The sequence below is a fragment of the Lepus europaeus genome, chromosome 3 (assembly GCF_033115175.1).
Source record: "Lepus europaeus isolate LE1 chromosome 3, mLepTim1.pri, whole genome shotgun sequence".
NCBI lineage: Eukaryota > Metazoa > Chordata > Mammalia > Lagomorpha > Leporidae > Lepus > Lepus europaeus.
Genome location: NC_084829.1, coordinates 74,299,988 through 74,444,166, shown reverse-complemented (window position 1 = coordinate 74,444,166; position 144,179 = coordinate 74,299,988).

Genomic DNA, 144,179 nt, shown 5'->3' with positions numbered 1-144,179 from the left:
ATGATCTACAGATTTAATGCAATTCCTATCATAAACTAATTACATGTTGAACAGAAATAGAAAAACAATACTATAATTTGTATGCTACCACAAAAGATCCAAACTAACCAAAGCAATTCTAAAGAAAAGAAAATAAAGCTGGACACATTGCAAGATCTGACTTCAAAATATAATACAAAGCTACTGTCACCGAATCAGCTTGGTGTTGGCCTAAAAACAGAAACACAGGGGATGAGCACAGTGGCAAAGCAGGATAAACCACAGCTTACTATGATGGCATCCCATATGTGCGCTGATTCTCATCTGCTTCTGATCCAGGTCCCTACTAATGCTCTTGGGAAAACATCTGAACATGGTCCAAGTGCTTAGACCCCTGACAGCCCTGTGGGAGACCTGGATGCAGTTCCAGGCTCCTGAATTTGGCCTGGACCAGCTCCAGCCCCAGCCTTTGTATCCATTTTGGAAGTGAACCAGCAGATGGAATATTGGATACACAGCCTAACAACTATATGAAAAAAAATTGATCAGCATCACAAATCATTAAGAAAATGAAAGTCAAAACTACAATGAGGTTTCACCTCAGCCAGGTTAGAATGGTTTTTGTCATAGAGAATGAAAAATACCAAATACTGGTAAGCATGAAAATTACAAAGTTAATGACAGCCTGAGAAGCAAGTAGGGGAAGGAGAGAGGATAAAGGACAGTTAATGGATACTGGAGTGCACTTGAACAGGAAAGATAACTTCTAAAGTTTTATAGCACAGTAGTATAATTATGGTTGAGATCAATTAATTGAACATTTCAGAATTGGTAACAGATAGGATTTTGAATGATCTCAACACAAAGAAATGAAAATATTTGAAATGATGCATATGTTAATTACTTTGGACTAATATGTAAATACTCGTGAATATGTACAATTACTCTGTGCAAAATAAAATATATTAAAGAATAATTCTTAAAAATCTGCAAAATTATACAATAGCTTTTAGCAGAAATTTCTTTCTTTTTTATAGACAGTGTGAGAGAGACAGAGAAAGGTCTTCCTTCTGTTGGTTCACTCCCCAAATGGCCGCTATGGCCATTGTTGCGCTGACCCAAAACCAGGATCCAGGTGCTTCTTCCTGGTCTCCCATATGTGAGTGCAGGGGCCCAAGCACTTCAGTCATCCTCCACTGCCCTCCCGGGCCACAGCAGAGAGCTGGATTGGAAGAGAGCAACTGGGACTAGAACTCAGTGCCCATATGGGATGTCAGTGCCACAGACAGAGGACTAACCAAGTGAGCCTGGATGCCAGCCCCAGCAGAAATTTCCTTTCTTTTCTTTTTTTTTTTTTTTTTTTTGACAGGCAGAGAGGACAGTGAGAGAGCGAAGTCAGGAGCCAGGTGCTTATTCTGGTCTCCCATGGGGTGCAGGGCCCAAGCACTTGGGCCATCCTCCACTGCACTCCCAGGCCACAGCAGAGAGCTGGCCTGGAAGAGGGGCAACCGGGACAGGATCTGGTGCCCCAACCGGGACTAGAACCTGGTGTGCTGGCGCCGCAGGTGGAGGATTAGCCTATTGAGCCGCGGTGCCGGCCCCCAGCAGAAATTTCTAATATGTATATTATGGGCATTTGGCATAGTGATTAAGATGCTGCTTAGCATGCTTGCATCCTATATGGGAGTGCCTGATTTTGAGTCTTAGTTCTGCTTCCAATTCCATCTTCCTGCTACTGTGCACATTGGGAGATAAGATATGATGGCTCAAGAAATTGAGTCCCTGCCACTCATGGAGGATGCTCAGTTTGAGTTTCCAATTCCTAGTTTCAGATTGGACCAGACTTGGCTGTTGTAGGCATTTTGGGAGTGAATAAGACAGCAAAATATCTCTTTCTGTTTGTCTGTCTGTTTCTGCCTTCGAGTATATAAAAAGAGAAAGCAAAAAATTTTGTGTCTATAAAACACATAGAGAAAATCTGTAGTATAGTCTTATTTATAAATTCTTACATTTATATATAGTATAGTATAATAATATATAATATAATACTATGTTATAATATTATAATACATATTATATATTATTCTGATAATATATTGCATGCATATATAATTATACTACATAATTTTACATTCAGAAACTGTATATCATTCAGATAATATATATTTTAATATATTATACATTATATTATATATTTATATATTATTGCATTTATATATAGTATCATACTATATACAGTATTCTCACATTTATATGAATATATTAAAACAGAAACAGAAACAATAATAATGATAAATTTAATTCTCCATTATTTGCCAGGGTAATAAATGAACCGACTATGGAAAATTTTTTGAGTGTAATATTGTCAATCCTACAGAATCATGATTACAATGCTTATATTAAAGTTTCAAGTACGTTATGACAAGTACAACATTCTGAACTAAAGAAAATGTTAGATTGTAACTATGTAAAATAAAAAGTCATAGCAAGAAGACTTAAATGTTATTTAAATTATTTTTGTGTAGAGGATTTGGGAACTGTTTTTCATTTTATTTCTTGTGCTTCTGCTTTCATTTTTTTCAAGGAATATTTATTAAATACACATAGAAATGGGCATTGAGGAGATTATTAGAGAAGAAAGCCACGATTATTTTCTCTCTGAGCTTTCTGTGCAATGAAAGCAATGGTTATGCAACAAATATAATTACATAGAAACTTTTAAAATTACAGTGAGAACAAGTCATGTGCAGTGAAAGCATGTAATATAAAGACGTAACTTGCCTTGAAGGTTTTTTTTTTTTTTGTGAAGGAGAAATGGCATTATTTTCTGAGTATATAATTTTCATAATGGAACTTCATTCTTTTATAATAATAAACATTCATGTGCACAATGCTCAGTACAAGAATTAAAACAACAATAAAAGTTTAACTGTGTCTATGTGTTCTTTCCTTCTCAATTCACTATCTTCCTCAACAGAAAAGCACCAGCCTTAATTTTGAATCAATCATTTATTTTCTTTTTTCTCCTTTTTCCATCATCGAATATCCTTAAATACCTAAATATTACACGCCTTTGTTGGTTTTACTCTACAATTACTCTTTATGCTGCACATGGTCACCAGAGACACTTTTTTCTATCAACATTGTTAAGTTAGGCCATCTTAAGGTATATAAAAGTCCTTTCTTCCTAAGATTGTCATAGTTCTTTAGGATTTTAGGTCCAATTTTAGCCAATAGACTTAAAGTAGAGTATTGTGTATAACTTCTGGATTGCAGCAATTAGCTGTTGGTGTACAATTGTCCCAGTGATCTCTGTATTGTGATATGGTAATTATGGAAGGCCCTGATTTTGAGATGATGTAGTGCCAAAATTTCAGTAGAGGTACAAGGTAAGGTAAAATTATTAATCATCTTGACTAGATAGCACTTATGACACACTTCTGGAGAATACACAATTTTTCTAGCACACATAGACAATTCACAAATGAAATAATTCCCCTGACCACAAAAGTAAAATAACTCCATAAATTTAAAAGAATTGAAATAATAAAAATATATTGTTTTACCAAAACAAAATTAGATCAGAAATCAATAACAATGACAAAGCTATAAAATTGTCACAATTAACCACTCACTTCATCCCCCAAGAGAAAGTAAACTCTATGTATAAAGGACCTTACTGTTACATTAAAGGAAAAGATGGTCCAAGTGTTTGGGCCCCTGCAATTCACATGGGAGACCCGGATGAAGCTCCTAGCTCCTGGTTTCAGCCTGTCCAAGTCCTGGCCATTGTGACTATCTGGGGAGTGAACCAGCAGATGGAAGATCTCTCTTTGTTTCTGTCTCACTCTGTAACTCTTTCACAGAGGAATCTGTGATCTGAATAAGCCATTCACCTTGTTTATAGCAGAAAATCAGGGGATTGCACTAGGAGTGTTGACTCAGAAATTGGGTCCACTTCCATGACTGGTGGCCTATTTAATAAACAGCTAGATTCAGTGGCTAGATGCAGGATAGCCTGCATGCCTAAGGGCTGTTGCTGCTAGAACACACTTGGTGGAGGAAGTCACCAAGCTGACATTAGGCCAGTTACTTGAAATTCAAACTCCACACCACATGCAAGGGGTCTTAGAAATTAAAAGACAGCAATAGCTAACAGGAGGGTATCTCACAAAATATCAGGCTGTATTGTCAGATTCACCTGAGATAACTCTTAAGGTGTGCCAAGTCCTCATTCCAGAAACTCTGTTGCCACCTGAGGGTACTGGAGAGTTAACTCATTCTTGTGCAGAAACTATAGAACTATATTCCAGTAGACCTAACCTAAGAGATAAGCCTCTGGAGAATCCAGGTGTTGAGTGGTTTACTGATGGCAGTAGCTACATAAAGGAAGTAATTAGTAAGATAGGCTAAGATATAGTAGATCTTACCCAGGTAATAGAAGCTCAGACATTGTCAAGTAATACTTCACCTTAAAAAGCTAAATTTATTGCATTACCTAGAGCTTTGCAATCTGGAGAAGGACAGCTAGTTAATATATATACACAGATTCTAAATATACTTTCATTGTGTTACATGCACATGCAGCAGTTTGAAAAGAAAGAGGCTGATTGATTAAAAAGAGTCCCCCTGTTAAAAAGGAAAGGAAATACTAAGCAGTGTTTCAGGCAGTACTGGAGACTTGGAAGTAGCTGTCATTCACTGAGAGAGATATTAAAAATCTCTATGTTCAGGCTAAATGGTTTTATAATCTGCACAAAGATAACCTGTCACCACCCACTATCTGTGAGTCTATAAAATATGTTCTTTCCATCTTAAAGGGCACTCCACTTGCAATTTGTTTCCTTCTGGTTTTGTTCATGCTGATTGATAAACTTGTATGTTTCAGAATCCATCAACTTTTGAAAACAATGATGACCATGCGGGGGACTCAGCCATTGGTGGTGACTAAGTTTTCCAGTTCATGAAGTGGAGTCATTAGATGAGATGGGGAGAGATTTCCAGACCTGAGGCAGGCAGGGTCTGCATCCCTGATCAGCAGAAAGTGTCTATAGAAGATATGATGAATCAACGTCCTACAGCATCCCCATAAGATTAAGATTAAGGGTCAGAAATCTCTGAGGGGGCAATGATGTGGGAAAGCTTAGACAGAGAATTTTAAGTTCATGAGCAGGAAGCCACACCTCCTTTGGTCTGTGTTATCATGTTCATCTACCTGTAAATCAGGGGACCCCTCCCCAGGAGGTACCTCCTCTTACCTGGCATGTGGGGGTGGTATCATCTAAACACTTTCATTTTTCTAAGTTCACAAAAAGCTAGGAAGAACAGAAGTGCTCTCTCTACCTCATGGACTCAAGATGAGCAGAGCAGGGTATGAAAATTCCCTTTCTTTGGCCCCTTCTCTCTTAATAAAGCCTAAATGGGCCTGTGTATTTGTCTCAATTTGTAAATAAAGTTTATTCACTATAGACTGGGTTTAGACCTGTACATAGAAGTCTTTTTCTAGGTAAAAGGCAAGAATCTGGAAAATTAATTTAGGCCCAATCTAGCCCATAACAGATGGGGGATATCTCCCTCTCATGTCTCTCTTTCTCTCTTTGTAAATCTGACCTTTTTTTTAATGATTTCTGGAGTGTATTTTTTTTAACTTTTATTTAATGAATATAAATTTCCAGTGTACACCTTATGGGTTACAATGGCTTCCCCCTCCCATAACTTCCCTCCCACCTGCAACCCTCCCCTCTCCCGCTCCCTCTCCCCTGCCATTTGCATCAAGATTCATTTTCAATTCTCTTTATATACAGAAGATCAATTTAGTATAAAGATTTCAACAGTTTGCACCCACATAGAAACACAAAGTGAAACATGCTGTTAAGTACTAGTTATAGCATTAAATCAAAATGTACAGCACATTAAGGACAGAGATCCCACATGAGGAGCAAGTGCACAGTGGCTCCTGTTGTTGACCCAACAAATTGACACTCTAGTTTATGGCGCCAGTAACCAACCTAGGCTGTCGTCATGAGTTGCCAAGGCTATGGAAGCCTTCCAAGTTTGCCGACTCTGATCATATTTAGACAAGGTCATAAAAGACAGAGTGAGGATAGTAACCAATGATCCTAAGAGTGGCATTTACCAGGTTTGAACAATTATACAGCATTAAGTGGGGAAGAGGACCATCAGTACACACAGGTTGGGAGTAGAGCCATTGGAGGTAGAGTAGAGGTTATGATTACAAAGGAATGAGGCCCAAGTGCACTAGACAGGGCCTAGAACAAAGGACAGAGTCATTATTAGAGGAGCTAAGAAAGGTGCTGTCTAAGCTACAAGTAATTTTTCTGATTGAGAGGCAAATAGAACCTGATAGAAGGGGCTTGATAATAATCTGGTGGGCTTTAGGCCTTGTAAATTCAGACCTATCTATCTCTTCACATGGGGTATATCCTAAGGGAGGTGTGAACCTCCTAGGGGAAGGCACTCTGTTGACTTTCATTACTTGGCTGGCCTGGGAGGAGAGCTGGCCAGGTAAAGGCAGGTGGCATCTCTAACAAGAAATTTACAGTTCTGCCTGCAATGTTGCTGACCCTACTTGACCATCCCCTCAGCTGCAGTGGTCACTTTGGGAGTTGTGCTGAGTGAAGGGCTTTTCAGCTTAGAGCCAATAAGATCTGTGGCTCTGACCTGGGCATCCTTCGACTCCAGGGCAGGTCCATTTCCAGTGATCCAACTCTTGGCAGAGCTGCCAGGGCTCTTCACAAGCTGACTTCTGCTGAAGCCCAGGCTTACCACATTGAAAGCCACTGCAGTGGACTGGCCTGTTGGGTCTCCTTGAGGGCAGATCACTATACAGATCAGCCATTAATAGTCCTGCCGCCCATTGCTTCTGATGCCTAGCTTTCTTTTCCTCCTGGTTTGTGTTAAAGCAGACCAGAGGATGCAAGTCAAGGGAGTGCCCGTGTCCAATCTCTAATGTTCGGTGGCCTGAACTACAAGTCTATAGTCACAGGCATGTTCTGTAGTAGTTTTTCTAAGGTAGACATTGCCCATGAGGAAAATTATATTCTCACTTTAAAACTTTCTTTCCCTTTGGTCTGAAAGGGAGGTTTTTTCTACTTACTGTATACTTCGCTGATGGCGAAGTGAATCTAGCTATGAGATTATTATTTAAGTTCTTATTTTGGCTATGCTATTGCAGAAAAATGTTAGCCATCTCTTTTATAAGGTCTAAAGATTAAATTGTGCATCCTACAGATTCCTTCATAATAGAATTAGTTTCCTACCTTGAAGAGAATAGAGAAATGAAAGAACAAGTTGGGCTTAGAATAGAGAAATGAGGGAGCAAGTCCTAGATCGCTTCCTGACAATAGCAATATCACATGAATACTTAGCAAACAGTTTCAACCATTAGATAACAACTTAAGAAAACATTTACCAGAAGGTCCAATGCCTTCTATAAATTTTAAGAATCATGTATTTGAAAACACCTCTTAAATATCTTACATGGTGTAGTTTGTTTAGCCAGTAAACTTAAGCACAACCATCTAAAATGTTTTTAATTTCTTTCTACCAACAAGTCTAAAACATATGATACACAGATTCAGGTCCCACAAATTAAAATGTATCTTTGATTGATTTTAGCAGCTTAAATTTATGGACAATCTTATCTATAAGCCATTTAAAATAAAACTCTTAATAAAATTTCCCCATGTGGACATACAATATGTACACACATATAATATAGCATAATAGACCAATATAGCAATTTTAATAATAGCTTTTAAAATCTTTAACTCTTTTTGTAGATTGCCAATTGATTTGAATTGCTTTTTCTTTTTAGTAACCTCAGTTAACCATACTTTCTCTCAGTTGGTACTGTTAATACATTATTGGCTTCATCTGTTTACAGAGCCATCCCAAAGTACTGAATACAATAAAAGTGGCTGGAAAAAGTCCATATGAACCTATAGGAGGGCAGCTAAACACAGAACCAACAACGCTTTAGTTTTATGAGCAGCACATCATATATAACTGTGGATGACAAAAGACTTTAAGTCACCATGTTTAAAATTATAAACTCATCAACCAAGAAGAGGCACTTGCTTACTTCACAGTATTTTTGAAAGCACCTGTAGGATTTTACAAGTATTTAACCCTTTAGGCCTCTGGGGCTTTCTCATTAAGATAACTATCATGTCTAGTAACACAAGATCACTAGACTTTTTAATTCTTAAACATTTGTATTAATAGCATTTTCCATTATAGAAACTTAAAGTCTGGTACCACATCACATCTTGACAGTCCTTCTAATATACTCCAAATAGACTGATTAGTTGGTGTCTCTATAAGATGAGAGACATAGGTCCTTCGATTTTTTCAGTTGGGCCCAAACTGGAAAAACCAAAGTCCAGGATTTACTGGAAATTTTAGAGACCAGATTGTTTGAAACTTTGATTTTTTGAATGCCTGTCAAGAATGCCAAGAAGGCTCAAAATCCAAAATATCTGGTTGAAATAAGATTTCTTAAAATCATGACATAACATAGACCAAATTTGATCATTGTTACAAGGTGATTATTCAAATTTTTGAAAAAAGCACATATTTAAATAACCCATAGCTCTTAATAAAAATTCAGCTGTTTTTGAACAATTAGAATTTAACAGACATCAAGAGAACATAATAGATTACTTTAACACATTGCTTTAACAGAGCATCAGAGTTTAATTCTATGTCAAAGAGAAATTGAGCTTCCTGTGATCTTTTGCTGTGAGGTTTCCTTCCTTTACCTTCTTGCATATTGGTGACCATGTTTCTGTGTTTCTGTGTGTAAGACATCTCTAAGCATCTTTTGCAGGGCAGGATGAGTGGCAACAAATTCTTTCAGTTTCTGTTTGCTATGAAAAGTCTTAATTTCACCTTCATTCACAAATGAGAGCTTTGCAGGATATAGTATTCTGGGCTGGCAGTTTTTCTCTCTTAGTACCTGGGCTATGTCTCGCCATTCCCTTCTAGCTTGTAGGGTTTCTGATGAGAAGTCTGCTGTGAGTCTAATTGGAGATCCTCTAAGAGTGATCTGACGTTTCTCTCTTGCACCTTTTAGGATCTTTTCTTTATGTTTCACTGTGGTGAGTTTGATTACAACATGTCGTGGTGAGGATCTCTTTTGGTCATGTTTATTAGGGGTTCTATAAGCTTCCTGTACTAAGATGCCTCTGTCCTTCTCCAAACCTGGGAAATTTTCTGCTAGTATCTCACTGAAAATGCCTTCTAATCCTTTCTCCCTCTCCATGCCTTCAGGAACTCCTAGAACCCGAATGTTGGGGTTTTTAATAGTATCCTGTAGATTCCCGACAATATTTTTTAGATTTCTAATTTCTTCTTCTTTTCTTTGGTTTGCCTGTTTCCTTTCCTGTTCTCTGTCTTCTAAGTCTGATATTCTCTCTTCTGCTTCGCCCATTCTGTTTTTAAGGCTCTCTAATGTGTTTGTCATTTGATCTATTGAATTCTTCATTTCATTATGATTTCTCGTCACTATCACAGTTTCTTGTTCCACTAGTTGTTTCATTTCATTTTGATTCCTCCTTAATATTTCATTTTCACGAGAGAGATTTTCTATCTTGTCCTTTATGGATTTCTGTAGTTCAAGAATTTGTTTTTGAGAACTTCTTAGTGTTCTTATCAATTTTTTGAGATCCGCTTCTTGCATTTCCTCTATCTCATCATCTTCATAATCTTGAATTGGGGTGTCTTTTTCATTTGGGGGCGTCATAGTGTCTTCCTTGTTCTTGTTAGCTTGGTTTTTGCGTTTGTTGTTTGGCATGTTGGAGATATTTGGTTTCTTCACTGTGGTGTTTTTTCTTGTTACACTATGGCTCTATATTAAGTGGACTGTCTGCTTTCGGTGGAGCCTTAGAGGCTTGAGATGAGTGTGGCCTGAGAGCTGTGTTTGGTTCCTCAGGGTTGAGGGTGTGTCAAAGATGACACTCCCAGGTTAGGTGTGGTAAATCTCTCTTTCTTTCTTTTTTTGATTCAAAAGGGAAGTAATTCCGCACAGCTGAACGTTATTGGAGGTAGTTAGCAGGCAAATGATATACCCACAGGAGCCAGAGATTGGAAGCTCTTTCCCAAGGACCACACAGGGAATCTGTGCTGCCCTCAGTGTGGGCTCCAATTCTCCTGCAGTCTCCCACTGGGTTGCCAAGTTAGATCCTAATCTCCTGTTATTTCACCCCTCCCCCAAGAGTCAGGTGTTTCTGCTAGGCTCAGGGCCAGTGCAGATCTGAGGTCGCCCTGCTTATGACGTATGTCAAAATGGCGCCTTCTCTTTGTCTTGCTCTCTTTTGAGAGGTGAGCGGAGAGAGAGAAACTCGTGTCTGTATCGGTCACTTTTTTTTTCCTCTCTCTCTTCTAGTTAGCCTGGTGAACTTTTCCCCACGGAGTTTCAAGCCTCGTTCCCTCTAGCCTCCTCTTTCCACTTGCCCGCTGGTGTCTCGGGCTATTGATGTTCGGCTCACCTCGCGTTCCAGCGCTGGTGTGTTGAGTCTGCCACTGGTGTCCCGAACTTGGGCTCCCACGCTCTCCACGCAGGTCCACTGTGAATCACTAGTTCCGGAAGAGTTTCCTCTGCTGTTTCTTCCCCTACTCTTCCTTGACCCTGCAGTATCTCCACTTTTATTAAAGTGTCTCTCCCCCGGACTAATAGTGTGCTACCTTCCTATTCTGCCTTCTTGCTGCTCTTCTTCTTCTTCTTCTTTTTTTTTTTTTTTTTTTTTGACAGGCAGAGTGGACAGAGAGAGAGACAGAGAGACAGACAGAGAGAAAGGTCTTCCTTTGCCGTTGGATCACCCCCCAATGGCCGCTGCGGATGGCGCGCTGTGGCCAGCGCACCGCGCCGATTTGAAGCCAGGAGCCAGGTGCTTCTCCTGGTCTCCCATGCGGGTGCAGAGCCCAAGGACTTGGGCCATCCTCCACTGCCTTCCCGGGCCATAGCAGAGAGCTGGCCTGGAAGAGGGGCAACCAGGACAGAATCCGACGCTCTGACTGGGACTAGAACCCGGGGTACCGGCGCCACAGGCGGAGGATTAGCCTAGTGAGCCATGGCACCGCCCTGTAAATCTGAATTTCAAATAAATAAACAAATCTGAAAAATGTTCTGAGAATATAGTCATAATTTTATTAAATAAGTTGAATAACTTGGAGATAATTGACTTAGGCATAATTTCAAGGGACATTTGAAGCTTTAAAAAATGTACAGTAAATTGCTTAAGAATTTTTGTAGGCCTGGCATTGTCCTGTAGCAGGTAAAGCTGCCACCCACAATGCTGGTATCCTGTATGAGTGCCATTTCATTTCTGAGGTGCTCCACGTCCCACCCAGGTCCCTGCTAATGTACCTGAGAAAGAAGCAGAAGATGGTCCAAGTACTTGGGCCTCTGCACCCGTCTGGGAGACCTGGATGAAGTTCCTGGCTCTTGGCTTAATCCTGGCTCAGCACTGGCTGTTATAGCCTCTTGGGGAGGGAACGAGCAGATGGAAGATCTCTTTTTCTCTCTGTGTCTCCCTCTTTCTCTGTAACTCTGACTTTCAAATAATAAAGAAGTCTCCCCCCAAAAAAAACCTAAAAGCAAAAACAAATGATGCAAGAACAATGAGAAATCCTCACGCAAAAAAAAAAAATCTAGGTAAAAACCTTGTATGTTTCAAAGATAAGCTTAAACTACATCATAGAACTAAATATAAAATGTACAATGACAAAATGCTTAGAATATACTGAAATATATATTATATATATTTTATATTATATATATATTTAATATACACTTATTGATAAATATATGTTATCATGGTTTGGCCATGACTTTATAAGTACAATAGCAAAAGTGCAATTCATTAATCCAAAAGTGGACAATTTGGAAAGTTAACTTCTATTCTGAAAAGTACTATTTACAGAATGAAATGTTAGATACTTATTATAATACTTTATCAACATCTATAAAATATATAGCATAAACAAACAGTAATACAAACTAAAACATAATAATAGTATGTTGATACTGATTCATCAATTGTAAACAATTGTCCCAACATATTTTAGTGAATAATCCAACCTATTCTTACTGAAATCAAGTTCAATCATTAAAAATAGCTAAATTCCATATAAATTTGTCATTTTCTGGAATCTACTTTTTCCAAACCTATCAATTCAGACGTAAATATATTTTATTACTATTTCTTTAATGTATTATATATATATGCATGCTTATATAATTTTAGAGAGAATTTTTCTATTTCTGACTCCTCTGTTTTAATTTTAATCAAGTTAATTTACAAAGAGATTGCTAGATGATATTCTTGTAAGATTGATTAATGGAAAGAAGATTTTATTTTTACTGTGCATTAGTCAAGTCAAAAATCATTTTTGGATTTGAATTTTGAAGCCCAATTACAGCACTGCATTGTATTTATCCCTAAATTGTTTCAGTTCAAGAAGCTTCAGCTTTGGAGCTTTTACACTTTTTCACCAATCCATATAAGTTATTTTCAAGTGAAAAAGTACATCATATAGAAACATTTGTATATTACTGTGCCCATTGAATTCTTACACATTTCAGAAGTGTAAATGAAATGATAAAAGGAAAACTTACCTATGTAGCAATAGTTCAAATATGTGTATGTGTAATAGAAAATTTTATGCTAGGCAGTGAAAAGGAAGTGAAAACATCATTTTTAATCTCTCAACAATTATTCTACAATGTAAATTAATTACTGCAGAGGTCTGTAGGTGTTCTGTCACATTTCCTCGTGTACTTAGGCAATGCTCACTCTTAGTTCATTTCTTATGTCTATTTGGAAAGGGAGTGCAGATTTTGGGGTCTTCACTGAAATACGACTCTTGTTCTTATTTTCACAGAGAAGATGTAAGGGTCATGAGGGACAATTAAATAACAAAGAAGTGCAAACAAATGGATTCTGATCAATTGGATATTGCCATTTGTTCTGAGTAAAAAGGAAAGTTCAGAAAATATGAAAAATTGTTCCATCATTTGTTCAAATTAGGAATGATTTACCTTTAAGAACATTTAGTTTTCTTTAAGAGGATAAAATAGTAGCTCAAGTCAGAATAACTGAAAAATTATTATGAACTGAAGTTAAAAATGGACCTTTTATTTTTTTAATTATTTGTTTTTGAAGAGAGGAATTAGGGGACCTGTAATAAAAAATGAAAGAAAATATTGGCTAGATATTTCCAGGGAGATCAGTTTGTTTTCATTTTGTTTTTTATTAGCATATATATTCACTATGTTAAATGTGAATATTAATTGAAAGGATTATTATGTCTAATCCTTGTTAAAGAATCATATTTTTATATTTTCCATGTTTCCAAAGAAAAAACATGTGCATCCTTTCTCTTAACACTTGTTCCAATGATTTGTGCACTTCTGAAACTATCTCTATAATGACAAGCCAGACAACATGACAAGCACTGGATTCATCAAAGAGGTCCCTCAGCAAATTCAATTAATCTAAACACTTGTTTCTTTATGTTGACAATTATTGCCAAAATATGACCAATCTTTACAGAAATACACACATGATAGGATTTCATAGCACATAAATTGGTAAAAGAGAATAATAATAATAATAATAATAATGGAGTTGATTCTCAATTGATGGCAATTTTGCTTTTACTCATATGTTCTTATTTGTCCCCTTCTTCAATGTTTACGTGCTGTTGCCTGGCCCAAGCATGCCATCTGTTCCTTCAATCAGGGCCAGTAAACTCAGGTGACTAGAGGATGTAACATTTTTGATTTCTGAATAGATCAGTTAGCTACACGCAGAGAAGCATTCTGTCTTGTGGCCACTTGTTATACACTCAAATTGTATAACTCCATTGCAATCATGTGAAATATGTTACTTGAAAAATTAGATGAAAAAGTACAAAGGCAATGGAAATGTAGAATATTCATAGTGCTTCACTATTTAAGGACATCATCCTTAATCAGGTATGTTGGACTGAAGTTCAGGCTTAGCTCTTCACTCACTCCATGACCTTGGGCAAGTTAACAAGATAATTTAAGCCTTAGTATATTCAGAATCAAGAGATAACAAAGCACTTAATTATTATATGTTTTTATGAAATAGCTCATTTAAAACTCATCACAGTGTCTCACTTATGGTAAGCGATCAGTTTTATTCATTAGCTATTATTATGATCATTATTTGTTCTTTGTGAAGTTAGTGCAATAGCAGTACAAATTTTTCATTAATTATCTCATTTATACAACATAAAAGGAAAACTTGTGTTGAAGTAAATAAAAGTGATAGTATATTCTTAAGATTATACAATGTTATTCATGACTAATTTGTGTGTAAAATCTAGCTTTTCTCACATGATCCAGTCTTTCCATGGGAGCACTACTTACACAGACTTGTTTTTAATAGACATGCCAATTTAAGCAGCTTATCATTTTGCTTTGTATGTGCTAGCTGAAGGAAAATTTTGATTTCAAAATAAGCATAGTTTCAATATGTTGACACCAATCAGCAATGTAAGAAAAAATATGAAACCATAGAGGAAAGAGTCATGACAATTCTGAAAATATCTTGAAAAAGATACAACTTTAATGAGTAGTATTTGGCTAAACAACATCCCTATCTTTTATTCAAATAAGTGCTAAAAGTCACTTGCATATTCACAAACAAAGTGAATTAATAATCTGACATTTTGGATGAAGGTAAATTGCAGTTAGAACAATAGCAATTTAAATCTTTGATTAGTGATCACATTTATGTTACACAATACAAGGAAGACATGCAATCATTAGAATTTAGCCAAGAGAAATATAACAGGGGCAAATACTACTACTCCTTTTTCAGTAAAAGTGAGGAACTGTTATGTATTTTCTGGATAAGTGTTTTGTGTTTTCTTAATCACAGGTATTCTAGACATGTTTTTGAAGACTTTATTCTTAGATTTTTCATGTAGATGTTTCAAGAATTTTCCGGCAATTGAGTAACTAGACTATGTTCTGTACCAAGATGTACTTTACAAATTTAGCAATGCCTTGCAAAATGTTTATTGTTCTCAAATGAGCAAATTCTTTCCCAAATGTGGTATTTTCAGTTACTCTTGCTCACTTTCTCATAGTTATTGGAAACAAGATATACTTAACTAAAGCATAGAAATTTTATAAGTATTTTTACAGAAACTTTATTTAGCTTATAATCTTTGCATTTGAATCAGTTGTATTTTCTGGTACTACCCAATTCTCTTCCACAGCATCATTCTAGCATTATTTGCTGTTCTTATCAATAGATTAGAACATAAAAATATGAATTGTAGAATACGTTTTTTTTTTTGGTTTCTGATATAGGTATGATCTTCAAATAAATTACTCATCCAGACTATCATTCAAAAAATAATAATTAACAAGCCAATTGGAGCCTAAAGCATGACATGAATAAGATCAGTTCTTTAGTTAAGGATCAAGTATTTCACAGTGCAGTAGAGAAGAGAGAGACCATAAAAAATGATTACAATTAGCATTATGAAGCTTTTGATAAAATGATGATGCAAAATACCATGACGAGACAGAAAGAGGATTGGATGTAAGCATGACTGGCATCCAGTATATTGCTTCCCCAGTGGTAGTCTTGTAACAAGATAGTTTCCAAAGTACCTATTGGAAGAAAAATGTTAGAATCCCAGGAAAGAGGAAATTCATGTTCATGATGGTTTGATTTCTGCTCCTTGAATGTTTTAAGCTCAGTACATTCCTCAGTCTCCATCTGACACTGTTGCTTCCATTGGGAATCATCTTGTATAAGGATTTTCCACAATCTGATCCTTCTTACCATTCAAATCTGAATCCAAATGTCACTTCTTTTTTTAAAATTTTTATTTAATGAATGCATTTTTCATAGGTACAACTTTAGAAATACAGTGGTTCTTTCCCCTATTACCTCCCTCCCCCGACTCCCATCCCACCTCCCTCTCCTATCCCCTTCTTTATTATGGTTCATTTTAGTTTGATTTTATATACAGAAGACCAACTCCATGTTAAGCACAGATTTTAACAGTTTTCACCCACATACACACAACATATGGAGTACAGTTTGAGAACAAGATTTGCAGTCAATTCTCATAGTACAACTCATTAAGGACGGAAGTCCTACACGGGGCTTAAGTGCACAGTGACTTCAGTTGTTCCTTTAACAATTAACACTCTTATTTGTTATGGGCTGCCAAGGTTATGGAAGCCTTTTGTGACCATGGAATCCATCAGTATTTGGACATGGCCATAAGCAAAGTGGAAGTTCTCTCCTCTCTTCAGAGAAAAGTACATCCTTCTTTGATGGCCCTTTCTTTCCACTGAGGTCTCTCAGAGATCCTTCATGTAGGATAATTTTTTCCACAGAATCTTGGTTTTCCATGCCTGAAATGCTCTCACAGGCCTCTCAGCCATACTGGGATGACTTAAATGTTGATTCTGATGTGAGATTGCTATTTACAGCGAATGCCATTCTAGGAGTCTGCTGTGTGGACTACTTCCCATATTGCACATTCATTCCTTTTTAATTCTGTCTGTTATTATTACCAGACACTTAATGTTATTTCTGTTATCACTTTTGCACTTAAACCTATCTTTATGTTCACTTTAACATTTAATATCATCATTTTAACAGTTAAGATGGTATTTATACCACTGATTTTAATGGGTTTGTAGTCCCATGACCAGGTTTTAGGCTGTACCCTTAGAAATCAGTCTGTAGGACTATATGAAGAACTATACTGCTTAACAGTTAAAGACTATATCCTCCCTCTCTTATTCCCCATCTTATTTTTTACTGGGATCTTTTTCCAATTGACTTTATATACATATGATTAATTCTATGTTACATAAAAAGTTCAACATATAGTATGAAGAAGATAAAAGAAAAAGAAAGAAAGAAAGCAAAGAAAAAAAGGATATACAAAATAAAAAGTAACAATAATAGACTGTCCCTTGACAGGTCAAGACTATTCATGTCATTGATTCTAAAAGCATCACTTTCACTTCTATAGCTTTCATTTTAGGAGCACTACTAATTCTCCCAAATCAGGGAGTACATATGGTATTTGTCTCTTTGGGACTGAGTTATTCCACTAAGTATTAAGTTTCCCAGCTTGCTCCATTTTGTTGTGAATGACCAGATTTCATCATTTTTTACTGCTGTGTAGTATTCCATAGTGTACATATTCCATAATTTCTTGATCCAGTCTTCGGTTGATGGGCATATAATTTGATTCCATGTCTTAGCTATTGTCAATTGGGCTGCAATAAACATGGAGGTGCAGATAGATCTTTTGTTTCCTGATTTCATTTCCCTTGGGTAAATTCCTAGGAGGGGGATGGCTGAGTCATATAGCAGGTCTATATTCAGATTTTTGAGGTATCTCCATACTGTTTTCCATAGTGGCTTTACCAGTTTACATTCCCACCAACAGTGGGTTAGGGTGCCCTTTTCTGCACATCCTCTCCAGTATTTGTTGTTTGTTGATTTCTGTATGAGGGCCATTCTAACCGGAGTGAGGTGAAACCTCATTGTGGTTTTGATTTGCATTTCCCTGATGGCTAGTGATCCTGAACATTTTTTCATGTGTCTATTGGCCGTTTAGATTTCTTCTTTTGAAAAATATCTGTTTATGTCCTTGGCCCATCTCTTAAGTGGGTTGTTTGTTTTGTTACTGTGGAGTTTCTTGATCTCTTTGTAGATTCTGGCTATTAATCCTTTATCAGTTACATAGTTTTCAAATAATTTCTCCCATTCTATTGGTTGCCTCTTCACTTTCCTGACTGTTTCTTCTCCTGTACAGAAAGTTCTCAATTTGAGGTAATCACAATTGTTAATTTTGGCTCTGACTACCTGTGTATCTGGGTTCTTTCCAGGAATTCTGTGCCTGTGCCAATGTCTTGCAGGGTTTCCTCAATGTTCTTGATTAATTTGATGGTGTCGTGGCATAGATTCAGATCATTTTTTTTAAAGATTTTATTTATTTATTTGAGAAAGTTACAGATAGTGAGAGGGAGAGACAGAGAGAAGGGTCTTCCGTCCATTGTTTTTCTCCCCAGGTGGCTGCAAGGGTCAGAGCTGCGCCGATACAAAGCCAGGAGCCAGGTGCTTCTTCTTGATCTCCCACATGGGTGCAGGGGCCCAAGAACTTGGGCCACCCTCTACTGTTTTCCCAGGCCACAGCAGAGAGCTGGATGGGAAGAGGAGCAGCCGGGACTAGAACCGGTGCCCATTTGGGATGCCGGCACCGCAGGCGGAGGATTAACCCACTGCACCATGGCGCCAGCCCAGATTCAGATCTTTAATCCATGTCGAGTGGATTTTTTTGTAGAGTGCAAGGTAGGGGTCTTGCTTCATGCTTCTAAATGTGGACATCCAGTTATCCCAGCAACATTTGAAGAGACTCTCCCTGATCCAGAGATTAATTTTAGCTCCTTTGTCAAATATAAGTTGTTTTGTAGGCTGTTTGGATTGATTTCTGGGGTTTCTATTGTTTCTATTCTGTTTCCTTGATCTATCCATCTATTTTTGTACTAGTACCAGGATGTTTTTTTTTTAATAACTGCCCTATAGTATGTCTTGAAGTCTGGTATTGTGATACCTCTGGCTTTGTTTGTGTTGTACAAGACTACTTTAGCTATTCGAGGTCTCCTTTTCCTCCATATGAATTTCAGCATCATTGTTTCTAGATCTGAGAAGAATGTCTTAGGCATTTTGATTGGTATAGCATTGAATATGTAAATTGCTTTCAGAAAAATGGACATTTTGATAAAGATTCTTCCAATCCATGAACATGGCAGATTTCTCCATTTTTTGTATCTTCTTCTACTTCTTGCTTTAAAATTTTGTAATTCTCATTGTAGAGATATTTGACATCCTTGGTTAAATTTATTCCAAATCACTTGATTATTTTTGTGGCTACTGTGAATGGGTTTGATCTTAGAAATTCTTCTTCAGCCATAGCATTGTCTGTGTATACAAAGGCTATTGATTTCTGTGTATTGACTTTGTAACCTGCTACTTTACCAAACTCTTCTATGAGTTCCAATAGTCTCTTAGTGGAGTCTTTTGGATCCCCTATATATAGAATCATGTCATCTGCAAATAGGGATATTTTGACTTCCTCCTTCAAAAACTCTTCCCCGATTTTTTTTCATGCTAGCCCTTTTTGTTTTCTTTTTTGCATGTAAGGGAGTCTCCATCATTTGTTCTTTTCTTTCTTTAAAGTTTAAATTTTTTAAAAAATTATTTATTTATTAGTAAGGCAGAGTTACAGAGTCAGAGTGAGAGAGATAAAGAGAGAGAGATAAGGAGAGAGAGATAAAGAGAGAGACATATTTTATTGCTGGTTCATTCCCCAAGTGACAGCAAGGGCGAGAGCTGGCCCAGGCTGAAGCCAGGAGCCTGGAGCTTCATCCAGATCTCCCACAAGGATCCAGGGGCTCAAGCACTTGGTCCATCTTCTGCTGGTTCCCCAGGTGCATCAGTTAGGGAGCTGGATTGGAATTGGACCAAGGACAAAAACTTCCACCCATATAGAATGACAGCATTTCAGGTGACAACTTAATCCACTGTGCAGCAATGCCAGCCCCATTCATTTTTTTTTTCTTTTTAAGATTTATTTTATTTATTTGAAAGGGTGACAGATCGATGCAGATGGTAATTTAACCACCTGTGCCACTATCTGCCAGCCCCTCATTTGTTTTCTGATTTTATTTTATCTTTTTTAGCAGTAAGCATAATAACCAATTTTAATGAAAAGGTGTAACGAAGATAGTACATCTGGCAGAGCAGGTGTGCATCTTGGAAAAAAACTGAGAGCTCAGACTGCATTCAAACTGGAGTTTTTATGGTTGTGGGTCTCGGTCCTCTGATTCTCCTCCTCCTCTTATACCCTTTCTGGGAAAATGCTTTGTGGAGGGACTTCTGAGTGTGCAAGTCTTCCCAGAACTTCATAATATCTCTCTTGGTGAAGGGCAGATGAAATTCCCAAGAAAGAAGGCTGGGGACACATGCAACCAGGTTCTTGGATAGTGGAAAAATGTGATATGTAAAGGTTGGTTTATTAACACATTTCTTCCTCATTCCAGAGTGCAGAAATTAACATTTTTTTTTCTTTTGCCACTCCTAAACACATAAACACTCTCTCCTCAAGAGAGTTATCCCATAAGATCATGGTGAGGTAATATTCATGAAGGTTCATCTTCCAATTCTCTTTGAGCTCATATATTGGTGTAGAGCTGCTTATAGATATTCTTCCCTTGCTGTCTATACTGTAGTGGTTGATGCTGGCCCGGGAAAAGATTGTCTTGTGCATTCCAGACAGCTGATCACATCATCCAACCAGATAGGCTGGAAGCCTGGCTTTACAACCATCTATATCTGAACAATTTTTGTTCTGCTAGAGACAAAATGAATGGGGGCATTAAAGACATATGGCATAAAGAGAAGAAGTAAGAGTATGGGAGTTACAAGGCCAAGGCAAAACAACAACCAGGATTTTCATGATTCAGTGTAGGGTCAGGAATTCCCACCTTGTCTGACCTAGTTCTGGAGTTGTCTGACCTCATTAAAGAAATAATGAATATGGTTTTGCATCTGTCTAGCTTGATTGACTCAAAAAAATATTCTTGAAGCATGACACAGACACCCCCTTGGCAGCTGCTAGCTTGTCTAACTTCCTGCCTATTTCTAAGAACTAGATTTAGAGACCCCCAGCACATGAGCCTTAGCCATGACCATGCCTTTAACTGGGCAAAGATTGTGTTTTGCTCTTTCCTAAAGCAGGAGTCCCTGTTCCTGGTTGCTCTTGAGAACTTGCTACAGAGACTGATAAAGGAGATTTGCTATTTTTCATATATGTTGGGATCCATAACCTGTTAGTTTGAGAAATGCTGGATTTGTGTTAGGTTGTTGGAATAGGGATTGCTGCATGGCCTTTATCCTCTCTGGAGCCAATCTCTGTTCCTCAGGGGGTAAGGACAAACCTTAAACAGTTTTAGTTCCTGGCAGACTAGCTGTACTTTCTATTTGGATTCCTGATAGTCACATTTTGCTAGAAAGTTAAGAATGTTTGTTAAGTGCTCAAAACCAAAGACTCAGGTGGAGAACAGATATAGCAATTCCTCAACACACTAGATTATCTTCCCACACCTCTTAAGAGGTAACTCATGTAAGTTCTCCATGAAGTCTTGCCCAAATAGATGCAGCACTGTCTGTAACTCCTTGCTGCATCACTGTCCAGGTCAGCTCTGACAAAGCTGGGCAGCTGAAAACAGAAATGCTCTGGGGGCTGAAGGACTCCTAGACTCTTTTTGACCCTAAGCTGAGAAAGCTGTTCACATTGCCTGCTCTCAAGCTGATTATTGATAGAGGTGACACAGCTTAGGGTGATTGCTGACACGGTAGGTATAATCATGAATATTCTTTTATATATGGAAGTTGCCTACTATGCTAACTTCCTATTCAGGCTGCCTTTCCTCCCATTCCAGTCAGGTTATAGGACTCAATAAAGAGGTTTACACCTCCCTTGTAATGTATCTTCCAGTACATGTGAAGAGATAGATAGATCTGGTTCTTGCACATACCTGCCACGAACTAAAGTCTACTCAATTATTATTCTTTTTATTTTATTTATTTTATTTTTTTATTTTTTGCCAGGCAGAGAGTTAGACAGAGAGAGAGAGAGAGAGAGAGAGAGAGAGAAAGAGTGAGAGAGAGTGTTATAGACAGGGAGAGAGAAACAGAGAGAAATACTGGTGCTGTACTGATCCAAAGCCAGCAGCCGGGTACTTCCTCCCAGTCTCCCATGTGGGTGCAGAGACCCAAGCACTTGGGCCATCCTCCACTGCCTTCCATGGCCACAGCAGAGAGCTGGACTGGAAGAGGAGCAGCCTGGACTAGAAACCGGGGTGCTGGCACTGCAGGCGGAGGATTTGCCAAGTGAACCATGGTGCTGGCCCCAGTTATTATTCTTATTAAGCCTGAAACCTTCTCCTGTCAGTTCATATTTAGTTATAAGTGTCTTAGCAACCAGGGCATAAAATAACAGCTAAGTTAGAGAATACTGCCACAAGGGATTTTTTTTTTTTCTGTTTAAAGTCTTTTATTCACCACCATTTGTTTCTCCCACTATGGTGCAAATATCAAGAGGACAAGAACCTGCTTTACTCCCTGCTCCATCTCCTGCACTTAGGACACTATTGGCTGACTGCTAGTTAGTTGCTTATTAAGTGTATGTGTAATGGATAAGTTCATTAATGACAATAAAGCATTGGGGACAAAATGAGAAGGTCTTTGGTTTAAGGCAGTCTTTCATCCACTGGAAGGAGTGAAGAATATTAAATGCATAGGTGACCTACAACTTGCAATGAGGCCAATTAACAATGAACCAGTTGTGTATAATGTCTTCAATTTTATCTTTTAGGACTGTTAGTGTATGGTGAGGGCCTGAACCTATTAGTGAGGCTTAAATGAATCTTAAAGAAACATGTGAGCAGAAGAATTAAAACAAAATTGGAAAGCAATACATTATTTCATGTATGTACCACTTAGAAAGTTGAAATTTTTTTTAGGAAAATCCTGCCTGACATTTTGATTCGGGATAATACAGGTATCTAGATTATGGTCATGAACTGGAAGCCACAGCCCCCCTCTCCACATAATCCCAACCATCAACCTGACAATCAGATGACCCTTCCCCAGGATGTACCTACTTTTACCTTGGGACCTAGGGACAGTGCTATGTAACTACTTCCCTTTTCTAAGCTCATAATAAGCCTGATAAAGGGGAGGGGGCATCCCTCCATCTCTTTGTCTCTCTTTCTCTCTATATTTCTCCTCTCTCTTTCCTGATCCACTTTCCCTAAACAATGTCCATGAGTGTGTGTATGTATGTGAGTGTGTTTTGCTCACTTTGTAAATAAATTTTATCACATTGCACATTGTGTTTGTGCCTATACTTAGAATGCCTCTCTGGGGCTGTCTCTGTGGTGTAGCGGAAAAGCTGCTGCTTGCAGTGCCAGCATCCCATATGGGCACCAATTCGAGTCCCAGCTGCTCCACTTTCAATCTAGCTCTCTGCTATGGCCTGGGAAATCAGTAGAAGATGGACCAAGTCCTTGAGCTCCTGCACTCACGTGGGAGACTCAGAAGAAGCTCCTGGCTCCTAGCTTCGGATAAGTCCAGCTCCAGCCATTGCAGCCAACTGGGAAGCTAACCAGCAGATGGAAGACCTCTCTCTCTCTCTCTCTCTCTCTCTCTCTCTCCCTCCTTCTCTGTTTGTGTAACTCATACAGTCAGATAAATAAATAAGTCTTTTTTTTTTTTTTAAAGAAAAAGAATGCCTATCTAAGTAAAGGGCAAGATCCTGGCATAGGAATTTAGGACCAGCCTAGCCCACAACAATTGGAATTAGTTGAAAATTGTATTTATAAAGCTACTGCACTCACATTTGACATATTAGAAATGGATATTTTTTTAAGATAACTTACTGCTTATTGCCCTAACGTTTTTGACCTCAAAAGCACTATGATAGATCCATATCACATACACACATTTTTTTTAAAAAAAGATGAAAACTAGAGAGTAAGAGACATGAACACAATCCTTATGGCCATTCAAATGCGTTGGATTAAAGTTTTAGGCCCTTGCACTATCATCCAGATTTAAGGCTAGCTTATTCTGGGGAAAATGCACACTGCAGTGTTATATCAAAAAGATACTACTAGATTAAATTTTAATGGAATAAAATTCAAAGGTACTTATATTTTTTAAAAATTAAATAATGAGCATAATAGTAAATAAAAACACTAATATTCATATGTCATTAGAGAAAATTAGAAATATTCTGATGAAAGGGAGTAAGAATAAGACAGGAATACCCATTGGTATTACTACTATCTGATGTTTCCCTGGAGTTCAACAATGCTGAGAAAAAAAATGAAAAATGCTTATAGCCACCTGAAGGTATTATTATTGCTTATACATAAAATTAAAACAAATAAATGAATATTTTACTTAAATTCATGAGACTTATTAAAGTAGCCAAAGAAGATCAATATACTAAGCTTGTAGAATTTCCTTGCTTAAGAATGTGTCAGAATTTATGCAGCAATAAAATTAATAAATTAATGCAAGCAAATCAGTAAAATGCTCAGGCACAACTCAGAGAAGCATTTCTTCATGAGAGAAACTACATCAATATTTTTAGTAATGTGTACAGAACAATTCATCAATCAAGGAGCTTAATATTTTGTGTTAATTCTATTAATCTAATCCAATTTTTATCAGGATACAAGAAGAGTTTTTAAATCAAATTTAATTAAACTTAAAATTACTTTGTAAGGAAAAATTGCAAAATAATGCCAGTATTTTGAATAAAGAAAAATATGAGATGTTCTGTATTAATATATATTTTGAAATACTTAAAGACCATAGACAATTTTAAAAAATTATTTTGGTATATTAAAATAGAAGTATAAAATGTTTCTCCATATAGGGTTAAACAAAAGATGTTTATATTTATAAGGATTTAGTTCCTGGTATGTTAGTATTTCATAATATGCTTTTTAGGTGGGTGAAGGAAAATAAATTAAATAACTTATTTGAAATCATGAAAACTAAACACCTTAGATCATGATCTCATTCCTTCACAAAGCACAATTTTAGGTGAATAATGGAAACAAATATAAAACACAAAACAAAATTAAGGTAAACATAGATGATTTAAAACATAATATTATAAAACAGATACTAAACTATGTGCTGCCTACAAGAAACTCACTTCATAAGTAAAGACATACATAGACTGAGATTGAGGAGTTGAAAAAAATATGTATCCTAAAATGGAAACCAAAAATGAGCAGTAGTAGCAAACTCATGCCAGATAAAACAGACATTTAAATAAAAAATATTGAAAAACAAACAAGACAAAGAAAAAAGTTATATATAAATGAGGATCAATTCATCAACAAGACATAAGAATCATATATATATATATATATATGTACACCCAACACAAAATCATTATTACAAAATCAATTATTATTAGTCCCAAAGGGAGAGGCAGACTTGAATACATAATACAGTATTGTATCAACTGTCATCAATGGAATAATCACTCAGACAGAAAAGTCAACAAAGTTTCATCAGTTTTGAAACATATTATATAGAAATTTGCAGTACATTTCATCCTACAACTATAGAATGCAACATTGTCCTATCAGCACATGAAATATTTTCTAGAATAGACTGTATACAGGGCAAAACCCAATTCTCAGTAAATTAAAAATAAATGAAATTATACCATGTATTTTCTCAAACCAGAAATGCATAGAGCTACAAATTGACAACAAGAAAAGCAATAGAAAATTTATTAAGATATGGAAATAGAATAATATGCTCCTGAATGCACACAACCTACCAATATTAAATGAAGAAGATATAGAAAATCTCAATAAACTAATAACAAATAATGAGATTGAGACAGTTATTAAAAGTCTCCATTTATTCTCTCTTCTGCTTCGCCCATTCTGTTTTTAAGGCTCTCTAATGTGTTTGTCATTTGATCTATTGAATTCTTCATTTCATTATGATTTCTCGTCACTATCACCGTTTCTTGTTCTACTAGTTGTTTCATTTCATTTTGATTCCTCCTTAATATTTCATTTTCATGAGAGAGATTTTCTATCTTGTCCATTAAGGATTTCTGTAGTTCAAGAATTTGTTTTTGAGAACTTCTTAATGTTCTTATCAATTTTTTGAGATCCACTTCTTGCATTTCTTCGATCTCATCATCTTCATAATCTTGAATTGGGGTGTCTTTTTCATTTGGGGGTGTCATAGTTTCTTCCTTGTTCTTGTTAGCTTGGTTTTTGCGTTTGTTGTTTGGCATGTTGGAGATATTTGGTTTCTTCACTGTGGTGTTTTTTCTTATTACACTATGGCTCTATATTAAGTGGACTGTCTGCTTTCAGTGGAGCCTTAGAGGCTTGAGATGAGTGTGGCCTGAGAGCTGTGTTTGGTTCCTCAGGGTTGAGGGTGTGTCAAAGATGACACTCCCAGGTTAGGTGTGGTAAATCTCTCTTTCTTTTTTTGATTTAAAAGGGAAGTAATTCTGCACAGCTGAACGTAATTGGAGGTAGTTAGCAGGCAAATGATATACCCACAGGAGCCAGAGATCGGAAGCTCTTTCCCAAGGACCACACAGGGAATCTGTGCTGCCCTCAGTGTGGGCTCCAATTCTCCTGCAGTCTCCCACTGGGTTGCCAAGTTAGATGCTAATCTCCTGTTATTTCACCCCTCCCCCCAGAGTCAGGTTTTTCGCTAGGCTCAGGGCTGGTGCAGACTTGAGGTCGCCCTGCTTATGACGTATGTCCAAAATGGCGCCTGCTCTGTCTTGCTCGCCTTTGAGAGGTGAGCGGAGAGAGAGAAACTTGTGTCTGTATCAGTCACTTTTTTTATTTTTTTTCTCTCTCTTCTAGTTAGCCTGGTGAACTTTTCCCCACGGAGTTTCAAGCCTTGTTCCCTCTAGCCTCCTCTTTCCGCTTGCCTGCTGGTATCTCGGGCTATGGAGGTTCGGCTCACCTCGCGTTCCAGCGCTGGTGTGTTGAGTCTGCCACTGGTGTCCCGAACTTGGGCTCCCACGCTCTCCACGCAGGTCCACTGTGAATCACTAGTTCCGGAAGAGTTTCCTCTGCTGTTTCATCCCCTACTCTTCCTTGACCCTGCAGTATCTCCACTTATATTAAACTTTCTCTCACCCCGGACTAAGTGTGCTCCCTGCCTATTCCGCCATCTTGCCGCAGAAGAGAGAATATCAGACTTAGAAGACAGAGAACAGGAAAGGAAACAGGCAAACCAAAGAAAAGAAGAAGAAATTAGAAATCTAAAAAATATTGTCGGGAATCTACAGGATACTATTAAAAACCCCAACATTCGGGTTCTAGGAGTTCCTGAAGGCATGGAGAGGGAGAAAGGATTAGAAGGCATTTTCAGTGAGATACTAGCAGAAAATTTCCCAGGTTTGGAGAAGGACAGAGGCATCTTAGTACAGGAAGCTTATAGAACCCCTAATAAACATGACCAAAAGAGATCCTCACCACGACATGTTGTAATCAAACTCACCACAGTGAAACATAAAGAAAAGATCCTAAAAGGTGCAAGAGAGAAACGTCAGATCACTCTTAGAGGATCTCCAATTAGACTCACAGCAGACTTCTCATCAGAAACCCTACAAGCTAGAAGGGAATGGCGAGACATAGCCCAGGTACTAAGAGAGAAAAACTGCCAGCCCAGAATACTATATCCTGCAAAGCTCTCATTTGTGAATGAAGGTGAAATTAAGACTTTTCATAGCAAACAGAAACTGAAAGAATTTGTTGCCACTCATCCTGCCCTGCAAAAGATGCTTAGAGATGTCTTACACACAGAAACACAGAAACATGGTCACCAATATGCAAGAAGGTAAAGGAAGGAAACCTCACAGCAAAAGATCACAGGAAGCTCAATTTCTCTTTGACATAGAATTAAACTGATGCTCTGTTAAAGCAATGTGTTAAAGTAATCTATTATGTTCTCTTGATGTCTGTTAAATTCTAATTGTTCAAAAACAGCTGAATTTTTATTAAGAGCTATGGGTTATTTAAATATGTGCTTTTTTCAAAAATTTGAATAATCACCTTGTAACAATGATCAAATTTGGTCTATGTTATGTCATGATTTTAAGAAATCTTATTTCAACCAGATATTTTGGATTTTGAGCCTTCTTGGCATTCTTGACAGGCATTCAAAAAATCAAAGTTTCAAACAATCTGGTCTCTAAAATTTCCAGTAAATCCTGGACTTTGGTTTTTCCAGTTTGGGCCCAACTGAAAAAATCGAAGGACCTATGTCTCTCATCTTATAGAGACACCAACTAATCAGTCTATTTGGAGTATATTAGAAGGACTGTAAAGATGTGATGTGGTACCAGACTTTTAGTTTCTATAATGGAAAATGCTATTAATACAAATGTTTGAGAATTAAAAAGTCTAATGATCTTGTGTTACTAGACATGATAGTTATCTTAATGAGAAAGCCCCAGAGGCTTAAAGGGTTAAATACTTGTAAAATCCTACAGGTGCTTTCAAAAATACTGTGAAGTAAGCAAGTGCCTCTTGTTGGTTGATGAGTTTATAATTTTAAGCATGGCGACTTGGAGTCTTTTGTCATCCACAGTTGTATATGGTCTGCTGCTCATAAAACTGAAGCGTTGTTGGTTCTGTGTTTAGCTGTCCTCCTATGGGTTCCTATGGACTTTTTCCAGCCACTTCTATTGTATTCAGTATTTGGGATGGCTCTGTAAACAGATGAAGCCAATAATGTATTAACAGTACCAACTGAGAGAAAGTATGGTTAACTGAGGTTACTAAAAAGAAAAAGCAATTCAAATCAATTGGCAATCTACAAAAAGAGTTAAAGATTTTAAAAGCTATTATTAAAATTGCTATATTGGTCTATTATGCTATATTATATGTGTGTACATATTGTATGTCCACATGGGGAAATTTTATTAAGAGTTTTATTTTAAATGGCTTATAGATAAGATTGTCCATAAATTTAAGCTGCTAAAATCAATCAAAGATACATTTTAATTTGTGGGACCTGAATCTGTGTATCATATGTTTTAGAATTGTTGGTAGAAAGAAACTAAAAACATTTTAGATGGTTGTGCTTAAGTTTACTGCCTAAACAAACTACACCATGTTAGATATTTAAGAGGTGTTTTCAAATACATGATTCTTAAAATTTATAGAAGGCATTGGACCTTCTGGTAAATGTTTTCTTAAGTTGTTATCTAATGGTTGAAACGGTTTGCTAAGTATTCATGTGATATTGCTATTGTCAGCAAGCGATCTAGGACTTGCTCCCTCATTTCTCTATTCTAAGCCCAACTTGTTCTTTCATTTCTCTATTCTCTTCAAGGTAGGAAACTAATTCTATTATGAAGGAATCTGTAGGATGCACAATTTAATCTTTAGACCTTATAAAAGAGATGGCTAACATTTTTCTGCAATAGCATAGCCAAAATAAGAACTTAAATAATAATCTCATAGCTAGATTCACTTCGCCATCAGCGAAGTATACAGTAAGTAGAAAAAACCTCCCTTTCAGACCAAAGGGAAAGAAAGTTTTAAAGTGAGAATATAATTTTCCTCATGGGCATTGTCTACCTTAGAAAAACTACTACAGAACATGCCTGTGACTATAGACTTGTAGTTCAGGCCACCGAAGATTAGAGATGGGACTTGGGCACTCCCTTGACTTGCATCCTCTGGTCTGCTTTAACACAAACCAGGAGGAAAAGAAAGCTAGGCATCAGAAGCAATGGGTGGCAGGCCTATTAATGGCTGATCTGTACAGTGATCTGCCCTCAAGGAGACCCAACAGGCCAGTCCACTGCAGTGGCTTTCAATGTGGTAAGCCTGGGCTTCAGCAGAAGTCAGCTTGTGAAGAGCCCTGGCAGCTCTGCCAAGAGTTGGATCACTGGAAATGGACCTGCCCTGGAGTCGAAGGATGCCCAGGTCAGAGCCACAGATCTTATTGGCTCTAAGCTGAAAAGCCCTTCACTCAGCCCAACTTCCAAAGTGACCACTGCAGCTGAGGGGATGGTCAAGTAGGGTCAGCAACATTGCAGGCAGAACTGTAAATTTCTTGTTAGAGATGCCACCTGCCTTTACCTGGCCAGCTCTCCTCCCAGGCCAGCCAAGTAATGAAAGTCAACAGAGTGCTTTCCCCTAGGAGGTTCACACCTCCCTTAGGATATACCCCATGTGAAGAGATAGATAGGTCTGGGCCTCTGAATTTACAAGGCCTAAAGCCCACCAGATTATTATCAAGCCCCTTCTATCAGGTTCTATTTGCCTCTCAATCAGAAAACTTAATTGTAGCTTAGACAGCACCTTTCTTAGCTCCTCTAATAATGACTCTGTCCTTTGTTCTAGGCCCTGTCTAGTGCACTTGGGCCTCATTCCTTTGTAATCATAACCTCTACTCTACCACCAATGGCTCTACTCCCAACATGTGAGTACTGATGGTCCTCTTCCCCACTTAATGCTGTATAATTGTTCAAACCTGGTAAATGCCACTCTTAGGATCATTGGTTACTATCCTCACTCTGTCTTTTATGACCTTGTCTAAATATGATCAGAGTCGGCAAACTTGGAAGGCTTCCATAGCCTTGGCAACTCATGACGACACCCTAGGATGGTTACTGGCGCCATAAACTAGATTGTCAATTTGTTGGGTCAACAACAGGAGCCACTGTGCACTTGCTCCTCATGTGGGATCTCTGTCCTTAATGTGCTGTACATTGTGATTTAATGCTATAACTAGTACTCAAACAGTATGTTTCACTTTGTGTTTCTATGTGGGTGCAAACTGTTGAAATCTTTATACTAAATTGATCTTCTGAAATTGATCTTCTGTATATAAAGAGAATTGAAAATGAATCTTGATGCGAATGGAAGGGGAGAGGGAGCGGGAGAGGGGAGGGTTGCGGGTGGGAGGGAAGTTATGGGGGGGGGGAAGCCATTGTAATCCATAAGCTGTACACTGGAAATTTATATTCATTAATAAAAGTTAAAAAAAAAAGTCTCCTTTTAAACAAATGGTCAGGGCCTGATGGCCATCTACACAACATTTAAAGAGGAGAACAGTGATCTATGTAAAACATAGGAGTGAATAAGAGAGGGAGGATATATATAGGTTGGCACATGCTCACTCAGACTTACCTCCAATGGTGGAACTAGAAATGTGCCAGGGGATTTCAAATCAATCTTACCAAGGAGGCAGGTACCAATGCCAGCGCACTTGGTAAAGTGATAAGTATAAATACACAACCGATCAAAAAGATAGGGTATGTGTTGAAGAGATTTCACAAATAAGACCAGTGTAAGCAAATAATGAAGGATAGAATTAAAAGGCAGAGAATGATCCTGCAGGGGAAGCAGGACACACAGCAGACTCATAGAATGGCAAATGCCCAAAACAGCACTCCTGCCTCAGAATCAACCCTTGGGACATTTGGATCTGGCTAAAAGGTCCATGAGAGTCTCACAGGCATGGAAAGCCATGACACAATGGCAAAAAAAAAATCTAAATGAAAGACCCTGGTGAACAAGACCCCAGCAGAAGGAACATCAAGGAGAGAGGTGCCTTTCTCTGAAGGGAGGAAGGAACCTCCACTGTGACACAGCCTTGACTAAACAAGTTCAGAGTCGGTGAACTCAAGGGACTTCCATAGCCTAGACAGCTCATAGCAAGAGTCTCTGGTGATTGCTGACATCATAAATAAGAACGCCAATTGTTAAATCAACAACGGGAGTCACTGCGTACATGCTCCCCACGTAGGATCTCTGTCCTTAATGTGTTTTACTATGAAACTTAAAAACACTACTAGTCGAACAATACCCTATAACTTGTGCGGTTGTGTGAATGCAGCCTATTGAAATCCTTGCTTAGTATATACTAGGTTGATCTTCAGTATATGAAGGTAATTAAAAATGAAACTCGATAAAGGGTGGGATGGGAGAAGGAGAGGGGAGGGCCACGGGAGGGAGGGAGGTTGGTGGGGAAGCCACTTTGTAAATTCACTTTGTAAATTCACATTTATGAAATGAAAAATAAAAAAATAAAAAAGAGGAGATAACATCAATACTTCTCAAATTATTGAAAAATGTTGAAAAGGATGAAATTCAGGGGGCGGAGCCAAGATGGCGGATAGTGAGGACGTGTGCCTTAGTTTGGGAAAATAAACTTTCATAAAAGCGGAATTACTGTAGCATCAGGAAAAAACTCAAGAAAAAAACTGCAGAGGAATCGCTTCCGGATCTTGTGGAGGAAACACAGAGGACTTACAGGGAACCCACCGCGTGGAAAACCAACCGAGACAAGCCGAGCGGCAGCGGCGGGAGAGGAGGCAGAGCCACAGAATCTCCCCAGCGCGGGAACGGAGGAGGGTAAGAAAGACAAAAGACCTGAGAAGTCCGAGACATTGGGGGGAGGGGGAACAGAGGCCTCTCCCTTCACTCACCAAGCAAAACAAAGAGCACCGCGATTTTACATATGTAAAGCTCAGCCAAACTCAGTATCTTTAGCGAAACTGGAGAACACATTGAGGGCTGCATAAACTCTTTGTGTGGCCCCAGGGGTAGATCAAACGAATACTCACAGAGGCTAGATTTCAACTACCCTCAACTCCACTCCCAACTGAGTCAAAAAAAAAAAAAAAAAGAGAGAGAGAGAGAGCGTCCCAGCAAGGAGCAAATAATCTGGGAGAGTCGCTCTTTACACAGCCTTAAACCTCAAGAAACAAGCATAGCCCTCTGACCACACCCATCACAGCCCCTAAGGCTCCAACAAAACAGACAGCTCACTTAGAGGCATAGTATAACGAGAGAAAAAAAAAAACAAAAACAAAAACAAAAACACCACAAATTATCTCTAACTTGCCAAGCGGGAACGGAGGAGGGTAAGAAAGACAAAAGACCTGAGAAGTCCGAGACATTGGGGGGAGGGGGAACAGAGGCCTCTCCCTTCACTCACCAAGCAAAACAAAGAGCACCGCGATTTTACATATGTAAAGCTCAGCCAAACTCAGTATCTTTAGCGAAACTGGAGAACACATTGAGGGCTGCATAAACGCTGTGTATGGTCCCAGGGGTAGATCAAACGAATACTCACAGAGGCTAGATTTCAACTACCCTCAACCCCACTCCCAACTAAGTCAAAACAAAAAAAAAAGAGAGAGAGAGAGAGCGTCCCAGCAAGGAGCAAATAATCTGGGAGAGTCGCTCTTTACACAGCCTTAAACCTCAAGAAACAAGCATAGCCCTCTGACCACACCCATCACAGCCCCTAAGGCTCCAACAAAACAGACAGCTCACTTAGAGGCATAGTATAACCAGAGAAAAAAAAACAAAAACAAAAACACCACAAATTATCTCTAACATGCCAAGCAAGAAACATAGAAGCGGAGCTACCAAGAACAAGGAAGGCACTATGACGCCCCCAAGTGAACAAGACATGCCAATGCAAGATTATGAAGATGAAGAGATAGAGCAAATGCAAGAAGCAGATTTCAAAAAATTCACAAGAACATTAAGAAGTTCTCAAAAACAAATTCTTGAACTACAGAAATCCCTAATGGACAAGATAGAAAATCTCTCCCGTGAAAATGAAATATTAAGGAGGAATCAAAATGAAATGAAACAACTAGTGGAACAGGAAATTGCGATAGTGAAAAAAAACCTCAATGAAATGAAGAACTCAATAGATCAAATGGCAAACACATTAGAGAGCCTTAAAAACAGAATGGATGAAGCAGAGGAGAGAATATCGGAATTAGAAGACAGAGAACAGGAAAGGAAACAGTCAAATCAAAGAAAAGAAGAAGAAATCAGAAATCTAAAAAATATTGTCGGGAATCTACAGGATACTATTAAAAAACCCAACATTCGGGTTCTAGGAGTTCCTGAAGGCATGGAAAGGGAGAAAGGATTAGAAGGCCTTTTTAGTGAGATACTAGCAGAAAATTTCCCAAGTTTGGAGAAGGACAGAGACATCCTAGTACAGGAAGCTCAGAGAACCCCTAATAAACATGATCAAAAGAGATCCTCACCACGACACGTCATAATCAAACTCACCACAGTGAAACACAAAGAAAAGATCCTAAAATGTGCAAGAGAGAAACGACAGATTACTCTCAGAGGATCTCCAATTAGACTTACAGCTGATTTCTCATCAGAAACCCTACAAGCCAGGAGAGAATGGCGAGATATAGCCCAGGTACTAAGAGAGAAAAACTGCCAGCCCAGAATATTATATCCTGCAAAGCTCTCATTTGTGAATGAAGGTGAAATTAAGACCTTTCACAGCAAACAGAAATTGAAAGAATTTGTCGCCACTCGTCCAGCCCTGCAAAAGATGCTTAAAGACGTGTTACATACAGAAACACAGAAACACGGTCACCAATATGAAAGAAGGTAAAGGAAGGAAACCTCAGAGCAAAAGATCACAGGAATCTCAAACCAGATATTAGAAAATATCTTTGGCAAATGGCAGGGCAAAGTTACTCCTTCTCAATAGTCACATTGAATGTTAATGGCTTGAATTGTCCAGTTAAAAGACACCGATTGGCTGATTGGATTAAGGAACAAAACCCATCCTTTTGCTGCTTACAAGAAACCCATCTATCCAACAATGATCCATACAAGCTGAGAGTGAAAGGCTGGAAAAAGATATACCACGCCAAGAGAAATGAAAAGAGAGCGGGCGTAGCCATCTTAATATCGGACAACATAAACTTTACTACAAAAACTGTTAGGAGAGACAAAGAGGGGCACTATATAATGATTAAGGGATCCATTCAACAAGAAGATATAACGATTATCAACGTATATGCACCTAATTACAGGGCACCAGCTTATTTAAAAGACTTGTTAAGGGACTTAAAGGGAGACTTAGACCCCAATACAATAGTACTGGGGGACTTCAATACTCCACTCTCAGAGATAGACAGATCAACAGGACAGAAGATCAACAAGGAGACAGTAGATTTAAATGACACTATAGCCCAAATGGATCTAACAGACATCTACAGAACATTTCATCCTACATCTAAGGACTTTACATTCTTCTCAGCAGTACATGGAACCCTCTCTAGGATTGACCACATACTAGGCCATAAAGCAAGTCTCAGCAAATTCAAAAGAATTAGAATCATACCATGCAGCTTCTCAGACCACAAAGGAATGAAATTGGAAATTGGCAACTCAGGAATCCCTAGAGCATGTGTAAACACATGGAGATTGAACAATATGCTCCTGAATGAACAACGGGTCATAGAAGAAATTAAAAGAGAAATCAAAAATTTTCTGGAAGTAAATGAGGATAACAGCACAACATACCAAAACCTATGGGATACAACAAAAGCAGTGTTAAGAGGAAAGTTTATATCAATAGGTGCCTACATCAAGAAATTGGAAAGGCACCAAATAGACGAGCTTTCAAGTCATCTCAAGGATCTAGAAAATCTGCAGCAAACCAAACACAAACCCAGTAGGAGAAGAGAAATAATTAAAATCAGAGAAGAAATCAGCAGGATTGAATCCAAAAAAAATTACAAAAAATCAGCCAAACGAGGAGCTGGTTTTTTGAAAAAATAAACAAAATTGACACCCCATTGGCCCAACTAACTAAAAAAAGAAGAGAAAAGACCCAAATCAATAGGATCAGAGATGAAATGGGAAACGTAACAACAGACGCCACAGAAATAAAAAGAATCATCAGAAATTACTACAAGGACTTGTATGCCAGCAAACAGGGAAATCTATCAGAAATGGACAGATTCTTGGACACATACAACCTCCCTAAATTGAGCCAGGAAGACATAGAAAACCTAAACAGACCAATAACTGACACAGAAATTGAAACAGTAATAAAGGCCCTCGCAACAAAGAAAAGCCCAGGACCAGATGGATTCACTGCTGAGTTCTACCAGACATTTAGAGAAGAACTAACTCCAATTCTTCTCAAACTATTCAGAGCAATCGAAAAAGAGGGAATCCTCCCAAATTCCTTCTATGAAGCCACCATCACCTTAATTCCTAAGCCAGAAAGAGACGCAACATTGAAAGAGAATTACAGACCAATATCCCTGATGAACATAGATGCAAAAATCCTAAATAAAATTCTGGCCAATAGAATGCAACAACATATCAGAAAGATCATCCACCCAGACCAAGTGGGATTCATCCCCGGTATGCAGGGATGGTTCAACATTCGCAAAACAATCAACGTAATACACTACATTAACAGACTGCAGAAGAAAAACCATATGATTCTCTCAATAGACGCAGAGAAAGCATTTGATAAAATACAACACCCTTTCATGATGAAAACTCTAAGCAAACTGGGTATGGAAGGAACATTCCTTAATACAATCAAAGCAATATATGAAAAACCCACGGCCAACATCCTATTGAATGGGGAAAAGCTGGAAGCATTTCCACTGAAATCTGGTACCAGACAGGGATGCCCTCTCTCACCACTGCTATTCAATATAGTTCTGGAAGTTTTGGCCAGAGCTATTAGGCAAGAAAAAGAAATTAAAGGGATACAAATTGGGAAGGACGAACTCAAACTATCCCTCTTTGCAGATGATATGATTCTTTATTTAGGGGACCCAAAGAACTCTACTAAGAGACTGCTGGAACTCATCGAAGAGTTTGGCAAAGTAGCAGGATATAAAATCAATCCACAAAAATCAACAGCCTTTGTATACACAGGCAATGCCACGGCTGAGGAAGAACTTCTAAAATCAATCCCATTCACAATAGCTTCAAAAACAATCAAATACCTTGGAATAAACTTAACCAAAGACGTTAAAGATCTCTACGATGAAAACTACAAAACCTTAAAGAAAGAAATAGAAGAGGATACCAAAAAATGGAGAAATCTTCCATGCTCATGGATTGGAAGAATCAATATCATCAAAATGTCTATCCTCCCAAAAGCAATTTATACATTCAATGCAATACCCATCAAGATCCCGAAGACCTTCTTCTCAGATATAGAAAAAATGATGCTGAAATTCATATGGAGACACAGAAGACCTCGAATAGCCAAAGCAATCCTGTACAACAAAAACAAAGCCGGAGGAATCACAATACCTGACTTTAGGACATACTACAGGGCAGTTGTTATCAAAACAGCATGGTACTGGTACAGAAACAGATGGATAGACCAATGGAACAGAATAGAAACACCAGAAATCAATCCAAACACCTACAGCCAACTTATATTTGACCAAAGATCCAAATCTAATCCCTGGAATAAGAACAGTCTATTCAATAAATGGTGCTGGGAAAATTGGATTTCCACATGCAGAAGCTTGAAGCAAGACCCATACCTATCACCTTACACAAAAATTCACTCAACATGGATTAAAGACTTAAATCTACGACCCGAAACCATCAAATTATTAGAGAGCATTGGAGAAACCCTGCAAGATATAGGCACAGGCAAAGACTTCTTGGAAAAGACCCCAGCAGCACAGGCAGTCAAAGCCAAAATTAACATTTGGGATTGCATCAAATTGAGAAGTTTCTGTACTTCAAAAGAAACAGTCAGGAAAGTGAAGAGGCAACCAACAGAATGGGAAAAAATATTCGCAAACTATACTACAGATAAAGGATTGATAACCAGAATCTACAAAGAAATCAAGAAAATCCACAACAACAAAACAAACAACCCACTTAAGAAATGGGCCAAGGACCTCAATAGACATTTTTCGAAAGAGGAAACCCAAATGGCCAACAGACACATGAAAAAATGTTCAAGATCACTAGCAATCAGAGAAATGCAAATCAAAACCACAATGAGGTTCCATCTCACACCGGTGAGAATAGCTCACATTCAGAAATCTACCAACAACAGATGCTGGAGAGGATGTGGGGAAAAAGGGACACTAACCCACTGTTGGTGGGAATGCAAACTGGTTAAGCCACTATGGAAGTCTGTCTGGAGATTCCTCAGAAACCTGAACATAACCCTACCATACAACCCAGCCATCCCACTCCTTGGAATTTACCCAAAGGAATTTAATTTGACAAATAAAAAAGCCATCTGCACATTAATGTTTATTGCAGCTCAATTCACAATAGCTAAGACCTGGAACCAACCCAAATGCCCATCAACAGTAGACTGGATAAAGAAATTATGGGACATGTACTCCATAGAATACTATACAGCAGTAAGAAACAACAAAACCCAGTCATTTGCAACAAGATGGAGCAATCTGGAAAACATCATGCTGAGTGAATTAAGCCAGTCCCAAAGAGAAAAATATCATTTGTTTTCCCTGATCGATGACAACTGAGCGCCAAAGAGGAAACCTGTTAAGTGAAATGGACACTATAAGCAACAATGAACTGATCAGCTCCTGTCCTGACTTTAGATGTACAATGTAATACTTTATCCTTTTTAGTATTTGTTGTTGTTGTTGTTGTCCTAGTACTATTGGTTGAACTCAGTAATTAACACACAATTATTCTCAGGTGTTTAAATTTTAACTGAAAAGTGATCCCTGTTAAATCTAAGAGTGGAAAAAGAGAGGGAGGTGATGAACAATTTGGAACATGCTCAATCGGACTGGCCGCAAATGGTGGAGTTAGAAATGTGCAGGGGATTCCAACACAATTCCATCAAGATGGCATGTACCAATGCCATCGCACTAGTCCAAGTGATCAATTTCAGCTCACAATTGATAGCTCTGATAGGTCTAAGAGTCAAAGAGATCACGCAAACAAGACAAGCATCTGCTAATACTAACTGATAGAATCAAAAAGGGAGAGAAAGATCCAACATGGGAAGTGGGATACACAGCAGACTCATAGGATGGCAGATGTCCTAAACAACACTCCGGCCTCAGAATCAGCCCTCAAGGCATTCAGATCTGGCTGAAGAGCCCATGAGAGTATAGCAGGCATGGAAAGCCAAGATATCATGGGAAAAAAAAAAAAGACCTAAATGAATGATCTCTGTGAGTGAGATCCCAGTGGAAAGAACGGGGCCATCAAAGAAGGAGATACCCTTCTCCGAAGGGAGGAGAGAACCTCCACTTTGACTATGACCCTATCGGAATAAGACCAAAGTCAGCGAACTCTAAAGGCTTCCATAGCCCTGGCAACTCATGACTAGAGCCTAGGGAGATTACTGACGCCATGAACAGGAGTGTCAAATTGTTAAGTCAGCAACAGGAGTCACTGTGTACTTACACCCCATGCGGGATCTGTCCCTAATGTGTCGTCTAAAGCCAAGTGATGCTATGACTGGTACTGAAACAGTATTTTTATACTTTGCGTTTCTGTGTGGGCGCAGAGTGATGAGGTCTTTGCTAATTATATACTGAAGTGATCTTCTGTATATAAAGAGAATTGGAAATGAAAAAAAAAAAAACAACCTGGTGTTAAAATGGAAATGGCATAGAAAATTAATTATTTTGAAAAAAAAAATTATGTAGGATCTCTGTCTTTAATGTGCTGTACATTGCTATTTAATGCTATAATTAGTAATCCAATGGTAGTTTTTTCACTCGATGTTGCTATATGGGCAAAATGTTGAAACCTTTACCTAATATATACTAAATTGATCTTCTGTATACAAAGAGAATTGAAAATGAATCTTTACATGAATGGAAGGGGAAAGGGAGCGGGAGGGGGGAGGGTTGCGGGCGGGAGGGAAGTTATGGGAGGGGGGAAGCCATTGTAACCCACAAGCTATACTTTGGAAATTTATATTCATTAAATAAAAGTTTAATAAAAAAAAAAAAAAAGAAAAGGATGAAATTCCACTAGACTCTTTTTTTGAAGCCAGAATTTCTCTTACACTAAAAGCAAACAAAAATACCACACAAAAAGAAAAATAAAAACCAATATCATTAATGTACATGGATCTAATAATTCTGAATACAATATTAGCAAATCAAATCTAATACTAAATCAAAAAGATCATATAACAGTGTCAAATGGGACTTATTCCAGACATGCAAGAGTGGTTCAATACTTGAAAATCAATAAACATGTTAAATCACATCAAAGATCAAAGAATAAAAATTATATGATCATCTTCATAGATGTGGAAAAAGCATGTGATAATATTCAAAACCCCTTCATTTTAAAAATCTCGTAAGAAATTAGGTATAGAAGAAACATACCTCAAAACTACAAAGGCTATATGTTACGACCCCACAGGCAATGTCATACTGAATGGGTTAAAGCTGAAAACATTTCCTCTCAATCCAGAACAAGACAAGATTTTCCACTTTCAACACTCTTATTCACTAAAGTTTTGGTAGTATTAGCAAGAGGAATTAGGGAAGAGAAAAAAAAATAAAGGAAATCAAAATTGTAAAGGAGAAAGTTAAAGTTTCCATTTTTGCACATTAATTTGCAGATTGCTTTTCACACATGCCAAGAAATGGAATCAACCAAGGGTCGCAAGGGGTTTATCATTGCATGAAATGATATAGAAAATGTAGCAAAAGGTCATGTATATGAACACAATTGATGTTTTTAGGTGTGATTATTATTTATAGACCTTGTCTATACTCTGGAGGAACAATTGTTTCTACTAATAAAAAGACTTGTTGTATTATTTATTTGGTGGAAGATTACGCTTGTGATTCTAAATATAATCCAAAGTATGTCATTGTAAAAATTAACAGAAAGATAAGAAAAGAAGGAGTGAAGATGGAAGGCAACAGATATTACCGATTTGCTTATTAATAATTTGAAATTCATAAGCTGTGTGGGTTCTTACCACGACTTCAGAGAAGAATTCGGAATACTGGCACAAGACTGGAGAGCATGATAAGTTTTTAAGCTTTTGATTTAGTGGGAAAAATGCATAGGAGAGGGAGGGCTCTATCTAAAAGGGAGGGGGAAATCTGGGTTCATACTAAGCACCAGGAGCCAGCCGCATAGAGGAGCATGCAGGCCAGAAAGCGTGGAATCGGGGGCACGAAGGCTGAAAAAAATCGAAGGAACAAAACAGAAGAAAGAAGGAGAGTAGTTTGAAGACGGGAGGAGTAGAGGCAAACAAGGTTATATTCTTAGAATTGTATCTATGAAATACAAGAAATCTGTTATCTTCATGCTAATAAAATGTTTTAAAAATGGGATGTTGGCATTACAGGTGACAGCTTACCCCTCTGCACCGATGCCAACTGCTTAGATCTACTTAAGAAAATGTTTTCTAAGCCTTCAGCGTCTGCTGTCGCCTTGTCCTGGCTATCAGAGTAGGGTACCAGGAGCAGGAAAATAGGCCAAACCTGAAGTGTGGTGAACACATTCTCACAAAGGTGGGCAGTGATTTTGTATAGTGAGAAGATCCCAGCCTCCCTGCATGCTTTATCTCACAACACTGACAAGTTACTATTATGATAGCCTTAGGGCTCAGAAAACAGTAGCCCCAAACATGCTGATGGTGTTAAAGGCCCTTGAAGATCAGCAGATGAGGGAAGAGGCTCCCTCTTGTTACCTAATTGTCCCTGAGACAGGACTCACCTAAGTGAATAAGAGAACACATGAATTGCCTTCCACCTCCCAACTCCAGAGTTTCATTATCTATGACAGGAGAGAAGATTGCAGAATTTAAACACTCCTGGATGGAATCTGTCACAAAATACTGTCTGCTTCCTTGGCAAACCGAAATTCCAAAGAGAATCATTTACAAGCTAATTTCTACACGTTGCTACCTCTCCAGATTGCCTCACTCTCCCCCTTCCCTTTTGGGAAGGGCATTTAAGTCTAAATGATCTTGCCGTTTCTTTGAGTTTAGTTCATAGTTTGCATATTATATGTTGCTTTTGTAATTTAAAAAAATTTTTAATGATTTTGCCCCCAAAAAGAAAATGTAATACACACACACACACACACAAGACATGAAATACAATTCAGCCTTAAAAAAAAAAGAATAAATTATAGTCATTTGCAGAGAAAGGGATGCGACTGAAGGATGTCATGGTAAGTGAGACACACAAACAAAAAAGCCACATATTTTCTTTCAATCAGAACAAGAATAGTGGTTACTAGAGGCTAGAAGGGATGGGTGGACTTGGGATAACAGGAGCCAAATCAGAGTCACGTTGGAGGAATAAGTTCTGAGTGTTACACAGTGGAGAGACTATAGTTCATAGTAATGTATAATATGTTGTGTGATCAAACAAACAGAAGATAGAAGCCCTAAGCCTCTAATTATAAAGTGATGTCAACGAAGAGGAAATGCTGGATACCCTGTTTTGTGTATTGAATTATCACACCGCAGCCCATAAATATGTGTAACTATTGCTAATAAAAAATTAAAAAGTAATCTTTAAACAAAAATATGCTTTTCTAAGACACACCTACCATAGAAACCAGAAAGCAGTGCAGTGGCAGATCAGATGGTATGCAATTAGTGGCTTTAGGTCAGTGAAGAAATCACCATCAAAGTTAAAAGGCAAGGATCTGATGAGAAAAATATATGCATCAGATTTATCTGAGAATTTCTAGGCAGAGAAAACATGGAACATAAAAAGCAAAAAAAAAAAAAAAAAAAAAAAGCCCACCTGAAAAACTGAGAAGAGGCTGTCACTAGTCATTTATGAAAAGAACATCAGTGGCTGACAAGCATACAAAATACTAAATCACAGTAGTAGCAGAGGAAAACAAATGACATCATTTTCATTTAAAAGATTGATACAGGGAGGGGCTCATGCTGTGGCACAGAGGGTTAAAACCTCAGCATACAGTGCCAGCATCCCAAATGGGAACCGGTTCAAGTCCCATCTGCTGCACTTCTGATCCAGCTCTCAGCTATGGCCCGGGAAAGCAGTAGAAGATGTCCCAAATCCTTGGGCCCGTTTGGGAGACCTTGAAGAAGGTCTTGGCTCCTGGCTTTGGATCAGCTCAGTTCTGGTCATTGGGGCCATTTAGGGAGTGAACCAGCAGATGGAACAAACACATCTCTGTCTCTGGCTCTACCTCTCTATAAACTCTGTCTTTCAAATAAATAAAATAAATCTTAGAAAAAAAAGACGGATAAAACTTTAATTTAAAGCTAAATTTTGTTCACTTACAATGCTCGAGAAAAATTAAACCAATGGAGTTATTTTGGAGCACAGCTCTCAGTATTTATGAAAATATATGTCACACAGAATTAATCCAGCTGGTATTCTCACTTATGTACAAGAAACACACACACACACACTCACACACACGCACATATCAATATACAATTAACTCCAATTCCCTGTTTGTGATAGGGTAAAAAATAAAAGTACTCAAACCTCCACCAAAATCCTAATGGTTAAATAAAATGCTCATACATTTATACTTCAGAATATTTTGTCTGTTAATGACAAAAACAACCTAACAGTATGGGCACAGAAAGATATGTAAGTCATACTATGAGGATACATGAAAAAGTTTGTGGAAAATTTGAATTAAAAGATATGTTTGATGCAAAATATTTTCAAAATCTATGCATAGTGTTTTCATCATACATGTACTCAATGGGCTTAGTGATGATCCCTTACACATAGAAGGCATACCATGCACAAAATATTTTTAAATTGCTTGCTAACTCTATTTATGAAAATAAATTTCAACTTAGAGAGATACCTGGTAGAAAGCACAGTGGGGCCGACACTGTAGCTCACTAGGCTAATACTCCGCCTACAATGCAGGCACCCCAGGTTCTAGTCCCAGTTTGGGTGCCAGATTCTGTCCCGGTTGCCCCTTTTCCAGTCCAGCTGTCTGCTGTGGCCCAGGAGTGCAGTGGAGAATGGTTCAAGTGCTTGGGCCTTGCACCAGCATGAGAGACCAGGAGGAAGCACCTGGCTCCTGGCTTTGGATCGCCACAGCACTGGCCGTGGCGTCCATTTAGAAGGGTGAACCAACGGAAGGAAGACCTTTCTCTCTCTTTCTCTCTCACTGTCTAACTCTGCCTGTAAAAAAAAAAAAAAAAAAAGAAAGTATGGTGGATCTTTGACATTGGTTACAAATGTAAAGGAGTGTTATGGCAACAGTTGATAAAGAAGAGGGTTTCATTTTGCTTTTCTATTTATACATCTTTAATATTTATGAAGGAGAATATTTTCACATAGTTAAAATTTTAAAAGTGAAAGTTACATGCTAAAGAAATTTCATCTGCTCTTTGTTTAAACAAATGTTCTTTAATTCTATAACTATTTTTTCTTTTTCTTTTTTCTTTTTTTTTTTTGTTTAAGAGCTCTTTTATTTGTGACCATGTGTTGGGATTACAGTGGCATTCCCCCCCCCCGTAACTTCCCTCCCACCCACAACCATCCCATCTCCCACTCCCTCTCCCATTCCATTCACATCAAGATTCATTTTCAATTCTCTTTATATACAGAAGATCAATTTAGCATATATTAAGTAAAGATTTCAACAGTTTACACCTACACAGAAACACAAAGTGTAAAATACTGTTTGAGTACTAGTTATAGCATTAATTCACATTGTACAACACATTAAGGACAGAGATCCTACATGGGGAGTAAGTGCACAGTGACTCCTGTTGTTGACTTAGCAATTTGACACTCTTGTTTATGGCGTCAGTACCCTAGGCTCTTGTCATCAGTTGCCAAGGCTATGGAAGCCTTTTGAGTTTGCCAACTTTAATCTTATTTAGACAATGTCATAGTCAAAGTGGAAGTTGCCTCCTCCCTTCAGAGAAAGGTACCTCCTTCTTTGATGGCCCCATTCTTTCCACTGGGATCTCACTCGCAGAGATCTTTCATTTAGTTTTTTTTTTTTTTTTCTTTGCCACAGTGTCTTGGCTTTCCATGCCTAAAATACTCTCATGGGCTCTTCAGCCAGATCCGAATGAATGTCTTAAGTGCTGATTCTGAAGCCAGAGTGCTGTTTAGGATATCTGCCATTCTATGAGTCTGCTGTGTATCCCGCTTCCTATGTTGGATTGTTCTTACCCTTTTTAATTCTATCAGTTAGTATCAGCAGACACTAGTCTTGTTTGTGTGATCCCTTTGACTCTTAGACCTATCATTATGATCAATTGTGAACTGAACCTGATCCCTTTGACTAGTGAGATGGCATTGGTACATGCCACCTTGATGTGATTGAATTGGAATCCCCTGGCACGTTTCTAACTTTACTGTTTGGGGCAAGTCCAATTGAGCATGTCCCAAACTGTACATCTCCTCCCTCTTTTATAACTATTTTTACTATAAAATTTAAATTTAAAATTTTTCATTAAACTGACTACCTCTCCATAGTGTATACTTTGAAATTCTAATAGCACTTAGCAGGAAAAACAAAACAAAACAAAACATGCAGCTGTAAATTTAAGACTCATACTGACAAGTTTCTAGAGACGCTTTCTTTCAGGTATAGATCTTGATTTTATTGATCTGTTGAGTGACTTACTAGTCTATCAGAACTGGAAAATGCATGCATAACTGATAGCAGCAAGATGGAACTGACATATGTGTTGGCTTATGTCATAGAAAATCTGTAAAAAGCTTACACCCTAACATGCAGTTGATCTCTGTGAGGAAAATATGTGCTTGTCAAAGAAATTTCTACCTAAACTTAGTCTAGTTTCTGAGATATGATGTATGATATATTATACACACACACATGCACACACTACAGGCATGCACACACACACAATACCACTTAAAAATAAGTTGAAAATGAACATTTTAAACAGCTAGAAAATATATCCTGCTATATTCTTTTCCAGGTCCTAGCATAACTGATCTAGAAGGAGGCCATAAAAATTACATAGTTCTTCTCTTCAAGGTATAAGATAAAATGATAACTGGGTTTTCCTAGGCTGTATTAATTGCTAATATATGGTTAAAATTAATTCTCAGGTATCCCAATTTCTATTCCTGCTCTGTTGTAATTATATTCAAGTTGCTGAATGCTAATGATTGCCATGTGTTTTTTTTTCCTTTATGAAAGAGTTCTACTATTATTCAGAGGAGAATAAAATTTTCGTGGATGTGAACCAAAGACTCATCTTAGAGAAACTCTGTCCTGAAATATTTTTTTAATAAAAACAATGTGATATTTCTAATGTGTATTACTTTTTGCAAATGGTTTAAGAATTTTCGTTGTGGACTGTTTTTTGGTTTATACTACTGTTTGCATTGTATTGGTTACCCTGTCGACGGATTACTTAAAAAACAATATTAGTATTATATAATAAGCTTGATTAGCCTGCCTGTTTCCAAAATCTACCCTTTTTGTATTATCATTGAAATTATTGGTATTCTTGTCCATGTCCTTCAACAATGCCTACTTATTTAACAAATGATATGTACTAGACATTTGTTTACTTCAAAAATTCTTCTGTCTTGATATCACATTTTTCTTTCAAACTTCAGTTAAACATAAAAATCTGTATGACCACAGATTAGACATAGCGATTCCTGCCTATACTTGGCATCCATAAAACTGTGACCATCATTTCTATTATAGCACTTATGACATTAAAGGTATTTGAATTTCTACCATTGAACTGTGATTCCCCTTAAGAAAGCTCGTAAACATGTCACCTTCTAACACTTACCACTTTATCTGCTATCCTAGGAATATCTAAAATATTATAATAATACATTTAACATAGGTTGACACTGATATTAAATTCTTCAGGGAATATTATACATCAACATACCAAGTACTAATTTTATGTGCAACATATTAGCATAGAAAGTTTCAGATAAATCTCTTCAGAGAACTGTTTTATCTTCCAGCTATTGTTACTCTTCTCTCCATCCTAAGATTGAAGATAATCTCAAAACACTGTAAGGATTACAGTTCTGTACTATCTGTAATCCAATGTCTGAAAAACACTTCATATATTTTGACAGATACTGGTTATTTTAAAGTAAAAGGATAAATGCAGGCTCTGTTATTCTGTGATGGCTGGAGGCAATGTTTTATATTAACCAAATATAAAACCACCAAATTTGGGGCCAGAGTTGTGGTGTAGCAGGTTAAGATGCCACCTGCAGTAACAGCAGTCCATACAGGATATGGTTTGTATCCCAGCTGCTCTACTTCTGATCCAGTTTCCTGCTAATACACCCGGGAAAGCAGCAGAGAATGACCCAAGACCTTGGGCCCCTGAAACCCAAGTGGGAAGAACATCCTGCCTCCTTGCTTCAGTTTGGCCTAGCCCTGGTTGTTGTAGCCATTTGGTGAGTGAACCAGTGGGTGGAAGGTTCATTCTCTCTCTCTCTCTCTCTCTCTCTCTCTCTTCTTGTCTCTCTTTCTCTCTCTGTGATTCTACTTATTCAAATAAGTGATGTAAATCTCTAAAAACAACAATAGGGGTATTCCTAAGTATGCTAACATTAACTTGCTTTTTGAGTATACAATAATATGTCACATTTCTTACCCAGAAACTGGGGCTCCTTGTAAGTTCATTAGACATCCTAAACTTTTTTTTTAAATTTTATTTGAGAGCATCCACCCTGTGTGCAACCTTTAATTGTTGCAGTGTAACTAAATCTTTACTAGTGGTACTTGGCCTCTTATTCTATGGGTTCTATGAGATACATATGCTGTAGAAGACTTATTACCTGAAAAACAAACAAGAAATCTTGGTGAGTTGGCTTACTCTCTCAAAAAATTTTAATTTAAATAAAAGTAAGTTTTATTTATTTATTTTAAAGGCAGAGTAACAGTGAGAGAGAGATTGAGTTAGAGAGCAAGAAAGAGACAGAGAGAGAGAGAGAGTGTGTGTGTCTGGAATTCCATTAGGGTCCCCATGTGGATGGCAGGGTCCCTAGCACTTGGTACACCTTCTGTTGCTCTACCAGACTTATTAACAGGGAAGGGAATTGGAAGCAGGGCATCCGAGACATGAATCAGCATTCCAGTATGGGATGTCTGTGGCATTGCAAATGGAAGCTTAACCTGGTGTGCCACAACATTGGTTCTCTCTCAGAAATTCATGTATAGTGTACTTTACATAAAATCTCTAACTGCTACTCTAACTTGAATCCTGCTATTTCAGTTCACACTTTTGTGAAAGGTGAACTTCATGACTGTTTAACATTCCCTTAAGCTGCAAGCTTGTCCTGTACTGACTTGACTGATGTTCTGCTAGAAATCTTGGTAGAAAATTGTTTTGTTGATGGCTTGTATTTTAAAGCAATAAAGGAATACTATGTTCTTGGTATACTATATCTACTGAACATTTTGTTATAAGTTCACCTCTTTAGGAGCAACGCATTCTATTCAACAGGCTAAATTTATAGCTCTCATGCTATCATGTTGTCATGCTGTTTTTAAGAGTAATATCTATGCACACCATACATATATCTTTATTATTATTATTTATTTGACAGGTAGAGTTAGAGAGTGAGAGAGAGAGAGACAGAGAGAAAGGTCTTCCTTCCATTGGTTCACCCCCCCAAATGGTCGCTACGGCCAGAGCTACATCAATCTGAAGTCAGGAGCCAGGTGCTTCCTCCTGGTCTCCCATGCGGGTGTAGGCGCCCAAGCACATGGGCCATTCTCCACTGCCTTCCAAGGCCACTACAGAGAGCTAGACTGAAAGAGGTGCAGCTGGGACTAGAACCCGGCACCCATGTGGGATGCCAGCACTGCAGGCGGAGGATTAGCCAAGTGAGCCACGGTGCCGGCCCACCATACATATATCTTTGATCTTATTTACAATTACGACATAGCGTAGGTGTAAAATAGTTTCTGAATATCTCATGCACTTCATGAAATTCAAAAAGAAAGAAGGAAAAGGAGATATGGGGAGGTAGAAGGAAACAAAGAGAAAGAAATTTATGATTTTTTTAACACATAAAAAAACTTGATTGTTAAGATTGACATCTCTACATAGGCTGGGTATTTTGTGCAGTAGTTAACCATATCCTATATCAGAGTACCTGGTTCAAGTCCCAATTCCACTTGCAATTCCAACTTCCTGCTAATGTAACCCCGGAGGCAGCAGTGGATGGCTCAACTACTTGAGTTTCTGCTACCCATTTAGGGACATGAATTCAGTTCTAGGTTTCTGTGTTTGGCCTGGCCTAGACTCAGCTATTTCAGGCATTTTGGGTAGTTACAAACATTTGAAAGATCCGTCTCTTTCTGACCTTTTCAAATAATAAAGAATGCAAATTAATGTATACTAAGGATAAGGATATATCTTTCCTAACTACCCTGTAAAACAAATACCACTTGTTGGTATTATAAAAACAAATATTTGGTTTGATTCTCAGGGTCCAGAAGAACATATTTAAATAAAATAAACTACCCCTACTGCTGAGAAAATATACTATGTCAATACTTTCTCATGAATGGTGATTCAGAAACTATGAAAAAAAATGGCAAGGCAAACTCAAGTATAAATTTCAAGCATCCTAAGTGGTGCCTTAACCACTGTGCCAATGCCTGCTTTAGGTGTTCAACTTTGAAGTCATTAATACTTGATGTAGGTGGATCAGAAAACCAAAAGAAAGAAGTTACTATAATTCCATGTGTTTAAGTAACTTAAGGAAATGACTAAAGTGTTCTCTGAGGCATCATGTGATTTCCAAAAGGCCAAGGGAATGATGGAAGGTGCATGTATTTGAATTGTTTCTTTTGTTTGTGAAGATTCTAGAAGAGAAAAGAAAACAAAATATTCTCTTATCAAATTATTACTTCATCCAATATCTTTTTCAGGGTTTGTTTTTAAAAAGGGACCAAATACGTTGCCTCTACAATGAACTTGTGTTAACTATCCAATTATTTATGCCCTTACAAAGTGTGTCAGAGAAAAGTTTCTCTAGCTATCCATTGTCCTTTTTTTAAGATTTGTTTATTTGAAAGTCAAAGTTACAGAGAGAGAGAAAGAGAGGCAGAAAGAGAGATGTCTTCCATCTGCTGGTTCACTCCCCAGTTAGCTGCAACGGCCGGGGCTGAGCAGATCTGAAACCAGGAGCCAGGAGATCCTTCCGGGTCGTCCATGTGGGTGCAGGGGCCCAAGCACTTGGGCCATCTTATGCTGCTTGCCCAAGCTATAGCAGAGAGCTGTATCAGAAGTGGAGCAACTGGGACTTGAACTGGCACCCATATGGGATGCTGGCACTGCAGGCGGCAGTTTTACCTGCTACGCCACAGCGCCAGCCCCACTACCCACAGTCTTAACTGTTATATTTAATAACATTGCTGCCCACCAAAAAGCACACATTTTAAAAGTAATTTTTCTCTATGAATGTGCCAAATTAATTTCTGTTGTTATTAGGAATGCAGATGGTGTGGAAACCTGAGAGCTTCAAGCTCTCTTCATTCAATTTTGACTAGAAATAATAAGTCCTTATTTAGTATGCAAGAAAATATGTTTCAGTCTGTAATACAAATACATTGTGTTTACTAGGTTAATCATACTATTACCAAGGAAACTGTAAAGTTTGTTGTAGAAAATTATTCAAAGTGTACAATTGGGTGAAACAATGTAGAGAAAATAGGTTTTCAATTTAGACTTGAAGTGTTTGGCTTCAGTATATGCGCTTATGAAGAACAATAGTTCTTTCAGTTACACATAAAATGCACAATCACTTATTAATGTATGACTTCTGGGTATTTATTCTACATTTTGTACATCTGTGCACTTTTTGTCAGTTTTGCTGCTTTTACTTATTTTTGTGAGTCTTTTGGACTATAAGGTTACTTGGGTAGTCCTCTATTTCCCAGAAAGTCTTAAAAAAGATAAATCCATTGCTATTGTTCTATAGTCAACCTATATTAGCATATTTCTTCAATATTTTTTATTTTCATCTTAGTTTCTGAGGGAGAAGGTAAATAGAAGTCCATATCGGCAAATGAGAGTACAAAATGGGTATTCAGATAATGTGCCTGCAGAGTTGGCAAGAAAGTTGTTGAAGAGAAGAAATTTAAAAAAAATCAATGGGCAGTTTTAAGGAAATTCAAATATGTCATTCACAAAGAAGAAAACAAATTGAAGGGGAGAAGAACTCTTCTACTTACACAAGCCTTGTTTTATTTATGTTCTGCTGTTGAGGTCCATCTCACTATTTAATCTAGGCCCCTGAGATAATGGCTCCTTTATCCATAAGTAGATTAGAGCCATTTTCCATATAGGATTTGCTGGGTGGGAAATACAGAATAATTATTTATTAAGAAGTGTTTTATTCTTTTTGTCAAAGAGCCTCCATAGTAATTAATTATGTAGGTTAATTTTACAGATCAAGGCATAAAGGCACCAATGTTCTTCTGAAGTTTAAAGTTCTAGAAGAATCTGCTTTAAAATTTCTCCATAAGCCTAAATATCTTTTTAAATAATGAGTGAGGGGGAGGAATTGATTAGAAATGGAACATTTTGGGGTGGGTGTTGTGGTGCAGTGTGCTTAGCTGCCATTTGGGGTGCTTACATCTCCAATTAGAGTGACTGGGATCAAGTTCTACCTCTTGTTCTGATCCAACTTCCTGCTAATGTGCACCTTGGGAGGCAACAGAAGATGGCCCAAGTACTGGGATCCCTCATACCAACATAGGAGACTCAATTACATTCCCTGCCTCTTGACTTCAGACTGGCTTAACTCCAGGTTCTGTGAGCATTTAGAGAGTGACCCAGAGGGTGGAATTTCACTTTTTCCTGTCTAGTTTTCTTTCTGTGTCACTCTGCCTTTCAAATAAATATGTAAGCCACACAAAAAGAGAATGGGAACCATTGGTTATATTAGAATTCTCCATTAGCATTGTTTGATAAACAAAGAAAGTTTAAGTAAGATGTCTGCCTCTCAGGGTGACTATGACACAAAAATTGCTTTAGTAAGAATACTAAGATGTTATTTAATTTTTTTCATTCTGTTGACATTTTCAAAGGTAATTCAGAAAAAATAATGAGTAAAACTGTAGTGTCTTGGCCAAGAATCAAAATGGTGGCAATACACTCTACCAGCAGTCACTATTTTCATTAATCTCTTGCACTAATAGTAAAAAAATAAATAAATAAATAAAACCCACAAAGACAGTGTCACTTAAGGATGTACTTAATGAAGTAGTAACATTTATTAATTTTTAAAACTCCCTCTAAGCTTGTATATACTACTCTTTACTATTTTTTGTGACAAAATGGAAAATTTAAATAAGGAACTTCCGTTGGTTATCAAAACACAATGTTTATCTTATAAAATCATCAATATGATTGCGCGCAGGCTGAAATAGCAACTTTTCTATTTTTTTTTTATTTTTGACAGACAGAGTGGACAGTGAGAGAGAGACAGAGAGAAAGGTCAACCTTTTGCCGTTGGTTCACCCTCCAATGGCCACCACGGTAGGCGTACTGCGGCCAGCGCACCGCGCTGATCCAATGGCAGGAGCCAGGTACTTATCCTGGTCTCCCATGGAGTGCAGGGCCCAAGGACTTGGGCCATTCTCCACTGCACTCCCTGGCCACAGCAGAGAGCTGGAATGGAAGAGGAGCAACTGGGACAGGATCGGTGCCCCGACCGGTACTAGAACCCAGTGTGCTGGCGCCGCAAGGCGGAGGATTAGCCTAGTGAGCCGCGGCGCCGGCCCACAATTTTTCTATTTTTAAATGGTCACCAGTGTTGCTTGAAGGAAAGGTGGAAAAAAATATCTACACAGCTTTGGTATTAGCAAAAAATTTCTTAAAAAGAATAGATTGGTGAGCCTGTCATGTCAAGAAAAAATTGACAGTATTTGATTATAGCCAATGACAAAATTTTAACTTTCCAGCAAGAATTATAATTTGAAAATGTTTGTTTACTATCATGAGTTTGACAGCTTCCTAAACATTAAATAATTTTCTGTTATCTGTAGCAATATTAATATTCTAGCTATGGGTGATATTTCAAAATATTGTAATGAAAACATATAATGAATTATACACATTAACATTTGGACAATCTATATAACTCATTGAGCCAATATTCATCAAATGATCAATGAAAGGAATTTAAAGTCATTAATGGAACAAAGCTCTTTTAATGCCAGTTGAACTAAAGTACTTTATTGTAATATAATGTGAGACAGTTTTTGGTGAGGATTCAGAATCTATGCTTCAACTAATATTGAGGAACAATACTTATAAAATTTTGATTAAGTATCACAGATAAGATTAAAGATTATGTGAAAAAGATATTAAATATCCATCTCTTTACCACTAAATAGTTTTCTATGACCAATTTTATTTTTTCTTTTAAAAATTTTACTTACAGAAGGTGAACTATTTTTTTTTTTTTTTACTTTTTGACAGGCAGAGTGGACAGTAGAGAGAGACAGAGAGAAAGGTCTTCCTTTGCCGTTGGTTCACCCTCCAATGGCCGCCGCGGTAGGCACGCTGCGGCCGGTGCACCGTGCTGTTCCATTGGCAGGAGCCAGGTGCTTCTCCTGGTCTCCCACGGGGTGCAGGGCCCAAGCACTTGGGCCATCCTCCACTGCACTCCCTGGCCACAGCAGAGAGCTGGCCTGGAAGAGGGGCAACCCGGACAGGATCGGTGCCCGGACCGGGACTAGAACCTGGGGTGCCGGCGCCGCAAGGCGGAGGATTAGCCTACTGAGCCGTGGCGCCGGCCTGAACTATTTTTATAAATTTCATACATACAGACTTAAAAGTCTCAGTGAAACTTCCCACTCTATCCTCCTTCCTGCCCACATTTCTACCATCCCTCCTCCTTCCTTACTTATTTTTTATTTTAAATTTTCAATTGACATAATTTCAGTTTATTTTATAATCACAAGCTTTACCCTCCACCAAATGAATAATTCAATAAATAGTAAGCAGAAAAAAAAACATTGTTCCTCAATAGTAAAGACAAGGACTTTTAAAAATAATCAAATACCAGCCGGCGCCGCGGCTCACTAGGCTAATCCTCCGCCTAGCGGCGCCGGCACACCGGGTTCTAGTCCCGGTCGGGGCACCGGTCCTGTCCCGGTTGCCCCTCTTCCAGGCCAGCTCTCTGCTGTGACCAGGGAGTGCAGTGGAGGATGGCCCAAGTCCTTGGGCCCTGCACCCCATGGGAGACCAGGATAAACACCTGGCTCCCGCCATCGGATCAGCGCGGTGCGCCAGCCGCAGCGCGCCAACCGCGGCGGCCATTGGAGGGTGAACCAACGGCAAAAAGGAAGACCTTTCTCTCTGTCTTCTCTCACTGTCCACTCTGTCTGTCAAAAAAAAAATAATCAAATACCAAAATGTCAATTTCATTCATTTATATTAGATTTTTTGTGCTCTGTCTGTATATTAATTACCACAAATCAGGAAAACATATGATATCTGTCTTTTTGGTATTGGCTTATTGTGTTAAGAATAATGGTTTTCAGTTGCATCCATTTTGTTGCAAGACACAGGATTTCATTCTTTTTTATGTCTGAGTAGTATTCCTCAGTGTGTGTGTGTGTGCACATTCATATATACGTATATACATATATATATATATATATATATGTCATCCTTTCCTTATTTAGTTATCAGTTGATGGACATAAGTGTTGATTCCATATCTTAGCCATTATGAATTGGGCTACAATAAATATGGGAATACAAAAAATTCTATTGTATGCTGATTCATTTCTTTATATTTTAGAAAGCTTTTATTTAACAAATATAAAATTTATAGGTACAGCTTTAGGAATATAACTATAAGTATTCCCTTCATCCCCTCCCTCCCACCCCCACTCCTATCCCACCTCCTACTCCCTCTTCATTAAGATTATTAATCCCATTTTTCATTAAGATTAATTTTTAATTATCTACATACAAAGATCAGCTTTATACTAAGATTTCAACTGTTTGCACCACACACAGACACACAAAGTATAAAGTACTGTTTTGAGACATGTTTAAGATTCATTAATCCCATCTTCATTAAGATTGATTTTTAATTATCTATATACAAAGATCAACTTTATACTAAGATTTCAACAGTTTGCACCACACACAGACACACAAAGTACAAAGTACTGTTTGGAGACATGTTTTACCATTAATTTTCATAGTACAACTCATTAAGTTCATAGGTCCTACATGGGGAGCAAGTGGTGTACAGTGACTCCTGTTGTTGACTTAACAATTGACACTCTTATTTATGTCAGTGATCACCCAAGGCTCTTGTCATGAGTTTTCAAGACAGTCCTCAAGCCCTTTGAGGACACAGATTCCATCAGCATTTAGACAGGGCCATAAGCAAGTGGAAGTTCTCTCCTCCCTTCAGAGAAAGGTACCTCCTTCTTTGATGGCACCTTCTTTCTACTAGGATCTCACTCAGAGATCCTTCATATAGGTCATTTTTTGCTACAGTGTCTTGGCTTCCCATGGCTGAAATGTTCTCATGGACTTTTTATCCAGATGCAAATGCCTTAAATGCTAATTCTGAGGCCAGAGTGCCTTTTTAGGGCATTTGTCATTCTATGAGTCTGCTGTGTGGCCTGCTTCCCATGATTGATCATTGTGTCCCTTTTATTTCTATCTATTGTTATTAGCAGACAGTCTTATTTACGTGATCCCTTTGATGCTCGTTCCTATCTATATGATCTGTTACACACTTAAAATGATCACTTTAACTAGTAAAATGAAAATTAGTACAACCCAGCTTAATGTGATTTGAAGTCCCGTGGCAAGTTTTTAGCTTTACCCTTAGGGGTAAGACTGTGGGAATGTGTGCCAAACTGTACATATCTTCCCTCTTTCATTCCCACTCTTATTTTTTATTGGGCTCAATTTTCACTTGGATTTAAACACCTATGAATAATTCTATATCATTTCGTTTGTGTAAATACTCAGGAGTGGGTTGACTGGGTCATAAAATAGTTCTATTTTTTTTTTTAGAGGTATCTCCAGACTGTCTTTGTTAATGGTGGTACTAACTTACATTCCTACCAACAGTGTCCTAAGGTACATTTCCCCCAACATTCTCACAGCATTTATCGTTTTTTTGATTTTTAGGTGAGAATCATTCTAATCGTGGTGAGGTGAAACTTCATTGTGGTTTTGATTTGCATTTCCCTAATGGCTAATGATCCTGAGAATTTTCACATCTGTCTTATTGTCCATTTAAATTTCATCCTTTCAAAATTGTGTATCCATGTCCTTTGCCCATTTTTTGGCTATATTGTTTGCTTTGTTGTTATTGAGTTTCGTGAACTCTTTATATATTCTAGATATTAATCCTTTATCAGTTACATAGTTTCCAAATTTTTCTCCCATTCTGTCTGTTGCATCTTCATTTTGTTGAGTGTTTCTTTGGTGTAGAAGCTTCTTGACTTAATGTAATCCCATTTGTCCATTTTTGGTTTTATTGTCTTGCTTCTGGGTTCTTATCCAATAAGTCTGACTATGCCAATGCCTTCCAGTGTTTCCCCAGTGTTTTCCTCTAGTAATTTGATGGCATCAGGTCATAGATGGCATCAGGTCATAGATACAGATTCTTGTTCCATGTAGTTGATTTTTATATAAGACATAAGTTAGAGGTCTTGTTATATACTTCTGTGAGTGAATCCATTTTACCAGCACCATTTGTTGTAGGGACTGTCATTTTTCCAGGGATTGATTTTAGCTCCTTTATCAAACATTAACCTGTTATAGATACATGGGTTATTTTCTTGGATTTCTCTTTTGTTCCATTGTTCTATGTGTCTATTTTTGTACCAGTACCAGGCTGTTTTTATTATTACTTCCCTATAATATGTTTTTTAAATCTGCTACTGTGTTGCCCCCTTATTCATTTTTGTTATTTAGGATTGCTTTAGCAATTCAGGGTATCTTATGTTTCCATATGAATTTTATCCTCACTCTTTAATAAATGTGAGAAAAATGTCCTTGGTATTTTGATTTGGGGTTTTATTGAATTTGTATATTTTTTGGGTAGCATGGATATTTTGATATTAATTATTCAAATCCATAAACATAGGGCATTTTTCCAGTTTTTATGTTTTGTATTTATTTATTTAATTTTTTCTAATTTTCATCTCCTCAGTTAAATTTATTCAAAGGTGTGTAAATTTTTGTAGCTATTTTGAATGGAACTGATGTTACAATTTCTGTCTTAGCCATAGCATTGTCTGTTTATAGAGAGGTCATTAATTTTGTGTGTTGATTTTATATCTTGCAACTTTACCAAACCTTCTTAGGAGTTCCATTAGTCCATTAGTGAAGTCTTTTGGTTCCCCTATATATAGGGTAATTTCATCTGTAACAGGGATAATTTGACTTCTTCCTTTCCAATTTATGTCTTTCCTTTTTCCTCCCCTCCCCTCCCCTCCCCTCCCCTCCCCTCTCTTCTCCTCTCCTCTCTTCCCCTCTCCTCCCCCTCCCTCCTCTTTCCTCCCCTCCCCTCCCATCCTCTCCTTTATTTCTCCAAATTAGGGATTTTTTCTGCTCTTATTTAATTGAATAACCCCGCTAATCCATTCTCTCTTTCCACACTTTCAGGAACTCCCAAGACCCATATGTTAGGTTATTTGATAGTATTCTGTGAATCCCAAACACTGTTTTCAGTTTTTCTAACTACCCCCATTTTTTTCTTCCTCCCCCTCCTCTGCCTCCTCTTCTTTTCTTCTTCTTCTTGCTCTTCTTCCTCTGCCTTCACTTCTCCTTTTCCTTCTTCCTCTTCTTTTTGTTCAGATTGAGATACTTTTGGATTTTTCTAGCTAGGAAAAATTCTTTCATTTGCCTCTCAAGTTGGTTGTTAAGGCATTCCACTGTATCACTGTATTTTTTAATTTAACATATTGAATTATTTATCTGACTGATTTCTTTTCAATATGTCTATCTGTTGCTAAAATTTTCCATCCATGTCATGAATGGATTTCTTCAATTCATGAATTTGGTTCTCATTGTCTTTCAGTAAATTTATGATCACTCTTTTTGAATTCCTTTTCAGGCATTCCATCCATCTCTTCATCTTCATATTCTAATATTTCTTAATTGTGTTCCTTTGTGGGATTTGCATGCTCTTTTTCATGTTTCTCCTCTCTGTACATTTAGTTTTAGGCATTTGCCAAACCACTTGGTACTTTTCTCCTCTGATGGCTTTTGTCTTTGAAACATGCCTCTGTGGCTCCTTCAGTGAATATTCAGAGATGTGTGTTGTATGGGTCCATGGAACCCCATTCACTGTTTGGTGTAGTTCAAGAGTGCAGGATCACACCCTAGTTGGGCATGGTAGATCTCTTCTACTGTCCACAGGGTGGAGGTTGTGATCACATCAGATGGTGGTCACTGCCTCTCCTCTATGACAAGGTGGGCATTGCAGAGTGTGAGTCCACAGTGGCTACATAGTCCACCCACACCAGCCCATGCATCACACAAAACATTTGTATGGTCCTCAATGTGAGCTGAGAACCGTCTGCAGTGACCTACCCCTAGCAGTCAGGTGACTCTGAGCCTCTGAAGCCATTCACAGTGATTGCCCAGAGATCCAAGTACACACCCCACACCCTATAGTAAAATCACAGAATTCCCACAATCATATTGTGCAAAGCTCCCACATTCACATGGAATAGGAGATCCACTCAGCCCTGTGAGCCTATTATGTCAACAGAGAGAGCTGAAGTGTTCCTAGAGCTTGCTGCTTGTTGGTGTTCCACATTGGTAATTTGAGTACAGTTTCCCGTGATGGAGTTAGGAGAAATGAGTACATAAGAGCCTAAAGTGGATGCTGTATCCCCTGCCCTACCTCCACACCAGACCACAAATAGCTACAGCAATCTTATATGACAAAAACAAAGCCAGAGGCATCCCAATAACAAATTTCAAGACATAATACAAGGCATATGTAATCAAAATAGCCTAGTATTGGAAAAAAATTAGACATGTAGGCCAATGGAACTGAATAGCATCCCTAGAAATCAATCCACACATCTACAACTAACGTATCTTTGACAAAAGAGCTAAAATCAATCCCTGGAGCAAGAACAGTCTCTTCAACAAAATGGTGCTAGTATAAGTGGAACTCTGTACACAGAAGTATGAAACACCACCCCTATCTTACACTTTATACAAAAATCTACTCAAAATTGATCAAAGTCCTAAATCTATGACCTGATACCATCAAATTACTAGAGAACGTTGCGAAAACTCTAAAAGACATTGACATATGCAGAGACTTCTTGGAAAAGATCCTAGAAGCACATGTAATCAAAGCCAAAATTGACAAATGGGATTACATCAAGCTAAGAAGCTTCTGCACTGCAAAAGAAACATTCATCAGAGTCAACCAACAAAATGGGATAAAATAGTTGCAAACTATAGAACTGATAGAGGATGCATACCCGGAATCTGTGAAGAGCTCAAGGAAGTCAACACCAACAAAATAAACAATCCAGTTAATAAATGAGCAAAGAAATTAAACAGGTATTTTTCAGAGGATGAAATTCAGATGACCAATAGACACATGAAAAATGATCAGGATCACTAGCAATCAGGGAAATGCAAATCAAAACCACAATGAAGTTTGACCTTAACCCAGTTAGATTGGCTCTCATACAGAAATCAGCAAACAACAAATGCTGGTGAGTATGTGGAGAAAAAGATACCTTAATCCACTATTTTTGGAAATGTAAACTGGTGCAGCCATTGTGGAAGACAATATAGAGATATATCAGAAATCTGAAAATATATCTACCATATGACCCAGCCATTCTGCTCCTGGGAATCTACCCAAGGGAATGTAATTTTCTTACGAGAGCTCTTTCACCTCCTTGGTTACATTTATTTCATATATTTAAATTTGTAGTTATTGTGAATGAAACTGATCTTATAAGTACTTCATCAGCCATGGCACTGTCTGTGTATATAAATGCTATTGATAATTGTGTGTTGATTTTATATCTTGCAACATTGCCAAATTCTCTTACGAGTTCCAAAGTTTCTTGTTGGAGTCTTTCAGTTTTCCTATATATACAATCATAACATCTGTAAGTAGGAATAATTTGATTTCCTCTTTTCTGATTTGTATTCCTTTGATGTCTCTTTTTTTAAAAAAAATATTTGTTTATTTACTTGAGAAGCAGATTTGCCAACAGAGAGAGGGAGAGACAGAGAGAGAGAGAGAGAGAGGTCTTCTATCTACTGGTTCACTTCCCAAATGGCCACAAAAGCCAGAGCTGTGCTGATCTGAAGTTGGAGTCAGGAGCTTCTTTTGGGTTTTTCATGTGGGTGCAAGACCCCAAACCCTTGGGCCTTCTTCTATTGCTTTCCTAGGCCTTAGTAGAGAGCTGAATGTGAAGATAATTATCTGGGACTCGAACCAGTGCCCATAGGGGATGCTGGAGCTGCAGGCAAATGCTTAAACTACTATAGCACAGTGTCAGCATCATCCTTTGATTTTTTTTTCTTGGCTAAGGGCCCTGGCTAAAACTTCTAGAACTATGTTGAACAATAATTGTGAAAGTGGTCATCCTTGTCTGGTTGCAGATCTTAGTGGAAATGCTCCTGCTTTTCCCCATTCAATGTCATGTTGGTTGTGGGTTTCTAATATTACTTTGATCAGGTTGGCTTGTATTCCTTTCAGCCAGGATTTGCTTAAGCATTTTTAAAATCATGAATGGATGTTTTATTTTAGCAAGTGCTCTCTACACATGAGATAATCATATTGTTTTTATTCTTCAATTTGTTAATGTGATGTATTACATTGCATATGTTGAACCATCCCAGATAAATCCCACCTGGTCTAGATGGATGATCCCTTTTGATGTGTTGTTGGATTGCAATAGCTAGTATTTTGTTGAGAATCTTTGCGTCTATGTTCATCAGGAATATTGGTTTACAGTTCTCTAGGCTTGTTGTATCTTATTCTGGTTTTGGAATTGAGGTGTTGTTGGCCTTATTGTGTTTTGAGGATTCTTTTCATTTCTACTGTTTTCAGTAGTTTAAGGAGAATTGAGATTAGTTCTTATTTAAATTTTGATAGAGTCCAGCAGTGAAGCCATCTAGTCCTGGGCTTTTTTTGTTGGGAGGTCTTTACTACCAATTCAATCTCCATCTTAGTTATTGTTCTGTTTAGGTTTTCAGTGTCTCTGTGACCCATCTTGGGTAAATTGTAGGTGTACAGAAATCCATCAATTTCTTCTAGATGTTAAAATTTGTTGGCAAATATGTGTTTGTCATACTTTCTGATGATTATTTTTATTTTTCTGGTATCCACTATAACATCTCCCTTTTAAACTCTGATTTTAATAATTTGAATCTTTTCCCTCTTTTTGTTTTTTTTTGCTATATATATATATTTTTTTGGTCAATAGTTTTTCAATTTCATTTAGTGTTTCAAAGAACCAGCTCTTCATTTAACTAATCTTTTTTACGTTTATTTAAATTTCATTTTTGTTTATTTCTTATCTAATTTTAATTATTTTATTTCTCCTACTAATTTAATTTTATATTATCAATATTGCAATTTGATATGCTAGTATCCAGCAATTGTTAATCAATGTTTTTTTAAATTATTGTAAATATAATGATTTTATGCACTATTTATTTTAATCACCTACTGTCAATATTCTTTCAACGATCAGATTGTTCCAACCCTAACAGTAGAGATCTTTCTAGTTTCTTGTTAGGAAGTATGCCATGACTTCACTAGTAAACTGACAACTTTTTTACTCCTGGTAAAATGATATTTTGAATGTGGTTGGAAGGCAATTAATCTTTATGTGTTAGTCTCAAAAGTGTGCTACCCAGACCTACAGCCTCTGCATCATCTGGCATCTTAAAAATATGTATTTTCTGCTGCTACTACACTCTCTGGCTTAGATACCCTGAACTGAGGGTCAGCAATCTTTGTTTAAACAAATTCTGATGAATGCTAAAGTTTAAGAATCGCTGGCTTATATAACATTATGTGTATTTCCTTGGACCTTTATAATACTTTTGAGTGGCAGTTGCTATCCTTACTATATATCTGAGAGTCACAAGGAAAGGTATAACTGAAATTTGCTCCTCACCTTTGAATTGGGACACTTTTAGTGTATCATTCTATTGTGAGTTCTCTTCCTCACTCACGGAAATTCTATATTTCAAATGCTGGGGCATATTTTTAAATGAAGTTTGACTATTATGTAACAAGAGAAAGAAATCCTTCACCTGTGAAAATTCCAGTGTTGAAGCATACATTTGCATTCAGGTAAGATGGAAATAAAATATAGATTGTATGTTTATTTTGTGGAGCTGCAGGACCAGCACATGAAATCAAATTCAGGCACTCTATCTCTGGACAGCATTGAGCACCCTCACATGTGTCACTTAGCTACTCCATCACTCCCCTTTACATTTTAAAATCAATCACCTATCTAGGGACTTGGTTGTGGTGTGAGATACGTCTATTTTAAGTGAGTTTCATTCTCGAAAGTATCCTGGACTGTAAGAAACACTTCAGTTATTCCCTGCAAGCCATACAAAAGACTGAGCTTAGAGATAAGAGTATATTTCTTTCTCCCAAGAGACAAACTGCTTTATCGTTTGTTCAGTTCCCCTGAGCTGCTGGAGCAGCAATCACAGAAGCTGCAGTGTGAAGGGCATTATGAGCAATCAGAGGGAGATTTGGCACCTAAGGAAATGAAAAAAATATTAGAACTGTTATTATCTCTACTTACAATAGAAGTGCTGCATGGCAGATAACAGTATTCAAAGTTCTCTTTTTTATTTATCTTGCATTGCATCTCTTACAACAAAACCAATGTGTAGACAACTAAGGCTTGTTCTAATAACAAAATTGTTGCCTGAAATGAAAATCTTGACATACCAATCATTCTCTGCAGCCAAATTATTTTTTCATACAAAGCATGTCAGGAAAACACTTTAATGAATGTTTTGTACTTAGTCATGTACCTTATTCATTTAGGTTTTTGTTTGTTTGCTTTTGCTAAGGGATTCTTCATTTATCTCACACACACACACACGTTTCCCTAAGAAGTATAAAATGCTTACTAGCATATTATAAACATAAGGCCTTCTTAAAGAGTAATGAGTGGGGCTGACACTGTGACATAGAATAAGGTACATGATTAAGTACAAAATATTCATTAAAGTACCTGCATCCCATATGGGTGCCAGTTGGAGACCCAGCTGCTCCATTTCTCATCCAACTTTCTGCTATTGCCTAAGAAAGCAGAAGATGGATCAAGTGCTTTGGCTCCTGCACCTATCTGGGAGACCCAGAAAAACCCCTGGTTCTTGGCTTCAGATCGGCCTAGCTCTGGCTATTAGGGCCATATGGGGAGTGAAGCAGAAGTGGAAGATCTCTCTCTGTTTCTGCCTCTACCTCTCTGTAACTTTGCCTTTCAAATAAATAAATGAAGATTAAAAAAAGAATACAGAAATACTGACAAAGGCTAGCATTAAAATGATTTTTTTCTCTTCAATTAAAATGAGTAAGTGCGAAGTTTTGTGACTGTTTTTCCTGACACTGTAGATGATCTTTTGAATAAGAATGTTATAAGAGAATAGTCTAACAGATATCCGAAAGGCCAAATGCTAACTTGACTTTTATTTGATGGAAATCTACCATGCTATATTAATGGCCATCATCCTTGAATTTAAGGTAACTGCTGCGAGATACATTTTAGGGAAGGAGGGAATAATTTTTGGCATAGATAAACACAAAGTGTTTGTGAGAGTTTTGTGATTTTTGTTTTCTCACCACATCCAAAATTCTTATAATTAGCAATAATATTTTGGGGCCAGCACTGTGGTGCAGTGGGTTAAAAGCCCCAGCCTGTGGCACTGGCATGCCATATGGTCACCTGTTGGAGTTCAGGCTGCTCTACTTCCAATCCAGCTCCCTGCAGATGTGTCTGGGAAGGCAGCCGAGGATGGCCCAAACACTTGGGCTCCTGAACACATGCGGGAGGCCTGGAAGAAGCTCCTGGTTCCTGGCTGCAGTTCAGCTCAGCACCAGCCATTGGCTGCCATTTGGGAGTGAACCAGCAGATGGAAGACCTTTATCTCTCTGTCTCTACCTCTCTCGGTAACTCTTTGAAATAAATAAAATAAATCTTTAAAAAAGAGAAAGATAATATTTTACATGAGCTGTTTTTGAGTAAATCTGTCTTTACAACTTTACAACTAGAATGAACATCAGCTTCTTTTTTGAGAGCAGGTTTGGGGAACTGTGTGAAGTATAAAACTCTAAGGGCAAAAGCAGCAGAGAGATGATGTCACTGCTAAATTATAGGCTTGGTGAGGGCAATGGCGATGGCTGGTGTGTCCACCCCTGAGCTCCAGAAACCCGATATGACAAACAAGATGGTATGTTTGCTGTAGGAATAAGGGTACATGTAGATTATGTATACTATAACGAAATGTTATTGACAGCAAAAATCAGAGCTCACGGTGTCCCAACCCAAACTTACTTATATTATATGTGTTTGGATTCGGAACAGTTGTTTCACTTAGTAGTTGCTACCCAGTTGTTCTTAATGGATTCTTAAAAACAAGTAAAAGTATTGCTTCATAGTTACTGAATGTATTAACAGTCCTTCTCAAACTACTTGTGGAGAAAGACTGGTCATTTTTTATGTTTTTGCCCTTTGTGATGTGCCAATATTTTGGCAAAATATGAAATTCAAATAACAGAATGAATGAAATGGAAAAAGATGATATACAAATATTAATACAAGAACGTTTTTTGTTGTCATTAGCTTATGCAAACTGAAACTTACCTTGTAAGATTATATTATTGTCTGTAAGAATTCCCTCCATTTTGGGATTTGTCTCATTGCAAATTGTTAACAACTGTTTCATGGATAGAAGCAGTCTGCAGAACATACTATGAAAAGTGCTACACTCTTTGAATGTCCTCTAACTAGAAGGAAGTGAGTAGAATGATTTGGGAACTCTCTCAAGATCAGCGATGGGAACAGAGAATTGAAAAGCCAGGGATAATTTGATGCCCCACAACTTTGAAATACAGGTAAAGGGAATTTAAAAATTAAGCATATGCCAATATAATTATTACTTATAAAAGAATGTCCAATGAACACCAGACAGAACACTTTAGAAATAAAGGCAGTTGCCCCGTTCTATTGTAGCCCTTGCCCCTCCAGGAGCAGAGACTGTGGTTTGAGTAAGGAGGTGTACAATTAAATCAAGTGTGATTTATTAGATATTTTGTTTTATATCCCTTGCCATATCTGTCCGACACAGCCATATGCATTCACTTTTCTTAATCATACTTTCTCAGTTTCTTCTTTTATTGAAGCGTTATATTTATGGGGTATCATGCGATATCTCCGTAAATGTATACATTGTATATTGTTCAGGGTATATATACCTATCTCTTCAAACAATCATCAATCCCTTGTGGTGGAAACATTAAAAATCACAAGGGATTTTTGTAGTTAAGGGTTTTATACCACATTTTAAATCATGTATATTGCTTTTCTTTATATTTCAGCACCAATAATTCATCATTATTTTGATTGATCACATTTTGTTACTGTTTGCATATCTAAAGACTGGAATTAAAATTTTTGTTCATCAACTGCATTTTAGTTAAGTTTTTTCTTTATATTATCTTGCTAAACTCAAAAGTTTTTATATATTATGTTTTTGTATTATTTCAGGCTTAAATATCTTGTAATTTTGAATTCCATTGTAGCTTATAAATTATTTCAAATTGAACTTTTTAGCTTCCAACATTTCATTTTAACCAACTTTTTAAAAAAATGATTTTATTTATTTCTTTGAGAGGTAGAGTTGCAGATAGTGAGAGGGAGAGACAGAGAGAAAGGTCTTCTATCCACTTGTTCACTCCCCAGATGGCTGCCAACAGCTGGAGCTGTGCCGATCCGAAGCCAGGAGCCAGGAGACTCTTGGGGGTCTCCCACATGGATGCAGGGATCCAAGCATTTAGGCCATCTTTCACTGCTATCCCAGGCCACAGCAGAGAGCTGGATTGGAAGAGGAGCAGCTGGGACTAGAACTGGTGCCTATGGGATGCCAGTGCCACAGGTGGAGGATTAACCTACTGCGCCACAGAGCTGGCCCCAACCTTTTGTTTTGATTTCTAATTTTGCAGAATAATAATTAATGAAGCTTGATTCTATGGCAAATAAGTTTTGAGAAAAATTATTAGATTTTCTGTGATGTGATAAATATATATTGAGTATTTTATACGTGCATTTGTTTCTTTTCATTAATATTATACACCTCTCTGAGTTTCTATTAATAACTTTCATCTTGAATTATGTTTTGACAATGCAACTCGCTTTACTTAGTATTTGTGCAGTAGAATTACTTCCACTTTTTTCATCAGCTCTATATTATTCTAGTTGTGTTTCTTGTGATCCATGATTTACAATTTTAGAATCTGATCTGAAAGTTTTCTCATAACTAACACATGCCTATTGTGCTTGTTTGAGAAAAATATTAACCCATTCTCTACATTTCACATCCTTCTGAACTGGACAAAAAGGAAATTTGACTTAGTATCAGCAGGTCCGATATGATCATGCTTCCTCAATACCAGATCAGTGGGAGAAGAAGAGAAAAGAAAAAGGCAAGGAAGAAGATGACTTGAGAGAGCCCAATGGCCTGATTTCAGAGAGCACCACAGACTTGCTGCGAGGTCAGGAATGGACGGCTATGACAGCTGGCAAGAGCACGGCATATACTGGTGGGAAGTGAATATGTGTGATGACTTTCAGTTAGGGAATTCTATATTCAGTTTTCCTATTAGACTTTGTAATTATAGATCTCATAGTGAAAGTGAAAATTTTAGTATGATAATCAGTAAACTGAATATGTGGAGCTTAAGATGTTTTAAAGAGGCAACAGTAAAATCAAAGGGAAAAAATTTGAAGTCTAGAACACAAAAAATTTAAGTCTTTGGTGACAAAAAAAAAATCCATTAGCTCTTTAACTGATGACAAAGGAGGAAAAGTCATTGGTAAGGATCATCAGGGAGGCATTTTAGTTAAGTCTGGCTCTGAATGTTCTTACTCAAGGAAAATCTGCCCCCAGGATTCAGGCGAGACAGAGTCCTATGGGACCTGATGGCATTAAGGAACAGTCTGAAAACATCTCATTCTCACCCTCTCCTTGCAAATCTCCCAACACTGCTTAAAAAGCAGAAGTAGTGCCTGAGTGACTTTATGTTTTCAAAGGTGTTGTTTGAAAGAATCCTTTACTTTTCATTTAAAATGAAGTGTTCCTATTCATTTTCCTGTTATTTCCTAGGGACTTGAACAAAGGAAAGAAAGGTAGACAGGTATCAGGGACAACAGGGAAGTGATTCAGAATTTTGTTTTTATTTTTGAGAGTGGAGAGCAGAGTATTATGTGTGAGGCAAGATGAGAACCTAGGAAAATACATTTCCATAAGAGGGAAATAACAGTGCTAGTGCTGGAGTCTGGAGTTTACCGTGTCCAAGCTCTTCTGACTGATTTCTGGTACTGGTTCTTCTTCTCTTTGGGTTTCCCCAAAAACTGTGAATTAGGTGCAGCCTGAAATTTCTGATTCTATTTTATGTAATTTCTTAGAATTCTTCTTGTGCTGTCATTTATATTTCAAGAGTGCTGGTAAATTAGGCACCCGAGTCCTAAATAGTTTCCTGAAATAAGTTATTTCATATACTAACATAACTTTAGCACGAATGTAGATATGAAAGGATGTTAAAAGAAAGATGTGAGTTTTTGGTCAGTTACATGAAGGTGTTTTTAAGAGTTATGAATAGTATTAGTTCTTGTTTGGAAAAACCATATTTAACTTTGTACAAGTTGTCAAAGGGAAGTTAAGAAACAAAACCAATGAGCTCATCTTGGTAGAATTTATTTCCTATTATGAAATTTATTTAAATTACTCACTTCCTTCTGAGACAATTCTATATAATATATAGATTGAGGACTCTATATCCAATTGACAGTATAACAGAAAATATACAGAAACAGAACATTTCAACTTTCATAAGAAATCTAGTTTAGTTCTACAAACACAGAATAAAATTTAGGAAATAATTTAAATCACACATTCAATGCCTCTGATCCATTAAATATTCCATAATTATAGCTACAGGGGTTTCATGTTCCAGCAGAGAGAAGACAAGTTCATGCTAAAACGTATCTTTCATAGCTCTGAATTAGATTGATATTTTGTTAACTGTATGTATGTTTTGAAACATTTTGTTACTGTATGCTTTGTTTAATAAAATAGTATGAAAATATTCATAATGAAAAGATAAAAGTAGAATTTTATTTGTATTAATTTGATTCTCAATTAAATTTCAGGAGAAAAACTTATTTGAAACAAACTTAGTATGTTATTTAAGTAACTTATTTGAACAAAGACTGATTTCATGTACTTAAGTTATTTGAATACTGTACTTAAAACAAAGAATGATTTAATGAGCCCAATTATGTTAAATTCATGATCATGGATAATAATTTTTTTTGACAGACAGAGTGGACAGTGAGGGAGAGAGAGGGACAGAGAGAAAGGTCTTCCTTTTCCGTTGGTTCACCCCCCGATGGCCGCTGCGGCCGGTGCGCTGTGGCTGGCACACCACGCTGATCTGAAGCCAGGAGCCAGGTGCTTCTCCTGGTCTCTCATGTAGGTGCAGGGCCCAAGGACTTGGGCCATCTTCCACTGCACTCCCCGGCCACAGCAGAGAGCTGGACAGGAAGAGGAGCGACCGGGACAGAATCCAGTGCCCCTACCAGGACTAGAACCGGTGTGCTGGCGCCGCAGGTGGAGGATTAACCTATTGAGCCGCGGCGCCGGCCTGGATAATAGTTTTATAACTTTGTTAGTTTCAGTAGTTAAATTTTATATTTTTCTTTTGGTTGAAAAACATTCTAAAAATACTGATTCATCTGGGACTTTTTAAAAAAATTAAAATATAGTATCTTGCCATTTCAGGATACTATATATATATATATATATATATATATATATATATATATATATATAACGGATAGATTACAATGTCTTGTTCAAAAATTTTCTTCAATGTTGAATCTCATATATGTATGTATGTGTGTGTGTGTGTGTGTTTCCTTACTTGACCACTTGCAAGTCCTAGCAGCAATGATAAACCAAAAATAATGCATTTCTATGGAACATGTCTTGGTTTGTAATATCTTCCATAAAGGAATCAATGATTTTTTTTGAAAAACAGATTTGTCTAGGAAACAATTATCCAACATGAACCTGAATTATCTTTTAATGCCCCAAATCAGGCATGCCAAAAAACTAACGCCCCAGGATGATGGGTATCAAGGAGGTGCTTTGGAGCCAACTGAAGTTATTCCCAATGGTCAAAGCTGGGAACTTTGTATTTAGCTGTAACTAGCTAAATAAAGTAGTATCGAACACTAAATATCCATGAATTATCAACATGTACATAAATGTCTTTAAAATAAATAAGCAGGGGAGAATAGATGCATGTTCCATGCAGAAGGATTCTAAATAACCAATGTGACTATTCTCTGTCAAGAGAGAGGAACCCACATACTCTTTCTCAAATGATTGTCTTTCAAAAAGTACAATAGAAAAAGTGTTGGGGGGAAGAAAGAGTATAGAAAAGTGGTAAAAGAATAACTTACACTACTGCTTTACTGAGGTAATAAAACAACTCCAGTGTAAATATAAAGAAAACATCAAGCAAATCCAGTAGAGGAGCATCCTACAAAATACTTAACCTATTCTACTAAAATTGTCAAGATTATCAAAATCAATTTTGTAGCAAGCAAATGGAAAGTCTCATTGCTCACAAATAATATAATCAAATACTTAAAAATGTATTTAATACAAAATATTTAAACATATATAAAAATATAAAACCCTGGAGTCTCAGAAAAGTATAATTCAACAGATACATCTTTAGGATATTAAAATAGCATTAAGGTTAACTTTTTTCCTAGGTTAACTTATAATTGTACATGACACTAATAAAAATACCATGGAGATGTGGGCATTACATAACTGTGAAGATGCTGGTTGGGCACCCACATCCCACATCAGAATGTCTGGGCTTCAGTCTCGGTTCCATTATGAATTCCAGCTTTCTGTTCAGGCACGCCCTGGGAGGCAGCATTTAATAGTTGAAGTTGGGTTTCTGTCACCCAAGTAGGAGATGCAGATTGAGTTTCTTGTTCCTAACCTCAGCCTGGCCCAGCCATGGCTGTTGCTAGCATTTAGGAAGTAAACTAGAGAGTAGAAGACCTCTGTCTGTTTCTCTCCCTCATACTTTCTCTCTATTCATCAGTATGTGTGCTTTTCAAATTAATTAACTAATAACGATTTTTAAGGTTAATGTTGAATTTTCTCTGGAGCAAGCAAAGTTCACAGTGAAAAAAAATGCACAAAAATGCTATTTTTTTTTCCGGAATGATGCTGGACCAATAAAATTAGTGTGGAAATGCACCTTCTTGTATTTTTTGGAAGTGTTTATGACTGACATTAATTCTTCTTTAAGTGTCTCATAGAATTTCTCCAGGAAATCTCTTCATTCTAGCCTTTCTTGGTTGGGAGATTTTGATTATTAATTCAATCTCCTGTCATTAATCTCTTCCAGCTTTTTATTCTTTTTTTTTCATTTTCAATTATCTTTATATACAGAAGATTAATTGTTTTGATATGTCATATGTTTCCAGGAACGTTGGCATATGATTGTTTATTTTGATAGCATACTTTTTTTTCTGACACATTGTTGTACAGTATCTTATTTTATTCTGATTTTATGTATTTGAATATTTTTGTCTGGGCCCCATTTATTATTATTATTATAACTAATTTTGGATGCTATGGGAACATAGGTTATTTTGTTTACGAGAATGTGTATTCTATTAAAATCCCCTAGAGAATGATTTTCTCTTCCTGCTAATGTTGCTGTTTTAATGTTTTACCAGGTAATTGAACCAGTTATGTTTGGCTGTAAGTTCTTCCTGGCCTTCTTCCATCAGGGATTTCACTGTCAATTAAGTTTTTAAAGCCTTTATTATGTTGTTTGGATCTGATCATGCCACTGTGGACTCCTGGGACTTGGTGTTGGTTCTCAAAATATTTACCGTGCTTTTGTGGGCCTATGCCCACCCATATGTGGGTGAGTCCAGTACTTCATTTTGTTCATACACATAATTATGGATGCCTTCTTCAATGTTATCCTCCCTGTGACTTCATCTATACTCTTTAGCTATCAAGGGCTCTCTCTAGAACTGACTTTGACAAAAACAAAAAACCAAAAAAACAAAAAACAGGCTTTTAAAGTTTTATCCTACTGAGTTATTGAATATGATTGACTATGGGTTATCTTCAAGAGAAAACTGTTAGGCAAAAAAGTGAGAATTCCTTACCTTGGGCTCCAGACAAGAGTGACCCCTTTTCCTGGTTTATCTAGCTAGAGACACAGGTTTGAATTTGGGATTTAATGTGCCTTTAAATCCACCTCCATTATAGTAGCAGACTTAAAACTCTGAAATAGGTTTGGCCCCATAGCAGAATTATAAAAGAACAAAGGAAAACAGAGTACTTCCCTTGAATTCTCCATGTTTCCTGGCCCTATGGCTAAAAAGAGGAGTTTTCCCTCAAAGTTTTGATTTCTGAAACTCCTGAACAGTTCCATAACTTGAGCTATTGAGTCTTCCTTGAGTGAAATCTGGGAAACAGAGACAAAAATCAAAATCAAAACCAAACAAATAACAAATTGCTGCTGTTGGGTATTCTGGACTTGCTCCTTTACTTGCCTTTATTGTTTCCTAGATCAGAATCTTCCTGGAGCTGCTTTTTGTATTCTGTTACCAAAAAAACAAAACAAAACAAAACAAAACAAAACAAAACAAAACAAAAACAACAGGCTTTTATTATCTTCCTCCACATTGGCTGACATTGAAAATTCCCCTTCTCGTCTGAGGAAAACCTCTAGAAACATCCAATGGTAAAGTGGCCTACACTTACATAGTCCAGCATAAATATACATATATATACATATATATACATATATATATATATATATATATATATATGAGTCCAGATATAGAGAAAATGTTAAAATTTAGAAAAATGATACAAGTTGTGATTCTGGGTAAAATATAATGTTCTCTGCTATTCCATTACTTTTCTTCACTTTTTTATAATGATTTTTTTTAAAAAGAATAATTGAAGTGTTTGCTATTTGAAACTGTTTTTCTAATATAATTGTTCAATCCAATTTTTTTAACCAATTCTGCCTTGAAAGATCTTGATGTCTTTACAACTTGTGCTTTCCTGGGTAAAGTAGAATGATAGTGATGACACAATAAATTGATTTATTAATACAAAGTAGTCTGTTCCTGGGGCAATTTTTCTATTTCTTTTGCACTTTTATTTCATAAGCCTTTCTTTTGTTATAAATTAATATGATAGGATCCTAAACATTGACAGAAATATTTTAGGACAATTTTGTGTCAAGTATTTTTAAATTTTTGAAATTTCATTGGATATTCTTACATAAAACCTTCGTATCAAAATTAATAAAATAAAGATGAACACAAAGACTGATTTATTTCAACAGAATTGTGATATCCCACTAAATAAAAGTACCACAATATTTATACTTTAAATAAATTCATTACTTATTCTGTGTTAATTTTTAATTAGACAATGATGAAAGCTACATGTTTTGTTGATTTGCCCATAAAAATCCCTTCTTTCATGTCAGTGTCATAAGACTTAGAATACTTTCTTCTTCCTGATGGCAATGCCAACGCCTCTTGATTTCCTCAAAACAACAAACACATGCTACTATTACAATGCTTAGCGTTTTACCACAAGCATTCACACAGATGCCCCAGACGTGTAGCTTATTTCACTATAAAAATTAGATAAAAATCCACGCATTATCATAGTTTTTTTATGTCCAAAGAACAAGGTGATTAGTACTTTCGTTCCTCTGGTTGACAACTTTTTGGTGGTGCCACATGCTGTGGCCTGGGAAAGCAATAGAAGATGGGCAAAGTCCTTGGGCCCCTGCACCCATGTGGGAGACATGGAAAAAGCTCCTGGCTCCTGGCTTTGGATCAGCGTAGCTCCAGACATTGTGGCCATCTGGGGAGTGAACCAGTGGATGGAAGACCTCTCTCTCTCTGTCTCTCCTTCTCTCTTTGTGTAACTGTGCCTTTCAAATACATAAATAAATCTTTAAAAAAAAAAGCCCAAGATTTAAGCATCTTCCTCTAGGTGTAACAAAATGAGTATAATAAGAATAAAAATTAAAAATAAAATTGTGAATTACATGATGCAATTAAGAAGAGATGTTGTTAGCTTTGGTGAAGCTGGAAACCATGGAGGTGAACAGATATGGATAGACTGGGATATACATTTTAGGATAGAATCAGAATGAAATGCAAATATATTAGATAATAGGTTTTGAGAGAAATAGGGATATGATTTCTAAGTTTCTGGGTTAAGCAGTAGGTTATATAATTATGCAGTATATTGGGATGATTAAAAACAGGGGAGAAACAATTAGGAAAATTTAATTAGGGATTTGATTTTGGTCATCTCATGTCTCAGACTGCCTATTAAGAACATTAATAGAATGGCTGAATGCACTGTCTAGTCTTAAGGTCAGAAAACCTTCCTGAGTTAAAAACATTAGGAATTATTAACAAGTAAAAGATAAGTGTAGGACAGAGTATAGAGAGAGAAAGAGAAGAAGTGTTAGGATCTAGATCCAATTAAAATTGTCACTTAGAGGCCACATAGAAAATATGTCAATCAAGGAGGATGGCACAGGGCAACAGCAAAGCAGAAAAAAATCAACACAGGGTGATACCCAACTGAGAAAGATACAGATTTCAAGTTATCAGTTGTGATCAGTATTACAGAAAAGTGTGACATATAATATTATTTAATTTTTTTCCTGGAACAATATAAAGGTTGTCAGAGATTAATAGACCAAATTTGACATGAATTTTGGTAGACTAGGGAAGTACCAACGACAGTAGTTTAAAAGTGAATAGAGGAGGAAGAGAAAGTATGCATCAGACAGATAAGATATTAGAGGTTTAGGTGGACAGAAAGTGAGTGGTAGCTGGGGTCTTCTTATATTTATTGAGATTAAGGGAACAAGAATGTGATCTTTTACTAACGATAACAACTTAGTAGAGATGGATGTGTTAGTAATGTTGAAAAAAGTTAATAGTAGGGGAGAGAAGTCCCTGAAAAGGCAAAACACATGGATCTTAAGCAAAACTGGAGTTTTACTTTTAATAAGAGGATTCATTCTTCAGTGTAATAAAATGGGTTGAGAGAGACAGTAAGTGAAAACTAAGAAAATCACCTTTTATATTTTCATTCCCCAAATGTCCCTCAACTGATGAGATAAAGAATAAAATACACACACAGAAACATACACACACACACACAATGGAACACTACTCAGACATAACAAGAATGAAATCTTGTATTTTCAAGAAAATGCTTCAACTGGAAACCATTCTGTTTAGTGCAACAAGCCAGTCCTAAAAAGACAAATATCATTTGCATTCCACAATATGTGGTAATTAATATACAGAGCACAAAAGATATAATGCACATGGATGAAACTGACATTTTGAGATTTGATTTCTTTTTTACAGCTATTGTCTCTACTCTTGAGGAACAGTGGTTTTTCAGTATTTGTAGAATTCTTTATTTGGCTGAGGGTTAAGCTTGTGATTATAAAATAAGCTGAAAGTATGTCATTGCAAAAATTAAAATTAAAATAAGAGAAAAGAGGATGGAGGAAAATACCATTACATTCACAAAATTGTATCTATAACTTCATACCATCAGTTCTTAAATGTATTAAAATAAATGAATTAAAATATCACATGTGAAAATCACCTATTCATCTTAGGAAACTGATACAACTGAACTTGGTGAGGCATAAGAACAGTTACATTTATAAAAATAGCCTCAGATATACATTTTACACCATTCTATTTGAGAACTTTTATTTGTACTGATAATGTGGCAATCGAATCTGATATGGAGTCACTGAAAGAAAACTGATCAGAATTTCAATGAATGAAAAAGAACCGGGCATAGTCAAAGCATCTTATGCTCTGGCCAATATGCAATTCTACAGAAAGAGCAACAGGGATGGAGATTAAGAAAAATGCTGTGATGTTTACACATACAGCAATTTCACTTGTATTGAAGAGGGTCGCAAATTTTAGAGAAGTGGGAAAATAAATTGCAGTGAGTATTAAAATGTGTTTAATAAGTAGTTAGAAGTTGGTTGTTGGATCTCTGTCTTTAATGTGCTGTACACTCTTATTTAATGCTATAACTAGTACTCCAACAGTATTTTTTTCATTTTGTGTTGCTATATGGGGGCAAACTGTTGAAATCTTTACCTAATATATACTAAACTGATCTTCTGTATATAAAGAGAATTGAAATGAATCTTGATGTGAATGGAAGGGGAGAGGGAGCGGGAAAGGGGAGGGTTGCGGGTGGGAGGGAAGTTATGGGAGGGGGGGAAGCCATTGTAACCCATAAGCTGTACTTTGGAAATTTATATTCATTAAATAAAAGTTTAATAATAATAAAAAGAAGTTGGTTGTTAACAGAAAGGTACAATCAAATATTTTTTTCAGTTTTTATTGTGGCACAGATTTATCATATTTGATAACATGTTAGCAGCCGGCGCCGCGGCTCAGTAGGCTAATCCTCCGCCTTGCGGCGCCAGCACACTGGGTTCTAGTTCCGGTCGGGGCACCGATCCTGTCCTGGTTGCCCCTCTTCCAGGCCAGCTCTCTGCTGTGGCCAGGGAGTGAAGTGGAGGATGGCCCAAGTGCTTGGGCCCTGCACCCCATGGGAGACCAGGAGAAGCACCTGGCTCCTGCCATCGGAGCAGCACGATGCACCGGCCACAGCGCAACGGCCACGGCGGCCATTGGAGGGTGAGCCAACGGCAAAGGAAGACCTTTCTGTCTTTCTCTCTCTCTCTCACTATCCACTCTGCCTGTCAAAATAAATAAATAAATAAATAAATAAATAAATAAATAAATAAATAAAAAACATGTTAGTGACTAGTGGAGAGAGAGATGGATTATTTAGGGACAGGCATCTCAAAGCAAATTGCAGAGGTGGTATTTGGGTCACAAATGTATTTGGTTAACCTTGGGAAAAAAAGAAGGGAATTTGGTTTTCTTCTAGCAGAGAAATGGTTTGGGGGAATGGCTCAGAGTATACACAGAGCAAAGAACATTTTGAATAATAACTGTGAAAATTTTATTAAATAGTGGTCTGAATCACATTTCTCCAGAGAAAATAGCCATAAAATATACAGATCTAATCTATGAGATGTAGTTTGCAGATTGGATCACATAATTATGGAGGCTGAGAAGTCTGACAACACGCAGTCAGCAAGATGGAGAACCGAGAAAGTTAGTGCTGTAATTCAGCCTGATCCCAAAGGCATGAAAACTGGGGGAGCAGAGTATGAAGCCCACAGGATGAGCTCAAAGTTCTGAGGACCTGATAGGAAAGAAGCAGGAACTGCTGGTGTAGCTCTGCAGTCCACAGGCCCCAAAACCTGAAGTTTTGATTCTTTCTGATCCAGGAGAAGATGAATGTCACAGCTGAAGAAGATAGATTTTTGTTCCACATTTTTGTTCCACATTTTTGCTCTATATTCTCAACTAAACAGATTCGACTGGATCCACTCCTGCTCGTGAGGGAGGATCTTCTTCACTCACTGCACTGATGGTAATATGCTGATCTTTTCCAAAAACACCCTCACAAGACATACTAAGAAATGTTTTCACAGGTATCTGAGTGGTCCTAGCCTGATCAAGTTGACTAATGAAATTAGCTATGCCATTCTCTTAAAAACAAAAAAAGAACATTATTGTTGTCTTTTTCAGGGGACAATTCTGTATATTTGAAATTCCAAAGATTGTTACAATCTTCTGGTACTGGACTGATGAACCACGTACATGGACAAAGATGATGATGTATATTCTGCAGCAAAAATTATTCATATTCTCAGATAATTGTGACAAAGTTTGGCCTTATACGTTTGATTAAAATGTATATTCAGAGATGACTTTAACATACATATAACTTTGATTCATTTGCTTTTACCATCCTAGGATACATTCTTTTCCTCCAGAGCCCTGAAAGTCTGGCAAGTTTAGGGGCTGAGCTCTGAAAGAGGAATATGTTGAAAACAAATGATAATAGTTGGCAAGAAGAAAAAAAAAAGGTAAAAGCGAATGAAGAGAATTTGTGATGATTGTGTACTCAATGAGAACACGTTGGGGTTATGTTGGCCATGGCCAGGTGGCTTGAAATACAGAATTGTAAGATATTACTCATCCTAGGCCCTCTCAGTCTTGAAACATCACTGAGTTTAGCTGACTAAATCTTAGCACACTGAGATGTTATTGATATATGAAGACTGACCTCCTACTGCACTGTATCATTCCAAAGGATCAACATTGGTTTCCATTTAATGCTACATTGACAAGGCAGAGAAGCCATTTTAGTTTGCAAGATTTTGTATAAAAGTTTGGTGTGGAGAAAAAATTTAGATAATCCAGAGAAGCTGAGAGTAATAAAGATCATTCTATTCTATTCCATTCTATTCTATTATTTTATTTCAGTAATTAGTGGTAAAATTTAGTGCCATTGATTCCTAATGAGCTTGAATGGACCCAGAACAAAGGCTTCCGGTTTTTTGCATAGCTAATGGTTAATAATGTAAATAGACAAGCATTTTAAGGTGGAGCCTTTTCATATGACAACATCTCCTCAGATATATCCTATTTTGCTATCATATATGTTGGAGAATGACCTCAGATTTTCCCATACAAAGCAGTGACTAGGACTGTAGATATACCCACTCAAATGAAGGCATATAGATCACAAAATTCCTAAATAAAGGTATATGGATTACACAATTACTAAATGAAGTCTTTTTTGCAAAGGATTATGGTGTGCTCCATACTAATTCTAACTAAAACATTTTCCTCTTGACATATGTGCCAGACACAAATGTGTACAAATTAAATTACTACATGCAAACACAATTGCTATAATTTATTTACTCCTTGAGAGGAAATGTAATATGACAGTATATAATATATAGTCTGGGAAAAAAAAAACACACCTGGCTGTGAATTTTGTCTCTGTGGAATACCAGTTGAGTGATCTTAAGAACACTGTTTCATCACTTTGAGAGTTAGTTTACTCATTTAAAATGGAGATGATACTGATGTCTACAATAAAGGTTTGCTGATGAAATACATCTAAATATTTATATTCAATGCATTAGTGCTTTTACAGCAGGGCCTGAGGGAGAGAAAGCACAAAAGCACCTTTTAGTATTATTACGGTAATGAGAAGAGGAATATGATTGAGTTCTGGATGCAAATGTTTGGTCACCAGTATCAGCGTAACTGGATTTGATATTCACCTCTAGCTTCTCACTGCAGTTTCTTGCTAATGCAGACCCTGGGAAGTGGTGTTGACGGCTCAAGTAATTGAGTCTTTTCAATTCACTTTGGAGACCTGGATTGAGTTCTTGGCTCTTTGTTCTGGCCTGATAGCCCTTGCCACTGCAGCAATTGGGGGAGTGAAGGAATAGATGGTGGTCTCTCTCCCTGTCTCAAATAAGTGAAAATAAAAATAAATCAGTTTCTGAGTTTTGAACAGTGCCTTCTTGAACCATAAATCTAGTGGCTTTTACAGTAGTTTCCACATGCCTTCCCTGTTCTTAACCATTTTGAGCTTTTTGCAAGAACTATCAGTTTTCCAACTATCTGTCAGTTTGTTTTTATTTTATTACTCAATACAATGTCACAATTTACCTCTGGCTTCTGTGATGCCTGTTTTGATTCCTGCTGCATTAAAGTCCCTTCAGAATTTATATGTTGACAATTTATCCTTAATGTTATAGTATCTCCAATATGTATTAGAGATAGGGCCTTTGGGAAGTGGTTTGTCGGTTAGGAAGGCAGCTGCATCATGAGTGCCCCTGAGGGCTAGCTGGCTCTCCCACCAGGTTAACACACAACAACAAAGTGCCCTCTGTGATGCAAGGGCCCTTGCTAGACACCAAACCTGCCAGTATCTTGATCTGAGACTTCTCAGCCTCCACAACCATAAAAAACAGATCTTGTTTATGTTACTGTTTTACGGTATTTTTGATATAGCATCCAAAACACAATCAACTTCTCATCCAGAAATACCTTTTGATTCTTTCCAAATTTTCTCAATTTTCCTCACTGTGTAATGTGAGTTCTTCAGACGCCTGAGATACCTGTCTCTTAGCTGTGTTAGTCTGAAGAACAGCAATAAGAATCAGCAAGGAATGAAGATTATTTCACCTTAAGGCTCCAGTGGCCTTGTCAGAGCTGGAACTCCTTACTCCCTTTCTTAAAGATGACATCGGGCTCTAGTAAAGAGAGCTATTTATTCAATGAACTTGTCTTTAAGGTCCTATGGCTCCAACAGATCTCTGCTTGTAGGGATCTAGTCTTGTGCTTCTCACTGAGAAGTACCTAAGTATGGTCCTAAAGTGCAGATAGCATGGTGATAAACCAGTCAGGTGGCAGTATTGGCTCTTATATAGCCCTGTTGAGTGATCTTGGTCAATTTACCCTAAGCAATATTTTACTTGGTTTTCTCAAATATTAATATAGGATAATAATAGTTGTCACTTAAATTTATTCTCAGGATTAAATGAATACATGCATGCAAAATAGAACAGGGCTGAACAGGTGCAAGGCATGCAAGCACTACTTCATATTACTCATGAAGAGATAATTGAATATTATTAGTGGAACTAGCGAGTTAGCCTGCACCACTATCAGAGCACGTGCAGACAGTGCTATGGCAACTCAAAGGGTTTGCCTGCAGTGAATACACCACAAGTACTAAAGGAAGTGGTGGGAGGATGACACCAGGACTAGGGAAATGCTAACAGGGTGATTTGTATCAGGCTCACCCTCATGATGAGCTTATATCAGAAAGCACCACAAGCCATGACCACCTCCATGAGGAACTGCTTCAGTTTTACTACAGAGGAGTCACTGCTCCTTATTTGGTGACGCATTAAGCTTTTTTACTGCGAGGTAATTTTAAGATATATTACCTCAAAAGCTAAAGAAAATTAATGAAATGGAGAGAGAGGGAGGTGGTGGAGGGGAGAGGGGGATGGAGAAAGGAATGGAATATCATTGAGCTCTTGGATTGTGTCTACAAATCAAAATGAATTTGTTAAAAATTAATTTAAATTTTTGAAATAATAAACAAGAAAAACTGTATTCTACTAGACAAAATATAAAAATTGGAACAATTTTCTTTATATTCTTCTTTGAGTCCATTTAACTGATGTTTATTTACTTCCTGTATATGTGTTTCTCACTTGGTTATTGCTCCTACCAAATGATTCATCCCTATGCACAGGAATTCCAGAAAAGTTTTATCATGCTATGTGCATCCCAGTCTAAATTTGTGTGCCACATTTAATTCTTTTAATCTGCTTTTATCATACATACCACTTGAAAAGTGAATCTCAATCTTGCACTCTTGTGGTCTTCTTGCTTTCCACTTTTATGGTGCCTTCATCATTTCAAACAAAATTCCCCATATCCTCTCAGAACTTTCATGTACACATTGCCTGAAAACCATAATGAAATTGTTGACCCTTTCTTTTTTCCAAGATCACTTGTGCTTTAGAAAATTTCATAGTTTTGGGGCTGGTGCTGTGGCGCAGCAGGTTAAAGCCCTGGCCTGAAGCACTGGCATCCTTTTGGGCACCGGTTCTAGTCCCGGCTACTCCTCTTCCAATACATCTCTCTGCTATGGCCTGGGGGAGCAGTAGAAGACAGCCCAAGAACATGGGCCCCTGTACCCACGTGGAGACCCAGAAGAAGCTCCTGGCTCCTGGCTTTCGATTGATGCAACTCTGGCCGTTGCGGCCATCTGGGGAGTGAACCAGTGGATGGAAGACCTCTCTCTGTCTCTACCTCTCTCTGTAACTCTGTCTTCCAAATAAATAAAATTAATCAGAAAAAAAAATTCATGTTTTTAATGATACACATAATTGAATGTTGATATTGAAACTTTCCACATACTAGATTGACATACTTTTATCTTTGCTTTTAAATTATTATTCTAGGTAACAAGAACTATTCTGAATTTACATTGCCACAATTTGTCAATGTAATTTTAGGACATTTTTCACAGATGTCCCCTATGTCTACTAGGAATTCTATAAAACCCAAACAAATTACTAATTTCTATGCACAGCAATCAAGATGTAATGCTTTATGTCATAACTGAAGGATTATTTATTTTTAAGTTTTGCACTTCAATTGATTATCATCCTGTTTGTAACATCAGTAGCACATGTTATTCCATTTCTCACATAAGGAACCTGGATTCATCCTGGTTTTCTTCTCCTTGTAACATCATAAACTCTGTGTCCTTTTTGGAAGTTGTCCTAGAAACATAATTTTCATAATTTTTCAGAACCAAGTAGACTTTAGAGTCATCATGCTGAATCCCAAGCAATGTATTTTTGACATGTAGTTTTTTATTTATATTAAAATTTAATGTTGAAATTTTGAAGTTAACCAAAATACAGTTTTCTCTGTAATATTATTTTCTTTTTTTTTCTTTTTTCTTTTTGACAGGCATAGTGGACAGTGAGAGAGAGAGACAGAGAGAAAGGTCTTCCTTTTTCCGTTGGTTCAACCCCAGTGGCCGCTGTGGCTGGTGTACCACGCTGATCTGTAGCCGGGAGCTAGGTGTTTCTCCTGGTCTCCCATGCGGGTGCAGGGCCCAAGGACTTGGGCCATCCTCCACTGCACCCCTGGGCCACAGCAGAGAGCTGGAATGGAAGAGGAGCAACCGGGACAGAACCCGGCTCCCCGAACGGGACCAGAACCCGGCGTGCAGGTGCCGCAGGCAGAGGATTAGCCTATTGAGCCGCGGCTCCGGCCTGTAATATTATTTTACATGTAGAGTTTTTTAAATACTTATTTGAAAAGCATAGAGAAAGCGAGAGAGAAAGAGACAGGGCTGGGCCAGGATGAAGCCAGGAGTCTGGAATTCCATCCAGGACTCCTAGAAGAGTGGCAGGAGCCCAGATGCTTTGAGCCATTTTCTGCTGCTTTCCTAAGTTCACCAGCAGAGAGCTGGATAGGAAGTGGAACTGCTGGGACTAGAACTGGTGCTAGCATGTGATACTGGCCATCTTGGCCACAACATCACCTCGGCATTTACACTCTTTTATACACACTTGTGGTTATTTCTCACAGCATATTTGAAGCAGGACTTTGCTTTTAACAAGTAGATATGAACAAGACATAGGAAGGAAAAAACATCTTTGAGATGAGTGAATTTTTGGTGCAAACAAGAGCAGCACTGAGGAAACCTACAAGGAGATGGCTCTTAAAAATATTTTTAACCCTTGAAAAATTCAATTTAATGTCCTAAATTCCACATTAAAATTTTGTAAGGAAGTAGAAGGTTAAAAAATTTTCTTTTTATCTACTACATATATGACAGAGTTGCTATAAGAGTTGGTTGAAATAAGAGACACTGTATATTTCACAAACATTTTCAAAAACTGCATTTAATTCAGGATAAAGAAATAGTGATGATGTTTTGTGTAATCTAACTCAAATGTTGATAAGAAGAGTTAAAAATGAAATAATCACTGACTGCTAGTTGAAAATAATTTTACAGTTTTCCAATTGTGCCTACATAAAAATTACCTATATGCTCCTCAGACATGGACAGAGGTTCTCATATCCTTCTTGGATGATTCCTAATTCCTAAGAATTAAAATGCCTAGGAAGAGTAACATATACTAAGTCAGATCTAGTTTTAGTCTCAGACCCACCGCTTACTATCTGTATATATGCCCTTGGAAGAGTTACTGAACTTCCATTGTCAATTTTCTCAGCTATGACATGAGGACAATGTCCCATCATCCGATGATTAAGTCAGAAAGCAGGTCCAGCATGGAAAGCAAAATCTGGCATATATTTGACTCGATGAATATGTGCTTTCATAGTTTCCATTTCAGAGAACAAGTATTGTAAGTGTTATAAGTATTGCTTTATTCATCCAGCTGTCCTTGAAAAATGGCTGCTGATTTATTTCTTTTCTATATTTGCCAGACATGTATGTTACATTTTGAGAGTACCAAGATGAGTCAAACTAATCAGTGCACTCCTTAGCTAGAACATGGACTTGATCATTGGAGCATGAAAGTGACTAACACTGGACTTGGTGCATACCCCATACTCAATAGTTTTTAAATTAATTGAGTTAACATATCATAATGCTTTTGTCTGAGCGGTAGAGATGATTATATAAACAATTTTTCAAAGTGTATCATAATAAGTGTTATGATTTAGAAGTTTACTATCTCAATTTAATTTTACTTCTTCATGCTATTCTCTTATTATTTAGTTGAACTTCATTTCCTTTCTTTTTTTATTATTCTCTCCATTATGACTTCACCACTATTGGTTCTTAGGGTTTTTCCAACATTTACAACATGGCTTGATTTTGGCTCATGTAAAATTTTCATTAAGTTAGTGTTTATTCTCTCTTGCCTGATGTTGAACAAAAAAATTTACACAACAGTTTCTAACATCACCTTCACACTGTGACTGCCTCTTCCTAGCCTGTTAAAAGCTGCAGTTTATCATTAGCTTTGATCTCTGGGCTTGGAACAAGTGCAAGTCTTCACAACTATGATGTTATAAAAGGGAATTTCATAAGGACATTTTCTGATAACATACTTAGAAACTTATGAGATCTCCGTTTGCATGTGTGTGTGTGTGTGTGTGTGAGAGAGAGAGAGAGAGAGAGAAAGAGAGAGAGAGATTCATTTAAGTAAATCTGAATCTAGTTGAATGAAATGTTTAATATCAATCATGTGACAAAAATCTCAAGGAAAATTTTTTAAAGATTTATTTATTGGAAATGCTTAATGACAGAAAGAGAGAGGGAGAGACAGAACAAGATCTTCCTTCTGCTGGTGCACGCCCTAAGTGGCTGCAATGTCTGGGGCAAAGCCAGACAAAATTGAGGAGCCTGAATTACATCTGAGTCTCCCATTAGAGTAGCAGATACTCAATATTTTGATTTGGGATGTGGGCTTTGCAGGTGGAGGCTTAATTCATAGCAGAGTCTGGATTCCAATCACCACACATTGGCTTTTGTTTTCTCCTAGAAATTGTAGCTTTTATAACAGTGCTCTCTCAGAGTATATTCCACCAGTTCTGTTAAGAGCACCTGACTTAAATTTGGATGCTACTCCATACCCTGATGAAAGATTCAATAGGGCTGCCAATCAAGTATCTGACATCTCCTCACAGAGATGTGTGCATGACCCAAGAGCAATCAAATTCCTTCATGCCCAAATTTTTTATCTTGGTTGGAAGAACACAAAGCCCTAAAAAGATTGGAGTTCAATCACCCAGAGGGCAAAAATCAAAGAGACTCTACATTAGTGCCTCCCATTTAAGTCTTTGGAACAACTCTGAATTTTGTGTCCCCTAATGTCTGACATTATTTCACTCAATTATCTAAGGTTTTAGGGTAAACACAAGGATTATGATATACTGCCCAACTTTCTGCAAAGGAAGCCTTGTCCCTCACATCCAATCAGCAGATCATTTTTGTATTAATTAATTAATATTTTTAAACTTTTATTTAATGAATATAAATTTCCAAAGTACAGCTTATGGATTACAATGGCTTCCCCCCTCCCATAACTTCCCTCCTACCCGCAACCCTCCCCCCTCCCGCTCCCTTTCCCCTTCCATTCACATAAAGATTCATTTTCAATTCTCTTTACATACAGAAGATCAGTTTAGTACATATTAGGTAAAGATTTCAACAGTTTGCCCATATAGCAACACAAAGTGAAAAAACTACCATTGGAGTACTAATTATAGCATTAAATAACAATGTACAGCACATTAAAGACAGAGATACTACATAATAGTTTTTTTTTTAAATTAATTAATTTTCTATGCCATTTCCAATTTAACACCAGGTAGTTTTTTTCATTTCCAATTCTCTTTATATACAGAAGATCAATTCAGTATATAATTAGTGAAGACCTCATCAGTTTGTACCCACACAGAAACACAAAGTATAAAAATACTGTTTCAGTACTAGTTATAGCATCACTTCACATTAGACAACACATTAAGGAAAGATCCCACATGGGGTGTAAGTACACAGTGACTCCTGTTGCTGACTTAACAATTTGACACTCCTGTTCATGGCGTCAGTAATCTCCCTAGGCTCTAGTCATGAGTTGCCAGGGCTATGGAAGCCTTTAGAGTTCGCTGACTTTAATCTTATTCCGATAGAGTCATAGTCAAAGTGGAAGTTCTCTCCTCCCTTCGGAGAAAGGTACCTCCTTCTTTGATGGCCCCGTTATTAATATTAATATTAATATTAATATCCATCACTTGAATTACCAACAATTTTTTATTCTTGTCTTACAATTTTATTGTAGATTTTTTCTCTTTTTTTGCTTTTATTTAGTAAATATAAATTTCCAAAGTATAGTTTATGGATTACAATGGCTTTCCCCCCTCCCCATAACTTCCCTCCCACCCGCAACCCTCCCATCTCCCGCTCCCTCTCCCATTCCATTCACATTAAGATTCATTTTCAATTCTCTTTATATACAGAAGATCAATTTAGTATATATTAAGTAAAGATTTCATCAGTTTGCACCCACACAGAACATAAAGTGTAAAATACTGTTTCAGTACTAGTTATAGCATTACTTCACATTGGACAACACATTAAGGACAGAGATCCCACATGAGGAGTAAGTACACAGTGACTCCTGTTGTTGACTTAACAATTTGACACTCTTGTTTATGGCATCAGTAATCTCCCTAGGCTCTAGTCATGAGTTCCAAAGGCTATGGAGGCCTTTTGATTTCGCCAACTTCAATCTTATTCCGACAGGGTCATAGTCAAAGTGGAAGTTCTCTCCTCCCTTCAGAGAATGGTACTGCCTTATTTGATGGCCCGTTCTTTCCACTAGGATCTTACTCACAGAGATCTTTCATTTAGGTATTTTACTTTTCCCAGAGTGTCTTGGATTTCCATGCATAAAATACTCTCATGGGCTCTTGAGCCAGATCCGAATGCTGTAATGGCTGACTCTGAGGCCAGAGTTCTATTTAGGACATCTGCCATTCTATGAGTCTGCTTTGTCTTCCACTTCCCATGTTGGATCATTCTCTCCCTTTTTTATTCTATCAGTTAGTATTCACAGACACTAGTCTTGTTTGTGTGATCCCTTTGACTCTTAGAGCTATGAGTGTGATCAGTTGTGAACTGAAATTGATCACTTGGACTAGTGAGATGGCAATGGTACATGCCACCTTGATGGGATTGCATTGGAATACCCTGGCACGTGTGTCCCTTTTTCCCACATCCTCTCCAGCATCTGTTGTTGGTAGATTTCTGTATGTGAGCCATTCTAACTGGGGTAAGGTGAAGCCTCATTGTGGTTTTGATTTGCATTTCCCTGATTGCTAGTGATCCTGAACATTTTTTCCTGTGTCTGTTGGCCATTTGGATTTCCTCTTTTGAAAAATGTCTGCTGAGGTCCTTGACCCATCTCTTAAGTGGGTTGTTCATTTTGTTGTTGTGGAGTTTCTTGATCTCTTTGTAAATTCTGGTTATTAACCCTTTATCTGTTGCGTAGTTTGCAAATATGTTTCCCATTCTGTCGGTTGCCTCTTCACTTTCCTGATTGTCTCTTTTGCAGTACATAAACTTCTCAATTTGATGCAATCCCAAATGTTAATTTTGGCTTTGACTGTCTATGCTTTTGGGGTCTTTTCCAAGAAGTCTTTGCGTGTACCTATATCTTGCAGGGTTTCTCCAATGCTCTCTAATAATTTGATGGTGTTGGGTCATAGATTTAAGTCTTTAATCCATGTTGAGTGGATTTTTGTGTAAGGTGTAAGGGAGGGGTCTTGCTTCATGCTTCTGCACATGGAAATCCAGTTTTCCCAGCAGTGTTTCTTTAGTAGACTGTCCTTATTCCAGATATTGTTTTTGGATCCTTGTTTGAATTACCAGCCTTAATCAACCTCCCTGGATAAAATAGCTTTTATGGACTGACATTTTTTTTTTTTCCAAATTTGTGTATTGAAACCTGAACCCAGATGTGACTGCACTTACAGACAGATCCTTTGGTGGGTAATTTAGATTAAATGAGGTCATAAGAGTAGGGACCTTAACCCCATGGGGCTAATGTCTTTATAAGAAGAGGAAGAGAGGCCAAAGCTGTAGCATAGTAGGCTAAGCTTCTACAGCATCTCATATGGGCACCTGTTTGAGAACCAGCTGCTCCACTTCCCATCCATCTCTCTGCCGTGGCCTGGGAAAGCAGTAGAAGATGGTCCAAGTGCTTGTGCCCTTGCAATCACATGGTTTTAGATCAGATCAGCCCCGGCCATTGCAGCCATTTGGGGAGTGAACCAGCAGATGGAAGACCTTTCTCTTTATCTCTCCCTCTTTCTGTCTATAACTCTACCTCTCAAACAAATAAATAAAATCTTAAAATACAAAAGAGGAAGAAGTATCAGACTTTTTTCTCTCTCTGTCTCTTCTCTTTTTCCTCTCTCCCTTCCTCTCTCTTTGTCTCCCTCCATCCTTTTGTCTTCAGACATGCTCATGGAAACCCATGTTAGTACTCTGAGAAGATGGACATCAACAATCTATAAGGAAAGACCTCAACAGAATCCAAGCCTAGTGGCACCTGGAACTTGAACTTTTATCCTCCACCATCATAAGAGACTAATTTCTGTTGTTTAAATCACTACTTTATAGGAATGCATTATGGAAGCCTGATAACCCAAAGATCTCAGTACCACATACTAGGGTGCTCCCATAAGAAAGGCCAAAAAATGTAGAAGTGGCCTTTTAAAACTAGGTGATGCCTGGAAGCTATAAACCTCTATTGAATGAATGAGTAAAATTTTTAGAAGAATATTAAGTCAAGGGGAGTTCAGATATAACTAACTAAAGGATCAGTACTATAATAGGATATTATTGTTCAGAATTTATTTCATTTTTGAATACTTCACTTAGTCCTGGCATATCTCTGAATTAGCTAAACTTTACCTTTGGCTCCCTATGCAATTGAGCCCCTGGGAGGCACTCTCTTTTCATTCATTTTTCCTGTCCATTTCCCTTTTGGTCCTCTTACTCATTTTTCAATTCATGTTTTCCAAATCTTAGACATGCTTTGAGCAAAGAATCTCTAAAGTATCTCCCTGCCACAGGGAGGCAGAAGATGTTGGCTTCAATATCTAGGTCTCTGCAACTCACATAGGCGAGCTGGATTGAGTTCTAGGCTACTGGCTTCACCTGACTCACCCCCAGTTATTGTGGGCATTTGAATAATGAACCAGTAGATGGAAGATTTCTGCCTGTCTCTCTGTCTCTCTCTGTATTTTTTTAAAAATGTTTATTCATGTATTTGAATGTCAGAGTTACAAAAAGAGAGAGAAGAGAGAGAGAGAGGGAGAAATATTTCATTCACTGGCTCATTCCTCATTTGGCCACAATGGCCAGGGCTGAACCAGGCCAAAGCCAGGAGCCAGGAGCCTCATCCAGGTTTCCCATGTGGGTGGTAGGAAACCAAACACCTTGGCCAACTTCTTTTGCTTTTCCTAGGCCATTAACTGGGTGTTGGATTGGAATTACAGTTTAAGGGACATGATCCGGTGCCCATAAGGAATGTCAGCATTGAAGGGGGTAGCTTACCTGCCACAAGACCACCTTCTCTCACTATTTCAAATAACATAATAGATAGATGAATTTTTAAAAAGGAAATTATATTTACAAATAAACAATATAGGTAGAAATGACAATATGTTCTTTATGTTATTGGGCTTCAATTTTAGACCGTGCAATTTCCAAATTGCAAAATTGGAGAGTATAGGATAAATGTGAAAACTTCCCCTGATAAAAGTCATTTCATGCATGAGACTTCAGTTCTTTTAAGTCAATAGCCAATATATCTATTCAAAGAAACAGCTTGCTTATTTCCTGTGATATAAACCTTGAGTGCATGCATTTAGGAGGCGCTGAATGAATACTAATTTGTGTCAAGAATCAAAATTTACCCACTCTTCTGTATCATCAGTATTTAATTTCATATCTGACCATCAACCTACTATTAATAATCCTGAAAATAAGTAAATAAACCAGCAAATGGTATCTATAAATTCCTTTATGAGGTTTTCATCATATTTTTAGTTCTTTATAAAAATCAAGAAAATATCTAAAAGATTGTGCTTCAGGAACACTGACTAGCATTGGATCTTCTTTATTATTGAATCATATTATTTATTATTATCTATTTGAGGAGGAAAATGAGATAAAATAGTTTGTTCCTTTAAGAATGTAGTTGGGGGCCAGCGCCGTGGCTCATTTGGCTAATCCTCTGCATGGGGCGTCAGCATCCCATATGGGTGTCGGTTCTAGTCTTGGCTGCTCCTCTCTAGCTCTCTGTTGTGGCCAGGGAGGGCAGTGGAGGATGGCCCAGGTGCTTGAGCTCCTGCAACTGCATGGGAGACCGAGAGGAAGTACCTGGCTCTTGGCTTTGGATCGGTGCAGCTCTGGCTGTGGCAGCCATTTCAGGGGTGAACCAACAGAAGGAAGACCTTTCTCTGTCTCTCTCTCTCTCTCACTGTCTATAACTCTACCTGTCAAATAAATAAATAAATAAAAAGAATTTAGTGGAAGTTCAGTCCCTGCTAAGTTAAGTGTGTGAAGTTGGAGACTGAATGATTCCCTACTAAAAACCTTCCCTACAGTCCATGGGTCCATGTCAGATGGAGCTCTGGTGCAACATCAGAAGCATCTTCCTTATTTCTATTTATACCACATGGAGGCTTTCATGGTGAACCTTCTCATGTGTTGGTTAGATGCTAAGATAGGAGATATTCATTTCTGCACTCTGACTCCTCCAGAATCAACTTGCATTGGCTCTAGGATCTGCTTCCATAATTTTTTATGGAAACCAGCTCCAAGACTCAATTACTAATTTATCTCATGTAGGTGGATATCAATATTGCTTATGGGAGAATACAGAGGGAACAAATATCAAATGCAAAGTAAGAGAATTAGGAATTTTTCCCATTTATTCAATTTCCCCATTCTACTACTCATAGGCAGGAAAGCAGTGGAGTTCAGTGCAGAAGTATGCTAGATTTGGAGGAAGACCCTGTAGGTTTGGGATCTGCTGGTTAGTCCTGGTGTCCTTAGACAAGTTAGTTCAAACTCTTTAAGCCTCACTTTCCCTCTGATAACCCTTCAATCAAATGTAGGAGTTGTGAGCTTCAAGTGTAATTAAATATGAAAAGTCCCAATACACAGTAAGAATTCGCATTAACATTATAATTATGATGTTTTGTTGTTTTTCATGAAGGCCAGTTTAATCACTGCCTGCTCAGTAAACTCTTATCAGTCTGAGAGTGGGGGCCAGCATTGCAGCATAATGTGTTAAGCCACCACCTGTGATGCAGGTATCCCATATGGGCATCTGTTCCAGTTCTTGTTGCTTCACTTCCAATCCAGCTCACTACTAATGCACCTGGGAAAGCAGCAGAATATGACCCAAGACCTAGGGCCCCTGCACCCATGTGGGAAACCTGGATGAAGTTCCTAACTCCTGGCTTCAGCCTGTCCCAGCCCTGGCCATTATGGCCATTTGGAGAGTGAGCCAGCAGATGGAAAATCTCTGTGTCTCTCCCTCTCTGTCTGTAACTCTGCCTCTCAAATAAATAAAATAAATCTTTTAAAAAAAATCTGAGCATAATAATTGCCAATTTCTACTAAATATATCTTCTAACTCTCAAAAGAAGTTTCAATTTTCCAGTTTCGTCATCAGCCCCTTATACTATGCACAAGATGTGTCTAAAACTCTGTGGATGCTTCTAGTTGTTACATAAAACATGAACAAAAGAGAGGTGTGAATAATATGACAGTTTCCCTTTGTTCTCTTTCCCCTCAGATACTTAGTCTTTAAAACAAGTTGAGTGAGAGCACAATTTGAGGTTTCATTTTCCTAATGAAATGACTAATTTCTGTGTTTTCAATTGTTCTTAATACTTTGGCTTCTCTCTTGGAAGGGTGAAGACAAGTACAGCATGGAGGCTCCCTTTATTCACAAGTGCAGTGCAGGGAAGGGGGAAGTAGCCCGGCATACTTCACAAGCTCAGCATCTCTGAAGCTCCCCAAAGACAGAATAATTCTAGTAAGTTTCTAAAGTGGCCTCTTAGCAAGAGCCGAGGAAACAGTACTCTCCGGCTGTACTTAAAGTCTCAAGGAATGGGAAGTGTATTGGCCTTTCAAAATGCTGCAGACGCTGCTTCTGTTTTCACCTAAAGTTTGGTTTGGTTGCATTTTAAGAAGAAGAAGAGGAGGATGCAGGTGGGAGAAGAGGCCAGTAAGAGGGAGAAAAAAGAAAGAAGCAAACTTGTTTTACGTATGGAATGTTTCCTTTCCATGTTTTTAAGAGGACTGCACATTCCTCCTACTTGTGCTCACACAAATCTAATTTTTTGTATCTTCTACCATTGTTTTCTTGCTATCCCTCTAATGCTTGTCCCCACTTGAATAAAACATTTGAGGGAAAAAAAAAGCACTTTTTTACCTCCATGCATCTTTCTCATTCTCTTCAACCCATTTGGAAGTCCCTCCTTCTACAAAGTCTTAAGCTCTTTTGAAACCTACCCTAAACATGAGCTCTGCCTTGTCAACTGATGCTTGAGTTGCCTGTCTCATTCGGCACCTAATTATCAACTGCCTTCAGGAACAGATCTGAGATTGGTGCTTTGGGACTCTATTAAGTCCAATCTACAGTTACAGGGCAGTCCTCTGCCTTATAATTACATGTGGAAACACTTACTGTGCTTAAATTGAATACTTATTACTTAATTGATTCTGACAATCATTTCCTAAACCATCTTTTTGTTGTAGACTTGGAAAAGGGTCAAGAAAGTTCAGTATGCCCTTATAATCATTGCTTAATGTCTTGTACAGTGTCCAAATAAAAATTGATTTCATCAATTTTGAGGGCATCCTGACACTCATAGGGAACGGCCATGTCATTTTTTTCTTTTATTTAATTTCATATCTAGCTCTGCCTTTATTTACATGATTGAAGCATAGTATCTGTGTTTACTTTCAGCGAAGATGCTATGTTTACCATAAAACTTATATAGAGATGTTATAGACACAGAATCATGAATGTCAAGTTAATTAATAGGACTTTGAGATAATAAAAATAAAATTGGGGTTGCAAGATTTTATTTATTTATTTTTTTTATTAAACTTTTATTTAATGAATATAAATTTCCAAAGTACAGCTTATGGGTTACAATGGCTTCCCCCCTCCCATAACTTCCCTCCCGCCCGCAACCCTCCCCTTTCCCGCTCCCTTTCCCCTTCCATTCATGTAAAGATTCATTTTCAATTCTCTTTGTATACAGAAGATCAGTTTAGTATATATTAGGTAAAGATTTCAACAGTTTGCCCATATAGCAACATAAAGTGAAAAAACTACCATTGGATTACTAATTATAGCATTAAATAGCAATGTACAGCACATTAAAGACAGAGAACCTACATAATTTTTTTTCAAATTAATTAATTTTCTATGCCATTTCCATTTTAACACCAGGTTGTTTTTTTTTTTTTTTCATTTCCAATTCTCTTTATATACACAGAAGATCACTTCAGTATATAATTAGTAAAGACCTCATCAGTTTGTGCCCACACAGAAACGCAAAGTATAAAAATACTGTTTCAGTACTAGTTATAGCATCACTTCGCTTTAGACGACACATTAGGGACAGATCCCACATGGGGTGTAAGTACACAGTGACTCCTGTTGCTGATTTAACAATTTGACACTCCTGTTCATGGCGTCAGTAATCTCCCTAGGCTCTAGTCATGAGTTGCCAGGGCTATGGAAACCTTTAGAGTTCGCTGACTTTGATCTTATTCCGGTAGGGTCATAGTCAAAGTGGAAGTTCTCTCCTCCCTTCGGAGAAGGGTACCTCCTTCTTTGATGGCCCCGTTCTTTCCACTGGGATCTCACTCACACAGATCATTCATTTAGGCCCAGGAGTGCAGTGGAGGATGGCCCAGGTCCTTGGGCCTTGCACCCACATGGGAGACCAGGAGAAGCACCTGGCTCCTGGCTTCGGATCGGTGCAGTGCGCCGCAGCGGCCATTGTGGGGTGAACCAACGGCAAAAGGAAGACCTTTCTGTCTCTTTCTCACTGTCCACTCTGCCTGTCAAAAAAAGAGACACATATATGAGTTATTTATGATATATATGTATATCACATATATCATTTTCCTTTAACTATGTATCTTCTTAAAATGTTACTTGTATCTATTGATGACAAAAGTATCATGTCTTGTATCATTCTCATCTCCCTAACCGCTCTATCTCACCATCACCCCATAATTTTTTCTCATTACATTTCTATGCCTTGAATGTCCTACATTCTTCAAATCACTTACCAAATAAGGTTCCATTTCCCTTGGAAAGTATTATCTGTGTTTCTTTGTTATAAATTGACCACATTATTTTATAATAATTCCTTATTTCCTATTCTCCTTTTCAGTATAATCTATTCAAAATAAAGTATATAATTATTAATTATTGAATCTCACACATAATGCTTGTATGTGAACCAGAGCATGAATAGATTTAAAAAATGAAATTTTATCATTTTATATAATAATGGAAAAAACTTAAAAATTAGATATGATTTTTTAAAAAAACTTTAATCATCTGAAGTAAATAGATTTTAATCTGTAATGTGAACTTCTGTGTTTCTAGTTTGCTTATAACTTTTGCTAATTTACATATATGAAACTTGATCTTCTTTGCCTCAGAGACTGATGCCTATTTTGTAAGTGATACTGAAAGGAAATACACTAACTTACTGAATTGCTGAACATAAGCTCTCAATATATTTCAGATCTCCATTTCTTTACCTGAACTCCATTAAATGGAAGATTTTGGAGTTTGTATTATCAGTAATTTTACAGAGAGAGCATTATTATCAGATTGGCTAATCTCCTTTTGAGTTTACTGAATTATTTTGTTAGGATTCCTACTTTGTTTGGTTTAGGATTCTCTCAATCACATGAGTTAACAAATATTTACTGAAGGTTTAATATGCAACTTTCAATGTGCAGGGAGTTTGTGAGAAAATATACAACTCTGACAAACTTCAAGAGAAAATATTTATTTTTGAAATTTCCTACCTATTTAATATCCCTCAACCTATCTGCCAAAATCAAGCCTATAATATCTTCCCTGCAAAACTGCCTTTCAGTGGCAGAACTGAACCTCATCATTCACATTGGACAACATGCTTTTATAGTGTGAAGTGTAGTTAGCCTAGAATAATTATAAACAAGCATTTATTTCTTCTTTAGAATTTGTTAGCTCATTTTGTTTTTAAATCTTTACGACGGGAAATACCAAACACAAAAAATAGAGTGGCATGGTAAATTCTCCGGAATAAACAGTTCTGCTTCAAAGTTATCACCTCTTGGACGATTTTGTTTGACCTATACCCTAACCAATTTCTCCTCCCTACACTACCTCAATCCTGCATATTATTTTGAGTTTATAAATTCATCCTTAAATATTTTCATGTTCTCTCTAAAATATAGACACTGAATTACTATTTTAGCAAGATCACAAACAAGCATCAGGTTAAAAGTTTCTTCATTTCAATGCTGATATTTCTAATTGTTGCATAGACATGTTTTTACTAAAGTTAACTTCCTAGTTAATAAAAAGAAATTGCCAAGTAATTTATAATTCATGAGATTTATAGACATTGAATAATATTTGTGAACTTTGTATGGCTCTGTAATTTATAAAGTTTTGTGATGGATCAAAAACAATTACCCTAGAACATACTGTGTTGCTCCAGTTTGATGAACTCAGTAGCTGCGCATCTCTGAGGAGAGAGTATAAAACAAAGGCAAATAAGCTGATAGCAATGATGACACAGCTTGTCTATTTTTGCACAAAAAACCCTCAGTAATCAAGAATATCTTCTGCTTTGGGTCTTTGGGTAACCCCTACTCCATCTTCTTTGCATGTTTTAGACTCAGCATTTGTGCTTCGAAAGAAATTCATGCAAAACTTTCTCTTTTTTTTTTTTTTTTTGCATTGTGGCATTCCCTTATTTATTTTTTTAAAAAAGGGGATGCCTACTTCCTGTGGCAAATGAACAAAATAGGTCATCTTTTCAAATTGAGAAAATTGAGAAATTCTTTCTTTTTTTTTTTAAATTTACTTATTTATTTTAAAGGCAGTTACAGAGAGGCAGGGGAGAGAGAGAGAGAGAGAGAGAGAGAGAGAGAGAGAGAGAGGTACTCCATCTGTTGGTTCATTTCCCAGATGGCTGCAAGGGCTGGAGCTGAGCGAATCTGAAGCTAGGAGCCTGGAGCTTCTTTTGGGTCTTCCACTGGGGTGCAAGGGCCCAAGGGTTTGAGCCTTCTTATACTGCTTTTCCAGGCCACAGGAGGGAGCTGGATCAGAAGTGGACAGCAGAGACTCCAACAAGTGCCCATATGGGATGCTGGCACTGCAGGCGGTGGCTTTACCTGCTATGCCACAACATTGACCCTAAGAGATTCTTTCTTTTAAATTGTATACTTCTGGCCATTGCCGTGGCTCACTAGGCTAATCCTCTGCCTGTGGTGCCGGCACCCTGGGTTCTAGTTCCGGTTGAGGCACCAGGTACTAGTCCCAGTTGCTCCTCTTCCAGTCCAGCTCTCTGCTGTGGCCCGGGAGGGCAGTGAAGGTTGGCCCAAGTGCTTCATCTTGGAAGACATGTTCTATAACATTTCATGGTTTGTAACTCACAATTTGGTTCCTTCTTCCTCCCCAAAATGCCAGCAAGGAAATATTTTGGCCACTGCACCTCAAGTCAAAGGCCAGTTTACACCTTGAAAATGAGTCCTGTTATGCTCCAGTTCTAAATGGATATTTGTGTTGATGATGTCTTGCTCTGCCACTGTGAAGGAGACATTTTTTTTTTCAGACTCCTGTGTTCTTAGGGCCACACTGGAATGGGAGAGGTTAGAGCTCTGGGGAGTAGTTTTTATATGGGCCTTAGCAGTCAGCAGAACTGCCCAAGCTCCTGGCCTCCCTCTTGCTGGGCTGGTTATAAGAGGAATTTCCAGATCTTGCACTTTGTGCCATTTGGTGATGATTTTTCTTTCATAAAGGCTGACATAATGACATCGCCACCTACTTACAATGCAATGATAATGAAGCTGCTTATTCAGGGAACAGCATGCTCTACAGCTGGGAAAGTTCAACAGAGGTAGAGAAATACAGCAGCACATTAGAGCAGGCTGATGCACTGGTAAAAACCATCCAGACCTCAGTGCCTTGTTCTTGGGCATTCACTTGGGGAATGTAACTCTTCCTCATCTCCTCTTATACCACGCCAATGTCCACCTCCCTAGCTCAATTTATGTTTCTGCACCAGCTACACTGACCTTCATATTTTGATTTCATCACATAAAGCTCCCTTGCATGAGTCTTTTCTGCCTCTCCTTTCTGCCTGGAATGCTCCACTTCAGATCTGCAGATTGTATAGGAAGCTGTAGTATAATTTGGAAGATACGTAAACTTTTTTTGAACATCAATTTTTCTCATCAGGAAATTTAGTGGGTTTATTTGTAACAAACTATTTGTCAAAAACTGTGATGTGGCAATTAGCACAGCATCTACATTCTAAATTGTTTTCAGGTCAAGGTATTTTCCAGAATCTTATTCCAGATCAAAATTTTGAAATCAACAATTTCAAATTCTGGCTAGATGCATGTTAGCTGTATAAATTTAGGAAAATTACTCAAAATAAATTTATTTATAGAAATATTTAAATTTATAGAAATAATCCCTATTTCACAAAGTTGTTTGGAGATTTAAATGGAAAATATTATACAAAAATTCCTTTACAAGGAAATAGGTAGAAATTATGATTATTGTGTAAGTTTTAAAACTGAATTTAGTTACTGATTCTTGTTAATACATCTTGAGGTCACACATTAAAGGGTTTTTATTGTTAGAAATATATTGCTGAGAGGCCAGTGTTGTGGCACAGTGGGTAAAGCCACCAGCCTGTGACGCCAGTGTCCCTTATAGGTGATGGTTCGTGTATTGGTTGCTCCACTTCTAATCCAGCTCCCTGGTCATGGCCTGGGAAAAATAGCAGATGATGCACTATGTGCTCGGGCCCCTGTGACCCATGTGGGAGATCAGATAAAACTCCTGGCTTCAGCTTGGCTGAGCCCTGGCCATAGCCGAAACTTGGAGAGTGAAACAAGGAATGGGAAATCTCTGTCTCTCCCTCTCTCTCTGTAACTCTAACTTTCAAAATCAATAAAAATATACTTAAAAATAACCCTATTGCTGAGTAAAATAAATGCAGATGGTAGTGAAGTTTTGCACTATTATAAATAAAAACTAGATCTCTGAGAATTTACAGGTTTAAAACTATACCTATCTATAATTACAAGCATGTCTACATTTATATTTACACCTATCTATAGCTATAAAGGCGAAAATACTGGGAACTTTGAATTTCCCCTATGTTTAGTCACTAAGGAATATAATAAAGCACTATTTGTCCAAGTGAAAACATTCATTTTCCCTGAGCCTTAGGATCACCTGTTGCTCACCAATCATTGTGTCTGGACTGTTGGATGTTGATTATCCATACTCAGGTACAGTGCATTCATTCCATTAGTTACTATGAGAGAAGTTGTTGGTTTTGCTGGCTGATTCCACTCTGGGATCTGGAAGTGGAAAGAGAACAATAGCCTGAGGCAGATATTGGTTGCGTCAGTGGGTATGAAAGATGAATTTCACTAGAGAAGAGTAACCATCAGAAAGAAAAATTCTTAGAGTGGAGTGATCCAGACAGACATAATAATTGGTGATATTGAACAATATAAATGCTGTTTGTTTACTTCAAAAGTTAGACTTGTGTTTTCTCTGACAATAATTTTTCACCCTACTGTAACATGTCAATTTTGTCTGATTTGGAGTCTTTTTAAGAAATTCACTAGACAAAGAAAGCAGGTTTGTTCTTTCTTGAACACTGCTGTATTTCCAGCACTGAGAACAGTACCAGGAACCTACTAGGCATTCAGTAAGCATTTGTTGAACAAATTAATATAACTGCTATTCATAGGACATGGCTTTATTTCTTACTGAAAGGACATTTAACGTGAAACCTTGCAAATTTCCTAGAAATGTTGATTTAGAAATGTTGTTTGGGGCTGAAGTGGTCCATGTAGGTTAAAACAGGCAACTTATCTCAGGGTGACTAGGGGGGTTTCTGAGAAATTACAATCAGACTATATGAAATGGCTGCTACTTCAGAAATCAACAAGGAAAATCTGTGGTCAATGAATTGCATAAAATAATAATGTCTATTCACTGAATTGTGGCTTTCAGTATGGAAGCAAATCTGATACCTTGTCTTGCCTTGATGATGTGAATGTGCATACCACATATCTAATCATGGGATGGTAGACATTTTTCAAATTGAGATAAGCAAAAAGACATGGTAACATTATGTAGTTCTATTTTCAAAATAAATTAAATTTTGAAACTTTCCTATAATTCACTGATGGACTTCTTGAAAAATACCTTTATCCCTGGCATTTATTGCGCTGATGTTTACGATACAGGACACTCTTTGCAAATATAATATATGTTCAAAATTTCTAATGTCTATTTCTAAATAGAATGTGAAATAAACTATGTAATCTGTAATATGTTTGTTGTTGTTGTTACTTTCTTTTTATACCTAGAGGAAAACTTCTAAATTCTTGAGTATTTTGTAAAACTTTGCTCCAGGCAATATGAGCTTTAAAATAATTTTGTCTCTAATATTTCCTTTACAAATGAAATGCAAAGATAACAAACATCCTAATTCAAACATATTAAAATGTTTTCTGAGTTTATGTATGCTAGCACAACTTAGGTGCCAATGTGTCTTAGCAGAGACAAATGGATAGTCTATCCTAAGTAAGAATTTAACAAACTTTGGTTGTATTATTATTCCACACAACTGCAAATTATTAGTAAATATAACAATATCATTGATCAGGTTTATTAAAGGACATTATATTAGCTGGAGAAATGCATTATTGTGATCGATGAATCCATTTAATAGTTTAGAGATATCCACTCTCACCAAGGACAAATGAAACAACAACAAAATTTTGAAGTAGATAATTTTAGAATGAGATCATTTGGACAAACCTGTTCTAAAATTTACATGGAAGAATAATGGACAGTAAATGGATAAATCAAGTTTTAAAAAGAAAACCAAAGAATAACAAATTGTTAAAAACCACATTTAAAAATAACCCTTAAAATCTCTGCCACTAACACATATAGAATGGCACAGAAAAAATGGAACAGCATAGCAGAATACTGACAGAAAGATCACTATATAAACATAAGAAATAAATTGATAGTAAAACGATTATTACAAAAATTAGCTAAGATTGGCAAGGTTGAGTAAAATGTTCAAGACAAAATTAATTAGTAACTTTCTAAGAAAAGATATTTGCTAATTTTAAAATCAGAAAATGAGTTATATTTACCATACAATGAAATTCTTCAAAAAACAAAGATAAATAATGCAGAGTAGCAAATTTAAAAATGCCCAGTAGGTAGGTAAGAAGATTTTAACATTTTGTACTCTAAAGATAACCTGATGCGAGATCCCAGTTGAAAGAATCTATTTGGATAAAACAGGGTTTGATTTTCTTGGTTGGGATATTTTTAAAAAAAGATTGATTTATTTATTTGGAGAGAGAGTTAGACACACACACACACAGGGAAAGAGAGAGATGTCTTCCATCTGTTGGTTCACTCCGCAAATGGCTGGAACAACAGAAGTTAAGTGACCCGAAGCTAGGAGCCAAGATCTTTTTCTGGGGCTCCCACATGTATACAGGGACCCAAGCATTTGGGACATCTTCCACTGCTTTCCCAGGCCCCTAACAGGGAACTGGATCAGAAGTGGAGAAGCTGGGACTCCAACTTGTGCATATATGGGATGCTAGTGCAACAGGTGGAGGATTAATCTCCTACACCAGAGCGGGCTGGTATTTTTTTAAAACTTTTATTTAATGAATATAAATTTCCAAAGTACACCTTATGGATTACAATGGCTTTCCCCCCCCCGCCCATAACTTCTCTCCCACCCGCAACCCTCCCCTTTCCCGCTCCCTCTCCCCTTCCATTCACATCAAGATTCATTTTCAATTCTCTTTATATACAGAAGATCAGTTTAGTATATATTAAGTAAAGATTTCAAAAGTTTGCACTTGCATAGCAACACCAAGTGAAAAATCCTGTTGGAGTACTAGTTATAGCATTAAATCACAATGTACAGCACATTAAGGACAGAGATCCTACATGATATTATTTAAAATTGATTAATTTTCTATGCAATGTCCAATTTAAAACCAGTTTTTTTCTTTTTTTTTTCATTTTCAATTATCTTTATATACCGAAGATAGATTCAGTATATACAAAGTAAAGATTTCATTAGTTTGCACCCAAATAGGAACACAAAGTGCAAAATACTGTTTCAGTACTAGTTACAGCATTACTTCACATTGGACAACACATTAAGGACAGAGATCCCACATGAGACATAAGTACACAGTGACTCCTGTTGTTGATTTAACAATTTGACACTCTTGTTTATAGCGTCAGTAATTACCCTAGGCTCTAGTCATGAGTTGCCAAGGCTATGGAAGCCTTTTGATTTCGCCGACTTTGATCTTATTTAGACAGGGTCATAGTCAAAGTGGAAGTTATCTCCTCCCTTCAGAGAAAGGTACCTCCATCTTTGATGGCCCCGTTCTTTCCACTGGGATCACACTCCCAGAGATCTTTCATTTAGGTCTTCTTTTTTTTTTTAATTTTTTTCAGAGTGTCTTGGCTTTCCATGCCTAAAATACTCTCATGTTCTCTTGAGCCAGATCTGAATGCCTTAAGGGCTGATTCTGAGGCCAGAGTGTTGTTTAGGACATCTGCCATTCTATGAGTCTGCTGTGTATCCCGCTTCCCATGTTGGATCGTTCTCTCCCTTTTTGATTCTATCAGTTAGTATTAGTAGACACTTGTCTTGTTTGTGTGATCCCTTTGAGTCTTAGACCTATCAGTGTGATCAGTTGTGAACTGAAGTTGATTACTTGGACTAGTGAGATGGCATTGGTACATGTCACCTTGAAATAAAGACCTTTCATAGCAAACAGAAATTGAAAGAATTTGTCGCCACTCATCCAGCCCTCTAAAAGATGCTTAAAGATGTGTTACACACAGAAACACAGAAACTCGGTCAGCAATATGAAAGAAGGTAAAGGAAGGAAACCTCACATCAAAAGATCACAGGGAATTCAAAGCATATATTAGAAAATATCTTTTGCAAATGGCAGGCAGGGCATGTTACTACTTATCAGTAGTCACATTGATTGTTAATGGCCTGAACTATCCAGTTAAAAGACACAGATTGGCTGATTGGGTTAAGGAACAAAACCCATCTATTTGCTGCTTACAAGAAACACATCTTTGCAACAAAGACACATACAGACTAAAAGTGAAAGGCTGGAAAAAGATATACCATGCCAACAGAAATGAAAAAAGAGCAGGCGTAGCCATCTTAATATCGGACAATATAAACCTTAACACAAAAACTGTTAAGAGAGACAAAGAGGGGCACTATATAATGATTAATGGATCCATTCAACAGGAAGATATAACAATTATCAATGTATATGCACCTAATTACAGGGCACCAGTTTATTTAAAAGATTTGTTAAGGCACTTCAAGGGAGACTTAGACCCCAGTACAATAGTACTGGAGAACTTCAATACTCCACTCTCAGAAATAGACAGATCAACAGGACAAAAGATCAACAAGGAGACAGCAGATTTAAACGACACTATAGAACAAATGGATCTAACAGTTATCTGTAGAACTTTTCATCCTACACATAAAGCATTTACATTCTTCTCAGCAGTACATGGAACCTTCTCTAAGATTGACCACATACTAGGCTATAAAGCAAGTCTCAGCAAATTCAAAAGAATTAAAATCATATGATGCAGCTTCTCAGACCATAGGATAATGAAGTTGCAAATTAGCAACTCCGGAATCCCTAGAGCATGTGCAAACACATGGAGATTGAACAACATGCTCCTGAATGAACAATGGGTCATAGAAGAAATTAAAAGAGAAATCAAAAATTTCCTGGAAGTAAATGAGGATAAAAGCACAACATACCAAAACTTATGGGATACAGCAAAAGCAGTGTTAAGAGGAAAGTTTATATGAATAGGTGCCTACATCAAGAAATCGGAAAGGCACCAAATCGATGAGCTTTCAAGTCATCTCAAGGATCTAGAAAATCTGCAGCAAACCAGACCCAAATCTAGTAGAAGAGAAATAATTAAAATCAGAGAAGAAATCAACAGGATTGGATCCGAAAAAAAATTACAAAAAATCAGCCAAACGAGGAGCTGGTTTTTTGAAAAAATAAACAAAATTGACACCCATTGGACCAACTAACTGAAAAAAGAAGAGAAAAGACCCAAATCAATACAATCAGCAATGAAAAAGGAAATGTAACAACAGACACCACAGAAATAAAAAGAATCATCAGAAATTACTACAAGGATTTGTATGCCAGCAAACAGGGAGACTTATCAGAAATGGATGGATTCCTGGACACATGCAACCTACCTAAATTGAAGCATGAAGACATAGAAACCTAAACAGACCCATAACAGAGACAGAAATTGAAACAGTAATAAAGGCCCTCCCAACAAAGAAAAGCCCAGGACCAGATGGATTCACGGCTGAATTCTACCAGACATTTAGAGAAGAACTAACTCCAATTCTTCTCAAACTATTCAGAACAATCGATAAAGAGGGAATCCTCCCAAATTCTTTCTATGAAGCCAGCATCACCTTAATTCCTAAACCTGAAAAAGATGCAGCATTGAAAGAGAATTACATACCAATATCCTTGATGAACATAGATGCAAAAATCATAGATATTGCATAGATGCAATAAAATTCTGGGCAATAGAATGCAACAATACATCAGAAAGATCATCCACCCAGAACAAATGGATTTATCCCTGGTATGCAGGGATGGTTCAATGTTCACAAATCAATCAATGTGATACACCACATTAACATGCTGGTATATTTTTATTGCTCATTTACTTTCCTGTGTTAAATGAGTGGGACATTATATTTACTTCCTTTTTCTGACATTTATCTATTGGTATTATTAACTTCATAGACTTCATAACCACAAATTCTGTGGGGTTTTGTTTTCACTGATGATAGATCAGGCTTTTTTGTGCATAAAACTATGATTCCTCCTACTTTTCAGTAAAAATAGATGCCTTTCTATTCTTCCTACCATCCAATTTTGGACTTGGATGAACATCAACATTGATCACACATTCACTTATTTTTCATTAATATTGGAATTAAATGTAGGGGCATATTTACATAAAAATAGTCCTAAGTAAGCAATTATTTATGATATCTCTTAGTCCTGCCATGAGTATTTCTAACTGTTGCACTTTGGAAAGCAATTTAACCTCAGAAGGAGATGGTAGTTCTTTTGTTTTTTGGTTTTTTTTTTTTAATTTTCTTTTAAAAAATGTTATTCAAGTAATACAAGTTCATGTATTTCATGTATACAGATTTAGAACCATAGTGATACTTCCCACCCTTCTCTCCCTCTTGCCCACTTGACTTGCCCTGAATTACCATGAAGAAAAAAAGTAAAAGTATATTTTCTCTTTTTCACATTTTAATGCACATTCATGCTTACACTTTTTCTATGTCAATAGAAAAGAGAAAGCCAGGAATTTTAAAATAAGATTAGCAAATAAATCCCTTGATATTTAGTACAATATGAGTCCTGGCTTTTTTTTTATTGATTTTTTTTTTATGTTAGAGTAATGTTTCCTTGATCAATGTAAGTCATCTAGGCCAGCAAATATATTTATCTAAGCTGTAAGAGCAAATACATATAGCTATTTGATAAAGAAAATGCAACATTATGAGGCCATGTTTCCTTAATTATAAATTAAATATAATGTCTCATATGTATTTAGAAAAGATTAAATGATAGAATGAATAAGTTGTTTGTTTACTGTATATACTTACATCACTTTGCAAGTATGCCCATTCAATAAGTAGTACATTTAATTTTTTGTTCTTTCCCCAAGGTACATAGTAAACGTCACATTTTAGAGCCTATACATATTACAGAGGTGTTAGAGCAATAAAGATGCTAATTATAATTTTAAGTAGAATATTTTCAAATTTTGATCTTTAGATAAGTTAATATTTAGAAAATATAACAATATTTCACCCCATCTCCATAAGTGGATCTCTATTCTTCATTGATTATTTAGTTGCCAATAATTGATGACACATGTTTAAGTTTACATCATAATGACAGCATCTAGGACCTTATCATCACTCTGCTTGTAAATGGTAACCTTAATGACAGTAAATCTTTTAAGAGCATGAAATTTTTGACAAAAATAATTGGTTTTCTTTAAAATAACCACTATCTGGAAATGATTTATTTATTGGTAAACTAAAAAAATGTACTAGTTAATAATGGTTTTTAAAAATATTTTTAAGAATTAACAATTTTTGACATTTTTCAATATTAACTACATATGTAGATATTATATAAAACATGTATAATATTTTTCTTAAAAACAAGAAAATTAAAATTACAAAATATGGGATTCATGAAAATTCTAAATAGAGGAAAGAATGATATATTATTTATGCAGGTGAAATAATTCAATGAAGGCAACTTATAACAGTCTGGATACCAAATAATATGATGTATACACTTTTAAAATTTTTATGTATATTAACTTGCACATTTAATAAATTTGTAGTATTTGTCTTTCTGTGTTTGGATTATTTCACTTAACATAAATACTGGAAAAAAGGAATCATATTGAAGCAGGTAAATTTAAATAGCAGAGAACTAGTGCACACATGACAATTGATATACATTGGGGAATAAATATACATTCAAACGTTTTTATTCAGCCTGACATGCTCTCAGGTTTTTCAGGAAGACCAGAATGCCTTATGGACTGATTCTGAGGTCAGAGTGTTATTTGAAGTGAATGTCATTCTATGAGTTTGCTGTATGGACTACTTCCCTTGTTAGAGCATTTGTTCCTTTTTGAGTCTATTATTATTTTCAAACATTTAGTACTATTTATATGATCACTTTCATGCTTATTTCTATCTATATGATTACTTTATCACTTAATCTTATCCACATGCTCACTGTAACATTCAAGATGCTATTTTTTTTTTCCATTCAGCATAAGGGGGCTTGGGGTCCCATAGTAAGTTTTTTAACTGTACCCTTAGAAGTAAGTCCATATGAATGTATTAACTACGCAATTTTTTAGTTGCAAACTTCATATGTTTCACAGTAACATCTTTAGGAACATGGTGATTCTTCTCACTTCCCACCCACACTCCCAACCCTCTTCCCTTTCCCTATCTTATTTCCACTCTTTTTTTTTTAAACTAAGATCTATTTTCAGTTAACTGGATACACATATGATTATCTCTATTTTGGCTAAAAGTTCAACAGATAGTATCAGACAGAAGAAAAAATAAAAAGAAAAAAGTCAAACTGTTCCTCAAGAGTTAAGACAAAAGCTGTTCAAAGTGATTGCTTCTCACAGTGTCAGTTTCACTTCTACGGATTGCCTTTTAGGTGCTCTATTAGTTATAGTAAGTCTGGGAGAACACATGGCATTTGTCTCTTTGGCACTGACTTATTTTATTAAGTATGACGTTTTCTAGTTTTATCCATTTTGTTGCAAATGTCTGGATTTCATTTTTTTTAACTACTGTGCAGTATTCTATGATTTACAAATCCCATACTTTCTTTATTCAGTCTTCAGTTTACAGGCATTTGGGTTGATCCCATGTCTTAGCTATTGTGAATTTAGCTGCAATAAATTTGAGTGTACAGATAGCTCTTTCATATGCTGATTTAATTTCCTTTGGGTAGATTCCCAGGAGTGGGATGGTTGGGTCTTATGGTAGGTCTAAATTCAGATTTTTGATGCATCTCCATACTGTCTTCCACAGTTGCATTACCAGTTTACATTCCCACCAACAGTAGTTTAAAGAAAATTTCTCCCCCGCCCCGGCCCTGCATCTTCTTCAGCATTTGTTGTTTGTTGATTTCTGTATAAAAGCCATTCTATTGGGGGTGAGGTAGAACCTCACAGTGGTTTTGATTTGCATTTTTCTGACAGCTAGTGAGCCTGAGAACTTTTTTTAGGTGTCTGTTGGCCATTTGGATTTCCTCTTTTGAAAAGTGCCTGGGTTAGCACTGTGGCGCAATAGGTTAAAGCCCTGGCCTGAAGCCCTGGGGAGTGAACCAGTGGATGGAAGATCTCTCTCTCTGTCTCTACCTCTCTTTATAACTCCGTCTTTCAAATAAATAAAATAAATCTTAAAAAAGAAAGGAAAGTTTCTGTTTAGTCATTTACCCATTTCTTAGCTGCATTGTTTGTTTTGTTGTTGAGTTTCTTGATCTCTTTATGGATTATGGTTATTAGTCCTTTATCAGTTGTATAGTTTACAAGTATTTTCTCCCACTCTGTCAATTGCCTCTTCACTTTGCCAAGTGTTTCTTTTGTAGTACACAAGCTTCTCAATTTGTTGTAATCCCATTTGTTGATTTTGGCTTTGACTGCCTGTGCTTCTGGGGTCTTTTCCAAAAACTCTACTTATGCCAATGTCATGCAGAGTTTCTCCAATCTTCTCTAATAATTTGATAGTATCAGATCATAGATTTAGGTCTTTAATCCATGCTGAGTGGATTTTTGTGTATGGCGTAAGGTAGTGGTCTTGCTTCATTCTTCTGAGTGTGAAGATCCAGTTTTCCCAGCAGCATTTGTTGAAGAGACTGTCATTGCTCCAGGGATTGATGTTGGCTCCTGTGTCAAAGACGAACTGGTTGTAGATGCTTGGATTGATTTCTGGTGTTTGTATTCTATTCCATTGTTCTATCCACCTGTTTTTGTACCTGTACCAGGCTGTTTTGATTATGACTGCATTGTAGTATTTTTTGAAATCTGTATAAGATTGAAATTGTATAAGATTGTTTTAGCTATCTGGGGTCTCCTTTATTTACATATGAATTCAGTATCATTTTTTCTATATCTGAGTAGAATGTTTTTGATATTTTGATTGGTACTACATTGAAACCGTAGATTGCTTTTGGTAATATGGACTGATGATATTGATGATTCCAATTAATGAACACGGAAAATTTTTCCATTTTATATATATTTTTCTATTACTTCTTTTGTAGTTCAACCAATGGTATTAAGTAGAACAAAAATACTAAAAGGAATAAAATAGTAAGTTGTTCATCAACAGTCAAGGCAAGGGCTGATCAAGTCACTGTTTCTCATAGTGTCCATTTCATTTCAAAAGGTTTCCTTTTTGGTGCTTGGTTAGTTGTCACCAGTCAGGGAGAACATATGATATTTGTCTATTTGGGACTGGCTTATTTCACTCAGCATGATGTTTTCCAGATTCCTTCATCTTGTTGCAAATGACCGGATTTCATTTTTTTTTTTACTGCTGTATAGTATTCTATAGAGTACATATCCCATAATTTCTTTATCTAGTCTACTGTTGATGGACATTTATGTTGATTCCAGGTCTTAGCTATTGTGAATTGAGCTGCAATAAACATTAATGTGCAGACAGCTTTTGTTTGCCAATTTAATTTCCTTTCGGTAAATTCCAAGGAGTGGGATGGCTGGGTTGTATGGTAGGGTTCTATTCGGGCTTCTGAGCAATCTACAGACTGATTTCCATAGTGGCTTAACCAATTTGCATTCCCACCAACAGTGGGTTAGTGTCCCTTTTTCCCCACATCCTCTCCAGCATCTGTTGTTGGTAGATTTCTGTATGTGAGCCATTCTAACCGGGGTGAGGTGAAACCTCATTGTGGTTTTGATTTGCATTTCCCTAATGGCTAGTGATCCTGAACATTTTTTCCTGTGTCTGTTGGCCATTTGGATTTCCTCTTTCGAAAAATGTCTCTTGAGGTCCTTGGCCCATCTCTTAAGTGGGTTGTTTGTTTCATTGTTGTGGAGTTTCTTGATTTCTTTGTAGATTCTGGTTATCAACCCTTTATCTGTTGCATAGTTTGCAAATATTTTTTCCCATTCTGTTTGTTGCCTCTTCACTTTCCTGACTGTTACTTTTGAAGTACAGAAACTTCTCGATTTGATGCAATCCCAAATGTTAATTTTGGCTTTGACTGCCTGTGCTTCCGGGGTCTTTTCAAAGAAGCCTTTGCCGGTGCCTATATCTTGCAGGGTTTCTCCAATGTTCTCTAATTATTTGATGGTGTCGGGTGTAGATTTAGATCTTTAATCCATGCTGAGTGTATTTTTGTGTAAGGTGTAAGGTAGGGTTCTTGCTTCATGCGTTTGCATGTGGAAATCCAGTTTTCCCAGCACCATTTGTTGAATAGACTGTCCTTGCTCCAGGAATTGATTTTAGATCTTTGATCAAATATAAGTTGGCTGTAGATGTTTGGATTGATTTCTGGTGTTTCTATTCTGTTCCATTGGTCTATCCATCTGTTTCTGTACCAGTACCATGCTGTTTTGATTACAACTGCCCTGCAGTATTTTTTTTTTTCTTTTCTAATTGCTCTGGCTAAAACTCCTAGGAATATATTGAATAGCAATGATGAGAGCGGCCATTCTTGTCCTAGTTCTGGATCTCAATGGCAATGCTTCCAACTTTTCCCCATTCAACAGGATGTTGGTCATTAGTTTTTGTAAATTGACTTGACTGTTGAGGAATGTTCCTTTTATACCCAATTTGCTTAGAGTTTTCATCATGAAAGTTTTGTATATTATCAAATGCTTTTTCTGCATTTATTGGGATAATCATATAGCTTTTGTTCTTCAATTTGTTAATGTGATGTATCACATTGATGGGTGAATGTTGAATGATTCCTGCATCCCAGGGATAAATCCCATTTGGTCTGGGTGAATGATCTTTCTTATGCATGATGGATTTGTTTGGCTAGAATTTTGTTGAGGATTTTTGCATCTATGTTCATCATGGAAATTGGTCTGTATTTCTCATTCTTGTCGCATCTTTTTCAGGTTTAGGAATTAATGTGATTCTGGCTTTGTAGAATGAATTTGGAAGGATTCCCTCCCTTTCAATTTTTTTGAATAGCTTGAAGATAATTGGGGTTATTTCTTCTTTAAATGTCTGCTAGAATTCAGCAGTGAAGCATCTGGTCCTGGGCTTTTCCATCATTAGTTATGGATTCCATTTCCATCTTAGTTATGGGTTTGTTTAGGTTTTCTATGTATTCATTTAGGTAGGAGTATGTGTTCAGAAATCTATCCATTTCTTCTAGGTTTCCCAGTTTGTTAGCACATAGTACTTTTTTTTAATTTCTGATGATTCTTCTTATTTCTGTGGTGCCTTTGGTTCCATTTCCTTTTTCTTCCCTAATTTTATTAACTTGGATATTCTCCCTTCCTTTTTTTTTTTTTTTGGTTAGTCTATTTTTTCAAAGAACCAGTTTTTCATTTTGCTGATCTCCTGTATTTTTTTTTGTTTCAATGTTGTTTATTTATTCTCTTTTTATGTAGGCACCAATTGCTATAAACTTTCTTCTTAACATTGCTTTTGCTGTATCCCATAGGATTTGATATGTTGTATTGTCATCTTCATTTCTTCCCACAATTTTTTATTTATTTATTGTTTCTTCTATGATCCACTGTTCATTCAGCAGCATGTTGTTCAATCTCCATATATTTGTATATTTTCTTGAGATTCCTGCATTGTTGATTTCTCACTTCATTCCATTGTGGTTTGAGAAGGTACATGGTATAATTTCGTTAATTTTTTTTATAATTTTTACTTTGCTGAGACTTTCTTTATGGCCTAGCATAATCCTAGAGAAATTTCCATGTACTGGTGAGAATAATGTGTAATCTACTGTTTTAGGGTGGAATATTCTGAAAACATCTGTTAAACCCATTTGGTGTATAGTATCAATTAGCTCTTATCTCCTTGCTGGTTTTGTGTCTGGTTGATCTGTCCATTGATGAAAGTGGGGTATTGAAGTGCACCATTACTATTATATTTGAGTCTATGTCTCCCTTTAGATCCATTAACATTTATTTAAGGTAGCCAGGTGTGCTGTAGTTAGGTGCATATATGTTTATAATAGTCATTTTTTTCCTGTTGAATTGACCCCTTGATAATTACATAGTTCCTTTTTTTTGTCTTTTTTTTTAACTGTTTCTATGTTAGTCTATTTTGTCTGACATTAGGATGGCTACCGGAGCTCGTTTTTTGGTTTCTTTTAGTATGGAATATCTTTTTCCACCCTTTTACTTTCAGTCTGCAAGTATTTTTCTTGGTTAAATGTGTTTCTTGTAGGCAGCAAGTAGATGGATTTTGTCTTTTAATCCAATCAACCAGTCTGGGTCTTTTACTTTTAGCAATGAGGCCACTGCTAATGGTTGATAGAGTGTTGGAGTCCATGGCCTCCTGATGCATGCACTGAGCCTGACCTGATTTTCAGATATAAAGGTCAGGACCCTTATCGTGATTTATTCTATATTGCGGAATTCCAAGAAATAAGCCCAAATAATATTTTTTCTTTCATGATCACTTTTTTGGTTTTTGTCCTTGCCAAATTCATATTCTTTCTGAAAACACCAACACTGTCCATCTCTCTCGCAGCCAATTAAGCAGCCTGTTTTATTATCTTCTGAAGCTTGAAAATTTACCATTACTTGAAACCCTCTGGTCTGGTTTGTAGGAATTCTTTCAAAACCAGTACTACTTCAATTCTCTGTTAAGGAAGTCTTCACAGTCCATTAACTGAGTACCTACCCCTTCATAATCGTCTCTGCAAGTTTTTATCTGTTCTTTTGTAAGATTTATTTATTTTGTTTGAAAGGCAGAGTTACACAGTGAGAGAAAGAGAGAGAGAGAGAGAGAGAGAGAGAGAGAGAGAGAATGAAATATCTTCCATCTGTTGGGTCACCCTCAAAATGACTACAATATCCAGGGCTGGGCCAGATGGAAGCCAGGAGTCAGGAGCCTCCTCCAGGTCCCTCACCTGGGTGCAAGTGTTCAAGAAGCATCTGGGATTTTTCCATGCTGCTTTCCCAGGCACATCAGCAGGGAGTGTAACTAGAAGTGGAGTAGCCAGACATTCAAGTGGCACACATTTGGCATGCCAATGCTGCAGGGAGCAACCTAGCCAGCTATCCCACAGTGTTGGCTTCTGTCAATGTTTATTATTATGATTATTATGATTATTATTATTTATTTGACAGATACAGTTAGACAGTGAGAGAGACAGAGACAGAGAGAAAGGCCTTCCTTCCGTTGGTTCACTCACAAAATGGCCACTACAGCCAGAACTACGCCTATCCGAAGCCAGGAGCCAGGTGCTTCCTCCTGGTCTCCCATGTGGGAGCAGGTGCCCAAGCACTTGGGCCATCCTCCACTGCCCTCCCGGGCCATAGCAGAGAGCTGGACTGGAAGAGGAGGAACCGGACTAGAACCCTGTGCCCATATGGGATGCTGGCGCCTCAGGAGCAGGATTAACCAAGTGAGCCATGGCGCTGGCCCCATCTGTCAAGGTTTCTTAAACCTTCAACACATCAGCCTTTGAGCATTGGGGATGCTTCACATAGCTTTTCTTTTTCTTCATTTCTTTATTCCTTTGTTTGCTTTTTCTTGTTTTATTTTATTGTTTCATTATTCCTAATCAAAATTCATTTGTGTCAAAGATTCATTTCATATGCTATTATTTATTATTTATTTTTATTTTTTGACAGACAGAGTGGATAGTGAGAGAGAGAGACACAGAGAGAAAGGTCTTCCTTTTTGCCATTGGTTCACCCTCCAATGGATGCTGTGGCCGGCGCATCTCGCTGATCTGAAGCCAGGAGCCAGGTGCTTCTCCTGGTCTCCAATGGGGTGAAGGGCCCAAGGACTTGGGCCATCCTCCACTGCCTTCCTGGGCCATAGCAGAGAGCTGGCCTGGAAGAGGGGCAACTGGGATAGAATCTGGCACCCCAACCGGGACTAGAACCCGGTGTACCGGCGCCACAAGGTGAAGGATTAGCCTATTAAGCCATGACGCCAGCCTCATCTCATATGCTATTAAAAGGAAGATCACTGGTCTATCCATCTGAACAGATGGATAGACCAATGGAACAGAATAGAAACACCAGAAATCAATCCAAACATCTACAGCAAACTTATATTTGACCAAAGATCCAAATCTAATCCCTGGAATAAGGACAGTCTATTCAATAAATGGTGCTGGGAAAATTGGATTTCCACGTGTAGAAGCTTGAAGCAAGACCCATACCTATCACCTTACACAAAAATTCACTCAACATGGATTAAAGACTTAAATCTACGACCTGAAACCATCAAATTATTAGAGAGCATTGGAGAAACCCTGCAAGATATAGGCACAGGCAAAGACTTCCTGGAAAATACTCCAACAGCACAGGCAGTCAAAACCAAAATTAACATTTGGGACTGCATCAAATTGAGAAGTTTCTGTACTTCAAAAGAAACAGTCAGGAAAGTGAAGAGGCAACCAACAGAATGGGAAAAAATATTCGCAAACTATACTACAGATAAAGGATTGATAACCAGAATCTACAAAGAAATCAAGAAAATCCACAACAACAAAACAAACAACCCACTTAAGAGATGGGCCAAGGACCTCAAGAGACATTTTTCGAAAGAGGAAATCCAAATGGCCAACAGACACATGAAAAAATGTTCAAGATCACTAGCAATCAGAGAAATGCAAATCAAAACCACAATGAGGTTCCATCTCACCCCGGTGAGAATGGCTCACATTCAGAAATCTACCAACAACAGATGGTGGAGAGGATGTGGGGAAAAAGAGACACTAATCCACTGTTGGTGGGAATGCAAACTGGTTAAGCCACTATGGAAGTCTGTCTGGAGATTCCTCAGAAACCTGAACATAACCCTACCATACAACCCAGCCATCCCACTCCTTGGAATTTACCCAAAGGAAATTAATTTGGCAAATAAAAAAGCCATCTGCACATTAATGTTTATTGCAGCTCAATTCACAATAGCTAAGACCTGGAACCAACCCAAATGCCCATCAACAGTAGACTGGATAAAGAAATTATGGGACATGTACTCCATAGAATACTATACAGCAGTAAGAAACAACGAAACCCAGTCATTTGCAACAAGATGGAGCAATCTGGAAAACATCATGCTGAGTGAATTAAGCCAGTCCCAAAGAGAAAAATATCATTTGTTTTCCCTGATCGGTGACAACTGAGCGCCAAAGGGGAAACCTGTTAAGTGAAATGGACACTATAAGCAACAATGAACTGATCAGCTCCTGTCCTGACTTTAGATGTACAATGTAATACTTTATCCTTTTTAGTATTTGTTGTTGTTGTTGTGGTTCTAGTACTATTGGTTGAACTCAGTAATTAACACACAATTATTCTCAGGTGTTTAAATTTTAACTGAAAAGTGATCCCTGTTAAATCTAAGAGTGGAAAAAGAGAGGGAGGAGATGAAGAGCTATGGGTTATTTAACTATGTGCTTATTTTCAAAGACTTGAATAATCACCTTGTAACAATGATCAGATTTGGTCTATGTTATGTCATGTCATGATTTTAAGGAATCTTATTTCAACCAGATATTTTGGATTTTGATATTGGTCTATTATGCTATGTTATATGTGTGTACATATTGTATGTCCACATGGGGAAATTTTATTAAGAGTTTTATTTTAAATGGCTTTTAGATAAGATTGTCCATAAATTTAAGCTGCTAAAATCAATCAAAGATACATTTTAATTTGTATGACCTGAATCTGTGTATCATATGTTTTAAACTTGTTGGTAGAAAGAAACTAAAAACATTTTATATGGTTCTGCTTAAGTTTACTGGTTAAACAAACTACACCATGTTAGATATTTAAGACGTGTTTTCAAATACATGATTCTTAAAATTTATAGAAGGCATTGGACCTTCCGGTAAATGTTTTATTAAGTTCTTATCTAAGGGTTGAAACGGTTTGCTAAGTATTCATGTAATATTGCTATTGTCAGCAAGTGATCTAGGACTTACTCCCTCATTTCTCTATTCTAAGCCCAACTTGTTCTTTCACTTCTCTATTCTCTTCAAGGTAGGGAACTAATTCTATTATGAAGGAATCTGTAGGATGCACAATTTAATCTTTAGACCTTATAAGAGATGGCTAACATTTTTCTGTAATAGCATAGCCAAAATAAGAACTTAACTAATAATCTCATAGCTAGATTCACATCGCCATCAGCGAAGTATACAGTAAGTAAAAAAAAAAAACCTCCCTTTCAGACCAAAGGGAAAGAAAGTTTTAAAGTGAGAATATAATTTTCCTCATGGGCAATGTCTATCTTAGAAAAACTACTACAGAACATGCCTGTGACTATAGACTTGTAGTTCAGGCCACCAAAGATTAGAGATGGGACACGGGCACTCCCTTGACTTGCATCGTCTGGTCTGCTTTAACACAAACCAGGAGGAAAAGAAAGCTAGGCATCAGAAGCAATGGGTGGCAGGCCTATTAATGGCTGATCTGTACAGTGATCTGCCCTCAAGGAGACCCAACAGGCCAGTCCACTGCAGTGGCTTTCAATGTGGTAAGCCTGGGCTTCAGCAGAAGTCAGCTTGTGAAGAGCCCTGGCAGCTCTGCCAAGAGTTGGATCACTGGAAATGGACCTGCCCTGGAGTCGAAGGATGCCCAGGTCAGAGCCACAGATCTTATTGGCTCCAAGCTGAAAAGCCCTTCACTCAGCCCAACTTCCAAAGTGACCACTGCAGTTGAGGGGACAGCCAAGTAGGGTCAGCAACATTGCAGGCAGAACTGTAAATTTCTTGTTAGAGATGCCCCCTGCCTTTACCTGGCCAGCTCTCCTCCCAGGCCAGCCAAGTAATGAAAGTCAACAGAGTGCCTTCCCCTAGGAGGTTCACACCTCCCTTAGGATATACCCCATGTGAAGAGATAGATAGGTCTGGGCCTCTTAACTTACAAGGCCTAAAGCCCAACAGATTATTATCAAGCCCCTTCTATCAGGTTCTATTTGCCTCTCAATCAGAAAAATTACTTGTAGCTTAGACAGCACCTTTCTTAGCTCCTCTAATAATGACTCTGTCCTTTGTTCTAGACCCTGTCTAGCGTACTTGGGCCTCATTCCTTTGTAGTCATAACCTCTACTCTACCACCAATGGCTCTACTCCCAACCTGTGTGTACTGATGGTCCTCTTCCCCACTTAATGCTGTATAATTGTTCAGACCTGGTTAAGGCCACTCTTAGGATCATTGGTTACTATCCTCACTCTGTCTTTTATGACCTTGTCTAAATATGATCAGAGTCGGGTAACTTGGAAGGCTTCCATAGCCTTGGCAACTCATGACGACAGCCTAGGGTGGTTACTGGCGCCATAAACTAGAGTGTCAATTTGTTGGGTCAACAACAGGAGCCACTGTGCGCTTGCTCCTGATGTGGGATCTCTGTCCTTAATGTACTGTACATTTTGATTTAATGCTATAACTAGTACTCAAACAGTATGTTTCACTTTGTGTTTCTATGTGGGTGCAAACTGTTGAAGTATTTATACTAAATTGATCTTCTGTATATAAAGAGAATTGAAAATGAATCTTGATGCAAATGGAAGGGGAGAGGGAGCGGGAGAGGGGAGGGTTGCGGGTGGGAGGGAAATTATGGGAAGGGGAAGCCATTGTAATCCATAAGCTGTAGACTGGAAATTTATATTCATTAAATAAAAGTTCAAAAAAAAGGAAGATCACTTAAAAAGAAATCAAAATACAACTAACTTATGGGTAGTAAAAATGATTAAAAAAAGGGAAGTTAATTAAAGGAAAACTTCAGAATAGAAATGATGTTTTTTGTTTTTGTTTTTAAAAATTTATTTATTTATTTGAAAGGCAGAGTTAAAGAGAGAGTGGGAGAGACACAGAAAGGGAAAGACAGAGATCTTCCATCTCTGGCTCACTCCCCAAATGACTGAAACTGCTGCAACCAGGCCAATGAAGCCAAGAGCCAGGGTTTTCTTCTAGGTCTCCCTTGCGGGTGGTAGGGGCCCAAGCACTTGGGCCATCTTCCACTGGTTCCCTAGGTGCATTTGCAGGGAGTTGGATCAGAAGTGGAACAGCCAAGATTCAAACTGGTCCCGATTTGTAATGCCAGTGCTCCAGGCAGCAGCTTTACCTGCTCTTCCACAGCACCAAGCCTAAAACCAAGATGATTTAATCTGTCAACTGCAGAGAATTATTCCACATTGTATTGATAGTGTGTACTTGACCTTTGTAACTAACATGTCTAATATAGTAGCCTTTAACCCAAGTGGCTAATTCAACTTAATGTATAAGTACAAAATGTACAATTATTCTAAGAATTAATGTGTAAAAAATATAAAATATCTTATTTTTATATTGAGTATATGTAAAAATCATAAAATCATAATATTTTGGATAAAGTGCATTAGATAAAATATATTTTAAGTGAATGTACCTTTTTTATTTCCTTAATGGCTATTACAGAATTTGCAAATAAATATGTAGCTCACATTACATTTTTATTGGAAAGCATTGGCTTGGAATTCTAAAAAGTTAACCAACATAGTAATGAAAATATTTAAGTCCTTCTGCTTATTGATGTTCCCCCTTTTTGGTGGGGGTAAAAAGAACATGCTTTTGTTTCATGGCTAGTTTCCTGAGTTCTAATACTGCCTTGACATTTTATGGTTTTTGGGAAGTAGCTTAACCTAATAGCTTGCATTTAAACCAGGAAGTATCAACCCTTGCCAATTAGGTGAATTTTGAGAGTACTTAATTCATAGTAAAAATTATAAGTCATTTTTAAAATAAGAAGCTGTATTATTATACTCCACAAATTATATTTTCACATTTAAATATTTGGTTAAACATTTTAGCTGAAAGGAAACTTTCCTAATATCTATAGAAGAAATCCGTACGAAAGAAGAAATTGATGATTAATTTCTGTAGAAAAAACTTTCCAAAATGTAGGAACTCTCTAAAGAGGGAGGAAAGTTGTAGTAAGTATAGAAGACACGTACAAAAGTACGTATGAGAAATAAATACAATAAGGGTAGAGCTATTCACTTATATCTTCATATTTCTTTCTTTATTTAAAGATTTATTTTTTATCTTTGAGAGATGGAGTTACAGAGAGAGGTAGAGACAAAGAAAGAGAGAGGTCTTCCATCTGCTGGTTCACTCCCCAGATGGCTGCAACGGCTGGAGCTGAGCTAAGCCAAAGTCTGGAGCTTCTTCTGGGTCGCGCATGTGGGTGCCGGGGCCCAAGGACCAGAGCTGACTTCTACTGCTTTCCCAGGCCATAGCAGAGAGCTGGATGGGAAGAGGAGCAGCCGCGACAAGAACCGGTGTCCATATGGCATGCGGAAGCTTAAGGCCAGGGCTATTTTTTTTTCATTTATTAAACTTTTATTTAATGAATATAAATTCCCAAAGTACAGCTTATGGGTTACAATGGCTTCCCCCCTCCCATAACTTCCCTCCCACCCACAACCCTCCCCTTTCCCGCTCCCTCTCCCTTTCCAATCACATCAAGATTCATTTTCAATTCTCTTTATATACATAGAACATTTTAGTATATATTAGGTAAATATTTCAACAGTTTGCCCCCATATAGCAACACAAAGTGAAAAAAAATACTGCTGGAGTACTAGTTAGAGCATTAAATAACAGTATACAGCACATTAAAGACAGAGATCCTATATAATATTTTTTTAAAAAAAATAATTTTCTATGCCACTTCCAATGTAACACCAGTTTTTTTTTCATTTCCAATTATCTTTATATACAGAAGATCGATTCAGTATATAATTAGTAAAGATCTCATCAGTTTGTACAAACACAGAAACACAAAGTGCAAAAATACTGTTTCAGTACTAGTTATAGCATCACTGCACATTAGACAACACATTAAGGACAGATCCCACATGGGATGTAAGTACACAGTGGCTCCTGTTGCTGACTTAACAATTTGACACTCCTGTTCATGGCGTCAGTAATCTCCCTAGGCTCTAGTCATGAGTTGCCAGGGCTATGGAAGCCTTTAGGGTTCGCTGACTTTGATCTTATTTCAATAGGGTCATAGTCAAAGTGGAAGTTCTCTCCTCCCTTCAGAGAAAGGTACCTCCTTCTTTGATGGCCCTGTTCTTTCCACTGGGATCTCACTCACAGAGATCTTTCATTTAGGTCTTCTTCTTTTTTTCTTTTCCATGGTATCTTGGCTTTCCATGCCTACAATTCTCTCATGGGCTCTTGAGCCAGATCTGAATGCCTTAAGGGCTGATTCTGAGGCCAGAGTGTTGTTTAGGACATCTGCCATTCTATGAGTCTGCTGTGTATCCCGCTTCCCATGTTGGATCGTTCTCTCCCTTTTTGATTCTATCAGTTAGTATTAGCAGACACTTGTCTTGTTTGTGTGATCCATTTGATTCTTAGACCTATCAGGGCCATCAATTGTGAACAGAAATTGATCACTTGGACTAGTGAGATGGCATTGGTACATGCCACCTTGATGGGATTGTATTGGAATCCCCTGGCATGTTTCTAACTCCACCATTTGGGGCAAGTCCGATTGAGCATGTCCCCAATTGTACATCTCCTCCCTCTCTTTTTCCACTTTTATATTTAACAGGGATCAGTTTTCAGATAAAATTTAAACACCTAAGAATAATTGTGTGTTCATTACAGAGCTCAATCACTAGTGCTAGAACAACAACAACAACAACAAATACTAAAATGGATAAAGTATTACATTGTACATCTAGAGCCAGGACAAGAGCTGATCAAGTCATTGTTTCTTATAGTGTCCATTTCGCTTCAACAGGTTTCCCCTTTGGTGCTCAGTTGTTACTGATCAGGGAAAACAAATGATATTTGTCTCTTTGTGAGAGGCTTAATTCACTCAGCATGATGTTTTCCAGATTCCTCCATCTTGTTGCAAATGACCGGGTTTCATTGTTTCTTACTGCTGTATACTATTCTATGGAGTACATGTCCCATAATTTCTTTATCCAGTCTACTGTTGATGGGCATTTGGGTTGGTTCCAGGTCTTAGCTATTGTGAATTGAGCTGCAATAAACATTGAGGTGCAGACAGCTATTTTATTTGCCAATTTCATTTCCTTTGGGTAAATTCCAAGGAGTGGGATGGCTGGGTTGTATGGTAGGGTTATGTTCAGGTTTCTGAGGAATCTCCAGACTGACTTCCATAGTGGCTTCACTAGTTTGCATTCCCACCAACAATGGGTTAGTGTCTCTTTTTCCCCACATCCTCTCCAGCATCTGTTGTTGGTAGATTTCTGTATGTGAGCCATTCTAACCGGGGTGAGGTGAAACCTCACTGTGGTTTGATTTGCATTTCTCTGATTGCTAGTGATCTTGAACATTTTTTCATGTGTCTGTTGGCCATTTGGATTTCCTCTTTTGAAAAATATCTCTTGAGGTCCTTGGCCCATCTCTTAAGTGGGTTGTTTGTTTTGTTGTTGTGGAGTTTCTTGATTTCTTTGTAGATTCTGGTTATCAATCCTTTATCTGTAGTATAGTTTGCAAATATTTTTTCCCATTCTGTCGGTTGCCTCTTCACTTTCCTGACTGTTTCTTTTGCAGTACAGAAACTTCTCAATTTGATGCAATCCCAAATGTTAATTTTGGTTTTGACTGCCTGTGCTTCTGGGGTCTTTTCCAGGAAGTCTTTGCCTGTGCCTATATCTTGCAGGGTTTCTCCAATGCTCTCTAATAATTTGATGGTTTCAGGTCGTAGATTTAAGTCTTTAATCCATGTTGAGTGAATTTTTGTGTAAGGTATAATGTAGGGGTCTTGCTTCAAGCTTCTGCACATGGAAATCCAATTTTCCCAGCACCATTTATTGAATAGACTGTCCTTATTCCAGGGATTAGTTTTGGATCTTTGATAAAATATAAGTTTGCTGTAGATGTTTGGATTGATTTCTGGTGTTTCTATTCTGTTCCATTGGTCTATCCATCTGTTTCTGTACCAGTACCATGCTGTTTTCATAACAATTGCCCTGTAATATGTCCTGAAATCTGGTATTGTGTTGCCTCCGTGTTTGTTTTTGTCGTACAAGATTGCTTTAGCTATTCGAGGTCTTCTGTTTCTCCATATGAATTTCAGCATCATTTTTTCCAGATCTGAGAAGAAGGTCTTTGGTATCTTGATTGGTATTGCATTGAATGTATAAATTGTTTTGGGAGAATAGACATTTTGATGATATTGATTCTTCCAATCCAGGAGCATGGACGATTTCTCCATTTTTTGGTATCCTCTTCTATTTATTTCTTTAAGATGTTGTTGTTTTCATTGTAGAGATCTTTAACGTCCTTGGTTAAGTTTATTCCAAGGTATTTGATTGTTTTTGTAGCTATCGTGAATGGGATTGACCATAGAAGTTCTTTCTCAGCCATGGCATTGCCTGTGTATACAAATGCTGTGGATTTTTGTGCATTGATTTTATATCCTGCTACTTTGCCAAACTCTTCGATGAGTTCCAGTAGTCTCTAAGTATAGTTCTTTGGGTCCCCTAAATAAAGAATCATATCATCTGCAAAGATGGATAGCTTGAGTTCTTCTTTCCCAATTTGTATCCCTTTAACTTATTTTTCTTGCCTAATAGCTCTAGCTAAAACTTCGAGAACTATATTGAATAGCAGTGGTGAGAGTGGGCATCCGTCTGGTACCAGATCTCAGCGGAAATGCTTCCAACGTTTCCCAATTCAATAGGATGTTGGCCGTGGGCTTTTCATATATTGCTTTGATTGTATTGAGGAATGTTCCTTCCATACCCAGTTTGCTTAGAGTTTTCATCATGAAAGGATGTTGTATTTTATCAAATGCTTTCTCTGCATCTATTGACATAATCATATGGTTTTTCTTCTGCAGTCTGTTGATGTAGTGTATTACGTTCATTGTTTTGTGAACGTTGAACCATCCCTGCATACCAGGGAGAAATCCCACTTGGTCTGGGTGGATGATCTTTCTGATGTGTTGTTGTATTCTATTGGCCAGAAATTTATTGAGTATTTTTGTGTGTGTGTTCATCAGGGATATTGGTCTGTAATTCTCTTTAAATGCTGCATCTTTTTCAGGTTTAGGAATTAAGGTGATGCTGGCTTCATAGAAAGAATTTGGGAGGATTCCCTCATTTTCGATTGTTCTGAATACTTGAGAAGATTTGGAGTTAGTTCTTCTCTAAATGTGTGGTAGAACTCAGCAGTGAATCCATCTGGTCCTGGGCTTTTCTTTGTTGGGAGGGCCTTTATTACTGTTTCAATTTCTGTCTCTGTTATGGGTCTGTTTAGGTTTCTATGTCTTCATGCTTCAATTTAGGTAGGTTGTATGTGTCCAAGAATCTGTCCATTTCTGATTAAGTCTCCCTGTTTGCTGGCATACAAGTCCTTGTAGTAATTTCTGATGATTCTTTTTATTTCTGTGGTGTCTGTTGTTACGTTTCCATTTTCATATCAGATCCTATTGATTTGGGTCTTTTCTCTTCTTTTTTTTAGTTAGTTGGTCCAATGGGGTGTCAATTTTGTTTATTTTTTCAAAAAACCAGCTCCTCGTTTGGCTGATTTTTTGTAATTTTTTTTTCGGATCCAATCCTGTTGATTTTTTCTCTGATTTTAATTATTTCTCTTCTCCTACTAGATTTGGGTCTGGTTTGCTGCAGATTTTCTAGATCCTTGAGATGACTTGAAAGCTCATCTATTTGGTGCCTTTCTGATTTCTTGATGTAGGCACCTATTGATATAAACTTTCCTCTTAACACTGCTTTTGTTGGTATGTTGTGCTTTTATCCTCATTTACTTCCAGAAAATTTTTGATTTCTCTTTTAATTTCTTCTATGACCCATTGTTCATTCAGGAGCATGTTGTTCAATCTCCATGTGTTTGCACATGCTCTAGGGATTCCCGTGTTGCTAATTTGCAACTTCATTATCCTATGGTCTGAGAAGCTGCATGGTGTGATTCTAATTCTTTTGAATTTGCTGAGACTTGCTTTATGGCCTAGTATGTGGTCAATCCTAGAGAAGGTTCCATGTACTGCTGAGAAGAATGTAAAGTCCTTAGATGTAGGATGAAATGTTCTGTAGATATCTGTTAGATCCATTTGTTCTATAGTGTTGTTTAAATCTACTGTCTCCTTGTTAATCTTCTGTCCTGTTGATCTGTCTACCTCTGAGAGTGGAGTATTGAAGTCCCCCAGAACTATTGTATTGGGGACTAAGTCTCCCTTTCAGTCCCTTAACAAGTCTTTTAAATAAACTGGTGCCCTTTAATTAGGTGCATATACATTGATAATCATTATATCTTCCTGTTGAATGGATCCCTTAATCATTAAATACTCCCCTCTTTGTCTCTCCTAACAGTTTTTGTGGTAAAGTTTATGTTGTCCGATATTAATATGGCCATGCCTGCTCTTTTTTCATTTCTGTTGGCATGGTATATATTTTTCCAGCCTTTCACTTTCAGTCTGTATGCATCATTGTTGGAAAGATGAGTTTCTTGTAAGCAGCAAAAAGATGAGTTTTGTTCCTTAACACAATCAGCCAATCGGTGTCTTTTAACTGGACAGTTCAGGCCATTAATGTTCAATGTGACTATTGAGAAGGAGTAACATTGCTCTGTCATTTGCCAAAGATATTTTCTAATAAATGGTTTGAGATTCCTGTGATCTTTTGCTGTGAGGTTTCCTTCCTTTACCTTCTTTTATATTGGTGACCGTGTTTCTGTGTTTCTGTATGTAACACATCTTTAAGCATCTTTTGCAGGGCTGGACGAGTGGCAACAAATTCTTTCAATTTCTGTTTGCTGTGAAAGGTCATTATTTCACCTTCATTCACAAATGAGAGCTTTGCAGGATATAATATTCTGGGCTGGCAGTTTTTCTCTCTTAGTACCTGGGCTATATCTCGCCATTCTCTCCTAGCTTGTAGGGTTTCTGATGAGAACTCAGCTGTGAGTCTAATTGGAGATCCTCTGAGAGTAATCTGGCATTTCTCTCTTGCACATTTTAGGGTCTTTTCTTTATGTTTCACTGTGGCGAGTTTGATTACGACGTGTTGTGGTGAGGATATCTTTTGGTCATGTTTATTAGGGGTTCTATGAGCTTCCTGTACTAGGATGTCTCAGTCCTTCTCCAAACCTGGGAAATTTTCTGCTAGTATCTCACTAAAAAGGCCTTCTAATCCTTTCTCCCTCTCCATGCCTTCAGGAACTCCTAGAACCCAAATGTTGGTTTTTTTTAATAGTATCCTGTAGATTCCTGACAGTATTTTTTAGATTTCTGATTTCTTCTTCTTTTCTTTGATTTGACTGTTTCCTTTCATGTTCTCTGTCTTCTAATTCTGATATTCTCTCTTCTGCTTCACCCATTCTGTTTTTAAGGCTCTCTAATGTGTTTGTCATTTGATCTATTGAGTTCTTCATTTCATTATAGTTTTTTGTCACTATCACAGTTTCATGTTCTACTAGTTGTTTCATTTCATTTTGATTCCTCCTTAATATTTCATTTTCACGAGAGAGATTTTCTATCTTGTCCATTAAAGATTTCTGTAGTTCAAGAATTTGTTTTTGAGAACTTCTTAATGTTCTTATCAATTTTTTGAGATCTGCTTCTTGCATTTCCTCTATCTCTTCATCTTCATAATATTGCATTGGGGTGTCTTGTTCATTTGGGGGCATCATAGTGTCGTCCTCGCTCTTGTTACCTTGGTTTCTACGTTTGCTGTTTGGCATGTTGGAGATAATTTATGTTTTTTTTTTTGTTTTGTTTTGTTTTGTTTTGTTTTGTTTTTTTTGCTGTGGTGTTTTTTTCTCGTTATACTATGCCTCTAAGTGGGCTGTCTGCTTTGATGGATCCTTAGAGGCTGTGATGGATGTGGCCAGAGAGCTCCGCTTGATTCTTCGGGTTTAAGGCTGTGCAAAAAGTGACTCACCCAGATTGTTCTCTCCCTTGCTCCTTGCTGGATCTCTCTCTCTCTCTCTCTCTTTTTTTTTTTTTTTGACTCAGTTGGTAAGTAATTCCGCACAGCTGATTGGTATTGAGGGTAGTTGAAATCTAGCCTCTGTGTGTATTCGTTTGATCTACCCATGGGACCACAAAAAGAGTTTATGCAGCCCTCAGTGTGTTCTCAAGTTTCACCACAGTCCCAAAGTTACTGAGTTTGTGTACTTGTTGGCGCTTTACATATGTAAAATGGTGCCTGCTTTTTGTTTTGCTTCGTTTTTTTAGGTGAGTGGAGAGAGAGGCCTCTGCCTTTCCCCACCAATGTCTTGGGTTTCTGAGATTTTTGTCTTACCTCCCATTCCTGCGCTGGCAAGATTCTGCAGCTCGGTTCCCACGGCTGGGCTTCCACGCAGTGGGCTCCCTGTAGGTCCTCTGTGTCACATCCACTAGATCCGGAAGCGTTTCCACTGCAGTTTTTTTCTTGAGTCTTTTCCTGAGGCTATAGTAATTCCACTTTTATGAAACTTTATTTTCCCAGACTATCAGCGCACGTCCTCACTATCCACCATTTTGGCTCCGCCCTCAGGCCAGGGCATTAACCTGCTGTGCCACTGCACCCACCCCTTAATGATATTTTTTAACTACCTGAGTAGCATATTTATGAAAATTTACTTCAAAGTGTGGTATTCATATAATGTGTGATGTTGATGTATTCTGCTTTATGCATTCTTCCAGTAATGCCACTATGTTAGGGAACAGCTTAACCTACATTAATGCTCAGTTATTGCATGTATAATACAAAAGTAAGCAGAATATATGGACAGTCATGGAGGAATAAGTATCTCTAACATATTATTTTCTTATTATTTCATTTAGAATGCAGCCTTCCAGCTGATGTGTATATATATATATATATATATATATATATATATATATATACTGACAGGCAGAGTGGACAGTGAGAGAGAGAGAGACAGAGAGAAAGGTCTTCCTTTCTTCCTTTTCCATTGGTTCACCCCACAATGGCCGCTGCAGCTGGTGCACCATGCTGATCCGAAGCCATGAGCCAGGCACTTCTTCTGGTCTCCCATGCGGGTGCAGGGCCCAAGCACTTGGGCCATCCTCCACTGCACTCCCGGACCACAGCAGAGAGTTGGACAGGAAGAGGAGCGACCAGGACAGAATCCGGTGCCCTGACCTGGATTAAAACCCAGTGTGCAGGCACCGCAGGTGGAGGATTAGCCTATTGAGCTGGGGTTCTGGCCACCAGCTGATATTTTGATCGATTTTATTGTCTTGGGGAAAACTTTGGTAAAATTAATTTTAGGTGCTTATTTTAAAAAAATTGGTTTTCACTAATGCCAGGAATTAAATACACCATTGTGAAAATGATCTGTTTGTTGAAGCCTATATCTGGTAACTGTTTGGTTCCCTCATGTATTATTTTAGGTGTATCCAAGTCGATACTACCTTTCTGTGTGGATAAACATAGGCCTTATCTGTAAAGCTTCCAGTCTATGCAGGCAAAACGATTTAAAAGGTGTGCCTCATCTTGCCAGTTTGCTGAGATTCATCCATCTCCAAGCTGCCTAAATTTGTTCAAGTACTCAAGTTATCCTTTTATTTTTAAATGACTCATATATTCATGGTTTTTTTTTTTAATGACAGTGCAACCACCATCATTTTTCTCAAACTGTGATTATTAAATATAGTAACTCATGTACTCAGCTGGCTGGTACAGAGAGAAAAAGAGGGAGACAGTAAAAGGAAATTGGAAGTGTTAAGAATCTTATCCATTAGTCATATCTTTTTTTTCCCTTGACTTATCACTGTATACGGTCTCTGTGTGGTTATTTTTTGAAGAAAAAGAATAAACGAAGATTGAGCCCAGCGTCTTGTGATTAAGGAAAAGTGAGTTCTAGTAAGATAATTATGCCAGATAAATATCATGTTTGCTCTATTTATTATTGTTTCCTGCTCACCCTGTAAATATAGCAAGACTGTGACTAAATATTAAAGATGAGAAGTTGTACCTCAGGTATTGTGGAACAGCAGGTTTATGTGTTGCTTGGAACACCCATATTCCTTATTTGCGGGCTGGATTGAATCCTGACTACTCTGCTTCCTGTCCAGCTTTCTGATTTGCATTTTGGGAGGCAATATGTGATGGCTGAAGTGTTCAGGTTCCTGCCACCCACATGGGAACTCCAGGTTGCTGGCTTTGCCCTGGCTGTTAAAAGCATCTGGGGGGGAAATCAGTGCATAGAGCTTCCCTCCCTTACCCTATCTTTCAAGTATAGAGTGGACAGTGAGAGAGAGAGACAGAGAGAAAGGTCTTCCTTTTGCCGTTGGTTCACCCTCCAATGGCCGCCGCGGTAGGCGCGCTGCGGCCGGCGCACTGCGCTGATCCGATGGCAGGAGCCAGGTGTTTATCTTGGTCCCATGGGGTGCAGGGCCCAAGGACTTGGGCCATCCTCCACTGCACTCCCTGGCCACAGCAGAGAGCTGGCGTGGAAGAGGGGCAACCGGGACAGGATCGGTGCCCTGACCGGGACTAGAACCCGGTGTGCCGGCGCCGCAAGGCGGAGGATTAGCCTAGTGAGCCGCGGCGCCAGCTAGATTCTGGTTATTAAACTTTATCGGTTGCATAATTTACAAATATTTTTTCCCATTCTGTCGCTTGCCTCTTCATTTTCCTGACTGTTTCTTTTTCAGTACAGAATCTTCTCAATTGATGTAATCCCAATTGTTAAATTTGGCTTTGACTGCCTGTTCCTCTGTGATCTTTTCCAAGAAGTCTTTGCCGGTGCCTATGTCTTGCAGGGTTTCTCCAATGTTCTCTAATAACTTGATTATGTCAGGTCATAGATTTAGATCTTTAATCCATGTTGAGGGGATTTTTGTGTAAGGTATAAGGTAGGGGTCTGTTTCTGTACCAGTGTCATGCTGTTTTGATTATAATGCCAAGTAATATATCCTGAAATCTGGTATTGTGATGCCTCCAGCTTTGTTTGTGCTGTACAACATCGCTTTAGCTATTCAAGGTCTCCTGTGCCTCCATATAAATTTCACCATCATTTTTTCCTTATCTCAGAAGAATGTCTTTGCTATTTTGATTGGCATAACATTGATTCTATAAATTGCTTTAGGGAGAATGGACTTTTTTGTTTGTTTGTTTGTTTGTTTTAACTTTTATTTAATAAATATAAATTTTTAAAATACAGCTTATGGATTACAATGGTCCCCCCCATAACTTCTCTCCCACCCACAACCCTCCCCTTTCCGGCTCCCTCTCCCATTCACATCAAAATTCATTTTCAATTCTCTTTGTATACAGAAGATCAGTTTAGTATATATGAAAGATTTCAAGTTTGCACCCACATAGCAACACAAAGTGAAAGATACTGTTTGAGTAATAATTATAGCATTAAATTACAATGTACAGCACATTAAGGACAGAGATCCTACATGAGGAATAAGTGCACAGTGACTCCTGTTCTTGACTTAAAAAAATTGACACTCTTGTTTATGGCATCAGTAATCACCCTAGGCTCTTGTCATGAGTTGCCATAGCTATGGAAGCCTTTTGAGTTCACCAACTCTTTTTTTTTTTTTTTTTTGACAGGCAGAGTGGACGGTGAGAGAGAGAGAGAGAGAGAGAGACAGAGAGAAAGGTCTTCCTTTGCCGTTGGTTCTCCCTCCAATGGCCACTGCGGCCAGCGTGCTGCAGCCGGTGCACCGCGCTGATCCAAAGGCAGGAACCAGGTGCTTCTCCTGGTCTCCCATGGGGGTGCAGGGCCCAAGGACTTGGGCCATCCTCCACTGCACTCCTGGGTCATAGCAGAGAGCTGGCCTGGAAGAGGGGCAACCGGGACAGAATCCGGTGCCCCAACTGGGACTAGAACCCGGTGTGCCAGTGCCGCTAGGTGGAGGATTAGCCTGTTGAGCCAGAACGCCGGCCTGAGTTCTCCCACTCTTATCATATTTAGACAAGGTCATAGTCAAATTGGAAGTTCTCTCCTCCCTTCAGAGAAAGATACCTCCATTTTGATGACCTGGAGAATGGACATTTTGATGATATTGATTCTTCCAATCCAGGAGCATGAAAGATTTTTCCATTTTTTGGTATCCTCTTCTATTTATTTCTATAAGATTTTGCAATTCTCATTGTAGAGGTCTTTGATGTCCTTGGTCCAAGGTATTTGTTTGTTTTTGTAGCTATTGTGAATGGGATTGACCTTAGAAGTTCTTTCTCAGCCATGGCATTGCCTGTGTATACAAATGCTGTTGATTTTTGTGCATTGATTTTTATATCCTGCTACTTTGCCAAACTCTTCGATGAGTTCCAGTAGTCTCTTAGTAGAGCTCTTTGGATTCCATAAATAAAGAATCATATCGTCTGCAAAGATGGATAGTTTGAGTTCTTCCTTCCCAATTTGTATCCCTTTATTTTCTTTTTCTTGCCTAATGGCTCTGGCTAAAACTTCGAGAACTATATTGAATAGCAGTGGTGAGAGTGGGCATCCCTGTCTGATACCAGATCTCAGTGGCAATGCTTCCAACTTTTCCCCATTCAATAGGATGCTGGTCATGGGTTTTTCATGAATTGCTTTATTTGTATTGAGGAATATTCCGTCTATACCCAATTTGCTTAGAGTTTTCATCATGAAAAGGTGTTGTATTTTATCAAATGCTTTCCCTGCATCTATTGAGACAATCATATGGTTTTTCTTCTGTAGTTTGTTAATGTGGTGTATCAGATTGATTGATTTGTGAATGTTGAACCATCCCTGCTTACCAGGGATAAATCCCACTTGGTCTGGGTCTTTCTGATGTGTTGTTCCATTGTATTGTCCAGATTTTTATTGAGGATTTTTGTGTCTATGTTTATCAGGGATATTGGTCTGTAATTCTCTTTCGATGCTGCATCTTTTTCAGGTTTAGGAATTAAGGTGATGCTGGCTTCATAGAAAGAATTTGGTAGGATTTCCTCTTTTTCAATTGTTCTAGACAGTTTGAGAAGAATTGGAGTTAGTTCTTCTTTAAATGTCTGGTAGAACTCAGCAGTGAATCCATCTGGTCCTGGGCTTTTCTTTGTTGGGAGGGCCTTTATTACTGATTCAATTTCAACACTATCCCTTAAAATAACCTATTTCTAGGGCCAGCATTATGGTACAGTTGGTCACGCTTCAGCTTGCAACACTGAGATCCTAAATTGGAATTCTGATTCAAATCCCAGCTGTGCTGCTTCTTATCCAGATTTTTGCTAATGTGTCTGGCAAGGCAGTGGATGATGGTTTAAATTGCTTGGGTCCCTGTCATATGTGAGGATACCTAGATGGAATTCCAAGCTTTTGCATTTGTGCTTCAGACTGGCCCAGCCTGGGCAGTTTGGGTGATTTCTCTTTAAAAAGTAAATAAAATATTCTATGCACTATTGAGCAAATGGAGCTAAGAGACGTTTGCAAAACTGTTTAATCAACAGCTAAAGTACAAACATTCTTCTTATATTTTTCATATTTCAACTTTAGAATAAAGTGGTTACTATAAAAAAGAAGTCTAATTAAATTAACTAAAATATATTTCAGTCTGTTTTAGTAACCTTTAAACAATATGAATCAATGAAAATCTATGCTATGTAAATAAAAAAAATTATGGGAGGCTAAATTCATCATCCTGCCCCATTGTTCATGGGAAATATATGAGTATTTTCCCTCCAAAGCAGATTTGTGTTTCATCGGAGCAGAAGAGATGATCTCTGATTATCTTTTACAAGGACATTGCTAGATGGTCTGTTTATTGGTATTATACATTTTTCAATTATTCTATAGATTTTAATTTGACTACCCAAGTCTTCAAATTTTCCACAGGGAGAGAATATGCTAATCATTTAATACAGGCAGTCTACTTAGATTTTTTATTAAAGATGACTGAATTTTAATTTGATATATTAATCCTTTGAGGTTCATTAACACATAGAATCTTATGAATTCTTGATATTTTGATAAAACAAAATTTTGCCATCCAAAACCAAGATTGAGATGAAAATATTGACTTATTTGGGTTATGATTTTGAGGAGGTCTTTCCAGATATTAACATGCTGAATTATATTGATGGTGAAAGAATGGCAAATAATATGTGTAGCAAAAAATGTTTCTGAAGTAAAATCCATTTATCTCTATCTGGGCATAGACCACAATACTTTACTGTGATTGATGCAGAAAGGTCTAAATATGTTATACTTTCTATAATGCCAGGAATAAAACATCTCAGATTAATAAAGCAACCATGTATGCTATCAATTGAATACACTTCAATCCTACTGGCAGGTGGAAGTTGTCTTATTCTACAGGGATGGCATAACAAAATATCTCTTTTTAAAAGAATTACTTCATTTATTTGAAAGACAGAATTATAGAGAGAGGTAGAGCCAGAGAGAGAGAGAAAACTTCCATTCCGCTGGTTCACTTCCCAAATGACTGCAACTGCCAGAGCTGAGGGGATCCAAAGCCAAGAGCCAGGAGTTGCTTCCAGATCTCCCATATGGGTGCATGGGTCCAGGGAGTTGGCCCATCTTCTACTACTTTCTCAGGCCATTGCAGAGAGCTGGATCAGAAGAGCAGTACCTGGGACTTGAACCGGTACCTATATGGGATGCTGGTGCTGCAGGCTGTACACCACAGCACTTGCCCCACAAAATATCTTGAACAGAGTAGTTGATAAACAGCATACATTGGTTTTTCACTTGTAGAAGCTATGAAGTCCAAGATCAAGGCACTTTTAGATTCAGGGAATTCCCACTTCTTGGTTTATAGACAGCTACATGTATTCACAGGATTGAAGTAGTGAACAAGCATTTGTTCATGAGGATAGAGTCCTCATGAGTTAGCCACATAGCAAACCTCCTCTAAATACTATCACCTTGTGGCTTAGGATTTCCACATGAATTTTGAAGGGACACAAACATTCAACCTGTAACAGCAGATGAGATGATACAGAGTAGACCTATATAAACTGGTATTTCAATATGGTTGCCAGCAGACAGTGCTTGAATGTGGGTGATCCTGTACCTGGCTGGAAGACTGTCTGCCAAGTCCATACAGGAGGTTAAGAAGGCATGGCACACCATGCCTCCCAGGAAGGACCCTATGACCTGACTGCTGGCAGGCAGTGGGGGCCCAATGCACATTTCCCCTAGCCCTGCTTCCTGTTGAAGGGCCTTATAATTGTCAATCAGGTAAACAGCTTCCTGGTGTGGCCCAGACCCATAAGGACCACTTACCTGGAAGGCTACCTAAGCTATGTAACCTTCAAGCTGGTTGGAGAAGCATAGCAGCACCAATATCAGCTTTATCCTATAGAGTTAGTGTTGTCCTTAACTATCTACACCCCCCCTCTGCCTGCCCTTTAAAAGCTTGTGCTTGATTGTTAATTTACGGACACGTTCACTAAAACTTGCCTCCAGTGCTTCTTGTAGAAGAACACCATCACACCACCATCCCGATGGTGTGGGCCTCACAGGATGAGCCCAAACTTGACAAGCATACAGTTTTGCCAAGAAAAGATCGACATGGTCCAAGCCAAATGCATGTTCTAGTCCTGTCACAGGAACAATGAGTGAGAAAAGGGCAAAGATGAACTGAGGAATGAAACTGAGAAAGACAATAGATGATAAATATAATTGTAAGAAATGGTCCATATTAAAGAGTTGAGTAAAAATTATGCTTATGATCTAAAGCAAATGGGAGACTCAGGATATTCATGTTTTGGATTTTCTATCAGTCTTTAGTAGGGACTATGCTCAATCTGTAACCAGTCTTATGCTGACTACTTGGAACACCAAATATATAATGAATGACTTTTTTGTGTCAACTTGACAGAACCTTAGAGTTTCCAGACATTTAACTAAACATTATTCTGGGTCTGTCTCTGAGAATGTTGCTGGTGAGATGAATATTTTTGTAGGTAGACTACATGAAGCAGATTGCACTCAGAAATTTGGGTCACCTCACCTCATGCAATCAGTTTAGAGACATGAGTAGAACAAAAATGAGTAAAAGAGAAATTCTTCTGTCTGTTCTTTTGAGCTAGAATATTGGTCTTCCTAGCTTTTGGACTGAGATTGGAGCTATACCTACCACATCTCTTCTACATCTCTAGCTAGTTGACTGTAGATCTTGGAATTCCTTTGCCTGCAAAATCATGTGTGCCAATTTCTTCTAATTATTGAGACATCTAGAAAGATATATTGATTTAAACAGATAGATATTCTTAATGATTGTCTCTCCAGAGAATGTTAATATACCTTTTGGTGCCAGGAATCTGTCACTTCAATGATTTCACAACATGTAGAGGTGGCTTTGGAACTGTGTAATGGGTGGAGGCTGGGAATGTTCTGAGGTGCATACTAGAAACACAGGAGTGATTTTGGTGAGTCTCAGCACAAATAAAGAGTATATTAGAGGAAAAAGAAGGAAGAGGTGATACTTGATATAAAGTAGGGAAAAAACTTGACAGAAATGTGTTGTAGTAGTTTTTGTAAGATAGAAATGGCAAGTGATGGAAGTTAGATACTCAGCTGAAGTGATTTCTAAACCAAGTATTGAAGAGGTGGATTTGGTTCTTCCTGACTGCTTATAGTGATTATAAGCAGATTTCACATTATAAAATGTGAAAGGAGGAAGACAAATGGAAACATGATTTTCTAAGCAAAAAGAAACCAGAATTTGAAGATATGAACAATGTCCAGGCTATTTCTATTTCATAAAGTTAGAAAACATGTTTAAAGAAAACACAAAAGGTGTGCACATTTATTAGATGAAGAGTTTATGGTATTACAGAAGCAGAAGCACTGTCAGTCTGAATTGAAATAATTGATCAGAGGAGAGAACTTCCACTTTAAGATGATCTTGTCTAAATAAGATCGAAGTCAGTGAACTCAAGAGGCTTCCACAGCCTTGGAAACTCATGACTAGAGCCTAGGAAGACTTCTGACGCCACAAACAAGAGTGTCAAATTGTTAAGTCAACAACAGGAGTCACTGTGTACTTACTCCTCATGTGAGATCTCTGTTCTTAATGTGTTGTCCAATGTGAATTATTGCTATAACTAGTACTCAAACAGTATTTTACACTTTATGTTCTGTGTGAGTGAAAACTGATGAAATCTTTACTTAATATTTACTAAGTTGATCTTCTGCATATAAAGATAATTGAAAATGAATCTTGATGTGAATGGAATGGGAGAGGGAGCAGGAGATGGGAGGGTTGCAGGTGGGAGGGAAGTTATGGGGGGGAAGCCATTGTAATCCATAAACTGTACTTTGGAAATTATATTTACTAAATAAAAGTTTGAAGAAAAAAAAGAAATAATTGATCAGATAAAATGAGAAAAGGATGTCAAATTTCTTGAACTTTAGAGGACGAGATGATAGAGCTATCTGGCTGCAAATGTGCACTGGCATTGTGGAACCTGAAAGAGTTTCACACATCATCATGGCTACTGCATCAATCTCAACAGGTTGAATAGCCTCCAGATATGATGCCATTCCAATAGCTCCATAAGGCAAGAGCTTGAGTCCAGATGGTTTATTCTTGAGTGTCAAGACTTAATGGAGGAGCTGCTGCTGTAGCTGTAGGTGGAGGCTTGGCCCACTATGCCAGGGCACCCATGTGGAAGACCTGGGAGAAGCTCCTGGCTCCTGGCTTCAGATTGACTCAACTCCAGCTGTTGCACAAATATGGGGAGTGAATCAGCGGATGGTAGACCTTTCTCTCTGTCTCTCCCTCTATAACTCTACCTCTCAAGTGAATAAATAAAATCTTAAAATTTCTTTGCTAGGTTTTAGATTTCCTTGGGAACTGTCACTCCTTCCATCCTTCCAATTTATCCCTTTTGGAACAGAAATTTCTAATCTATGCCATTGCCACCGCTGTTTGTTAGGTACCACACATAAGAGGTTTGGGTTTACACATTCATGTAGGAGACGAATTTTGCCTTAGTATGAATTATTCCTTTATTCTTATCCATGCCTGATATAGGTAATATTTAAATAGTTTGTAAACCCTGGAACTTAGAGTTTATGCTGGAAGAAGTTAACATTCTTAGAGGTGATGAATAAAAATAATGAATTTTGCATGTGATAAGGACAAGAATTTGGAGCTACCAAGGGTAGAGTGAAGTGGACTAAACTGTGGCTCTTCTAAATTGGTATGCTGAAGCTCTAACCTCAGTATATATTTGGAAATGGAGATATGGGGAGATAATTATGTCTCAACAAGGGCATGATTATATGGCCTCATGATGGAAGTAATACCATAATAAGAGACAACAGGGAATCTGCTTTCTGCTTTTCTCTGCCATGTGAGTGCATATCATGTATGCATACATACACAAGCCAAAACCAGAGTCCTTACCAGAATCCAAATACACTGGCATCTGGAACTTGAACCTTCAGCCTCCAGGGAACTAAGAAAAGGAAATTCTCTTCTTTAAGTCACCTGGTCTGCAGTATTTTGTTATGGTATCCAAGAATGACTAGGTCAAGGGGACACTGTCATTTACAAAACTGAGTAGATAACACTGAAACTCAGAAGAGGGCTAAGTAAATGTGCAGATTCACAAATAGCAGGGAAGGATGACAATTGTTATGAATTATCAAAGCTCATGTGGCCAGAAATGAAATGTCTAAGTAGGGGGATTGACTAAAGGAAAAGTTTGAAGCCAGAAAAAAACCTTAAGATGTATTTGAAAAAATAGTAAAGTAAATGAAAAGGGGTATTTTGAAAAAAGATATAAAGGGTCAATTTACCTTCAGGCCTCCATGCAAGGATTTGCATATGATTTTTTTTTTCTTTTTTAAAGGGAAAGGCTTTATTGTATGGTGGGAGAAGCCTGTTGGGCTAGGAAAGAAGGCAAAAGGTTAAGAGAGAGGAGGAAAGTGTAAGGGGGGGGGGAGAGAGAGAGAGAGAGAGTGAGAGAGAGAGCACGTATTTGGGAACAAACTCCTGTTAAATCTTTGCCGGGGTTGGGCAGGGAAGTAGGAGCACCAAATCCTATTAGAGAGAGGGTAGAGCTGACAAGGGTGGTTGGGCCATCGGGCCCTAAGAGTTGCATTAACCAAGTAATGAGAGGATTTCTCAGAGGAGGAAATGAGGGGGATCTTTGGACCCTTGTGAAGATTGTTGCATGGATGTGGTTTGAGGCTGATCCCAATTAAGACAGAAAAAAGGACACTCACTCATGCTGGGAAAGGGGTTTGTCAGTAGAGAAAATTCTGAACAATCATACAACATTAAGTGGGGGAGAGGACCATCAAGGCACACAAGTCAGGAGTAGAGCCATTGATATAAGAGTAGTGGTTATAGTTACAAAAGAATAAGGCACCAAGTGGGCTAGACAGGGTCTAGAATAAAAGATGGAGTCATTATTGGAGGACCTAAGAAAGCTGGTGTCTAAACCACAACTAAGTTTTCTGATTGAGAGGCCAATAGAAACTGACAGAAGGGGCTTTATAATAATCTGGTGGGCGGTAAGGCCTTGTCAGTTATGAGTCCCAGGCTTATCTATCTCTTCACATAAGGAGGTGTAAATCTAGTTAGGGAACACACCCTGTTGTCTTCCATTATGTAGCTGGCATGGGAGGGGAGCTGGCCAGGTAAATCAGGTAGCATCTCTAATAGGACTAGAAGTCTACGGTCACAGGCATGTTCTGATAGTGATTTTTCTTTGAGGTAGACAATGTCCATGAGGAAAGCTATGTCCCCACTTTAAAACTTTCACTTTGTTTGATCTGAAAGGAGCTCTTGCCTGTTTACTGTGCCCATGGGAAATTTGATGTATTCATTCCTGATGCACTGTGCATTGTGTAGCTTTGCAGCTGTGGGAATAAATTTACACTGGGTTTTTCATATACATTTTGGTATTACTTCTTGAATGTAATATGATTGAACTGCAAAAGTCTTTAAAGTCCCAAGATGCTCTGATTCAATGGCATACTTTGAACATGTCTGAGATGGATATAGTTTGTTACTATATATTGGAAGCAGTTAGCAGAAAAAAACTATCAAAGTTGTGTCTTGAATTTGTTACCAACACTCTTCAGCACAGTGATCACCAAGGTAGGTCCACAAATTCCTCAGGAGTATACAACATGATCCATGAGATGACATCAGAAAAATAATATTGGCATATCTATTTAAGTTCTTATTTATCTCACATTTTGGAGGTATATTTTAAAATGCATAATGAATTAGCCATTAGATGCATATAATTATACACATACATATGTATATTCATATATATCCCTTAGGGACATGTGTTTAAAAGATTCCCTAATATAGCTGCGGAGCATAAATTATTAAAAATAATTGCATTCATCATATGTTTAATTCACTAGGTGAAAGATCTGATTGACCTCTGAGGGGTCTTGGATGGCATTTCTTTTTTAAAGATTTATTTATTTGTTTAAAAGTCAGAGTTACACAGAGAGAGGAGAGGCAGAAAGAGAGAGAGAGAGAGAGGTCTTCCATCTGATGGTTCACTCCCCAATTGGCTGCAATGGCCAGAGCTGAGCCGATCCGAAGCCAGGAGCCAGGAGCATTTTCCATATGGGTGCAGGGACCCGCAGACTTGAGCGATCTTCTACTGCTTTCCCAGGCCATAGCAGAGGCTGGATTGGAAGTGGAGCAGCTGGGTCTCGAACCGGCGCCCATGTGGGATGCAGGCGCTTCAGGCCAGGGCATTTACCCGCTGAGCCACAGCGCTGGCCCCTTGGATGACATTTCTGAGAAGGTGAAGATTGACTAAAGGGATTTAGGTATGAGAAGGGTAAAGTCTGGTTGGTTTTGTGAGACTTCAGTCCAGAATTTCACTGGAAGACAGACATGTGTGAGATAGTGAAAAGCAAAGAGAAATGGAAAATTCTTCCTCCTTCCTTACCATAGATAACAAGGGCTTGTGCTAAAGGGCTTGGTGAAAAAGTTAGAGGAAGGGACTGACTAAATAAATATTTATCAGGTAGGATAAATAAGATGTGGTGATGGCTTGAATGAGGAATTTAGGAGAAAGAGAGGAGTGAAGGATGCCTCCAAAGATTTTAGCAGATGAACAGCTAAGTTTATCTTGGACAGAGAGAACAGAACTTAAGAAATGTTTGAGGGTAATATATAATCAGTGCAGTTGTGACCATGTTGAGTTTGAGACGCCTAAAACCTTTCATAAATGAAAATACCTAGAAAGGATCTGAGATCTGAAGCTAATGAGAGAGGTCTGGATAAGCACACTGATTTCAGAGTGAGAACAGGTGTACAGAGAATGGAACAATGAAAGTGTAAAATGAAAAAACAGAGAGAAAGTGCCAGTGTAAAGGGTGGATGAGAGTGCAAAGTGAAACAGTAGAGCAGTGCATGCTAGCAAATATTAAGACCATTCATATGCCAAGGAAGCAAATGCAAGACATTTTTGTTTATCTGATCTAAACTTGTGGGTTGCTTTTTTAAAAATTTTAACTAAAAGGTTGAAGCAGACATTGGTTATTTATTGGTGGTATACATTTTAATTTTTGAAAACAGTTATGATTAAATATGATATCATGAGATGTGAGAAAACTTTTCTTGTGAAAAATTAAATTAGTGAGGTTGCAATTTTATTTATATGTTACAGAAAATAATGTCTTTGGAATTAAATGCTGGCATTAAAATATCTAAAAAGCTATGAATTCATGAATTTTCTTTTATAAGATATTGGCTAAGCTGTTTTACAGATAAGTGAAAAATAACTCTAAATAAACATTTTATCTTATCAAATATTGGTAAATATTTGGTAACAAACCTATAATTTCATCTTAAGTAATTAAATATAAATAAGTATTTCACTTTTTGAAAGCTTTGGATTTTTTTCCTCCTTTATCTTGAGTGTCCTCTCCTCCACATTCTACCCTCATTATACAATTCACAATTTATACCCTCAGAAGAATTTATTTGGCTCCCATATACATCATCTCATATGTCCTATTATAGAAATTTTGCTATTTTATCCAGTTTTTTGTATTTTAGTACATTATAATTTTCTGCCATTGTAGATTGCATTTATTTATTTGTGTTTCATGGAGCATTGTTTAGTCATTCCTTTTTACTGACTCTCAGTTACAGAGGTTTGAGCCCACAATATTCTTCATTTCATGGCACACCATCATTTTCTAACTTCCATTCTTTTACATCTGCAGATAACATACTCACATATCTGCGATGTATTTTTTATTTTGTATTGTCATTGTAAACATACAGTGTAGAACATGTACTTTTTAAAGTTTTCTTCCTTGATTTTTTTCTAAGCACTTTAAATGCAATACCCTGTATATAAGTGTGTGTGTGCATGCGTATGTGTGTGTGTGCGTGTACTATTGTAGGCTTATGACACCTGTTTAATCTGCTGCTTTTAAGAGTTCCATAGTATCCATGATATAATTCCCCTACGTTTTGCTTATGGACTGTTGTATTATGTCCAATTTAGAGTTAGCATAAAGATTTCTTCAATCTGTATTCTTAAATAAATTTTCTTTTAGGTGTCATTGAAAAACTTTTTTAAGCTGTTGGATTACTAGGTCCTAGAATACATATAATTTTGACACAAATAACTATCATAATAGCCTTAAGAATAAGATGAACACAAGATATCTGTCAGCATCTAGTTTTTAAAAATTTTTTTTCCAAATACATGAACATGATAATACATTATCTCCATCTTACACTTCTATTTATTAATGCATAAGTAATAAATGCATTATTATTTATAATAATACATAGCTGACATTGAGAATACTGTTTTAATTTATCTGGACATATTTTTGATGTATTATTGAATTATGCTTCCTTTTCTGGATGATTTGCAGGCACTGCAGATATATATGGATAGTTCCAGACACTAAAATTATCTACTGTCAGCCTGTCACTGACTTGTTAATTTTGCTCTGAATAGTGTCCTTCATTGAAGAAGAGGGTATTAATTTGATATAATTAAGTCATTAACCATTTTCCATTATGTGTATCTATAAATTAGAGAATGTATTCACTATATTTGGTAAACAGAATAAAGCCAGCTTTGTAATTAGAACTTTATGTTATGGATTTTTGATCCTTGAAATGTTTATAGTGTTAATCTCCTTATGGAAGATTTTCTTTCTATTAATTTGGAACTTATAGACTATTTACATTATTTTTCATATATTGGACATATTCTTTAATTCTTCAGTACTTTTAATTTTTAATTGCAGTTACAAATTGTACCTTGCTACTGATTATATCCTCTAGTTTATTATTGCCAGAATACATAAAAACATTTATTATCTTATTTTGTTCTTGCTCAAGGAAACATTCTGAACTTAATTCCAATACCTCTTAATGATGTTAGCTTTTCAAGGTAAATTATTATCATCTTTAAATAATAAGATTTGTGTCTTTGCAAAATTTGTACCTCACTTGTCTTTGTAGTGTTTTTCAAAGACCCCAGTATTATTATCATGGAACAGTAATAGTGATAATGAGTGTCCTGTCTTGCTCATTAGTTTAACAGTCTACTGTTTCTAGAATATGTTTTTAAAGTTAATATTAACTTTCAATGCTTTGGATTAGAAATTTTACAGTTAAAATAAATTCCTTCCTGTTAAAATTTACCTTATCCTTGTACACTATTTGTCCATTTATATCTGATTTGTTTTCTGTATTAATTATAATAAATATGAGTGGCTACTTTAACCTGTGATCAATTACGTGAATGTATTATGATTTTTCTTTTGTTGCACTGTATTTATCTGAGTTTGGGCAAAAACTATAGAATTGTGGGCTTGTCCTGCGAGGCCCACACAGTCAGGATGGTGGGGCAATGGCGTTCTTCCACAAGAGGTACTGGAGACAGTTTTGGTGAACATGGCCGTTTATTAGCAGTTAGGCACAAGCTTTTATAGGACAGACAAAGGAGAGTAGCTAGCTCAGGGTAGCAACACTAATTCTGTAGGAAAAAACCGATACTGGTGCTGCTATGCGTATGATTGAACATAGTTCAATTAGCTGCTATGCCATAGAGAGCCCTCAGTTTTCGGCAGCATTTGGCTATTTGTTGAACACCTTCCTTTCTCTGCTATCTCTCTACATGAAGTACATTCCTTGAACTGATAAATCTACTAACCAACATATTTTCTCTACTTATATTCCTGGGATATTTAACTATGGATGTCTCTCCTGGCCTTCAGTGCCACTTCTTCAGCCACTCCGAAATCAGTATAACAATGAGCTTTCTTCTCTTTCTTTTCTGTTGTTTCCAAGAGGAAGAGAGACTTTTATGACACAGCGTTCTTTCTTCTCCCTATCTTCCTCTGGACCATTCCAACAAGTAGTTTAGGAGACAGATATAAAATAGATTCTTGCAAGAAAGAATTCATGCACATTGTTCTTTGGAAAAGAAATGATTATATTTTGAGAACTCCCTGTTCTGGAAGCGCAATGTGAGTTTCAAAGTATTTTATATCTGACTATGTGAAAATGAGGAAAATGGGCATATATTCCATTGCAATCTGTCATCAATGTGGAGTCATTATTTGACATGCTAAGTCAATTCTTCTTTGTGGTTTTTCAGAGAGTCTTTTAAATTTTATTCTATTTGATGGAGGGCAATGTAAGTTACTTTGGGGTACATTTTTGTGCATTATTCTCCCAGTGAACATTACTCATAAAGGGCCTCTTTTGTTGGTTCAGAATAGTTGCCAGTTCTCATGAATACATTTCCATTTTGCAATGTGGCTCTCATGAGAGAGGCTGTACTGAATGAAGGTGCTATATTGGATAGTGTGAAAGATAACAATACATCCTTCCAACTGCAGAGGAACAATAACACTCCAAAGCTTTGAATTGGCTATTTTAGTAAATCAAGAGCACGCTTACTACAGAAGTTCTTTAGTTGGACATTTTAAGAAAGTTAAAATATAAGAAGAAAGGCAAATGATATTTTTTGCCTGCAAAGCCTTTTAAAATTATACTGATATGTTCTCATCATGGATGAATTCAACAAGATATATGGAGAAAGTGTTTCAGCAGCAATTGTGTAGTATAGATAGGAATAGTGATAATTGGACCTGTGTAGATGCATAAATCCACCATTATAATGAGCATACTTGAGACTTTTTGTGTAATTTGGTTGTCAAAAGAAGAAAAGGGTGTAATAACAAGACTTGTACTCTACAAAGCATTTGTTTTAGCTTGCTGAATCCATTGCTAATGGAACTGAGATTCTTACCGCTATGCATGTGAAATCTTCTGCTCCAATTTTTCCTGCCTTGCTGCCTTGGGCTTAAATCCTACAACCTTGACAAGAGAAAAAAAATAAAGAAATTCAAAACTTCCATTCAAAGTAGGCTCAACCAGTCCCATCTGATGAAGGCATTTTATGGAAATGTGATAGGCATAAATGCAGTGTTCTCCAGAAAATGCAAATTTCTCTTTGAACAGGAAAACTTTTCCTGAATTTTAAATTATATTTTTCTAGGTTTCAACTCAAAATTATTTAATAGTATAGTTATTGATATTTTATGTATACAGCCTTACTTACAATATAATGACAGATTATATTTGTCATGTACATTTTTTCAATGTGTTTTGATTAGCTGGTTGCGGTTTTCAGAAATTTAGTTAGTCCTGGAAGGTTTTCAACATTAAAGTGCTTTAATAAGAAGGAGAAAGAACATAAATTATATCCTACTTAAATATTCAAAAAGGCAAATAAATGTATAGCCATAGCCCTCACCTTCCAGACACTTTCTAAATCCAGACAGACAGAAATGAGCAAAGATTTTCCTTTTACTGTATGGAATCCAATAAATACCCACGTCAGTAAAATATGTAGGAAAGGACACACACTATTTAAAACTGACATTCAGGGGCCGGCGCCGTGGCTCACTTGGTTAATCCTCCGCCTGCGGCTCCAGCATCCCATATGGGCGCGCTGGGTTCTAGTCCTGGTTGCTCCTCTTCCAGTCCTGCTCTCTGCTGTGGCCCGGGGAAGGCAGTGGAGGATGGCCCAAGTGCTTGGGCCCCTGCACCCGCGTGGGAGACAGGAGGAGGAACCTGGCTCCTGGCTTCAGATTGGCGCAGCGCCGTCTGTTGCGGCCATTTGAAGGGTGAACCAACGGAAGGAAGACCTTTCTCTCTCTGTCTCTCTCACTGTCTGTAAAAAAGAAAAAAAAAAAAAGAAAGAAAAAAATGACATTCAATTTAGTAAATATTAGAACATGTCTGCAGAATGAGCTATGCATTCATTGGGTTTCTGATTATATTTTTGAGCCTGGACAAAAGGAAGTTGTGATAATAAGTAGAAATTCCAGTAATGATTTCATTTTATGGTAAAACGCAAATCTTTTCAATCCCTAAGTTGGTGCATTGATAACTGCACCATTACATTAATTTATGCACAGAAATAATAAAGAATAGTGACACAACAAAAGCACAAACAAAAGAGAAAACTATGAAAATATTGTATAACAAGTGATAAGAAATAATTTTTGAGGCCTGAAAGATAAATGATCAGTAAAAAGACAAATTCATAAAATTTTTCCTAAATGAAAGTTATAGTTACTATTGTGAATTTGCAATTTTCTTTTCAAGCATTTTCTTGTAATTATAAAAAATGTTCTTTCTTTCCATAAAATTTCTGGAAACCTTAGCTATATGTCTAAATCTCTGATATCATTTGACATATTACTTCCAAGCTCCTTTGTTGTTTGCAAACATACTTGAGATAATTTTATTTAACTATATATTTAATTGTTTTTACATCTGACTTTATATTTTTCATTTCTTCCATGAGTATTGAGTGACTCATGTGACTAAAAATTATTCACCAGTGGATTTTACTTCTACATACCATAGAATAAATGTTCCTGGCTTACTTGAGACCTCATTCTCTCTCATTCTTTACTTACCCTACTCCAGTCACCCACAGCTTCTGGTCTTCCTCCACCCTGCTAAGTATCCACTCTCTTTGGGGACCTCTATCTTTGCTGTCTCCTCTGACTCCAGTGCCCTTCCACTTAATGTTTGTACAGCCTCCTTTCTTCTTTCATTCAAGTGTCTGTTGTAAACCTACCTTACAAGCAAAGGCCATGCTTGTCCAACATATCTAAATAAAGCTCCTACATCATCGGTATCTATTTTCCCAATTTATTTTTTTAACGCTACTTATCATATATATTTAATTTCATGCTGTCTATTTTCCCTCATCTTTGCATATACACACTCATACACACACTTACAAAACCATACCATAAAACTCAAGGACTAGAGAATTGTTTTTGCTTTTTTTATTTTCAATTATGAGCCTAGAACAATGACTAAGGCATACTAAACAATAAATAAACAATTTATAATTATTGAATAAATTATTGTTGAATAAATTTATTGACTGCAGGTATTGAATTTATAAATATACTTAATTTTGCTAACTCTATGGCTGGACAATACTCCATTAAATAAATAATTTCATGCTTAGAATATTTAAAATAACTGTTTGCTGTCAAATTAATGTCCCTATGATTAATTTTTGAAATTACTGGGTTAACAGTACTAAAGATTTGAAAATTACTTTTTAACAGTATAAATGCTTAACTATCATTCTTTAATTAATTTGTAACTTATGCTTACATAATTTACATAGATATTCAAATTTCTATTTTATACTAATTTGTCCTTTATGCCACTTTGCCTATAAATGTATATGTTACTATAATCTAATCAGATCAAATATTATGATTTTGTTTTATAAGGTATGCTAGTTGAAAATTTATTTTCTTAATTTATTACTTTGCTTTACTTATTTATTTGAAGGTCAGTTTTATTTATTTGAAAGTCAGAGTTACAGAGAGAGTCAGAGACAGAGAAAGGTCTTCCATCTGCCAGTTCACTCCCCAAGTGGCTGCATTAGCCAGGTGGGGCCAGGCGAAAGCCAAGGATCAGAAGCTTCTTCTGAGTCTTTCATTTGGGTGACAGGGACCCAAGAACGTGGACCTTCTTCCTCTGCTTTTCCCAGGCCATTTTCAAGAAGCTGGCTCAGAAGTGGAACAGCTGGGACACATACTAGAACCCATATGGAATTCTGGCATTGTAGTCAGCAGCTTTACCCACTACACCACACTGCTGGTCCCTGAAAACATATTTTTTTTTACTTTTATTTAATGAATATAAATTTCCAAAGTACAGCTTATGGATTACAATGGCTTCCCCCCATAACTTTCCTCCCACCCGCAACCCTCCCC